The sequence below is a fragment of the Pelophylax lessonae genome (assembly GCF_965119305.1).
Source record: "Pelophylax lessonae genome assembly, chromosome: 2".
Lineage (NCBI taxonomy): Eukaryota > Metazoa > Chordata > Amphibia > Anura > Ranidae > Pelophylax > Pelophylax lessonae.
The window spans coordinates 63,359,414-63,503,592 of NC_138769.1; the positions used below are offsets into that span (position 1 = coordinate 63,359,414).

At 43.4% G+C, this 144,179-nt stretch overlaps 1 protein-coding gene across 2 annotated transcripts; it reads right to left on the reverse strand.

Annotated features, from left to right (window-relative positions):
- Positions 1 to 2,994: 2,994 nt before the first annotated feature.
- On the reverse strand, positions 2,995 to 81,968 carry ZNF654 (zinc finger protein 654). Of its 2 annotated transcripts, XM_082244848.1 has the most exons (9): positions 81,805 to 81,968; positions 45,089 to 45,234; positions 32,664 to 32,745; positions 29,446 to 29,581; positions 26,109 to 26,311; positions 22,729 to 22,868; positions 20,656 to 20,797; positions 15,009 to 17,325; positions 2,995 to 3,246 (listed from the first exon to the last, which is right to left on the reverse strand). In XM_082244848.1, exons 1-9 carry the CDS (start codon positions 81,934 to 81,936, stop codon positions 3,236 to 3,238), a joined length of 3,309 nt encoding a protein of 1,102 aa, XP_082100974.1. In that variant the 5' UTR covers positions 81,937 to 81,968; the 3' UTR covers positions 2,995 to 3,235. The 2 variants fall into 2 exon arrangements, with proteins under 2 accessions (XP_082100974.1, XP_082100975.1); XM_082244849.1 differs by lacking the exon at positions 81,805 to 81,968 and having other exon boundaries at positions 45,126 to 45,236.
- Positions 81,969 to 144,179: the final 62,211 nt, after the last annotated feature.

Genomic DNA, 144,179 nt, shown 5'->3' on the forward strand with positions numbered 1-144,179 from the left:
TTAGCTTTGGGTGGAGTTGCACCTTTTTTCCTCTGAGTTTACTGATAGACTGTTGGGTTATTACATACTGCCTCCTACAGGGAGTAGGACACTGGGTACAAGGGCTACATCAGTCAATTCATTTAGAGAACAGCATTTTGTGGTAGTGCGTAAAAAAAAAAAAAAAAAATCTACTTTCATTTTTACTTATTGATGGACATCTCTTTCTCTTTTGATCACAAATGGGATGTCCAAAAGCAGTGCCTATAGAGGGGAAGACAAGAGCCAATAAATTTGCAAATAACTGCAACAAAGGCCATTGCCTATCACAAAACTGAGCTATGCAGGAAGTGAGGTTGTTTGACCCCAAGCAGTTTTACACTCCATCAGTATAATCCAAATGTGAAAAAAACTGTCCACCAATGAACCCAAACAAAAGCACTTACTAAGAATTTCATTGTATTCTAAAATGATTAATGGTTTACATTTGTAGTAAAAGGAAGGTACTATTGAGGATCTGGATAAAAAAATGATTAGGGTAGGTCTACAAGGAAGGCCAGGTTGCTGCTGCATTCTCATGTGGGTACTGGAGGTGACCAGCGTCCCTATAAACTTTTGTTGAAATTTTTCAAATTAATTAAGAAATGTGGTAAATAGTGGAATATGTTTAGGCACCTTCACCATCCAATATTCATTTTACAATGACTCCTGTAGCAACTGCATGAGAAAACAACCACAAATCGATGTGTGATCATTGACGTCAATATGTCCAATATGAGCTTACTACAAAAAAAAAAACTCATTGTATTAAATTGGAATCATATTTATATTACATAAAAATGTATGGGGACTCATATGGCGAGAATATTTAGTAGAAGTTAGTCTCCCAAAAACAAATATTTAGGGATAGGTGTCCTTTGGTGGCCTAGGACAGTGGTCCTCCACTCCGGTCCTCAGGGCACACTAACAGGCCAGATTTTAGGTATTACCTTGGGGAGATGCAGACTAGAGCACTGCAATCACTGAGCAGCAAATGAGATTACCTGTGATGTATTTCAGTTATCTTGCAAACCTGGCCTGTTAGTGGGCCCTGAGGACCAGGGTTGAGGACCAGGGGCATAGGAGATCTTTTGGCTTGTTACACCTCTTTGAACACCAGCAGCAAGACCGCTCAGCCCTAATTCTTTGTTCTGTTTCCTCCAACCTGAGTCCTAGGTGCCCAAACCATACATGATGTCATCCCTGTCACATTTTGCAAGCTAGAAAACTAAAACCCCTTGTAATAGCTTTGGTAGATGTGTGCAAAATCATGCCCACTGATATTAGCACCAAACAGCTGAAAAAGATTAAGCAGTTTGCCACCAACCAAAAAACTCTTAGGGCTCTTTCACACGGGCGGTCCGATCAGATCCGCCTGTCAGTTTTTTAGGCAGATCTGATCGGATCCTCCATGCAGCTCTATGGGGCAGCGCTGCCATCCGCATCCGATCCTGTGCGTGAAATCTGGACGGATGGAAACCCTATTTTTCCATCCGTTCAGTAATCTGTGCGGAGCGGATCGGATGAGAGCGGACAAGCGGTCCGCTCTCATCCGATCCCCCATAGAGGGCAGCGGGTGCTGAGACACCTCCCTCTCCGCTCTGCGAGCGGAGACGGAGCTGTCATCCGCCCGGCTCAGCGGGGATCGCGGATCGATCCGCGCTGAGCAACACGGATCCGCCTACGGAGGCGGACCGTGTGAAAGAGCCCTTAAATAGGTTGTACAGGTTAAAGGTTTAATACCTTAAAGCGGTAGTATCCCGCTTTGACACTTTTACCTACAGGTAAGCCTATAATAAGGCTTACCTGTAGGTACAAATAATATCTCCTAAACTGGCACGGTTTAGGAGATATTTGCAGTGTATGCAGCCGCTCGCGCAAGCGGCGCATGCGCTCTGAATGTCCGGGGGGACCTTCAATTATGTTTGCCGGGAGCTTGCCGGAAAATCACTGCGCGGGAGTGACGTCATCGCGGCTCCGGCCAATCATCGTGCCGGAGCCGTCTCTTCCGGCCAATCACCGCGCCGGAGCCGCCGAACCTGGAAGAGACGGGAGGGATCATGGCAGCGCCCGCAGCGATGTCCAGGAGTCCGTGTTGGAGCTTCGTTCTAAGGTAAGTTACACATAATGGGCTAGTATGCGATGCATACTAGCTCATTATGCCTTTGTCTTGAAGGTTTTTTTTTTTTTTTTTTTAGGGTTTACAACCGCTTTAATGCAGTCTCAAACTTCCCTAAATACCTATCTGAGCCTAACCTTGATCCAGCACTGTGCCTGAGAGAGAGCAGAATTGCCTCTCTTGCTCCAAAATAGGCTCAGAGACTGCAGCAGCAACCATTGGCACCTGCTGCTGTCAGCCAAAGCCAATGAGCCCAGTGTGATGGGCAGGGCCAGGCTGCACTGTGTATCCATGGACACACAGAGCAAGCTCTGGATCAAGCACACACATCTATCCATAGGTCAATAAACATTTGCTATGGGGGGGGGGGGGGTACACTAAAGAGTAGGAGGAGGAGCCAGGAGCACCTGCAGGGAGACCCCAGAAGAGGAGGATTGGAGCAGGCAAGTATACCATGTTTGGTAAAAAAAAAAAAAAAAAAATTATACAGAACTTTTTCAATCACTTTAATATCAGTTTGGAACAAGATTACCCTTTGGTAGGTATATTTTTATGTGGCAAAAAAAAAACTAATTTACAATCTCATAGAGCTGAACTTACTAAAAAGTTCTGAACAGTTTTTTTTTTAGCGAATTAAAATCTTTGCTCTTTATACTGTTCTACTGAACAAGACAATAGTTTGTTTTCATTATTGTAAAACCCAAGTCAAATAAAAAGCAATACAAATCAGCATATATGGCTGTATTCACGGTGTACAAAAACCCCTGGAAAACTGTACAAATTATTCAAATAAATAAAAACAGGAGTTTACGTCTGAGTGGACAGCGGTCATGTTAGAGGAAGGTTGACAAAGGCAGTTGTGATAAATATAAAATATTTTATTCAAACCAACCATCAAGGCAGTACACACTTTAAAATTACATGGCACGATTTTTTCTGTTGCTAAAATGTGAAAGTGAACATGATTTTTTGGACTTGAAATATACAGATCTAGCACTCCACGAGTATTTTCATTAAAAATATGAACGCTGGTAAGTCCTATTAAGGCCAAATTGATACTGGAAAAAGGGATGGTGTTGTGTCTTCTTGTGCAGCTTTTCACCAGGCACCTAAGAGAACATGGATTAAACATATTAGATCTTAAAATACATTCAAGCTTTTTCTCATGCAAATTCACTATAACCCCATACATTCTATAGAATATGCAGTGTAGAATCATATAATGCAAATATAATGGTAAGCATTCTCTTTGTTGGGCCCATTCAAATGTTTCCATATCAATCTGATAATGCTTTACAATGAGAAACCTCATTCATTACTACGAGGCTTTTTCACACACATGTGCCAAGTATGTTCGTTTGACACAAATCTTCCCCAGCAACAAATATTCAAATTTCTTTGCTCCTTTTCCATTCTACATAGAGACAGAAGAAAGGAGGAGCATGCGACAGCACCGGTGTTTAGTAATTGGCCCAGCACCAGGGGGTGGGGCAAAAAGCTCTTAAAGAGGAAGTAAACCCTCCTCTGACACTTTTACCTATAGGTACTGCAAATATCTCCTAAACATGTACCATTTAGGAGATATTTACCTTAGTGACGTCACTGGCGCATGCGCTCTGAAGGAACGGCCGTTGGTGCCGTTCCTTTAGAGCCCCGTGCCGTTACAGTCGGCTTCCGCGCGCGTGCGCGGGAGTGACGTCACTGCGGATTCGGCCAATCAGATGGCCGGATGCCGCGATCCCGGAAGACGGGCGACTGGACATGTCGCCCGTCATACAGGTAAGCGGGCGGCAAGGCGGGGGCTCGTTCTAAGGTAAGTATTTCATAATGAACTAGTATGCGAAGCATACTAGCTCATTATGTGTTTCTCTTTCAGGTTACAAAAAAAAAAAAAAAATATATATATATATATATATATGGGTTTACAACCTCTTTAAGTACTTCTGAGCTTCCTTTCCCTATTCCCAGCATGCTAAACAAAGTGACAGGGGAGAGAGTAGTAAAGTTAAAGAGGCACTCCAGTCTCCCTCAAACCAAATTAAAAGTCAGCAAATATAAACTGTAGCTGCGTTTTTTTTAATATAAGGACACTTACTGGCCGAAGGATCCAGCACTGTCCTCACTCAAGCCAATTCTTTAATCCACTTTGGGTGCACGTGCAGCCATCTTTACTAAGAGAAACTGGCAGAGAAGCCTTGCAACTTCACAGCCGATTTCCAACTGCGCATGCACGTGCCGCACTGTGCTGTGCTTTATGATTGGTCCTGCAGTCTTCTTGGACCTGTGATGTGTCCCAGAAGGCTGTGGAGGAAGAAGAGAGAGGGGGGGGCAACTTCCTTTCATATTACCACAGTGATCTGACTGGAAGTGGGGGAGCGGGTACCTGTCAAAATCAGGTACCCCCCTTCCCCCCCAAAAAAGTGCTAAATGTAGAGGAGAAGGGGGGAGGAGGAGAATGGGTGAACTCCTGCTCGACATGTATAGTGCATCCGGAAAGTATTCACAGCACTTAACTTTTTGGACATCCACTTTTTACAAATTGTTTGTAGAATTTTGAGGAAAATAATTAATTTACTCAATTTTGGAATAAGGCTTGCTGGGGACCTACCGTGACCTACCGTGACCGAATCCAGCTTGAGACCCCATTTTCCATCCTATACAGATTTTGGTTACAACCCCTTCTGGGGATATGTTTCTCTATAAGTAGTGACGTTAATTGTTTGATTTTATTATTGTATGTTATGTCAGTCCTCTGTTATCACATATGCATGGTAGTCCATGCTTAGTTTTATTGTTCTTTATACAAATAAAATGTAATTTTGGTTTTACAAACGGTTCCTTGTCTGATCCTTCTACTCCCACTGGCCCGCAAAGCCCCATCTTTTTCTGTCATTTTGTTTTGCTGTAACATAATGTGGAAAAAGTGATATGCTGTTCATATTTTCCGAATGTACTGTATGGACAAAAAGCAAGTTCTTGAGGTTGGTCCACTTAAATGAATAGTAGACACATCCATCATTCATTCATTTGTATTAAATGTGTACCAGAACAATCTATGTTCCTAAATCTCTCCCCAAAAAACGTGCAATGCACACAACAGATGTGAAAAAGCATAACACGTGAAATGGCCCAAAACTACAATATTTTCAGGCATAGGTTTAATTAGAAAAACTGAATTAAACTCCTCACTCAAACATGTACAATTAAACTAAGGCTGGCCATACATTATACAATTTTTAAGTACGTTTTTTTTACATTTACAAAAACCATAAAATATGAGGTCAAACCTAAACACTTTCAATTTGTATGCAAGCAGGCATCGGTTGCACTACATAGTTGAAGGTAAAATAGTTTAAGAAAATTCTATGGCCAGCTTGAAGAGGAGGTTCAGCCTCCCCACGAAAAAAAATGTTAAGTCAGCAGCTACAAATATTGTAGCTGATGACTTTTAATATTAGGACACTTACCTGTCCTGGAATCCAGCGATGTCGGCACCCCAGTCGATGTTTCCATCGGTTCTCGGATGCTGCCACTGCCTGTAAGGGAAACCGGCAGTGAAGCCTTGTGGCTTCATAGCTGGTTCCCTACTGCGCTTTGTTAATGGCCTGGTGGCGGATGGAGGAGGAGGGCTTAACTTCTGGGTGATCTCGCTGCAGCAAGCTCACATGGAAGTTGGTGCAGGTACCTGTCAAAATGTCAAAACCAGGTACCCCCCTCCCCCACCCAGAAAGGTGCCAATATGGGGGCAGATAAGCGAAGCTTCCCCTTTTGGGTGGAGCTCCTATTTAAGTTGAAAGCGCACTTCCACTTTTGCATCCAAATTGGGAGAACATCGACTTTATACCTTTATAAAGATCTCAAGGCTTGGGTTCTGCATTCTTTGATAATGCACTTTTGAAAAACCTCAACTTTGTCCTTCATCGTCAATTCTAAACAATGGAAGCTGCCCAAAAAGACGTCTTCATAAATCTGCTCAAAAGCTACAAGAAAAGATGCTATAAAATGGTTTAGGTAGGTTGTGTGAATGGAACCAAACCTAGTGCAGTTTCTCAAATGTATCTGCAAAAGGTGGAAATACACTTTAAATTCCATTTTAAAGCGGACCTTGTATATAAAAATAGAATTAAAAATAAATATTACATTGTTCTCTCCGCTTTCAAAGGATAAGCGAGACGTGTAAGATTACCTGTCTTCTAGTGTGAACAGCCTGGCACAGACTCTCACTTTCATGTTACTGATTGACAATTCAGTAATGCAAACAGACTTTCTGGTTGCATGATATGAGCAATTCCCCTCCTTCTGGCTACAGAAATGTCAAATGTAGTTTATACCCAGAGAATGCAAACCATGTGTGAACCAAGCAATGGCCATAGAGATTATGATATATTGATAGAAAAGGAATATTTATAGGATTTGAAGTGAACCTGTGCCCAGTATATGTACACCACATAATTACATGTACTGAACAAGTAGTAAAAGCAGTTTAAAACAAGCCCTTGAGTAGACCTCTGAAGCTTTAGGCATTATGGTGAAAATCATTTTTAAAGCCAACAGACACTGAAATCCTATTTTCCCAATTACTTTTATGGTAACAATCTTAACATTCTGCCAGCCCGCTAATGTACACAACCAACCGATGTTTGTCAGCAGTTCAAAATGGACAAAAAGCACACTTTAGAGTCTTTGATGATCTTTGAAGATTAATTCATTAACAGATCATGGCAGCTACAGTGGGGATCGAAAGTTTGGGCACCCCAGGTAAAAATTTGTATTAATGTGCATAAAGAAGCCAAGGAAAGATGGAAAAATCTCCAAAAGGCATCAAATTACAGATTAGACATTCTTATAACATGTCAACAAAAGTTAGATTTTATTTCCATCTTTGACACTTTCAAAATTACAGAAAATAAAAAAAAATGGTGTCTGCAAAAGTTTGGGCACCTTGCAGAATTTATAGCATGCATTGCCCCCCTTTGCAAGGCTGAGACCTGCCAGTGTCATGGATTGTTCTCAATCATCATCTGAGAAGACCAGGTGATGTCAATCTCAAAGGTTTTAAATGCCCAGACTCATCTGACCTTGCCCCAACAATCAGCACCATGGGATCTTCTAAGCAGTTGTCTAGAAAACTGAAACTGAAAATAGTTGACGCTCACAAAGCTGGAGAAGGCTATAAGAAGATAGCAAAGCGTTTTCAGATGTCAATATCCTCTGTTCGGAATGTAATTAAGAAATGGCAGTCATCAGGTACAGTGGAAGTTAAAGCAAGATCTGGACGACCAAGAAAAATATCAGACAGAACAGCTCGCAGGATTGTGAGAAAAATAATTCAAAACCCACGTTTGACTGCACGATCCCTCCAGAAAGATCTGGCAGACACTGGAGTTGTGGTAATAATTCCACTATAAAGAGATACTTGTACAAATATGGTCTTTATGGAAGACATCAGAAGAAAACCTCTTCTACATCCTCACCACAAAAATCTGTGTTTGAACTTTGCAAATGAACATATAGACAAGCCTGATGCATTTTGGAAAAAGGTTCTGTGGACCAATGAGGTTAAAATTGAACTTTTTGGCCGGAATAAGCAAAGGTACGTTTGGAGAAGAAGGGGCACAGAATTGAATGAAAAGAACCTCTGTCCAACTAAGCATGGGGGTGGATCAATCATGCTTTTGGGTTGTATTGCAGCCAGTGGCACAGGGAACATCTCACGAGTCACGAGTAGAAGGAAAAATGGATTCAATGAAATTTCAGCAAATTTTGGATGGTAACTTGATGCCATCTGTGAAAAAGCTGAAGTTAAAGAGAGGATGGCTTCTACAAATGGATAATGATCCTAAACACACCTCGAAATCCACGGGGATTACATCAAGAGGCGGAAACTGAAGGTTTTGCCATGGCCTTCACAATCTCCTGACCTCAAGATAATTGAAAATCTATGGATAGACCTTAAAAGAGCAGTGCGTGAGAGACAGCCCAGAAATCTCAAAGAACTGGAAGACTTTTGTAAGGAAGAATGGGCAATGATACCTCAAACAAGAATTGAAAGACTCTTGGCTGGCTACAAAAAGCGTTTACAAGCTGCGATACTTGCCAAAGGGGGCAGTACAAGATATTAACTCTGCAGGGTGCCCAAACTTTTGCAGACACCATTTTTATGTTTTGTGTTATTTTGAAAGTGTAAATGATGGAAATAAAATCTAACTTTTGTTGACATATTATAAGAATGTCTAATCTGTAATTTGATGCCTTATTGGAGATTTTTCCATCTTTCCTTGGCTTCTTTATGCACATTAATACAATTTTGTACCTGGGTGCCCAAATTTTCGATCCCCACTATATTGAAGTTAGGGAAAGCATGTTTTCAAAAAATATTTTTGCACTCACCATAAAGTAAATTGAGGAACCACAAGATGTCCCCATACTTGTTATGTAACATTGGGGTTATACTGCTTCCTACAGAAGGGTTGAACATTAGCAAAAAAAAAAAAAAATCATTCCTACTACCAGCATGCCTCCATTGTTAACTCTGAAACATGTCTGAAAGATGCAATTAGCCACCAATTAGGCTACTTTGCAGGAGAGATCACCCAAGGCGAGTTCCCTAATGGGCTCAAAGTGAGGTTCTGCAGGGCAGAGAGAACCAAATTGAGATCCCAAGGAAGCACATGGTGCTATAACTAGGTTCTGATCTATGAGACACCCTAAATGAAAGTATTACCAATTGAAGGCAAATCCTAAGGTTTCTGGAATAGAATGGACAAGGCCAAAACCTGTCCCCTAAAGATTAAAAAAAAAAACAATTTTTGGCAAGTCCTGACTACAGAAAGGCCAGAATGCAAGGCACCATAGTAATCTCTCTGGGGTTGAAATATCTGTTCACACCAGGCAAAAAAGAATTTACAAGTACAATAGCAGATTTTTCTCAAAGTGGATTTTCTGGCTTTTTAGTAATGTGGGAATGATAGCGTCAGATAGACCTTTGTCCTTCATGATTTGGGTTTCAACAGCCATGCTGTTGAAAACACCAGTGACTGAGAAGCAGGGGTCTGTGTACCAGGTTAGTCTGGGCCAGTTTGGTACAATGAGAATCAGCAATTTCTTCTCTTATTTTGCAGAGCAGTTGAGGAAGAATCTACACTGGAAACATGGCAGATATTAACAGAACAGTCCAGGGAATTGCCAGAGCATCCAATGCTATTGCTATGGATGATCCTTGGATCTGGCCACAAACATTGGTAACTTGTTTTCAACTTAGAAATATGTCCACATTGGAGGTCCCCCATTTACTACATAATAAATTGAAGGTGTCAGGATATAGGGAACATTCCCCTTGGTACATGCAGTGACCATTAAGGAAATTCACTTTCCAATTGTCCACTCCTGAGATATGGACAGCAGAGATTGCTGGACAGTTTTTTTCACACACAGAATGATCAAAAATACTTTAAGGCTGTCTTTACCTGCTGAAAATTGATATAGGCCACTGGAGTGGCATTGCCTGATTGCACCATGATCGGGTATCCCTAAATGAGGGGTCCAAGGTTGCAGAGCAAATTTTATTACTTTAATCTCCAAAATGTGTATATTGAACTTTGCTTCCCTAGGGGATCAGGTTCTCTAAATTGTGAGAAATTGGAACACTCCACCCCAGTATGTGAGGCTGGTATCTGTTGCTACCACCTCCCATGAACATGGAAGATACAACTTCACTATTTCCAAGGGTGGATTGGAAATCCATCAAGTTAGGGGGTTCCTTGCTTTACTCGAGAGAAGAATGGGGGAGTTGAGAGAATGAGTGCGTTTGTTTCAGGCCAACAAAATATTTTTTTGGAAAGGCCTTGTGTGGAACTAAGCAAAGTGGCCTCAAATGAGGCAACCATGGGGGCTCGGACTCTCATGGAGAACCTCACTGAAGGATGTCTTTTGGATCTGAGATCTTAGGGAAAGAAACTTGTTTCAGGGTTCCAGCGGGGAAAGTTGAAGGGATTCATCGCTTTAGATGTGAAAAACCCTTGGGAGTATCTAATCAAAAATAAAATGTTTGCAGCAGAGGATGCCTAAAATCTGACTTGCATCTTCGTGCAGACTTCTGGGAAGATCAGTCAGCTAATCACACAAGCAGGGTGTTCTGTACATCAACAGTGTATAGAACACCTCCAGGTTGCCAAATTGCATCGAACTTTACAGAAAAAAAAACATCAAACTTCAAATCACATCCTAATTGCTTTGTTTCAAGTTGACTGTTGTTGTGTGCACAGCCAAAAGGCATGACAATTGTGTCATAGTCCAAATATTAATGAACCTGTGTGCGTATTTATTTTAGCTATGTGAATCATACACTAGCAGTTAAAAAGGCAGCAGAGACCCTGAAAACTAAAAAGATTAGGGTACATGTGGGAGAGGCGGTGAATAAAGGCTTTGTTTTTTTAAATGTGTGCATGCATCTCCTTTTACAAAATATCACACATTTGGAAACCCATACTTAATTCTCACAAAATTTGAACTGACGTTTAAAGGGATTCTAAACCTCTTTTTTTTTTATAAAAAACGGGTTATAATTACCTGCTCTGTGCAATAGTTTTGCACAGAGCAGTCTCAATGCTCTTCTCCTTGGGTCCCTCGCAGGTGCCCCTGGTTCTTCCTCCATGCCCTTGCTGGTGCTCCTGCTTCTTCCTCCCTGCCAAGTGCCCCCACAGCAAGCCGCTGACAGACAGCGGGACTCGTCCCCGCCCCCTCTTCACTGGCTGAGATTGACAGCAACAGGAGCCAATAGTTTTTGATACAGTCTCTGAGCCAATGAGGAGGGAGAGAGCAGAGCCTCTGCTCTAGTACACATAGCTGGATCGAGATCGGGCTCAGGTAAGTATAAGGGGAAGGGGGGCTGCATACAGAAGGAGCCAAAATACTTTTTCTAACATATGTTGCTTACAAGTTAAAATCAGTATTTTTTGCTATAAAATTACTTAGAACTTTCAAACATTATAAATAAATTTTTTAGCAGAGACCCTAGAGAATAAAATGGCGATCCTTGCAATATTTTATCCCATATGGTATTTGCAGAGCGGTCATTCAAATGCAATTTTTTGAGCAGAAATACACTTTCATGAATTAGAAAAAAAAAAAAACAGTAAAGTTAGCCCAATTATTTTGTATAATGTGAAAGCTAATGTTATGCTGAGTAAATAGATACCCAACAGGTCATGCTTTAAAATTGGGCACACTCGTGGAATGGCAACAAACTACGATGCTTAAAAATCTCCATAGGGGACACTTTAAAAAAAATATTAACATTACCCGTTTAGAGTTACAGAGGAGGTCTTGTGCTAGAATTATTGCTCTAGCAATCGCTGTGATACCTCACATGTGTGGCTTAAACACCGTTTACATATGCGACTTGCGTATGCATCGCTTCTGTGCGCAAGCCTGGAGGGACAGGGCGCTTTATTTATTCATTTTTATTTTTAAACGTAAACTGTCCGTTTAAGACTCCGTTCACACTGGGGTGAGCCGACTTTGCCGGGCGACCTGTGAAGTCGCGGTGCGCAGCTCGCACCGTGACCTCGGAGCGGCCGGCACGGACTTCATATAATTGAAGTCAATGCAGGTCGCTCCGGGTCGCCCCAAAGAAGCTCCGAACCCTTTTTCTAAGTCGGAGCGACTTGTGTCGCTCCTATTAGAACGGGTCCACAGCTTCTCTATGGCAGGCGACCTACGGCGACCTGTCAGGCAACCAGGTCGCCTGACAGGTCGCCCAGTGTGAACTGGCTCTAAAAAAAAAAATTGATCACTTTCATTGCTGTCACAAAGAATGTCCCAAACCCCTCCTCTGCACTTAAAAGCATTCAAAATGCCAAGTTTGGCTGTGGGGAGATGGGGGGACGATGTTGAGCTGCATCGGTTGTCATTACAAGAAAGCCAACCGCTCTAAACAACGGTACCGGGGTGATGCCTCTAGTTGCAGCCATTACCCCAGTACAACCCCCTGAAGCAGAGGCCGCATTTTTGCGTTCCGTCGTCATGAAGGGGTTAATGCATAAAATTTAGAATCACTGCCTTCAAAACGACTAAGTATAAGTACAGTAAGGTTACAGTAAGGTTACACAAGAGAACCATATAAGCTTTAGGGATAGCAGGGAACACATTCATTCATATGAAAACTGATCACAGTTCTCATTTTTCTATTTCACTAAAATCAAGCTTGTGGCCTATATAACCAGCGACTTACAAGTAGCTGGAGGATAAAAATGAGGTGTTCACAAAACAGGCAGACTTTTCTTTTCCTTAAAATTCACTTTTTTTTTGTCAGAAACAAAATTGTGCAAAAGAAAAGGATACAAAGGCTTTTTCCCACTGCTTAGGACATTTTTTTAGTTCCTCGAACTTTGAAAGATGCAAAGAACCATCCTACCATTCCCTTCATACATGCATGTTATCATGCCAGTGCTATTGCATTTAGCTTTTAGAAGCATGGGCGCTGGCCTCCATCTAAAAAGAACAATTGCCTGGTTAAGTCTGGTTTCAATACTTTCAAGTGGTTTTAAACCCTTCCATATAGTCAGTGAAAGGACTATGCTCAAGAGAGACACAGATGAAACAAATCCGCCTATATAAGTTGTACCTGTCTATCTGCAGTCTTCTCTTCTCTACATCCGTTCAAATTGCTAACTATATAAAGCTTGTCTGGGATGTCAGAAAAAAAAGGGGACGAAGAGCTGAAGTTACACTCTGCAGAGCTCAGTGAGGAGAGCTCTGAGAGCTGATTGCAGGGAAGAGACACATGCCCCTCCACGCAGCAACCAGGAACAGAGATGAGGCTGTCAATCTGCTGGATGTCACTCCCCTGCCACCATTTTTCTCTTGGTGTCAGGAAAAATTGTCAAAAAGACATTTATGCTGATAGCTTACCGCTTCAAAGTGCTTTTTTGATGCTTCTGTGATACTTTTTTGAAGCTTTAATAAAGCTTGCCAAATGCTTGGTTCTATTTGTTTTAAAGAGGCCCAGTAGAACACCAGCTCATTAGAACCACTGTTTAGCAGCTCCCCAATTCATTAGTATCCCTGTTCAACAGATCTGCAGCTCCTCAGTATCCCTGTTCAGCAGACCCAAGCTTATAAGTACCCTCCTTCAGCAGGTCCTCTGAGCAGTAGTTCCCCCTGCTCTGCTGATGCCCCACTCATTACACCCAACACTGTTGATCCCCCACTCAGAAGTAACCCCCAGCTCTGATAATTCCACACTCAATAACCCCCAGTTCTGCTGATCCCCCCACTCAGTAGTAGTCCACAGCTCTGCCTAGCCTGATCCTCCTCTCGCTCCAGTCCCTACTCACCTCTTTCTATATTGATCCCACGTGTGATATCTGCTAATATCTCCTGCTCTGATCCCCTAGCTCTGCTGATCATCTGCTGCTCAGTTCTCACTCTCCAGTCCTGTTTGCTATAGAGTTCCCATGTTGCACACCACATGTCCTGTCTATTAGTTTCTACATTCTAGTCCTGACCCTGCTTACCTTCCTGCTGCACACCAGTTGTGACATCTGCACCAGTCACTTCCAGAATATATACACATGAACCAGAAGTGACTGCAAGATGACATTTTTGGTTCGCTTGTTGGTTTCCCAGTGCACCCTGGGATCTCATATCTGCAATACCCCCAAAACAAAGCAAAGCTAAAGCTAAATAAAAGCCCCTCAAAAGCTTCAGGTGCTGTACGCAAGCATCGTCATAGACTTTTATGAAGGCTTGAAGCACCAAGAAAGCAACATTGGTATAATTTTTGAAGTGAAGCAAAGCAAACAACGTGTGAACAGGATAGTAAGGTAACTATTTTATTTAGTGACAGGTGCTTTGACTGGCAGAGTGCTTTAAAAAAATGTGTGTCTAATACCACAGTTTGAAGCAAGTGTAAACCAGCCCTGAGTGCTTTTAATTGAGACCAAGACACACTACAGAGCATATGTGTCAAACCCAGAGCCCTCACACCTCTCCTACAGCTGTAGCACCTTATTTGTCACCTTGTCTCAGCAGTTGGCCTCAGAGAGGACAGAACGCCTCCTACAGATTCTGTGCCTCCATCTGCAGCGCCACCTCATCTCTGCCTCCCCAGTCTCAGCATTCAGCAGACTCTGACAGCTTCTTCACTCCTCTTGTCCTCCTCCAGACCCTACACTTTCTGCTTCCCAGTTCCACACCCAGCTTCTTCCCAGCAGCAGCACATGGTAGGGGGGGGGGGGGTGGCACTGAAGTAAGGGGGGTGGCACTGTGAAGTAAGGGAGGATGGGGGACTCCAGACTTCTGACTGTGAGGGGGCTTGCTCTGGACATATAGTCTTAGAGATACAACTGGCCCTTTGAGGGTAACCATAATGCTAATGCGGCCCTTGCTATAGAGGGATATTCTTTGTTCATATTTTATGTCTGAGGTTTACAATCACTTTAAGTTACAGACCAGGAACAATAATGTCATATACAAGTGTCAGAATATCTCATCTTTATGCATATTCTGGAACAGTGAATCTCTATGTCCCTTATATGGTGGGGTCGTTCACAGCAGGAAAGGCTCTGACACTTCCCAGCAGCTACAGAGCCTGCCTGTCCCCTCCCACCTCACAAACATTTATATTGCTAAGAAGACAACCCATCAATGATTGGGGCAACAGGAATGCCAAAGGGGAAGAGGGGCAGTAGAAGCAAGTCCTAACACTACCCAGAAGTACCAGAGTTTCAGGCTGTCAAATACTTGCAAGTTTCAGGAGGGATCTTTCTATACGTGTCAATTTGACTTCTTGTTTGGACTTTTATACCAGTTTTAACCTGACAACTCTGACATTTAAAACCAAACCATTTTGTGCATCCACGCTACTTACTTTCATCATCTGAGTCAAACCCAAAATACAGCTGACATTTCTTTTGTGCTAGATGCTCTTCAAGTGCCTCTGAGCTACAGTAGTTCGTTAGGCACTTCCCACATCTCAATTTCTCAACTGATTTCTTTGACTCAGAAAGGTTTTCATGAAGGTGATCCTGGCTACTTTTTCTACGTTTTGGCATGCTAATATACTGTTCATCTAGGTAACTCGGAGGCAAGGGCCTGCTATAAAGCCGCGTACCACCTGAACCAAATGGCGCCGATTTAGTGGGCTGATTTGGTTTTGAGTCCCAAAGACGATTTTCCACTTCTCCACTTTTTTGCTCAACGTCCTGTGCTGTATCTGAATGCAGCGCTTTGTCTGTATCAGTTTCTGGAGTGCTGTCCCATGTTACCGGTGTGTCTACTTCTGAAACAATCTGTTCCTGCACATTATATCCATTTGGCGTTTGTTCCTCGACAACAACTGGTGGTGTTTCCTGAACGATCTCCTGACAGCTATTGGTGTTGTTCAGTTCTGAGTCATTACAACTCATTTGGAGAGTTTGCTCAGCTGTCTGCACTTCCACAATAATTTTTTTCTCAGTCTGTTCATATGTCTTTGGTTCCACAACTTCTTTTCTAGACTTCCAGCTGGGGACTGGTAAGTCTACCACTTCTTCACTGACAGTCTGTTCTTTAGTAGATGCTGTAAGCTGCTGATTGATCACCGTGTCCGCTTGTGGCATGCTACATACAGGAACATGACTTACTGGCTCTTCGATTGGTAAAGAGTTACCAACCTCTGCGGCATTTTGTTCATAGTGCTGAGCTTCGTGCTCATAAAGAGTAGAGATTTGTTCAAAAACCTCTGTGCAGTTTATGAAGCCACACTGAAATATTAGAGGTTCATGGCTTAACTGGTGCTCTGTAAGCTGATTTACAAACTTGAAGTTTTTATTGCAGCTTTGCTGCTGGCAAAAGTAGACATTCGGGTAAGTGTGTCTCATTAAGTGGTCAATGAAATGCCTACCATTGGTAAACTTTCTCTGGCAGAACCGGCATTTGCCCTTATTCCATACCATTATGTGTTGCTGTACATTTTCGTCAGATGGGTGGGCTCTCCGTGCATGCTTGCTTAAAGCCCTTACTCGCTTGAATACACGGTGACATCCCTGAGCAGGGCACTGGTAGTTAACCTGGTGGCTGACATCAGGGTCTCCTTTACCTAAGACTGACCCATTTAGCTTAATGCATTCAGTCAAGTCCTTGTCAGACTTTTCCTCCACTACTTCTATTTCACCTAGTGCAACAGACACATCATCTGGATTACTAACATCAGTGGAGAAAGAGGTCTGGGTAGCTGTTGAATGATGTAAAACTTCTAATTTATGGTCGGTTAGGTGGTTTTCACTTGGTACCATGCATTCCATTGCAGTCTCTTGAGAGTGAAGGATGTTCAATCCTTCACTGGTGGAACTACTAGAGTTACCATTTTCCAAAGCCACCAATGACTCTTCCGATGAGTTCACTTCACTGATATCTGAACAAACCTGGATAGCATTGTCTGAGGAAGCATCAGCAGATTTCACCATTGCATGCCTTTGCATTTTCTTTAGGTGATATTTTAAATGTCGAAGCATATTTATTTTATTCCTGAACTTTCTGGCACATAAAACACATGTAAAGAAGCCTCCTTCGTGATGGGTCTGCGCATGTCTAAATATGTGACCACCTAAAAATTCCTTGTTGCACAAAATACAGGGATGCTTGGGAACATTATGCTCCATTTGTTTAGGACTAGGCATGGTATGATTCCTTCTAAAATGTAAAGGCAGTCTTAGCTTACAGCTTCTCTCTTTGTGCTTCAATACTCCATTACGTAATTGCATTACAGAGTCATCCAAGGGCAAATTGGATTCCAGCGGATTATCCGGTTGTTCTGGTGTACTTGTAACCAAGGCAGTTTTTTCCCCAAGGAGTTCTGCACAATTTTGCTGAATCATCTGAAAGTTCCAGAATTCTGGATCAAATAATAAGCCTCTTTTCAAGATAGGAAGCAATTCAAAACGCACTCGGTTCTCCACGTAGCTATTAAACTCATTATAATCCTCATCAGAGCATTTGTACAAACGTTCCACGTCTTTGTAGGATTCTTTAGTGCGTTCCAAAAAGAAAACAGACAGTGCACAGATTCTGCAAATCTCCAAGTCAGTAGGGAACAGGTAAGCTATAGTTTTATAAATTAAAGATTTTGTTTCTGGATTATTATGAAGATCCAGTTGTAGTGCACATCCACACAGCTCCACCGACAGCTGCACGCCAGCTTCACCAACCTGGAAGGAAAAACAGTGTTAGAAGATATCTCACTTCACTAATATTGATTACATTTTATTTACCATCGGGTTTCTTATGGCTCGCTCAGGTTTCTTAAAGCTTTTTCTGTTCTCATGCAGAAACAGGATTTTATATCTAATTTTAGCCTGAAAAAATAATAAATGCAAAACAAAATGTATTAAAATCCACAGGTATCATTTACCTAGGTCCTAAAAATCTGCCTCAAACACTGTACTCACTTGTCAAATATTCATTATTATATTGAAAAAAAATCTAATAAAAATCTAGAGGCAACGGATCTAGATACTTATACAGTATCTCACAAAAGTGAGTACACCTCGCCTTTTTGTAAATATTTCATTATATCTTTTCCTGTGACAACACTGAAGAAACAACACTTTGTACAATGTAAAGTAGCGAGTGTACAGCTTGTATAACAGTGTAAATTTGCTGTTCCCTCAAAACAACAACACACAGCCATTAATGTCTAAACCAAAGTGAGTACACCCCTAAGTGAACATGTCCAAAGTGGGCCCAAAGTGTCAATATTTTGTGTGGCCACCATTATTTTCCAGCACTGCCTTAACCCTCTTGGGCATGGAGTTTACCAGAGCTTGGCCAGTCCATCACCTTTACCCTCAGCTTCTTTAGCAAGGCAGTGGTAGTCTTGGAGGTGTGTTTGGGGTCATTATGTTGGAATACTGCCCTGGGGCTCAGTCTCTGAAGGGAGGGGATCATGCTCTGCTTCAGTATGCCACAGTACATGTTGGCATTCATGCATCCCTCAATGAACTGTAGCTCTCCAGTGCTGGCAGCACTCATGCAGCCCCACACCATGACACCCCAACCACCATGCTTGACTGTAGGCAAGACACGCTGGTCTTTGTACTCCTGTCACCTGGTTGGCGCCACACATGCTTGACACCATCTGAACCAAATAAGTTTATCTTGGTTTCATCAGACCACAGAACATGGTTCCAGTAATCCATGTCCTTAGTCTGCTTGTCTTCAGCAAACTGTTTGCAGGCTTTCTTATGCATCATCTTTAGAAGAGGCTTCCTTTTGGAATGACAGCCATGCAGACCATTTTGATGCAGTGTGCGGCATATGGTCTGAGCACTGACAGGCTGACACCCAATTCCTTCAACCTCTGCAGCAATGCTGGCAGCACTCATACGTCAATTTTCCAAAGACAACCTCTGCATAGGACGCTGAGCACGTGCACTTAACTTCTTTGGTCGACCATGGCGAGGCCTGTTCTGAGTGGAACCTGTCCTGTTAAACCACTGTATGGTCTTGGCCACCATGCTGCAGCTCAGTTTTAGGGTCTTGACAATCTTCTTATATAAATAAAAATAACTGGCGCACAACGGGGAATAAATATCACCAGGGGCTATACCAATGTCACTGGACACACAATTAACCAGAGTGAATGACAATCAGTAAAAAGAGCAGATTGAGAATTCCATGTATGGCAAAGTCCATAAAAAAGTCCATAAAAGTCCATAAAAAGCTCAAGGTGCACTCCTGAGGCAGCTCTAGTGACAAGTAGAAGATTTGCTTGGGGCCAACTAGAAGAAAACACAGGCGCCACTCTAAGTGCAGTAACTTGAAACTTTTTTATTTGGATAAACCGCTAGATAGGGGGGTACTCACAAAAGGGATGATTAAAACAGCTCATAAAACACACTCCGGTAAGGATCAGGATGGCTCGAGCGGTGACAAGTAGACAGGCTGTAGCGGTAGCTGCCGCACTTCCTCGTCCCGGGGACACTCAGATGACCGTCCGTCGTCACTTCCGTGAGCATGATTACGTCATGGCGCCGGCGACGCGTTCTCGGAGCATGCGCTCCTTCCTCGGCCTGAGGAAGGAGCGCATGCTCCGAGAACGCGTCGCCGGCGCCATGACGTAATCACGCTCACGGAAGTGACGACGGACGGTCATCTGAGTGTCCCCGGGACGAGGAAGTGCGGCAGCTACCGCTACAGCCTGTCTACTTGTCACCGCTCGAGCCATCCTGATCCTTACCGGAGTGTGTTTTATGAGCTGTTTTAATCATCCCTTTTGTGAGTACCCCCCTATCTAGCGGTTTATCCAAAAAGTTTCAAGTTACTGCACTTAGAGTGGCGCCTGTGTTTTCTTCTAGACAATCTTCTTATAGCCTGGGCCATCTTTGTGTAGAGCAACAATTCTTGTTTTCCAGATCCTCAGAGAGTTCTTTGCCATGAGGTGCCTTGTTGAACTTCCAGTGACCAGTATGAGTGAGTGAGAGCGATAACACCACATTTACCGCACTTGCTCCCCATTCAGACCTGAGACCTTGTAACACTAATGAGTCACATGACACCAGGGAGGGAAATGGCTAATTTGGCCCAATTCGGACATTTTTTTACTTCGGGGTGTACTCACTTTTGTTGCCAACAGTTTAAATATTAATGGCTGTTTGTTGAGTTATTTTGAGGGGACAGCAAATTTACACGGTTATAAAAGCTGTACACTTACTACTTTACATTGTAGCAAAGTGTAATTTCTTCAGTGTTGTCACATGAAAAGATATAATAAAATAATTACAAAAATGTGAGGGAGTACTCACTTTTGTGAGATACTGTAAGTTTCTCTGGTTGAACATGTCTGTGTGAGAAAGGACATGCACCCCAATGCACTCCAGGTGTCTGCACCAGAAGATCACCACTGCAGGGGTATAAGGTGGGGGGGGGTCAGAGGATGGAAGATTTCATTTAGGAGGGCAGCCATAAGCACATAAAGGGACAATTATTCAAAGTATATACAGTTTTAAAAAATAATTTTTACTTTGCTGTATCTTTATAATTAAAGTGTATTCATACACAACTTTTTTTAAGCTTTTGATGGGGTGTGGAAGGCTTTTAACCTTTGCAAGTATTTAGTGATGTGTAACTAGGGCAGAAGTGAAGAGACATTTTATAAATGGTATGCAGCAGAAAAAAAAAAACCTGAAAGGGTTTAACCTGACTACTCTACCCAAAATTTGAGAAACGTTTTGGGTTGTGTGCGATTCCCATGTTTCCCCACGTTGGTTAATCTCATTGGTAGTTACATTGCTAATGTGCAAATCCCACAGCTTAAGGTACACAAAAGTGATATGGTGACCGGCAGGCGGCACCACAGTATGAAGTGGTGAGATGAAGTTATGGCACACAAATTCACCTGAATGCTCCTGACTGTTGGAGTCCCTGCTTTTTTTTCAAAGGGTTGTTTTTTGGATTGCATCCGGGTGGCATGAGTGGCCTGTTCAGGAGCAAACAATACAATTCTGTTTTCTCAAATGTTAAACCATATTTGAACTTACTTCATTTCTGATGGCTTTCATGAAGGGAAAGATGACTTTTACATTGGCTGCAATCCTCAGCATGTTGTAGCATTGTTCTACATAGACTTCTTTTGAAGGGTTGACTTTTAACTGAAGTTTACTCCATATGAAAATCAAATCCCTGAAAATAGCAGAATGTTAGATTTTTCAGTATATACATATTAGGAGATGATTTAGAATGGACACCTAGAAATACCTTTAAAAAGTTCTTTACCCATTTCAGTACTGGCATTTTACCACCACCCCACCTTCCCATTAAGGGCATTTTTCGGCACAGGTATAGTTTGACAATTACTCCATCACACAATGCTGTATCCAAAATGTGTGTGTGTATATATATATACACATATATATACATATATATATACATATACATACATACACACACACACACAATTTTGATATAGATACAATTTTTTTTGGCGATATACAATAAACAACATTTTTTTCGTGTGGAGCTCTCCTTCGACCTGAGGTATAGAAAGGTGCTGGCCACGGAAGCCCATTGGCGCTCAAGCACATTACAAGTCCATACAAAATTGCCCGCACAGAGAGGAGGTCAATTCTTCAGTTTGTTTAGAACATACGGTACATGTCCTGAATAAAAGGTTTGGAGGATTGAGGTCACCAGCGTGTGGCTTTTGTGGTATAGATCTGCAAAGGTTTTTTTTATTTTTGTTTTTAATTTTAAATTTGTTTTGAAAAAAAAAAAAATCTTTACTTTCTAAAAATAAAACATAAAAATGTCTGGACAGTATAAACACCTCCAAAATGACCCCTTTTTGGAAAAGTGGACAACCCCACAGTAAGTCATTTTTTCCTACAATTTTTTGAAATTTAGAAATATGCGGATAATGAGGTGGTTAATAAAAATTTAAATGTGTGCTTAGGTTTTTAATTTCACCCACTCAAGCCAATTGGAAGTCTTCAATTATTAGTGGAAGCTCCCCATAAGAAAATTGCATTGCACGGAGGCTGAAATATGCGTTAAAGCTAAATATCATGGATAAACCCCCCAAAAAACACCCCCTAAACAATCCCACAATCATTGGTTGTCAGAGGCCTTTTAACTCCACCCCACATAAATGGTGGTCAGCATTGTGTACAGCCCATACACACGATCAGAAAATTGTACGAAAAATACCCCTTTCAAAGTGATCGTACGATAATCTGATAGTACACAGCCTTCAAGAGCCAATCACAACGGTTCATCCGATATTATCCGATGGGACAAACACAAAAAATGTCCTTGTACAATACCAAATCGTATGATTTTCATTGAATCAGTACCGTTTTCCTCTGAAAATGCAATACAAATACATTACGTCTGAATTTTTATTGTGTTGTGCGAGAATTTTCGTAACTTTAGTAGCCTCTTCAATTTTCGACATGAGATTAGCATGCAAACCCCCCCCACAAAAAACAGAGGGGCGAAGGGGTCTTTTTTCTGATAATCTTATCGTGTGTTCCAGGCATAAGCCACACCACACTTACAAATCAATCCCACAATCTTTAGTAGTCAGTGGCATCTTAAAGCCCCCACCATTGTTGGCTGTTGGCCCTAACCCCCCTCCCATATTGCCATCTCCAATCGCTTTTTCCTCTACTGTAGTAAAGAGCATTTAATAAATGAATAACATATTGTGTGCACCTGCAGAGATTGGTGTTTTTCTAGTGAGGAAAAATGAAGGTCCCCACACAAGTGTGAACAGAGCCCTAAATGACAATCTTCAGCATGTAAAATATGTACGGAAAAGATACTATGATCTTTCAACTGCCATATAGTCCTAAAAATTAACTACTTTGCCATATGAAACAGGATTATTTGTCCAATGTGGTATTAGCAAAAGCATTCTCTAATCCAGGGGTCTCCAAACTATGGCCCTCCAGTTGTTCAGGAATTACAAATACCATCATGCCTAGTCATGTCTATGAATGTCAGAGTTTTACAATGCCTCATGGGACGTGTAGTTATGCAATAACTGGGGGGCCGTAGTTTGGAGATTCCTGCATAATAAGACTTATTGTCCCTTCAATCTATGTCACACTTACCATACACAATACATTTTTCCGGTCTGCAATTGGGTGATGAGAAAAGCTTCACTCAGCTGCAGTGCCAAAGCCGTCTTCCCTTGTTTTTCAATGCGGCAGATGATAGTTACACCATCGCTGGTGTCCATTCTCATCACATGCTAAAATGTGAAAACAGCATATTATATAGCATCATCTGTCACACAGTGTTATTCCAGCCTCACTGATAATGGTCTATAGGGGACAGTTTACTTAAAGTGAATACTTCAGTTACTGGCAAATTGAAAGGCCCACTGGCTTCTTATATCTCTCCAATTTCAGTGGTGAAATTTCCCACCTTGTCTCACTTCTCTGGTGCTGCCCTTGACAAAAACACACTTTTTGCCCTAAGTGTTATCTTAATAAGTGTTTATTTTATTCTGTCTAGTGTAAGATAATTGTCACACACACAAACCATTTAGAAAGGTTCCCTTTCTTCAGGATGCTGAAGTGAAGAAAGATGTCATACTTAACCACTTCAATACTGGGCACTTTCACCCTCACCCTGCCCAGGCCAATTTTCAGTGCTGTTGCACTTACAACACTGTACCCATATCAAATGTTTATAATTTTTTTTTTGAGACAGATGGAGCTTTCTTTTGGTGGTATTTGATCATCACTTTTTTTTTTTTTTTATATTTTGCTAAACAAAAAGAAAGGGAAAAAAAGACGGAAACTTTAAAAAAATAAATAAAATTCTTAGTTTCAGTTATAAAATTGAGCAAATAAGTAACTTTTCTTCTTTACTGATGTGCGCTGATGGGCTGCACTGATGTTCACCGATGGGTTTGCATGAATAATCAGTGTAAACGATGTGCTGACAAGGCTTTCCTATTAAAGGCTCTCTTTTCTTACCACAGACACAGCGTGGGAGGAAAGGAATGCCGATGACCGGCAAGTCTGTTTACATGTAATCAGCTATGATTAGACACAGCTGATCACATGGTAAAGGGCCTCTGTGATTGGCTCTTTACCCTGATCTGTGATCAGCAGTCACAGATCATGCCGGATGCATGTCACAGGAGGGGAGCAGGGTCGGAGTTCTGGAGGATGTCCCCAACTGGCTGACTGCGCTGTAAGTGGTTAAAGTAGTATTAAGCCCACAGTAGTTTAATGTTTATTCCATTAAATACAATAAAATAAACATTTCAGTAAACTATTTGCTAGCACTTTCAACTTACAGTTTTCATAGATGCAGGCCCCCTGCTCTCTAAGTGCAGATTCCCAGGGTTTCTGAACTTCACAGGAAAGATTTAACAGTGGACAGTGCAGTCTCCAGTTTGTATATTAGCTTGCAGAAGACAGAGGGGAGAGAGGAGGAGCAGAGGCGTGCCTTACCATCCTAGGCTATGGGGCTTTGTATTTCTACTGATGTACAAAGTGTAGGGAGCTCAGTTCTAGTCCCTGCCTGCAAGGATGGCTCCATAGGAAGCTGCAAAAGAAGCCACCCTGAAACAGGAAACTTGGGGCAGCAGTCATGGCACCAGCCTAAACTGGAACTTAGAAAAGGACTAAGGCCCGGTTCACACTGGTGTGACATAGGCTCTAACTTTGACACATGACGTGTATAAGTCAATGGTTCCCCATTAGAGCCATCTTAATTGGTCCGACACAAGTCGGTTCGACTTTGAAAAAGGTTGCTGCACTACTTTGGCCTGTTTTCAGTCCATTCAAAATCATTGAAGTCGGATCAAAGTCAGATCATCATCTGAACTTGTGGCATGCGACTTGTGCTCTGAGGATCTTGAAGGGAAACTCCATGCCAATATTAAAAAAAAAACATAGGGTTCCACCCCTCAATTCTATACCAGACCCTCATAGACCCTCATATCTGAACATGCAGTCCGGCAGGTCAGGAAAGGGGATGGGGGCAAGCAAGTCCCCCCACCTCCTGGACCATACCAGGCCACATGTTCTCAACATGTGGAAAGGGGGGGGGGGGGGTGCTATGGGGCGGGGAAAAATACACACAAACGGACCTTGATCCACAGGCTGTCACCTCGCCATCCTCTCAACGGCTTTCCTACCACAACCGGAGTGTGAGATCCCATCACAGCTCAGAGCTCCTGGCATTAGTATTACTTGTTTTTAATAACATTTTAATGATTTGGCTTTTAGAATTATTTGGAATAAACGAAAGTTGTGTACATTCACTAGGCAGACTCTTTACATCCAGCATTATATCCACCCAACATTATGAGGATTACTACAATGTAAATACTTGTACCAAGGGCCCTGAGCGCTGTTCCTCCATGACTGGTTGTTTCTATCACTTACACACAAGTGTTAGTTTGACAGGAGCCTGGGGCAGGCTTTTTGGTCATTCCATTCACATGCACTGAAGGTATTTTGGATATAGCGCTCGGAGTACATGTGCGTCTTTGCGTCTGTACACGGAAGTCTTGCATTTATTATTAAAACATCAGAACTAGTGGATCACTGACTGATGTTTCTGGATCTCCCAGGGCAAAATTATCACTTTAGGGGCCAGAAGAATTCTAAATCAAAGTGATAACTTTAAATACCCAATCATGTGCGAGGGAAATTTTACTAGAAGGTGTATTATAGTTGGTTAGGTCAACACAGCTTCACCTAATTCACTAAACTCAGTCAACGTTCACTTTGCTAAGCGAACAGAAAGATCATACAAGTTACATAACCTAGTTCCTTTTTCCGCAGAATATTCAGTTTGCTATGATAAGCTATTTGATTGCATAAAGCCAGCAGTAGCTCTACAAGCTCAAGGTATATATGGCAACCATTAAACCTAAAACTGAGATCTCAACTCTAAAACCCATCAAACAATGCAGGCATGGAACACTTCACTCTATACCAGGTGATAAGACACCTTTAAAGCACAACTCTGGGAAACCTGAAAATTTTCCCTCACAGTGGGGCTGTGTCTGCACTGCAAAGGTTAACTGCTGGTCTATTCTAGGGAAGAATAAAAGCACTTTTACTTACCCCATCCTCCACTCCTCTGGCATATGGCGATCCCCTATGCTCTGTCAGTGGCTGGTCCCTCTGCAGCATCACGTTCAATGCAGGACTATGGTTCCTGCATCAGTCTTGATTACATCAGGACTTTAGACTGCTGGAGCATGGGGAAAAAGACACTGTCAAGCAGTTCGGAGGATTGATTTAGGTAAATCATCTTTTCTGTACCCCCTAGACCTAAGCAAGCACCTAAACCCTTGTAGTACAGTCACAGCACCAGTTTTCGGGAGTTGAGTTTCAAATTCTAGTGTCTTAGGAGTGCATCAAGGACATTGTAAAAAACCCACCAAGAGTACCATTCTAATCCAATGTTTACACATTAGAAACGCTGATATATTTTCTTTACATAGGATTAAACAACATACCTCAGGAAGCAACTTATCAGTTAGGTTGGTCATATGCAGGCATATGAAGTATGCTTGATGGTAATAGAGATTTCTGCTGAGTTCCGGATGACTCAGACAGCTTGTAATCAGAGCCACTGCTTCTGAAATGCGTTCACAGGCAATGAGGTATCGCACTCTGAATTCAAAGAACAGCTGATTCTCAGACTCCAGGTATTTGTCAACTGCAAAGGGAACATACAAGGTGTTAACACAGATGTAAACCTACACAATATCAAATTATGCAAGCATGATTAACCTTTATAAAACAGAATACAGTGGATTAAAAATCAACTGAACCTTTCCTTCAGAAAATGAAAAGGAAAAAGGCTTAAATAACTGCTTAAAACTACATTAAAACTATATTTTACTGTAAATGAAAGCAACAGATTTTAGCTTTTTTGGCCATACTTCTCTTCTGGGTCAATGGAGTGCACTTATTTCTGTGAGCTAAAAAAAGCCGACAGTGAACTAAAGACACTGTAGGTTGGTGTCATTTAGGCAGTCCAGGCTCCAGAAAGATTCTGAATTTAAAGTCAGGATCCACCCAGATGCCTGACTGGCAGCTTGCTCAGCTTCTAAGAGCACGGCTGAGAGCCTGAGCCAGCAGCTCCCAACAACTCCACAGCCCAGTGAGCGCTGGAATATCAGAGCAGATAACGGTGACTGATGCTGAAGACAAAAAACTAGCGGTGCACGGAAATGAAAACTCCGCTGCCAAAACTAAAAAAAACAGGATGCACTTGTTTGAAAAACCGAAACTTGTTTTTAAAATTGAATTAATGTGCCTGGAGTTTTTGCATTGCAGTCAATAGGGGGCGTGATTTTGCATTGCAGCCAATAGACGCCGTGATTCTACATTGCAGCCAATAGAGGGCTTGGTTTTGCATTGCAGCCAATAGAGTTTGTGATTTTGCATTGCAGCCAATAGAGGGGGTGATTTTGCATTGCAGTCAATAGAGAGGGTGATTTTGCATTGCAGTCAATAGAGAGGGTGATTTTGCATTGCAGTCAATAGAGAGCGTGATTTTGCATTGCAGTCAATAGAGGGTGTGATTTTGCATTGCAATCAATAGGGGGCGTGATTTTGCATTGCAGTCAATAGAGGGCGTGATTTTGCATTGCAGTCAATAGAGGGTGTGATTTTGCATTGCAGTCAATAGAGGGCGTGATTTTGCATTGCAGTCAATAGAGGGCGTGATTTTGCATTGCAGTCAATTTTTTTTCGGTCAGTATATCGGTGCAGCCCTACTTAAAACTGAGCGATCAGATGTCATGTGATAACTCAGTTCTTGGCCTTAGAGCCGGCGGGGGTACAGCTGGAACATCGGACTAAGGCTACAGCCATACAGAGAATGCGAGTTAGGGGCCTTAGATTGTAAGTTACTTGAGGGCAGGGACTGATGTGAAGGTACAATATATATGTAAAGCGTCGAGTAAATTCACGGCGCTATACAGATGCATCTCTACAAATTTGAATATCATCAAAAAGTTTATTTCAGTAATTCAATTCAAAAGAGTGATATCTTTTAAGTATTTCTTTCTTTTAATTTTGATAAATCTGGCTTACAGGTAGCGAAAACCCAAAATTCAGTATCTCAGAAAATTTGAATATTGTGAAAAAGTAGACTCATGGTGTCACACTCTAATCAACTCATTTAAAACTCACCTATAAAGGTTTCCTGAGCCTTTAAATGGTCTCTCAGTCTAGTTTAGTAGATTACACAATCATGGGGAAGACTGCAGACCTGACAGTTGTCCAGAAGACACCCTGCACAAGGAGGGAAAGTCACAAAAAGGTCATTGCTAAAGAAGCTGGCTGTTCAGAGTGCTCTATCCAAGCATATTAATGGAACGTTGAGTGGAAGGAAAAAGCGTAGTAGAACAAGGTTCACAAGCAACAGGAATAACCGCAGCCTTGAGAGGATTGTGAAGCAAAGGCTAGTCAAGAATTTGGGGGAGATTCACAAGGAGTAGACTATGGCTGGTGTCAGTGCTTCAAATGCCACCACACACATATGTATCCAGGACATGAGCTACAACCGCCGCATTCCTTGTGTCAAGCCACTCTTGAACCAGACAAAACTTCAGAGCGTCTTACCTGGGCTAAGGAGAAAAAGGACTGGACTGTTGCTCAGGGGTCCAAAGTCCCCTTTTCTGGTGAAAGTAAATGTTGCATTTCATTTGGAAATCAAGGTCCCGGAGTTTGGAGGAAGAGTGGAGAGGCACAGAATCCAAGATGCATTAGGGCCAGTGTGAAGTTTCCACAGTCAGAGATCATTTGGGGAGCCATGTCATCTGCAAGTGTTGGTCCACTGTGTTTTATCAAGTCCAAAGTCAGCGCAGCTCTCTACCAGGAAATTCTAGAGCACATTATGCTTTCCTCTGCTGACCAGCTTTATGGAGATGCGGATTTCTTTTTCCAGCAGGACTTGGAACCTGCCCACACTGCCAAAAGTACCAATAACTGATCATAGTATCACTGTGCTCGATTGGCCAGCAAACTCACCTGACCTAAACCCTATAGAGAAACAGACCACCGCTCCATCGTAATGTGGGTGCTGCCGGCCAGAAGGAACGCTGCAACTGAGGCCGAAGCCAGGTTGTCTGTTTAACTCGCAGGCCAGCCCCTGTCCAGTGGGGCTATGTCGCAGCCGACCTAGCGTGGAGCTGCGGTCTGCACTCACGCTCACTGGCCAGACTGGGGGGACCCTCCGGATCTAGATTATCCAGTCCGGCAATTGATTGTAGATTCTCATCAGGAACAAAATAAAGAGAGGAAACAACTCCATTTAAAAAGAAAAAAACTGCCAGGACCAGAGATCCCAGCAAGGAACTAGGTCCTTACTCCTGACTAGGTAGAAAAAAAAACGGAGTACCTATAGCATATATTGGGGGTATACCCTCCTACCCTCCTGGGACTGCATCATAGGCGTAGTCAAGTTCTTTTCTGCATAGTGTCCTACTCCTGTAGGGGGCAGTATAACCCATGTAGTCAAGAAGATAAGGAGCTGTGTCCATCAATGAACAAAAGAGAAATATTCTGTGTGTAATGAATCTAAATAATATAGGAGTTTCACTTTTTGAACTGAATTACTGAAATAAATTAACTTTTTGATGACATTTACATTTTTTTAGCTGCACCTGTATATCTGTAATATTTAAATTAAAAATAAATATAATACATACGATACAGATTATCTGCATTTTAATTTTGCATGCATTCTATTTCTTTGCTCTCTCAGGGAGCACAGAAATATCGCTTTTCCATTAATGTTTATCATTTTCCAGACATTTAGCCTCCAAGCAAATTGCTCACCTATGTCTTGAGGTTCAGATTTCCCTTTAAGTATAGCTTGTAATACAGGATCCTCCCAGGGTCCGCCATCCTTGATTACACATGTGGCTAGTCGTAGGTCCGTATTATCATATCGGATTAGAAGGTCATGGCATTCCTGAAAAAGTCAGCTTGTTTCAGACATGATGCTTTATATTGCTACGGGTCCGATGTATTTGGATAGCAAGATTTATTTAACATTGAGCTAAGCAGGTGTTGTACTTAAAAACAGGGAACTACAAACTTCACTAAAACAAAGCCCTCTTATTCTAGCCCTAGCAGCATCATCATTGGGAAATACGGATATGGTGATAACTGTTTAAGATGCTCTTTCATTGGACAGATCTCTTCTTAAAATTGAAGAGAAGGCTAATAATTAGTCTTAAAAAGGCTGCCCCCCCCCCTCCTCCCCCCTATCCTGCATAAGAAAACAGCAATGCAAATATCTTATTAATCCAGCCTGGTCATGTGATCCAGCAGCCCCAGCTTCCTTGTGCCAGAGAGAGCAGTTACTGCAGAGGACAGGAGGTAAGAACACCACTTGGGCAATGGGAGCCAGTTGGTGGTGGTGACACTGCTCCAGCGAATTCGAGCTGTTGTGGATCATGTGACCCGACCAAAAATGGAAGGAAAAAAAAAACTGTTATTTTACAATTTATTTTATAGGTAGGTTTAAGCAAGATTTTCCTTCTTCGTTAAACTATATTTATTAAAACAGTTCCCCTCTAAAGAAGTTTCTAAAGAAGAAGTATACCAAAGCTTTTTGACCCTACTTTTCCTATGGATCACAAAGGAGTACAGTAATCCCCCGCTACATCGCGGTTCAGTTTTTGCGGTCCCGGTAATTCGCGGTTTTTTTTGTAATGTTATTTTACTATATAAATCATTAAAAATGAAAGATTTTTGTGGTTTTCATAGCTCTTGCTCTATCTTTTATGTGTTTAAATTAGTTTCTATTGTTTTAAAAGTGTGTTTAAAGACCTTAAAATGCTTCTACACGTACAGTGACAGTAAAAAAAACATGCCTACAATGCATTTTAATAGGGTTTTTCTATTTCGCGGAATTTCACTTTTCGCGGCTGGGTCCGGAACGTAACCCCCGCAATGGAGGGGGGTTTACTGTAGTTCGTTCTGCACTCCTGTGACCCATTTTTACCGAGTCAGTCCAGGCTCTGAAAAGATACTGACCATATGGTCGGGACCCACCATACGGTTGGGATCCACCTAGCAGCCTGGACTGAAACCTGGATTAGCCTCTCCATAGAGAACCTGCCTCCTCCACAGCCCAACGCTCCAGTGAGTGCTGGAGGGGAGAGCAGAGAGCCGGAGACTGAAAGTCCCGGCTTTCTGATCCAAGTGGATGGGGATAACTGAGCAATCAGCTGTGTTTGATCGCTCACTTCTCACTAAAGACCTGTCGGGGGACAGATCTAGGTGGGTAAAATGTTGTTTATTTTTTTTTTACAAAGTCTATATTTATTTTTTTTTTAATAATCTATTGCTCCTGGCAGTAAATCTATGTTCCCACTACAATGACAAAAAAAAAATGAATTTTCCTGTAATTTTTCACAACATAAAATGTACATAGCTTGCACACCCCCTACATATTTAATGCAAACGTAATCAACAAAGTTAGCTGGGAAAAATGATATCACTTTGGGCCATCATTCATTTTTAGCAAGGCTGGAAGGAGGGATGGCGCATAGCAGTGTAGTAAAAAACGAATGCTCCTGGATAAAGGACAACTGGTGGGCAATGTTAATAAAAAAGTTTATTGGTAATGTACAATAAAAACCACCAACCGGTCACGGAGTCTTCGGCATCGCGTGAGGGCGCTGTGGGGGTCCCACTCAGTCTGGTAGGAGGACATCGTTCCAAATCCAGGGAGGGGACAGAACTGGAATACGGAGGGTCTCGGATACAGAGGAGGAGGACCGCACGGCTCGTGTGTCGGCCGTAACACACTAGCAGGCGCTTGACCTCGCGTAATTTCCGGAAACCTCCTACCGCACAGCATCACAGGAAGCAAAAAGCCAAGGGGATGGGAACGGACCAGCGTGGAACTCAAGCTTCAGGTTGCCGTGACTACATGTTTCACGCGCATGCGCTTTGTCAACTGTATCTGAGACCCTCTGGATTCCAGTTCTGTCCCCTCCCTGGATTTGGAACAATGTCCTCCTGCCAGACTGAGTGGGACCCCCACAGTGCCCTCACGCGATGCAGAAGACTCCGTGACCGGTTGGTGGTTTTTATTGTACATTACAAATAAACTTTTTTATTAACATTGTCCACCAGTTGTCCTTCATCCAGGAGCATTAGTTTTATACTACACTGCTATGCGCCATCCCTCCTTCCAGCCTTTCCATGTCACACAAATCATCCTGTGTTAGGGATTTGGCAGCACTGCGTGTGATGACATTCACACAATTTCTCCCATCGCGTCATACTGTGTGGATATTGACTCCCAGAATTCTATAGGAGGTTGTCCGGAGGACCAGCGCAAGGATTCTCTTTGGTTGTATTCATTTTTAGCAAGTTACACTTTTTGGCATTCCTGTATTTTTATAGTTTTTATTCTGGACCCCACAGCCAAAATGCCCTGGTCAAAGTTTTTTCTGGTCATTTTTATTCAGGTCCTGTAATCCTCTTATGGCCACTAATATTTGAAATCCATATACACATGGATATATTTTCTCTTTATTTCATAATGCTTTATTGAGTAGAACTAAAGCCAAAAAACATTTCTTTCCCATTGGATACCGCGAGGGAGGGTTACAACCCCTGTCAGATTTTGTTATGTGTACAACTCGGAAGATTTTCCTTCACTACCTACCCCAATGCCAAAACCAAAAGTGGGAGAATTCCTGGTTGTCACCAGAACTAGTGATCCCATTGGAGAATTTGCTCTCTATTTCTTTTCTGGTGACAACCTTAAATGTACAATTTTCTTTTACATTCACTGGTAATGATATACATGACAAATTGAAAGAGAGCATTTTCCCAAACAGGGAGAAAACTACAATAAAAACCTGACAGCCGTGATCCATAGAAGTGAATGAAATGCTACATAGTGGACAACTGCCCACACCTGTTTTAGCATGCATGTGGACTAGTATGAAGGAATCATAAGATGACAAAGTATTTTCTCTCAGATTTGGAATCATATAGAATATCTGCGTATTAAATTGTACAATAATTACCTGCACTGAGCCAAGAATGTCTTTCAAAGGAGTTTCATAAAACTCGTCTTTTCCAAAAAACAGCAGCAATTCAAAGAGACTCCTAAAAGATAAGAAATATTCTCTAAGTAAGACCACAAAATAAACACATCAAAAAACACTGGCAAAAAACTAAAATCACTGCAAGCATTCACACCACAAGTAGTCTATGGTTAGGGCTACATAGAGGTTTATAAAGCATGCAGAGGGGCTTCGTTCATGGGCCAGGCAGGCACAAGTATTTCAGACAGACTGCGTCCAGAGTTGTGCATCCGTCCCTGTATGGATGAGCAGAAGACCCTCAGCCTCTGCGGCCTTGTCCTCGATTCCCAACAGCTGCTGTTTGAAAAGCCCTGAGCGGCCCTTCTGCATCTTGTACAGGAACTTTTTGGCTTTAGAAGAAATTAATACAAAAATGTATTTTTTTATATATATATATATATATATATATATATATATATATATATATATATATATATATATTAGGCTTGTGACGGTATCAGATTTTCATGCTGCGATTAATTGATTAAGGTTTTGCCACGGTATTATCACGGTATTCTATTATTAAATTTAAATTATTAAATTTCCACCTCACTTCAATTTCATTGCTGAATTTAGGGGCTTTGGTTCACTTATGCACATTATTATATAGTCAGTCAGTACAGACTCTGTGAACCAGGCCTAAAATAGGTCATCAAGCAGTGTCTGGCCTAACTGGTGATAACTGGTTCTGGCGCTCGGCTCCGATCCGATGGCCTGGTCATTAAGAGGGCAAATCCTTGTGGTCAAGAAGTGGTTAAACCTGAAGGAGGTGTTTGTTTATAAATTACTTTACTATTGCTTTAGGCCTGGTTCACATGTATGCGGGTTGGTGGTTCACATGTATGCGGGTTGGCGGTTCACATGTATGCGGGTTGGCGGCCCACATTTGCACAGGCATAGCAGCCCATTGATTTGAACGGGCTGCTATGCCCTCATTTTCCGCAGAAAAAAGGTGCATGCAGCATTTTTTTAAAATTCAGTGGCCTTGAAATCCATCCTGCTTTTGCACCATGCGACTAACCTGCAGTTCCTGCTCTGGCAAGCTTTCTGCATTTTTTGTATACGTGGGCACGGCATTTAAAAACAGTTTGCGTGTGCAGCAACGGCAGGTAAGTCGCATGGTGCAAAAGAAGGATGGATTTCATGGCCACTGCATTTTTTTAAATTCTGCATGCACCTTTTTTCAGCTGAAAACGCAGGCATAGCAGCTCAAGCCCATTCACATCAATGGGCTGCTATGCCTGTGCAAATGTGGGCCCCCAACCCGCATACATGTGAACCAGGCCTAAAGCAATAGTAAAGTCATTAATAGATAAAAACACCAGTCCTCCTGCAGGTTTAACCAATTAATAAAGATCACGATTCTCTCACGATTCTCTGTGTAACAAAAAAAAAAATTGGGATAACTTTACTGTTACGTTTTTTTTTTTTTTTTTTATTCATTAAAGTCTATTAATTGCGTTTGAAAGACTGCTGCGCAAATACAGTGTGACATAAAATATTACAACAATCGCCAATTTTTTCTGTAGGGTCTCTGCTAAAAAAATATATAAAATGTTTGGGGGTTCTAAGTACTTTTCTAGCAAAAAAAAAAACTGATTTTAACTTGCAAGCAACAAGTGTCAGAAAAAGATCCAGTCTTTAAGAGGTTAAACTTCCTTTCTCCCTGGCAGAGGGAAGGAAAAAATACAAATGTAATCATTTTTGTTTATAGTTACTGGGAGACTGCGTTAGCTGTGTGAGTGAATGAGTCATCCAGCTCACTAAAATGTATCAATTCACAAGTCAGACCCAGGAGCAGAGAAACTCGGTATTTTAAAAATGCCACAATAACAATACCGTGGCTATGCAATACCGCGATATATCGAATTACCGAAAACCGGCATATGTCTAATATATATATATATATATATATATATATATTTATTATTATTGCCCTCACTTAGGCTCCATTCACACCTGAGCGAATTGTTTTCAGGCTCACAGACGCGCGCACACACACACACACAGTATATTTAAAAAATGACATCTCTACACACATGCACGCATTTGTGGAAAAAGGCACATGCAGAGTATATAGACGACTGTTAAAAGGAGATATATGGCCAAAGCTTTTTTGGCCCCCTCCTATGGATCACAGGAGTGCAGTTCATTCTGCACTCCTGTGAGAGAAAGAGATGAGGGTGTTCTGGTGGGGGGGTGGCCAGTCCGGAGTAGCGGTGGGGTGACGACACTTCAGGTCGGACTTATGAGAGGAGAAGCCCCTCTAAAAGATCATGAGAAAGAGAAAAGCGCCTCTAAGTGCAATAATTAATGGTTTATTATAGAGCACAATGAGTTAAAAACACTTACAGGATCTTTGGTAAAAGAAGGCATATTATAGAAAAGTCCTCCCTGCATATAAGACGAAGGACAAGCGACTTGCCTTGACTTTTCTATGATACGTCTTTATTTAACCACAATCCTGTAAGCATTTTTAACCCCTTGTGCTCTATAATAATCCTTTTAATATTGCACTTAGAGGCGCCTTTCTCTCCTTCTCACGTTCTGTACTCCTGTGACTCATTTTCAGCTGACAGCGGGCTAAAGCTCAGCCAGTCCTTACTGGGGAGAGATCCTGACAGGATCCACACGGAAACCTGGACCAGCAGCTGGCTCAGCCACTCAGCTGTGCTGCTGCCTCCTCCACAGCCCAGCACTCCAGTGAGTGCTGGATGGGGCAGAGCAAAAGGCCAGTGACTGACAGTCACGGCTCTCTGCTCAAAGTGGATGGAAGAACTGAGTGATCAGCAGTGTCTGATCGCTCAGTTCTCAGTGCAGAGGCGGGCCAGATGCAGCATCGAATCAATGCTTCACCCACCTAGGTGAGCGTGTTTTGTTTTTTTATACCCCCTACTAGGGCTGAACGATAGTCGATATGATATCGACTATCGTTCTGTGGCCGTAGGCAATATTCATATCGCCGAGGTCACAATATTTGCATAGGCAGGGGGAGGGACTCGGAGGAGGACAGGAGGACTCTCAGACTTCCATGTTAGGCAGGGACTCGGAGGAGAACTCACACATCCAATCCACTGCAGGCTGCAGCCCGCCCCACACGTTCAGTGAGTCTCACTCTCCGCCCTAGTTTTTTCAATGGCACATTCAGGCAACCAATCACGCCGTGAGCAGCTGCACAGCTAACCAATCACGCGTGCCTGCACACCTGATTGGTTCGCTGTGCCGCTACTCACGGCGTGATTGGCTCCCTGAATGTGCCATTGAGAAAACTAGGGCGGAGAGTGAGACTCACTGAACGTGTGGGGCGGGCTGCAGCCTGCACGAGTGAGTAATGTAATGTATGCGGCTGTGCTCCTTTCTAATCCACCGCTCCAGCCTCCTACCACCACTGCCAGTAGCAGTATATATGTGAAATACAATAATCTATATTGACATGGTGTGTATACAAAAAGGGAAAAGTAGATGTATGTACAGTGGGTACAGAAAGTATTCAGACCCCCTTAAATTTTTCACTCTTTGTTATATTGCAGCCATTTGCTAAAATCATTTAAGTTCATTCTTCTTCCTCATGAATGTACACATAGCACCCCATACTGACAGAAAAACACAGAATTGTTGACATTGTTGCAGATTTATTAAAAAAGAAAAACTGAAATATCACATGGTCCTAAGTATTCAGACCCTTTGCTCAGTATTTAGTAGAAGCCCCCTTTTGATCTAATACAGCCAGGAGTCTTTTTGGGAAAGATGCAACAAGTCTTTCACACCTGGATTTGGGGATCCTCTGCCATTCCTCCTTGCAGATCCTCTCCAGTTCTGTCAGGTTGGATGGTAAACGTTGGTGGACAGCCATTTTTAGGTCTCTCCAGAGATGCTCAATTGGGTTTAAGTCAGGGCTCTGGCTGGGCCATTCAAGAACAGTCACAGAGTTGTTGTGAAGCCACTCCTTCGTTATTTTAGCTGTGTGCTTAGGGTCATTGTCTTGTTGGAAGGTAAACCTTCGGCCCAGTCTGAGGTCCAGAGCACTCTGGAGAAGGTTTTTGTCCAGGATATCCCTGTACTTGGCCGCATTCATCTTTCCCTCGATTGCAACCAGTCGTCTTGTCCCTGCAGCTGAAAAACACCCCCACAGCATGATGCTGCCACCACCATGCTTCACTGTTGGGACTGTATTGGACAGGTGATGAGCAGTGCCTGGTTTTCTCCACACATACCGCTTATAATTAAGGCCAAAAAGTTCTATTTTGGTCTCATCAGACCAGAGAATCTTATTTCTCACCATCTTGGAGTCCTTCAGGTGTTTTTTAGCAAACTCCATGCGGGCTTTCATGTGTCTTACACTGAGGAGAGGCTTCCGTCGGGCCACTCTGCCATAAAGCCCCGACTGGTGGAGGGCTGCAGTGATGGTTGACTTTCTACAACTTTCTCCCATCTCCTGACTGCATCTCTGGAGCTCAGCCACAGTGATCTTTGGGTTCTTCTTTACCTCTTTCACCAAGGCTCTTCTCCCCCGATAGCTCAGTTTGGCCGGACGGCCAGCTCTAGGAAGGGTTCTGGTCGTTCCAAACGTCTTCCATTTGAGGATTATGGAGGCCACTGTGCTCTTAGGAACCTTAAGTGCAGCAGAAATCTTTTTGTAACCTTGGCCAGATCTGTGCCTTGCCACAATTCTGTCTCTGAGCTCTTCAGGCAGTTCCTTTTGACCTCATGATTCTCATTTGCTCTGACATGCATTGTGATCTGGAAGGTCTTATATAGACAGGTGTGTGGCTTTCCTAATCAAGTCCAATCAGTACAATCAAACACAGCTGGACTCAAATGAAGGTGTAGAACCATCTCAAGGATGATCAGAAGAAATGGAAAGCACCTGAGTTAAATATATGAGTGTCGCAGCAAAGGGTCTGAATACTTAGGACCATGTGATATTTCAGTTTTTCTTTTTTAATAAATCTGCAACAATGTCAACAATTCTGTGTTTTTCCGTCAATATGGGGAGCTATGTGTACATTCATGAGGAAGAAGAATGAACTTAAATGATTTTAGCAAATGGCTGCAATATAAAAAAGAGTGAAAAATTTAAGGGGGTCTGAATACTTTCCGTACCCACTGTATGTATGTATGTATATGTAGAGGAAAATAAATTATTAATAATTCAGAGGTGATTTATATATTTATATATTAATAATTTATTTTCCTCTACATATACATACATACATAAATCTACTTTTCCCTTTTTGTATACACACCATGTCAATATAGATTATTTATTGTATTTCACATATATACTGGCAGCACCAATCACTTCCTCTTCCTTTTTATAATCTATTATATAACCCCTTCCAGGGTTATATTCTGAAGTGGGCTGCAGCCAACCTCCTTTATATTTCTCCATATAATGGACGGGTCCAACAATATCGCAATATATATCGTTGGAAAAAAAATATCGCAATATATTTTTTTTCCAATATCGTGCAGGCCTACCCCCTACTACTCTTTTACAATCCAAAACTAATTTTGAGTTTCAAGTTTACAGAGAACATCCCTACATTTATATATTATACAAGGGGTTCAAGTCAAACTGGGACTTTAAATTTTTACAGGTTTAAAAAGCGATGCTGCGTAGCGGTACTAAGTGGCAAGTGTGTTCTATTATTGATAGGTGGCGCCACACGTCGCAGGTGTGGTGATAAAGTTTGTGAATGAAGGCATAAAACACAGATATCTACAGAAGACTTCAAGCACAGTACATTGATGAGACTAGGGCCAAAACTACTAATCGATTAATCGACTATGAAAATAGTTGTCAATTATTTTCATAATCGATTAGTTGGTCAGCCGATTGATTGGCTTGCATACAGAATGCATTATTTGTTTACATATGAAATACAGCTCAGGACACCGTACATACATGTCAAAAGACAGTGCAGCACACATGCAGCTCAGTACACCATCCATACATGTCAGTGAATAAATGCCTGAGAACTTGTAAATGGAGGAGCAATGCCTCATGGGACATGTATTCCTGGGCAGGAACTTTTACCAGTATTGTACACAATATTTAAAATGATCATATCCACGAAAAAAAAAAGTCAGCTTTTACACAATTTTAATATACAAGATTTATATCTCTTCCACCCTTCATATAGCTTCATGTCTGACTCCTAGTTAAAATGCTCATATATCCTACTTCTGGGTATATTTATTTTTAAATATATGATATATATTACTTTTCACTGTTTAAATGATCCCCTTATAGTAGCAATTATTTGCTCTTTATGTACTGTAAAAGGGCTAGTTTTAGTATTTTTTTAACCCCATTATGACAGGTGATACAAAAAAAAGATTGCTGCTGCTACTAAACGTCTTGGGCCTGGGTCACATCTATGCGTTTTTTTTCAGAAAAGCACTTAAGTTCATTTAACATGGTTTCCTATGGGACATGTTCACATCTATGCTTTTTTTCTGCCGCTTTGATTTGGAAAGGGTCAAGGACTTTTTTCAACGCAAAAGGGTGCTTTTTTTTGCTTTTTTGGTTCAATAGACTTCAATGGAGAAGCTACAGAAAAGCATGTAGTGCGTTTTTGGCATGATTTGCGTTTTTTTAATCTGCCCAAAAAAAAAAAAAAAAAGCATAAATGCAAAACGCAAATCACAGGTAAATCGCATTCGCAAAAACAAAAAGCAGTGCAGAAACGGATCAAAAGCAAACTGAATAGGTGTGAACCAAGCCTTATGCTGGACAAACATCGATTTTCAGATGAGAATATTCATACGAAAAATCTTTGTACATTCACTGAAATGTTGTTTGAAAATTTCACTTGCTTTTAACATCCTTTTAAAATGAATGTAATTTCTGAACAAAAACCACATACACTGAAAAATCCTTTGACCAAGAAGTTTTCTATTTTTCTGCTCCTTCAAATTTTCCTGTAAGGCCCCTTTCACACACTCCGTCCGTTGGACGGAGTCCGTTTTTCTCTGCGGGGGATCGAGCCGCCGATCCCCCGCTGAGCAGCAGGAGGACAGCGGTGTCTCCGCGCTGTGTGCGGAGACACAGCTGACAGTTCCCCATGCATCTCTATGGGGAAAATCGGATGTCAACGGACCGTCAGTCCGTTCTCACCCGATCCCATCCGATCCGCTGGACGGATGGAAAATAGGGTTTCCATCCATCCAGATTTGACGGATCGGATCGGATGTCAGCGGACATGTCTCCGCTGACATCCGATGCCCCATAGGAATGCATGGGGGGACCGTTCAGATCCGCCAAAAAAACGGACAGGCGGATCTGAACGGTCCGCCTGTGTGAAAGGGGCCTAACTGTGGTCGAAAACGAACACCGATTTGACTCCACTAACGATTAGACAATCGAATAAATGTTCTTAAAAAAAAAGGAAGACTTTGTTTTTGTATGACCAGTATAAGTGACAGCAGGTGCAGGTAGCTTATCAAGCCACCTGCCTATGACAAGGGAGTCTGTCATACATAATATATTACAGTTCTGTAAAAATAGGCAAAACAGTCTTAAAATTATTATTTTTTTCTTTAAATAAAAAATTTGAACTCCAAGTCTAAGATATTTACGGGATTCAACCTCTAACAGTATATCTCTTCTGTCCGTTATTCTCAGAGTGGATTAGAAATGTTTCTCCCTAACCATATAGTTGGGCATTTATATTTAGCACTGCATAAAGACATTTAAGTATAAAATTGCTTTTTTTTTTTTTACATTTTAACTAAATTATACACCACACCTTTTTTTAAGGTTATCATCAAATTAATCATAAAAAAAAAAAAAAAAAAAATCGGCCAACTAATGGATTATGAAAATATTCGTTAGTTGCAGCCCTAGATGAGACGCTAAGCCACAGTAAGACATTTGAATGGTGTGAACGTTTCAAAGATGGCCATACGCACATCATTGACCATCCCGGCCGTGGTGATTTCCAGCCCACAGCAGTCATTCCTGTGACTATTCACAGTAATGAAGTGAAACAGGTTGTCCTAGGATGGTTCAGGAATACTGACAAATCGTTCTATGCCGAAGCTTTCCAGGCATTAGTTAAATGCTGGGAGAAGTGCGTTTATTTTTACAACACTCCCCTGCTATATTTATAGTTTCCACTCCTTGAAATTTGTTCTATTATATAAAAATGCAAAAGGCCCGGTTTGACTTGAATACTATATATAAAGTAGTGAGTTTACAGCTTGTATAACAGTGTAAATTTGCTGCAGTCAGTGCAAAACTGCTAGAAAAAAAAGCTAGACAGTGGATTGGAGTCAGTGTGCTGCAGTAGTGCGCCACTCACTGCTGCAATCATTTTAAATCACTACTGCAGTGCAGTCACTGCAGTAGTGATTTAAAATTATTGTAGTGAGTGTACTACTGCAGCACACTGACTCCCCACTGTCTAGCTTTTTTTCTAGCAGTTTTGCACTGACTGCAGTTAGTGATTTAAAATCATTGCAGTGAGTGCACTACTGCAGCAGTGGTCCACTGACTCCTCCAATCCACCACTGTCTAGCTGTTTGTTGTTTAGTTTATTTTCTAGCAGTTTAATTTGCACTGACTGCAGTGTTAAAAATGTTAACAAACAAACATTAAGGCCCATTTCACACTAGTGCGACTTGTCCCACGATTTTGGACCGCAAAATCGCATGACAACCTGTTTTCCATTATTTTCAATAAGCCCCATTCATATCAGTGCCTTTTGAAGTCGCACCGACTTCAAAGTAGTTCCTGCACTACTTTGGCATGATTTTAATGCGTTTTGAGGCATATAGCCTTGTCATTGCTTTCAAAATCGCGGCAAAGTCACGTCAAAATCGCGGTAAAATCGCGTCGCATAAGTGTGAAAGGGGCCTAAGATGTTCAGTAACAGATTTGTGTCGAAATTTGTGTTTATTTTGCAAAATTTTAAATGTGCAAAATATTGGCCAATATCGATATGCATTGGCCAAAATATTGGCATCAACAACCAAAAACAGATATCGGTCCATCACTAATTATATATATATATATATCAGGGCTCGACAATCCCCGGGCACCAGGTCGCATTTGCGACTAGAATTAGCAACCTGGCGCCTGGGGTGCCCTGCAGAAGGTGTCCTGTCATTTTTGCACGGACTTCCGGGCCGTCCGAAAATTGAGGCCCCGGCTTTTCGGCCTACTTGAGATGAGGCTTCCAATGGGGAACTGGCGCCCTCTTGTGGAAGCCGGGAGTAATGACTGTTGTAATGCCTGTTTGTTCTCAATTCATTACCATCTCCCTGTCCAGTTAGTTACCTTTGACAGGGAGTGTGGTTATTATTATTTATTTTTTAAATGTAAAAAAAAAAGAAATAATATTTTTTTCTTTTTTTTTTAATTATTAAAAAAAATAAATTATTTTTTTTCCAATTATTAAAAAAAAAAAATATATATATATATATATATATATATATATATATATATATATATATATATATCTCTTTTTTTTTTTTTCCCCTCATCGCCATGCCACAGCCGAAGGCCCCTTTCACACGGGCAGGCAGACCTGATCGGACCCTTCATTCTCCTCTATGGAGCAGTAATCTGCCGCCATCTGATCCTGTCCGCCAAAAGTAGACGGATGGTGGTTCTATTTTCTATCCATCCCGTGGATCGGGTCAGATGGCATCGGATGGAAAGAGACAGACAGTCTGTTTTCATCCAATTGCGCTATAGAGGAGAGTGAGGTTCTAGTCGTATTTATGTGTAAAATTAGTATCCGTTTTATTAAATAAAGCTTGGTTGTTAGTTTAAAAAAAAAAACTGGCTCCTAACTTTTTTAGCCGGCTCCTAGATTTCAGGAAAATTTGTCAAGCCCTGATATATATATATATATATATATATATACACACAGTGGGTACGGAAAGTATTCAGATCCCCTTAAATTTTTCACTCTTTGTTATTTTGCAGCCATTTGCTAAAATCATTTAAGTTCATTCTTCTTCCTCATGAATGTACACATAGCACCCCATACTGACAGAAAAACACAGAATTGTTGACATTGTTGCAGATTTATTAAAAAAGAAAAACTGAAATATCACATGGTCCTAAGTATTCAGACCCTTTGCTGTGACACTCATATTTAACTCAGGTGCTTTCCATTTCTTCTGATCATCCTTGAGATGGTTCAACACCTTCATTTGAGTCCAGCTGTGTTTGATTATACTGATTGGACTTGATTAGGAAAGCCACACACCTGTCTATATAAGACCTTCCAGATCACAATGCATGTCAGAGCAAATGAGAATCATGAGGTCAAAGGAACTGCCTGAAGAGCTCAGAGACAGAATTGTGGCAAGGCACAGATCTGGCCAAGGTTACAAAAAGATTTCTGCTGCACTTAAGGTTCCTAAGAGCACAGTGGCCTCCATAATCCTCAAATGGAAGACGTTTGGGATGACCAGAACCCTTCCTAGAGCTGGCCGTCCGGCCAAACTGAGCTATCGGGGGAGAAGAGCCTTGGTGAGAGAGATAAAGAAGAACCCAAAGATCACTGTGGCTGAGCTCCAGAGATGCAGTCAGGAAATGGGAGAAAGTTGTAGAAAGTCAACCATCACTGCAGCCCTCCACCAGTCGGGGCTTTATGGCAGAGTGGCCCGACGGAAGTCTCTCCTCAGTGTAAGACACATGAAACCCCGCATGGAGTTTGCTAAAAAAACACCTGAAGGACTCCAAGATGGTGAGAAATAAGATTCTCTGGTCTGATGAGACCAAAATAGAACTTTTTGGCCTTAATTCTAAGCGGTATGTGTGGAGAAAACCAGGCACTGCTCATCACCTGTCCAATACAGTCCCAACAGTGAAGCATGGTGGTGGCAGCATCATGCTGTGGGGGTGTTTTTCAGCTGCAGGGACAGGACGTCTGGTTGCAATCGAGGGAAAGATGAATGCGGCCAAGTACAGGGATATCCTGGACAAAAACCTTCTCCAGAGTGCTCTGGACCTCAGACTGGGCCGAAGGTTTACCTTCCAACAAGACAATGACCCTAAGCACACAGCTAAAATAACGAAGGAGTGGCTTCACAACAACTCCGTGACTGTTCTTGAATGGCCCAGCCAGAGCCCTGACTTAAACCCAATTGAGCATCTCTGGAGAGACCTAAAAATGGCTGTCCACCAACGTTTACCATCCAACCTGACAGAACTGGAGAGGATCTGCAAGGAGGAATGGCAGAGGATCCCCAAATCCAGGTGTGAAAGACTTGTTGCATCTTTCCCAAAAAGACTCCTGGCTGTATTAGATCAAAAGGGGGCTTCTACTAAATACTGAGCAAAGGGTCTGAATACTTAGGACCATGTGATATTTCAGTTTTTCTTTTTTAATAAATCTGCAACAATGTCAACAATTCTGTGTTTTTCTGTCAGTATGGGGTGCTATGTGTACATTCATGAGGAAGAAGAATGAACTTAAATGATTTTAGCAAATGGCTGCAATATAACAAAGAGTGAAAATTTTAAGGGGGTCTGAATACTTTCCGTACCCACTGTATACACACACACACCATATAGAGATAACTAAAAAGACACAATACATATTTAGACACTTTAACACAATTGTCAGAGTAAATTATGTAGTTGCAACTCTGCAACCTTAGAATTGGCAAAATGTATGATCTAGGTATCCATGACCATGGGATAATTTGTGGTTCCATTGTTATGGATGTATGATCTTAGAAACTGTTAACCTCCTGAGATTTTCATATATTGCATCCTTCATAGCAAATTAACATCAGAACATTGTGGGCATGTCATGATAAAAAACCCATTCAAATCAAATAGGTCGCAAATCATGACAATAGATAATATGAAGCAGGCAACATTTTCCTGCAACACAACACAATGCACAGGACGATGTGCGTTGCAATGCATATTTAATGTGGTTGCCATCCAAAATTAATGGGGCACCACAGCACACTATACCACAAGCTGTGAAAATGTCAATTCCTACATCTACAGCTCACAGTACATTAGTGTAATGGTCAGAGGGAAGAATGATCCTTACATTTGTGATCATTGGGAAGAATTGCCCCTTACATATTGCTAAAAAAAGATCATTGGTGTCTGTGAGAATTTATCTTATTAGTAGAGGTTGCTCATTACTCAAGGTATCCCCAACAACCTCTGGAGGAAGCTGAATTGAGAAAGGCTCATTTTAGTGCAAAATTACAAAATATTCACATGAGCCAGAAGGGCAGTAAAATGTAATTCTGCATGAACTACAGCAGGCAGGACACAGACACAATATGTTAAAGTTTGTGTTAGTGATCTAAAGAATAAAAAGAATCACTTTTCTCAAACATCATACTAATGTGTTAAAAGGGAAAAGTGTACTTACAAAGCTAGTCTACTCAAAACATACTGAACGTGCTCACATTCATCTGGGAAAGACACGCTGGCAGACGTGAAGCAGCAGAGTGCAGTCTGTAGTACTTGAAGCTGAGGCAATGGGACGTGCCACCGAGCAGTGTAATCTTCAACAATCTGAAAAAGACAAGTACCGGCTGTCAATCATGAAGAAATACACTGCCATATGTGCATTATGATCATTATTTATCTGAGACATGGAATTTGACTTACTAAAGACAGGCTGTTCATTGACATGGGAAGTTGCACTTTGCAAGGGAATTTTTTAACAACGCTTAGTGGAACAAATTATTCTGCTGACTTCCATCATCCAATTATATGCAAGCACAAAAATTGGATTTTTTTTACTTACTGTAAAATCCATTTCTTTGTTTGACGGACACAGCGCTCCATAAATCATAACTAATGGGTTCTATTGCCTCCTCCAGAAGAAGTAGGACTAGGCAGAACAAAAAAACTGGCTATGCCCATGGGCTGTCCCTCAGCTGGTATATAACCCCTGGTCTAGGTAATCAGTTTAATTTAGTTTTACTGCGGCAGGCTGGCCATCCTACGTGAACCGACAGAGCCTTACGTCGGACGCGTGCTTGGTGCTGGGGGGTGAGCGCGCACTGCCGGCGGTGCGCTCCCACCCCCACTAGGCGCAGCGAGGATGCCGATGCACAGGGCCGGCGGCCGCAAATGCTGCTGGCCACCCACGATCACTCCCCGCTGAGAGAGAAGAGCGGTCAGCTGTTGTAAACAAAGCTGACCGTTTTTCTCTCTGAAATGATCACAGAGTGCCTGTGATCCTTCTATATTGCATCACGGGTCTCTACGTCGCTCGCCCCTACTCGTCAGCGGGGAAGCCAATGCAGCAGGCAGGCGGCTCCGATTGCTGCCTGACACCCGCGATCGCTCCCCACTGAGAGAGAAGAACAGTCAGCTGTTGTAAACACAGCTGAAAGTTCTTCTCCCTGGAATGATTACAGAGCGCCTGTGATCCTTCTATATAGGATCACATGTCTCTATGGTCATTTCAGAAGTCACGCCCCCCCCCCCCCCCCCACACAGTTAGAATCACTCCCTTAGGCTCAAATTTAACCCCTTGATTACCCATAAGGTTAACCCTTTCCCTACCAGTGTCATTATTACAGTAACAGTGCATATATATTTCTGTTGTTTTAATTTTAGCGCTGCACAATAATTTGTGTTGGTTTGTTCAACTTATGCCGGTTGATGTGCTAGCGGCTTATTACTTTATTTCAGTTAGCGCAGTTTTTTTTTTTTTATTGAATACATTTTTATTACATTTTTTTGAAAAAATAAACACACATAAAAAAGAAGAAAGAAGAAAAAAGAAATACAATCCTATTACGTTCATTACAGCCTGCGTTTCTATAATGTTCCAATAAATTCCATGTATCATCAATACTGTACTAACCTAATTTTTTTTTTTTTAGAAAATTATAAATAAAAAGTAAATAAAAATAAAGTGCTGGCCATAGGTCGTGGACCCAATACAGCCCATATTTCCAAACTCAAATAAAATCCATTAGTTCTTATGAACCAGTCGGTCCAAAAACAATAGGTTATACTCAAAAAGTACTGGATTTAAATTTTACCTACATCTGCTACATTAATCCGTAATTCCTATGTAATCACAATTGCCCCATAGGTTAAAGTAGTTTTAAATGAATACCATCTGCTCCATATTGCTTTTTGTCTATCCAAATTTCTTCTAGATATATACAATAGTTCTTCCAACAAACCTAAATCATCTACTCTCTTCATCCATTGTTTCAGTGTAGGGGCTTCTGTTTCACCCCAGATAGCTGGAATTAAGGCCTTTGCTGCAATTAAAAGATGTGGGACAATTGATCTCCTATATACGCAAGGTGAATCCCTGGTACGATGAAAAAGTATTGTCCAAGGGTCCATCCGTAATGTACAATTACCGTATTTATCGGCATATAACACGCGCTGGCGTATAACACGCACCTCAATATTGGGAGAGAATTTCAGCAAAAAAGCTTAAATTTAAAATAAACAGCTTTGAACTCAGAACATTTTTTTTTTAATCAAATGACATCTCAACAGTGCCCATCCTCATCAGCATTGTCCAGCAATGCAGCCTCATCAGCAGTGTCCAGCAATGCAGCCTCATCAGCAGTCTCCAGCAATGCAGCCTCGCCAGCGCAGTCTTCAGCAATGCAGCCTCGCCAGCGCAGTCTTCAGCCATGCAGCCTCGCCAGTGCAGTCTTCAGCAATGCAGCCTCATAAGCGCCATTGACACTATCCGAATCAGTTCTTAAAAAGGCCAGGAAGCAGCGCCGAGAGCAGAAGGGGGCGGGCCGGCCAAGGAGAAGGGAGAACAAGCTATCGCTGTCATAGGAAGTCCCACCTATGATAGACGTCACACATCTCGGCAGAGGAGGCGGGACTTCCTATGACAGCTCGTCCTTCCTTCTCCTCGGCCCGCCCCGCCCCCTTCTGCTCTCCGCACTGCTTCCTGGCCTTTTTTTTTTTTTTAATATCGGCGTATAACACGCACTATTTCTTTTTCCTCCATTTTTAAGAGGAAAAAGTGTGTGTTATACACGAATAAATACGGTAGTTATTTCTATATATTCGACCACTTGTAGCCAAAAATTGACAAACTTTCGGACAGTCCCACCAAATGTGGGCATGAGAAGCAGATTTCCCACATTCCCTCAAACACAGCGATGACCTAGAATGAAACATTTTTGGAAATTTGACTGGCGTATAATACCATCTAGCTAGTCATTTATAATTTGTTTCTGTCATTTTTGATGAGACTGAAGTGGTACAGGCTAGAAGGAAAATTTTATCTTTCTGTATATCCGTCAGTGGATGTTGTAAATCTACTTGCCATCTATCAGTATGAAGGTGGCGCAAGTTTGATATATATTTTTTCTCCACAAGGAGATAATAAGCACCAAGAATGCCACCTTCTGAGATCACATAGGAAAGGGAATCTCCCAAATATTCTCAAACGGAAGTTCCTGGAGAACTGAAAGCACTAAATATAAATCCCATGGTGGCAAAAGAGACCATACAGGTGGAGCCACATGTCAAACCCCCTGAATGAAGGTATGAACTAAAGAGTGCGTGGCTAGGAGTCGCTGCAAGAAGTTTGCCAAAGCAGACACCTGTCCCTTGATGGTATTGCAGGCCAACTTCTGATCAATGCCCGATTGAAGAAAACTTAGGATCTGAGCCACAGAAAAGGATCGAGGATGAGCGCCAATCGACTCACACCAAGAAATGTATGCTTTCCACGTACGATGGTATATCTTGCTGGAAAACGACTTCCTCGCCTTCACCATAGTAGGGATCACAGATCCAGACAAACCCCTTCTCCCTCAGTACCACCTGGCTTTCAATAGCTACGCCATTAAAACCAGGGACTGTAAAGCAGAATGGCTGGAAGATCCTCGCTCTTGATTCCTTGCAGGAATAGGCGGAAGAAGCCTGAGCCAAAGAGGATGCTGGCCTATTTGTGGCCCTTGGACGCCTACGGCGTCTGTCAGAGGACCCTGTGATCATTTTTGCTAGAATATTACTTAGAACCCCCAAACAGTATATATTTTTGTAGCAGAGGCCCTAGAGAATAAAATGGTGGGTTTTGCAAATGTTTATGTCACACGCAACGTTATGAATGCAATGTTACACACTAACGCATAAATACACTTATATAGACATAATTATACACTTAACAAATACCAAACATGCCACGCTTTAAAATTGAGCACGCTTGTAAAATGGCGGCAAACTTTGGTATTTAAAAATCTCCATTGGCAAACATTTATAAACCTTTATTGATTACCAGTTTAGAGTTACACAGGAGGTCTGTGCTAGAAGTCTTGCACCCGACCTGACGTTCTCGGAGATACCTCATGTGTGGTGCGATAGCTGTTTATGTATGAATACAGGACCAACATAGGAGTTCACCTTTGCAGAGTTAGCCTTTAATTTTTTTATTTATTGGTGGGACACTGGTGTACACTGACAGATGTTATTCATCCAGCGGACACTGACAGATGTTGATGTTGCAATGGAACACTTTTGCAGATGTTAGTGCACTGGTACAGATGTTGATGGGACACTGGCACACAGATGTTTTGTGCACTGGGACACTGGTACAGATGTTCATAGGACACCAGGACAGGGACAATGGTGCTTGGTGTACTGTGTGGGGATGGCTGCAGTCTGTGATCTCTGTGTAACTGAACACAAAAATCATTAGTTACACAGAACTGTCACAGGCTGCAGCATCCCCCGCTCCTTGCCCCAAAGCTCTCACTGAGCTCAATGTGGAGAGCTGACACAGAGACACGTGTCTCTGTTTACATTGTTTGATGGCTGTGACTGGACACAGCACTCACGTGATCATGATTGGGCCAACCACAGCACCCATGTCTCGATGTGTGATGCTGCTTGGCTTTGGGGCCGCGTGTAGGCACCCGTTCTGGGGGACCTCCACTCAGAACGGGGAAGCTCCCACCTGGCCGTTTATGTACAATGGCCAGGTGGGAGGCGGTTAATCCCGGGAAAAAAAAAAAAAAACTGTTTCTCTGTTCTGGTGCTTGTAGCCATCAGCCTAACAAAACAGGAATGTTTTTTCGAAAGCATCCTAGTAACCAGGGTGGATTTGATTTAAATCAAGTCAATTCAAATCATGATTTAAATCATATTTAAATAGCAACTGTCATCTCTAACACAGCGGCTCCTTGGCTGACCTAATGTTGACTCACCTACCGTCCCATTCATTTTAATAGGACGGCTGGTGAGGAGGCAGTGACACAACAAGGTGAAGGATGTGACATTATCGGCAGTCTGCACTCTGAGGACGCCTCCCCACCCGGACAGGCTGGCATTCGTGGCAACAAACGTCCAGTACAGGGGGAGAAGGATTTTCCCTGTCGAAGCTCCGAGAACGAAACCACCTCTAGAGACCGTGGATCCTTGTCCCATTTCACCAGAATCTCTTTTGCAGAGATCTTGTGTGGAACTGTGCAAACAGACCACCTCGAAGGTAGACACCATCAGGCCCAGCACCCGCATGCAAGCCCGAAGGGATGACTGTCTGCTGAACAGAAGCTGCATTGTCTCCTGCAAGGTCTGGAGTTTTCCAGAGGAAGAAACACTCTGGCTAAAGCGGAGTCCAGAGTCAGACCCAGTTAGTCCAGTTTTTGAGGACAGAACTGTCACCGTTTACCCGTTTTGCACATTGCCACTTTATTTGTATTGAGTCTATTGTCACTTTAACGGGCCTTAGTTATGCCCTTTATGTAGGGCCATCCATATTTCTTTCATCATATATTTTATCATTGTGACGCACCCACTTTTATTTATCCATCCACTTACTGGCTATTTAACGATCATCACTGGATCATTTGCACAGATCCTCCTCAACCATTTTCTTAAACGCACCTATACACTCACACCCGGGGATAGTGAGTGGTTCCTAAGGAAAGAATGGGTATGCATATGGTCCTTCTGTGTGGGTCTGCTCCCTTTGAGGCTAAAAAACGTTTTAATATTACATTTTCTCATGAATCTCTGTAAATTAATATAGACTTCAAACTTATCCAACTCTTTATTGGGGCGGATTTAAGACCAAGGTCTAAAACGTGTAATTTTTCGTCAGTAAAAGTGATTTCACTTAGGTTGAAGATACCTTGGCCTAGTAGTCTCTTATTTTTCTTTCGCCCTCCTCTCTTCCCTCTTTTGCGTTTCATTCTTCTCAGCGTTGGTTCTGATAATTGGGTCTCACATAATCTCCCTGTTGCAGTCCTCTCCATTGGTCTTGGTAGCCACCTCCTCTGGGTTCGGCGGGTCCTCTGAAGTGATTTGGGTTCCATTGATAGCTCTGTGGGCCTCTCCATCCCTGCTTTCCTTGCTGTGTGTAAGGTGGTGGTCTCCCTCTGGGGCCCCCCCCGAAAAAAACTTCTAGGTTCTTCGTAAGGTAATCTGTCCCTTACATCCCTCCTAAGAGGCGAGTAGTGATTGTGTGTGGGAAGATCATATCTGGGTGTATAAGGTGAGGGGGGGGTCTAATGGGCCTACACCTGGGTGGTGTAGCTGGTCTGTTGTTTCTTCGTGGTAATTCCCAGGGTTGAATGAATGTATTGGTCTGAAAGTGTGGGTGGTTTCCCCCCACATTTCTGATGGGTCTGAAAGTGAGCTCATGGGGAGTTCTGAAGGTGGGAGTTTCAGAGAACCCCTCATAGTCCTCTACATCAAGGCTTGTCTCTCTGGATTCAAATACATTAGGGGTTAGAGAAATTTCCATTTCCTCATTCCCGCTGCTGAAGACGTATGACGAAACGCGTACGGCACCGTCACATCACTTCCGGTTCCGGCTCTTGGTAGAACGTATTGCGTTTCTGAAGCTCATACACTGCGCTATTTTAACCGTGATATTGTAAGTACCCTTTATTTTTAATAAACGATTGCCATACAGTATCACACTATTGTTGCCCTTTCCTTGCCTCATATGGGATTACCACACACCCCAACGTCCCGAGGAACCCCCCCCCCCCCCGGAGTACTTGAAAAAGGACCCTAGTGTGGATCCATCTGCAGGACATCCACAGATACCCATTAGGAACCATAGAGGGATCCCAGGATCTCCAGGCCCCTATACCAGTACCCCCAGAGGGAGCCAGTACCCACAAGAGGGAGCTTCCATTTATATATCTATATCTATATATATATCTATATATATATCTATATATATATATATATATATATATATATATATACATATACACACACCCACCTTATACCCCTGTTATCAGAGGGATCACAAGCACCCCGCCACTATACCCACCGCAGGATTATCTCGGGGATCATCACATTAAGATTTAACATCGGTGCTGCACTATACATGGACTACTTTCAATTGTTTCCATAGATTACCGTTTACCTGTTTTGCACATTGCCACTTTATTTATATTGACGTTGTCACTTTAACAGGCCTTAGTTATTCCCTTTATGTAGGGCCACCCATCTCTTTTTTTTTATCATATATTTTATCATTGTGGCTCACCCACTTTTATTTATCCATCCACTTACTGGCTATTTAACTATCATCACTGGATCACACTGTTTATATATATATATATATATATATATATATATATTTTTTTTTTTTGATTATATATACCACTCACCTGGTATTCACCATCATCCATTATATTATTGTTTGTTTACAGTTCCAGGCACTAGTCACTTTATCACTTTCATTTGCTTGTATACATTGGTGATATTATAATTGTTATTATGGGACACATTCTTTATATTACATCACGCCGTTTTATTATTTATCTAATCTATCTATCCCATTACCTACTTATATCCTTTGCCTCTTTCTATTTTTACCATTCTTATACCCCTCATGTTTGAGCTTCTAGGCAGCGCCAATTCCCTCCCACGTTTTTTCCACTAGTACTATACTACTACACTTTTAATGCTCCCAGTTAAGTAGAACAATATTATAGTGCAGAAAGCATAACATTTCAGCATGTTCACCAGTTAAATAGCTTCTGTTTTTTTTCATAAATTGTTGTCACTTCACTAAAAACATGCTCACGTGGTACTGAAGAAGGAGCAGAAAGGTATCTTCTAGCATGAGAAGCAAGTCTTTTGTAGCGTGCCTCATTTTCTTTCCACCACTGAAAAAAACTGGCTGGCTGGCTCCCTGTGGTGGGTGGGTGGCACCCGTGTGGTGGGTGGCTGGCTGGCACCCGTGTGGTGGGTGGCTGGCTGGCACCCGTGTGGTGGGTGGCTGGCTGGCACCCGTGTGGTGGGTGGCTGCCTGGTACAGGCCCAGGGCCTGAGGCTGGCTAGCTGGTACAGGCAGGGCCTGTGGCTGGATAGCTGGCTGGTACAGGCCTGTGGGTGGGTGGGTGGCTGGCTGGCACCAGGCAGCTGTGGGTGGGTGTGTATGTATGTATGTGGTGGCTGTGTTAAACGCACTATACACTCACTGTCCCGAGATTCCCCGACTCCAGACAAGGCTGAGGGAGGTGGCTTAAGAAGCAGAAGCTGTCCCAGTGTGCGGAGCCGCATGACGCAACAAACGCAATGTCACGACAATATTGGTAACCTCCGGGTCGGATTCCGATATATCGGGGAAAGTGCATATCGGCCCTTGATATATATCGGCCTTGCCGATAATCGGTCAATCCCTACTCCTGACTAGGCAGAAAAAGTGTCTATAGCCGAGTGTTGGTGTATATCTCCCCCTTGGACTGCCCATAGGCATAGTCAAGCTTTTTCCTGCCTAGTGTCCTACTCCTGTAGAGGGCAGTATAACCCAATGGTTACGAAGAATCAGGAGACGTGTCCATCAATGAACTCTTTAGAGATTTACTCCAAAAGCAAAATAAAATAGATAAAATAAAAAAATAGATCATCCACCCTGCTAATAACAGAAACCAGCATTACACCGCTCTGCATCCCTCTTGTGCTGGCTGTGTGTGGCGCTCTGAACAGTTACATATAGACTCTATAGGTCCTGGGAGACAGTGAGAACAGGAACATAGCGGTGTGTCCAGGGGGACAATTGAAAAAGGAAACTAAGGAAATAAAAAAAAAAAAAAATCAAATGCACATTTTTTTTTTTTTTTTTTTTTTTTAAGTTTTCAGAAAAAAAAAACAAAAAAAAAGACAAACAAACAGACTAATACCAGTTTACCTCCCTTTAACTCTATCCTGTCCATTTAAAGTGGAACACAAGCTTACACCTAACTAGCCCCCCTTCCTAACACCTACTGTATGTAAATAAGTTGTACATCCTTACCTATTTTCAGGCTGCTCCGGTCCAGTCCATGTGATCTCCCGTATGTCAGCCAGTAGCGGCTGCAGGGGCGAGGACAGCGTGCTCCAACAATGGATAGTAAAGCCTGTATTGGTGATGTCACCCACAGGCTTCAATGGCTAATCTAATGTTGGCGCTCCCTCCTCTCTCCTGAAGTCACTGCTGGCTGGCACAGGGTAGCCGGATCACATGACTGGACTGGAGCAGCCTACAAATAGGTAGATCTATACATCTTTCTTATACAGATTAGGGAGGAGGAGGAGGAAATAGTTTAAACATAGAACTATAGGCAAAACTCTTTCATTTTGGATTGAGTAAGGGAATATTATAACCCCGTCAAGTTTTTTTTTTTTTTTTTACCATATGTATCCTGTTGGGGAGATTTCCATTCACTTCCTGTCCCATAGTCAAAAAAACACGCATAAAAGAATTACACTTACAGTGTTACAGCATAAAAAACGCCTTCACAGATCCTACGGGCCGCCAAAAGCGACTTGAAAATGCTCTGATTGGCGGAGCGAAACGTGTCAAGCCATCCAAATGCGTACTACGCAACGTCCGGTCACGTCCAACTTCCGGTTTATACGGGTGGAGCGCACAGCCATAGTTTGGCGGCCCTTAGGATCTGTGAAGGCGTTTTTTATGCTGTAACACTAAGTGTAATTCTTTTATGCGTGAGAAATAAAGTCTAGATATACTGCACGATGAAAGCTCTCTTTTTTGTAATCTATGGGCATATCCTGGATGGTGCGAGGTGCAGAGCGTTTGAACCATTTGTTTGCTTGTTGGCATTCTCCGTGGCCCTTATCCCAATAAGGATTATCCTTAAGGCTTATATTTGACTGTCTTCTGGTGAGTAGGGGACTGAGAGGGGAGCACCTACTCACAATATATGAGCACCGGCACTTTGAATAGTATATCCTGTACAAGCAACCAGCACTTTTTGGATTTGTTGATTTGCACAGAGACTGTCACCTAGCACAATATAATCAATTGAAGAATTTATGAACTTTTTTATATGAATTTATTAGGAGATACTTATTTATATATATATATATATTTATTAAGCACTACCACTTTGATATTTTGTATTTATGTGCACAATTTTATTAGTATTTATGATCACGATTATATATTGGAAAGTTGTATGTATTATACATTTGCTATAGCTATAAGCTGTTTATCTGCCAAAGATTTGAATAAGCCATTTTACTTGTCAATGTGTTTGTTTTTCTTTAACTCCAATCCTGACATTTACACAGCTCTGCCACATAGCACAGCCCTGCCTAGAGGAAGGAAAGGGAAACCTGATCTTCTTCTGCTACAGTTGCACTTTCACATACAGGTCTCCCCCCACTTTGTGAATGGACAGTAAAAGGAGAAGCGGCACTCATGAGCTCATCTCTCAGTCACTCTACTATCAGCAGGCTTCTTGCATGGAAGCACATCCGATTGGCTTCTTGCATTGGAAGCACATCCGATTGGCTTCTTGCATTGGAAGCACATCCGATTGGCTTCTTGCATTGGAAGCACATCCGATTGGCTTCTTGCATTGGAAGCACATCCGATTGGCTTCTTGTGCTGTTTCTCCACTTCTTCGAGCCCTTACAGCTATGACAACTGGAGGCACAGGGAAATCTTGCGGAGATTTCTTCCTACTAGGACCCCCAAGGAACACTGGAATGTCTGGGAAAATCTGATACAATTCGCTAACATTTACACAAAACTGAAATACATGCCGAGTAGAAAATAATGAAAAGGGCATAGAAAAGTTTAATGTTTCATTATCAGGGGGATAACCAATTAAAGTGTGAACCCTAATAAACTTCTGTTATTTGTTCTCGAGTCTGTTAAATATGCCATAAAGAGTTCTGTTAGATCTGTTTTATTGAAAAAAAAAAACCCCACCTGTTGATTTGTCAGGAATGTTATCTCAAAGAGTCAATTCATCCCCTCCTAGTTCTCTACGTTCTGAATAATTGACTATGGTTAAGAAGTTGAGAAAAAGACAAAGCGCAGGGCTGACACCACAACAACGCTATGGGATTTCAGTACACAATAGGAAAAGAAGTGCTGAGTACATTTGTCACATTAACAAGTATTTTTCTGTACTTGCAGGGTATTTAATCACTTGCCACTCAAGCCAGTTCTGGCATTTCTCCCCTACATGTAAAAATCATTTTCAGCTAGAAAATTACTCAGAACCCCCAAACCTATAATACACTTACACACACATCCTAGGGAATAAAATAGCAGTCATTGCAATTTTTATGTCACACGGTATTTGCACAGCAATTTTTCAAAATCAATTTTATTGGTAAAAAAAACACAATATTTACCCAAATTTTTTGTATAATGTGAAAGAGGTTACCTCAAGTAAATAAAAACCCAACATGTCAGGCTTTAAAATAGCACACACTTGTGGAATGGTGCCAAACTACAGTACCTAAAAATCTCCATAGGTAACCCTTTAACATTTTTTTTTTAACAGGTTACCAGTTTAGAATTACAGCAAAGGTGTAGCGCTAGAAATATTGCATTCGCTCCAACGATCTCAGTGATACCTCACGTGTGGTCTGAAAGCAGTTTACACCAAAATAAACAAACATTCGCTTCTGCGTGCAAGCACGAGGGGATGGGGGCACCAACTTTTTTTTATTGTTTATTTTTATTTTTTTTATGACCGGTCTGCTTTATGGAGAGATCTGGGGTCCATAAGTCCCCACATCTCTCCTCTATGCTGGAAAGCCTGAGATTAAAAAAAAAAAAAAAAAAAAGTCTATCTCAGGCTCTCCAGCAAAAAGTGTTTACAACAGTTGGTGTTGTAAGTGACGTCATGACCGCTTTCAGCCTCTGAGGGTCACAGAGATGGCCGGTGGGACCATCTGGTCCGCGCCGAACTCTATTGTAAACTGGCGCTACTGGTGGATTAATTCTCCAACTCCTCTATCGCACAGGAGAGAACGGAGCACCTTGACACACAGACCACACCATAAAGAGGAAGTTGATCTTTAACCACTTAAAGCGGAGTTCCGACTCCCCCTCTAAAAATTTAAAGTCAGCAGCTACACATACTGTAGCTGCTGACTTTTATTAGGACACTTACCTGTCCTGGAGTCCAGAGATGTTTCCACCGGCTGTCGGGTGCTGCCGCCGCCATTGTCGGTAAGGGAACCCGGCAGTGAAGCCTTGCGGCTTCAAGGGCAGGTCCTTACTGCGCATGCGCGAAGCACACTGCGCATTCCTATTGTCTCGGCGGTGGAGGGAGGAGGGGGTCGAACTTCCCAGGGACGGCGCCGTATCCCGGAAGTGGGGAAGGGTACCTGTTCCCCCCTTAAAGGTGCCAAATGTGGCACCGGAAGGGGGGGGGGGGACACAAAAGAGCAGAAGTTCCACTTTTGGGTGAAACTCCGCTTTAAGGACCAGGCCTATTTCTGACACTTATTTTTTACAAGTTAATATCAGTTTTTTTTGTGCACGCTCGTAGAATTGGTACTTAATCTCCATAGACGAGGCTTTAAAAATTTCTACAGGTTACCAGTTTAAAGTTACAGAGGAGGTCTAGGGCTGGAATTATTGCAATTGCTCCAACGACTGCGGCGATACCGGACATGTGTGGTTTGAACACCGTTTACATATGTTGGCGTAAGCGTTTGCTTCTGTGCGCTAACTTGGAGGGAGGGGCACGGGCAAAAAATGTTTCTTATTCACTTTACCTTTTATTTTTATAATTACACCGTCCCTTTAAAAAAAAAAAAAAATGATCACTTTTATTCCTATTAAAAAGAAATGTAAACATCAGCATGAAAAAAAAAAAAAAAGGGCCCTTTAAGGCCGTTGGGAAGAAGCGACGTATGACGTCACTCGGGTCCTCCAAGCACAGAGTCGAGTGGAGGCCAACTTCGCCCTCACTCGACTCCCTGCACAGCACCCGAGAGGACCGGATCGTTTTCCCCACTACCAACGGCTCCGATAAGCGGGGAAAACTACCGGGAAGCAGGGACACCTCTCCCACCTCCCAAAAAAGTGATCCCGCGGCAAATCTGCCACTGGGACCACTTTTATGTGAAAGAGGACCGCCCGCCCTGTAACTAAATACCAGGGTTTTGGCAGCTATCTGCTGCCATAACACCGGTATTAAACTTTGAAGTACTGACATGAAACTGCAGCGGGTGGTCCAGAAATGGTTAAACATAGAGCTGACAGGCAGGGTATTTATGATAGAAGAGACCCTATTGGTCTCTTCTGCCATAAATGTATCTTTCTGCCTGCCAGCTGTCATGTTCATTGAGCCACGCATGCGCAGCTTAGCAAACATTTACAGCCCCCAACCCGTGCCGCGGTGATGTGACTCCCATGCACATGTGCAGGAGTGTAGTCCTCAATCCAATGGCCGAAGGCACGGGACCTGGAAGGAAGACCAGGTGAGGAATGGAAGCGCCGGGAGCCCTCCACATTGGTCCCAGTGCTTCGCTGGAGGACACCATGCAGCAGGTAAGTCTGCCATAATGTACTAATATGCTGTGCATACTAGCACATTATGGCATAACCCACCTGTTTTATAGCAAATTTTACTGCCACTTTAAAGACAAACACAATTGAATTCATTTTTATTATTCAAAGCAAACTGCCCCATCTATCCAGGTCTCCATGTTTATTTTGCTGATAAATCACTTTGAAAAAACAACCCGCTAGCATTTTGCGCCCTGGCCATCTTGAGTAAGGGCAAATGAATAATGAAGCATTTACTTCCTGGAATCCACCTTCCCTTAGCTCAGGCATGCATGCAGGATAGTGCGCTTTGCTCAGAAATCCCCTCCTCCTCTCCTGAAGACTTCTGGGATGTATGACACTTACCTAGACAAAAAAAAAAAAAAAAAAAAACACAAAAAAAAAAACAGGAACTAAAGAAAATGTTTAAAAAAAAAATTCTAAACACAAGTAAATATGACAATACTTTCCTATTTGTTTACTAATGTTAGCAGCATGAGGATTAAAAATCAATGTTGAGTGGGGGGGGGGGGGGGAGTGAAGTTCCACTTAAAATAGAATTATAGCCAAAACCTTTTTTCCCCAATTTAGATTGAGTAAGGGAGGGTTATAACTCCTGTATGGTTTGTTCCCCCCCATCTTTGTTCCATTGGGGTGATTTCCCTTCACTTCCTGTCCCATAGCCAAACAGGAAGTGAGGGGAAATCCCTGCAAATTAAGGGAATCTCTTGGGGACCCCTAGAGATCACTAGAACTAGTGTCCCCATTGGAAGACTTCTCCTCTATTACTTTCCTGGGGACAACACAAAATTTGGATTTTCTTTCACTTTCACCCGAAGGCTGCATTCACACTTGAGCGTAGCGTTTTTTACCGCAAATTTTACCATGATTTTTACTGCGATTTTCAGGCGTTTTTGGAGGCAGGCATTGACATCTATAAAAACCGCTGGTAAACAGCCCAAAAAGAAGCTCATGTACTTTTTTTAGCTATAGGCGTTTTGCTCCAGGCGTTAAAATGCTCAGATGTGAACAGGGGCCATTTAAATGAATGGAGTTTTACTTGTTGGGCGTTTTGGAACGTTTTTTTTGAGCTGAAAAACACTCAAAAACGCCCCCGGTGTGAATGGAGCCTTAATGATAATGGTAAACAAGACAAGTAGAGAAGGTAAATTCGTCTAATGGGGACACAGATGGCAATAAAAACCAACAAATGTTCTATAATCCACCTCCCCTGTATCCAAAACTTGGAAAAAATAAAAAATAGTTATAAGTGCCGGTTCACACTCTTGCGAGTGCGGCGATCGCATGTAATGCAGAGTGCACTGCTCCTTCATTACATGCGATCGGATGTGCGGATGCAAATTCAGCCATACACTTTGTATGGCTGAATTTGCACTGTTTTTCGGCACCAAACACACACAGGACCCTGTTTTCCAGCCGCATCAGGATCGGATCGCACAGTGGTTCACACTTGTGCGATCTGATCCTGTGCGAACTGTCAGATCGCACTGCGAAATGCGATCAAAGTGGGGGTGTCGTTAATATTTAATTGATACCCCCTGCGTATCGCATATGGCATTGTGAACTGCCAGATGTGCGTTTGCGATGCGGGAACACGCTGCAAATTCGCAGCCTTCCCGCATCGCACAAGTGTGAACCGGGACTTAAAGTGCACATGAAACCAAAATCTATTTCTTCAGTAGGTTGGACTTTGTGTGCCACCATACACATTTTTTTGACATAATTCTTTTGTAAATCTGTTGCCCGAAGGTCCTGCTAGAAACAGAATCTTCTGTCGCAAGATGACCATGCCAGGCTACTGTCTGACAAGCAGCAAGAGTGTTGTCAGCCAACAATGTCCACAGGAGGTGCTTCAAATTACTGGCAGGATCAACAGGTAATTTATATAAGAGAAAAACATCACTGAAAAAGCAAAAGGGCACAGGGAAATCCTAAAAAGTACTTGAACGTTTTTGTTTATTTATTGACACTTCAAAAGCAGAACTTTACTCTCTAAGTCCCCGTTCACACTGGGGCGACCTGGTCGCCTCACAGGTCGCCTTCCATAGGGAAGCTGCAGACCCGTTCTAATAGGAGCGACTCAAGTCGCTCCGACTTAGAAAAAGGGTCCGGAGCTTCTTTCGGGCGACCCGGAGCGACCGTCAGACTTCAATGTTATGAAGTCCGTGCCGGCCGCTCCGAGGTCACGGGGCGAGCAGCGCGCCGCGACCTCGGAGGTCGCCCCGGGAAGTAGCGTCGCTGCTATGTGAACAGGGCCTCAGGGTCCTTTCACACGGGCGGTCCGGTCTGTATGTCCGTTTTTCCTCCCATTTTTTGCGGATGAAAAACGGACATAATGCATGTCAATGGGCATCAGCTGACATCCGATTTGTGTCCTTTCCGATCAGTTCTGTTTTTTGGAACGGAAGAGAACCCTATTTCCAGATAGGGTGTCATCCACTGACATCCGCAATCCCATTGACATACATTATCTCCGGTTATCATCCACAAAGGGATGGGATGATAAAAACGGACAAGTGTCATCCGTGTCCATAAAAAAAAAAAAAAAAAGTGCCGGAGCGGATCAAAAAACGGTCCACCCCATGTGAAAGGACCCTCACTATTTTTCTGCTGCCAGCATTAGTAAATAGATAGGAAGGTATATTATATTTAGCGTGTTTTAAACTTTTTAGATTTCTTCAGTTGCTTCCGCAGTGATTTGACAAAATAAAACATTGAGACATGGATGGATGGGTGAGTTTTCTTTGAATATTTAAGTGATTGTAAAGTCTCTTTTTTTCTACAAAAATAACAAACATGTGACACTTACCTCTATGCATTTGGTTTTGCACAGGGCAGCCCAGATCCTCCTCTTCTCGGGTCCTTCTTCGGCTCTCCTAGCCCCTCCCTCCCGTTGAGTACCGCCACAGCAAGCAGCTAGCTATGGGGGCACCCGAGCCGAGCTGCGCCCCTTTGTATCCGTTCGGCTCTACTCCCTCTCGCTCCTGATTAACTACCTGAGTTTGATTGACAGCAGCGGGAGGCAATGGTGCTGCAGCTGTGTCTCAGCCAATCAGGAGAGAAAGTCCTGGAAAGCTGAGGCACTCATGGACATTGCTGAATAGAGAGGGGGCTCAGGTAAGTATTAAGGGGGGTGAGGGGGGGGCTGCTGCACACAGGTTTTTAATCTTAATATATAGAATGCGTGAGGATAAAAAAAAAAAAAAAGAAAAAAAACTTCTGATTTACAACCACTTTAAAAAAAGGAAATAAAATTTTCAGTTTGTGGTGCTCAGAGACAGTTAAAGTGGAAGTAAACTTCCATCTCTGGCTTTTACCTATAGGTAAGTCTTATTATAGGCTTACCCATAGGTAGTGTAAATATTTCTCGATCGCTCTGAAGGAATGGCCACCCGATGCATACTAGCACATTATTTCATTAACTTGCAGGTACAAATAGAAAAAAAAAAAAAAAAAAAGGTCCTGCGGTTTAAAACCGCTTTAAGTTCCGCTAGGAAAGTAATGATAAGGAATGCATCAGCTGGTGAAATATTACCTAACATACACGACCACAACCAGAGTTTCATCTCATAAGTTCCACAAAACAATTATCCATCATATTTGTCCCACAGAATGACGTACACCACTCTTTTGATGTCAAAGATTACATTCTAATGCAAACTTGGAATAACTTTAATGAAAAATGCAAGACCTTACTGACCCAGAATGATACCAAGTAAGGCAATGTTCAGTAAATGGACACTTGTCTTTCTTACATACAGGCATACCCCACTTTTAAGTACACAATGGGACCAGAGTAGGGCTGCAACTAACGATTAATTTGTCTGTCGACTAATCTATCGATTATTTTTACGATTAGTCGACTAATCTAAAGATTATTTTTAATTTTATTTTTTTTGCTTAATTGAGTGTTTCTTTGATTAGCTAATTAATCCTGTAATTAATACAGACCCCACAGTAAGCCCCCTCCCCGTACAGACCCCACAGTAAGCCCCCCTCCCAGTACAGACCCCACAGTAAGCCCCCCTCCCAGTACAGACCCCACAGTAAGCCCTCCCACCTAGTACAGACCACTTAGTAAGCCCCCTCCCAGTACAGACCCCACAGTAAGCCCCCCTCCCAGTACAGACCCCTCAGTAAGCCCCCTCCCAGTACAGACCCCACAGTAAGCCCTCCCACCTAGTACAAGACCACTTAGTAAGCCCCCTCCCAGTACAGACCCCACAGTAAGCCCCCCTCCCAGTACAGACCCCACAGTAAGCCCCCCTCCCAGTACAGACCCCACAGTAAGCCCCCCTCCCAGTACAGACCCCACAGTAAGCCCTCCCACCTGTTACAGACCACTTAGTAAGCCCCCTCCCAGTACAGACCCCACAGTAAACCCCCCTCCCAGTACAGACTACTCAGTAAGCCCCCTCCCAGTACAGACCCCACAGTAAGCCCTCCCACCTAGTACAAGACCACTTAGTAAGCCCCCTCCCAGTACAGACCCCTCAGTAAGCCCCCCTCCCAGTACAGACTACTCAGTAAGCCCCCCTCCCAGTACAGACTACTCAGTAAGCCCCCCTCCCAGTACAGACTACTCAGTAAGCCCCCCTCCCAGTACAGACTACTCAGTAAGCCCCCCTCCCAGTACAGACCCCACAGTAAGCCCCCCTCCCAGTACAGACCCCACAGTAAGCCCCCCTCCCAGTACAGACCGCACAGTAAGCCCCCCTCCCAGTACAGACCCCACAGTAAGCCCCCCTCCCAGTACAGATCCCACAGTAAGCCCCCCTCCCAGTACAGACCACTTAGTAAGCCCCCTCCCAGTACAGACCACTCAGTAAGCCCCCCTCCCAGTACAGACCACTCAGTAAGCCCCCCTCCCAGTACAGACCACTCAGTAAGCCCCCCTCCCAGTACAGACTACTCAGTAAGCCCCCCTCCCAGTACAGACTACTCAGTAAGCCCTCCCACCTAGTACAGACCACTTAGTAAGCCCCCCTCCCTGCAGCCAGTCAGTAGGAAAGACCCTAGATGTTTCATATGTAGGACTGTGCCCACCCACTCATGTCCCAGGAGCTGTGGGGACTGACTGCTGGTAACAAAGAAAGCCATGTGCACTCACTTGTTGGGCCCCCTCATTGAACTTCTGCAGGCTGAAGTCCTGGTCCAAGAAGGTCCGGATAAGGAGTACGTAGACTCTTGTTCTCATCCAGATGAAGGGATTGGGGAGGCTGATCACCATCTTGTTGGGCGCCGGGCGCTGACTGCTGTACTCCCGCCTGATACATCGCTGCTCCGCTGCAGCCGGGGGCAGGAATGGGAGCAGCACGGGCTGACATACTGAGCTCGGTCCCCTCAGACTCAAGCAGGACACTCGGAGCGCCGTCCACACATCCTGTGCACCTACTAATCCGTCCCCGGGAAACACAGGACTCAGCTGAAAGGGGCCGCTTACTACTAGGAGCCCGGGGAAGGGGATTTCACCCAGCCGGCAATGCTTCAAGCGGCGCTGCGGCCGGCCAGGGTGCGTGTGACGTCACGTGTAGACGCGTCGACGCCTTTCACGCATGTCGATGATTTTTTGTAGTCGACGTAGTCGACTACGTCGACGCGTCGTGGCAGCCCTAGACCAGAGCATTTATGTAAAACGAAAATGTACTTAAAATAAAGCAATACCTTTTTTTCACTTCTCAATGCATGCAAATACACAAACTCTATAGGAAATCTTGGTCAGCTTGACACGGCACTGCTCCCAAATTATAAGTGACAAGGACATCAAACTTGGGGAGCACGTTAAGGGGACCCAGGACTATGACATGGTAGATCACCTAGGCAAGCTGACCGGCTACATAATAGGATATGTTGTAGTCCTGGGTCCCCTCTTGGTGCTCCCTAAGTTTGGTGTCCCTGTCACTTATGGTTTGGGAGCAGTGCCATGTCAAACTGACCAATATTTCCCATAGACGCCAACAGAGATGTATAGTAACGAAGTAGAACTACTTAAGTACTGTACTTAAGTACCGAAATGCGGTATCTGTACTTTCCTAGAGTAGAATTTTTTTCTCCTACTTCTACTTTTACTTCACTACATTTTTCGATGATTTCGATACTTCTACTCAAGTATTTTTTTTTTTTTGTGCTGCATAGTTACTCGTTACTTTAAAAAAAATTACCACTGCCAGAACAGTAGATGGCAGGTTACATAAAGCTCAAAAAAATGTGTATGTCATTTGTAAATCAGCGCATACGAAAATAAAGGCTGTGTATAATAAAAGCTGCTATACCAAATCTTTCCAATAAAAAGAAAATATGAAACAAACAAATAAATTGTGCTACAGCGCTTAAAATGCATCAAGAAACTACTAACAAACACAACTTGGCTGTGCGAATAAAGTGCCTGTGCAATCGATACAATATCATCGTTGCCCCCAGTGCCCACACTCCACACAGTATCAAAAATAAAGTGACATGAATGTGCTAAAGCCTAAATGCAGTGAAAATAATTATTCCCACAATGTAACAGTAAATTCAATTCATATAAAATATGACAATAAAGCACAATAAAATAAGTTATAAAATAAGTTAGGTCAGGTGCGTGCAACAAGTTGAAGTGTGTAAACCTATCTATAACGAAAAGTCCATAAATGAATTCCAGTGTGCAAATCTAAAGTGTCACTTCACTTGTCAGATGCTTCCACCTCCTTCAGTGCTCGAGTGACCGACCAACACACTTAATGGTGGTGGCACTGGCACTGACTGCACTGGTTCAAAAAGCCATATATATTTAATTATTTCAATTCTCAATCTCATAGGTCCTCTCCTCATAAGATATTAATAACTTAAGATTAGGTGATGAACTTCTTGGCGGCCCTGGCAGGATGACGGGGACACCCGCCACTTCTGGAGCCGAGCCGCTGTGATTCCCTAACATGTGACAACGTGACAGCCAGGAGATCTAGTGGCTAGTAGTGCTCAACAATACCGCTTTTATATATAAAAATGAAATAAAATATACTGACTCACAATTTAGTAGTAGGTAGCGTGTAGCAGTAGGCAGCACAACTCAATTTAATCAATCCCACAGCCTCGCTCGCGCCATGGCCCGCGGAATCACTGTCATGATCATCAAGTTAAGACCGCACTGGAGAAGCCGTGCTGCCATCTTCCCGCTCGAGGTCTCCGCCTCTAAGCGTGTTGTGTGTCACTCAGACTCCACCCCTTAGGGCCCTTACTGAGAGGAGTTGTGACACGGGCGGCGGGACTCGGAGCATTTTCTTCGTTATCTCATCTTCTTCTCTATGAGGTGAGTGAGGTGGACCGTGGAGAGGGCCTAATCCTTGCCATGGCAAATGTGCCATTTGAGAATCAAATAATCAATATAAAATATTAATATATTATATACACACGGGTCATGGGTGGCTTTTTTGAACCAAGAAGAGTGAGACTGACGGCTATGATGATTATCCGACCATCCATGGTCCATGGACCATAAGTGTTGTGTTGTGGTGGTGCCTGTGCTTCCTGCGGCCTGCCTCTGCCTGTGCGGCTGTGCCTGCACTGCAGTGGCCACTGGCAGTGGCACTTGACTTGAGCAAAGCAAATGAGCACTACAAGTGTGAAGGACAGGGGGTGGAAGCATGTTCTGACAAGTTCTTATAATGACAATAATATAGACAGCTTTTTGAACCAGTGCAGTGCCAGTGCTACTAAGGTGAGAGGCAGAGAGAGAGGCTATCCAGTCCACCACTTTACTTGAGCAGATCACAGAAGAAAGGTGGAAGCATCTGACAGCAATTCTTAGATTGCACACTGGAATTCAGTTATGGACTTTTCGTTATAAAGTTTAGTTTACACACTTAAACTTGCATCTAACTTATTCACAATCACAACTTATTTTATTGTGGTATTGTCATATATATTTTATATGAATTAAATTTACATTGTGGGAATAATTTGCACTGCATTTAGCACAGACATGTCACTTTATTTTTGATACTGTGGGCAATGATTTTGAATACAAGAAGAATATATATATAATTGCAGGCACTTTATTAGCATTTTTAGCACAGCCACTTTGTTAGTAGTTTATGATGCATTTTTCACTTTAAGCGTTGTAGGTTTGATGAAGCTGACCTGGCACATCATCATGAATTGAGCAAATCAAATCAAACCGCGATTAAGAAGACTGCGCATGCTCCTGTTCTGCCTTTTGATCAGCTGAAAAGATGGACGAACCAAAAACACCACCTTCCACCCCTGGCCCTTCAACTTCAAGTGATCTGCCTGGCTGTGAGAGTGAGGAAGCTCAGGAAGGAGACCACCCCTGGCTTTAAAAGGGGAAGGGAGGGACATACATTATCTGTTTTTTGTTTACAAAAAGTTACAGCCTAAGGAATTGTGATTGTCCTTTAGGTTAATCATTTGAATAAATCATTTGAAATAATAAAAAACAATATGATGTTCAAACTTTTGACTTCTTTCTTTAATAACTACATAACACAGTACTTGTACTTCTACTTTCAGTACTTAAGTAGCAAATTTTTTGAAAAAACTACTTGCAATACTTAAGTAAAAAAAATGTTGAATACTTTAGTACTTCTACTTAAGTAACTTTTTCTGCGAGCACTTCCACTTCTACTCAAGTCACTTTTTGATCGAGCACTTGTACTTTTACTCAAGTAGAAATTTTGAACACTTTATACAAGTCTGGACGCCAATGTTAAAAACCGGGAGTAGTGCCAAGCTGACCAAACAGTGTCCATACTCGTGAGTGTACATAAAGCGAGTGTACGTAAAACGGGGTATGCCTGTATAAAAAAAATAAGTTAATGGAATAAAATAGTAAGCTTCTAGTTATGTGGGGACAGCCATAGATGCACATTGCATAAGCCGGCTTTCCTTATAGCGGCCATAGATGGATCAAATCTTGGCTGGTTTAGCATGGACTGCCCGAGATTCAGTCCATCTATGGGCAGGCTGATTGCACCAAAGTTGGTCCATCACCAGCAGAACAGAATAGCGCTGGGGGAGGTATTCCCCCCTCCCTCTTCTGCATGGACAGTGTTAATGGGGGAATCAAGTGAATTGAATCACCTATGGCTTGCTTTACTAATGAATTTCCTATCTCACTGCAAGTCCATCAAAATGGATTTTATTTTTTTTATGATGTGAAACACCTACAACCTGTCAAAGACGTTGAGCGCATGGCGGCATGTTTTTATTCATAAACAGCTGCTATTTATTACTCAAATAATGTGATTTGGTAATGCCAACGTGCCCTGCTGATTCAGGTTTGTTGTATAAACGTTGACGGTCACGCCTTGCAGCACTGCGCAGCTGCACAATAAATTGCTTCTTTTAAACAGATCTTTAAAAGTGGAACATCACTCTCCCAATCTACATTGATTATTTTTAATCCTTAGGCTGCTAGCAGTAGATAGGAAAGTATATTTGCTTGTTTTAAACAGTTTTTTACTTTTCTTCATTTACTTAGTTTCCTGCCTAGGCAAATGATGTCATAAATCCCAGAAAACTTCAGGAGGGGGGCTTTCTCAGCTAAGCACACTCTCCTGCATGCATGCTTGAGCTAAGGGCAGATGGATTCCAGGAAGTAAATGCTACATGAATAATTTACCCTTACTCAAGATGGCCACAGAAATGCTAGGGGGTGTTTTACAAAGTGATATCTCAACTAGGGATGCACCGAATGTTCGGCAACCGAACATTATTCGGCCGAAAATAGAAAAAATAGCACTTTCGGTGTTCGGCCCAATTAGTAAAAAGGCCGAATAAATTTGTGCCAAACAATGTCAGCGGCGGTCACTAAATGGCGGCCTGCGCGATGCTTCCACCCGGACCGCGAGCCTGTTACCTAGGAGTCCTTCAGCCCCCTTCCTCATTGCGGCTCCCGGCTCCCTGCTCACACGCCGCCTGTGTCCTGTCTGGCCGCGAGTAGGGGGTGTGACGTCACGCGCGCGTCCCGCCCCCTGCTCCTGACTGCGGCTCCTTCACACTCGGTCCAGCGAGCGTGACACTATGTGCACGCCCCGCCCCCCTGTTCACGGCTTTTGGCTCCGACCTGGCTGCAGTTCAGGTATGTGGCGCACATTTGGGGGAGAATACGGTAGCTGCACAAGCATTAGAGTGCAGACTGGCATATTTTGCCGTATGTTGCCATGCTCATTAGAGTGCCCTATAAAGTGCCCCTTAAAAAAAAAAAAGAAAAAAAAAATGTGCCCAACAGAGTGCTCCCTTGACATTAAATGTGGCCATCAGCGTGCCCCTTATTTTATGCTAAGGGACATGCTGATAAGCATATTTTATTTTAAGGGGCACTCTGATGGGCATATTTTATGTTAAGGGGCACGCTAATGGGCATATTTTATGTTAAGAGCAAATCTGATTTAAATGTTTTGTTTTGCCCATCAGAGTGCCCCTTAACATAAAATGTGCCCATCAACGTGCCCCCTAAAAATTGGCAAAATAAATGGAAAAAATGCGAAACACCGCGTTCGGTATTCGGCCTTCGGCCAAGCATTTCATTATTATTCGGCTTCGGCCAAGAATTTCATTTCGGTGCATCCCTAATCTCAACCCAATAATGCAGACATGGATGGATGGGGAAGTTTGCTTGGAATAAATACAATTAATTAAAATTGGGTTTTTTGTTTGTGGTGCTCGGATGCAGTCAAGATCCACTTTAAATTTGGTTGGTAGCTGTGAGTAACTTCTTAATATAAATAAAAACGTATTGCATTTTCAAAGCACTAACGCATCAATAATAAAAAAAAAATTTCAACTATTTAAATAATAAATATAGTGCTTAAACAAATATGTCTAGACGTGTAAATAAATACATTCATAAACATCAAAGAAAGTTTCTTATAGAGAGAAAAGTGCACAGTGCAAACAGTCCATTAACAAACGCATGAGTCACCAAAATCAAATAAATAATCCAGTGTGAATATACACCACTCCACACCCGGGTGCGTGCCCCACTCACAAGCTGCTTACCAACAGGTAAGACCTCAAAGATGGAGGTCTGGTTGCACTTTTTGGGAGATAGTGTGTAAAATAGGTGCGCTAACAATGAATGAATAAATGAATATATCAACACAGTGATAAATAACAATCTTAAATATGGTGATATTCCAAGTGAGTAAATAAAATAAATAAATCAAATGTCCAAAAGAAATCAAAAGTGACAAGTGATGAAACGTTGTGATCCTTGACTTATTAAATACAAAAACTCATATGGTGATGTGAATTCAAAAGTCCACAAAAACTCTTCACCAAAATGTTGAAAAGGTAAAGTAAGTTGCCAGTGCTCTGTGATTGAAGATCCCGCCACCACCACACTATCCTTCTTACCAGATGAATGAATTAGGAAGGCAGAGAAAACTCTGATGATAGTGTTGGGGAGAAGAAAATAATCAATTAATCCACCCTGTGATATGGTGCAGGATTAGCCTCTTACCAAATGGCAGATGGAATCAGCACAGAGAATATGGAGCAGACAATGCCTCTTCACTGTATCTGTAACTGGCAGCTGTGTTTCACTTTCACTAAGAATCCGTCCTCCTATTAGCTCTCCAAGATGAGCATTATGGTGATAGAAAATAAACGGACCATAGTGTAATATCCCCGAGGTAAATTTATTCAAAATAAAGTGTTGCACTTACATTAGGGATGGAAACATTTGCGGCAGTACAGAAACGATACACCTGACTCGGCTGCAGACCGAGCGGTGTTGGACGTTCGTGGCGGCGCGACACGCCTCCTCTCTAACGACGTTTCTTCCAAACGGGCTTCTGCTGAGATAGGAGGGCTCAGCAGAAGCCCGTTTGGAAGAAACGTCGTTAGAGAGGAGGCGTGTCGCGCCGCCACGAACGTCCAACACCGCTCGGTCTGCAGCCGAGTCAGGTGTATCGTTTCTGTACTGCCGCAAATGTTTCCATCCCTAATGTAAGTGCAACACTTTATTTTGAATAAATTTACCTCGGGGATATTACACTATGGTCCGTTTATTTTCTATCACCATAATGCTCATCTTGGAGAGCTAATAGGAGGACGGATTCTTAGTGAAAGTGAAACACAGCTGCCAGTTACAGATACAGTGAAGAGGCATTGTCTGCTCCATATTCTCTGTGCTGATTCCATCTGCCATTTGGTAAGAGGCTAATCCTGCACCATATCACAGGGTGGATTAATTGATTATTTTCTTCTCCCCAACACTATCATCAGAGTTTTCTCTGCCTTCCTAATTCATTCATCTGGTAAGAAGGATAGTGTGGTGGTGGCGGGATCTTCAATCACAGAGCACTGGCAACTTACTTTACCTTTTCAACATTTTGGTGAAGAGTTTTTGTGGACTTTTGAATTCACATCACCATATGAGTTTTTGTATTTAATAAGTCAAGGATCACAACGTTTCATCACTTGTCACTTTTGATTTCTTTTGGACATTTGATTTATTTATTTTATTTACTCACTTGGAATATCACCATATTTAAGATTGTTATTTATCACTGTGTTGATATATTCATTTATTCATTCATTGTTAGCGCACCTATTTTACACACTATTTTCACTAAGGCACAGTTCAGGTTGCAGCTATCATTTATATCAGCGCACCCCTATTTTACACCTATTCACTTTTTGGGAGATATCCCTCTGGGATGCAAAGCATAATCCAGGACTCAGGAAAGGGGTTTCCAAATAGCCAGGGCAGTCCACAGATGAAGCTCATGAAGGGAGAAAGGCAAAGGAGGGTCTTATAGTGTAGTAGTATAGAAATTCCACCATTTATTAAAGTAAAAACTACCGTACTCACATAAAAAGGCAGGTAGGAAATTGCATGGAAAACCGATAAACACGATCAGCTCCCCGGTGGGCATAATGACGTCACTGCTGTAGCTTCACCCGATGTGTTTCGTCCAATAGGACGTCATCCAGGGGTATAGGAGTAACTTCTCATTAATGACATTTTCTTACATCAAACTTTGTATATGTAAAAGGCAGCGTGCAGAATAATCAGAATCACCAACAAGTGTGTTCCAAGATCAAAGACAAATGGCTCTGGTTTGGGATGGCAGAGGTCAACAAAGACCCAACACCGGGAAAACACCAGGAAGAAGATACCACGTCGGCAAGGGACCTCAATGACATCAGAATGTTGAAGAGGAGGTTAACACTGTGGACTTTAGTTCCACTGAAAGTAATTTTAAAGCACAAAAAAAACCCACAGGTTCAACTCAAAATGTTCCATTCAAGGAACCACTTTGGTAATAACTGTCAGGTGTCAGTTTGCTTATGTCAGCTCTCAACTGAACTTTTAAGACCTCAAGTGTCTGATGTCATTGATGATCACATCAGTAAGAATACAGTTCATGAAAGACAAAAGTCCTACATCTTTATCTACATACCCATTCCAAGTCAGTGGCTCAATGTTAAAGTGGAAAAAAGGCCAAAATATTTACCTCTGCTTCAATGGACTGACCCCTACCATAGGAGGTCCCTCACTGGCATCTTCTTCCAGGTGCCGATCTTTAGTCTTCTTGATTGGCCTGTGTGGGATGAGGTCTTTCCCACACAGGGGTGCAGTCATCCTGACAAAAAAAGTACTATTGCTGACATGTACAGACCACAGGCTGGCAGGTAGGTTTATTTTATTGCGGAAGAGACTTCTTGTCTGTTCAGCAATGAAGAGCCAGTCTGATCAGTATATTTTTAGACTTTGGTTCTACTTTTAGGCCTCATCCACATGACACAGCCGTAAAAATTTAACTGATCATTAATGAATGGATCAAAAGTTCCTGCTTTAAATACCAGTTTGTTTTTTTTTTAAACCGAACCTTAGGTCTCTTGCACATGGGAGAAAAATAAAACTACATTTTCTCCTGATCTGGATATAGAAGCATTGTCTCTGGAACAATGCACACAGCTCAGCAATACAGCGAAGAGTACAGAGCCGTAAAGCAAAAATCTAAAATTGTACATAGGAGTGCAGTATTTATGCACTTAAAGTTGTGTTCAAAAGTTTGCATACCCTGGCAGAAATCGTGAAATTTTGGCATGGATATTAAAAACATGACTGATCATTGCCAAAAAACTGTCTTTTATTTAAGGATAATATTCATATAAAGCCATTTATCACATAGTGGTTTGGCTTCTTTTTAAATCATAACAAAAATCACCCAAATAGCTCTGATCAAAAGTTTCTATTCCCTGAAATGTTTGGCCTTAGTACAGACACACAAGGTGACACACACAGGTTAAAATTGGCAATTAAAGGTTCATTTCCCACATCAATTAGTGTCTGTGTACTAATAGTCAATGAGTTTGTTGGTTTTTACGTGAATGCACCGAGCAGACTAGATACTGAGCCACAGTGAGCAGAAAAGAACTGTCAAAAGACCTGTGTAACAAGGTAATGGAACTCTATAAGATGGAAAATGATATAAAAAGATATCCATAGCCATGAATATGCCAGTCAGTACTGTTAAATCAGTTATTAAGAAATTGAAAATTTGGGGATCTCTTAATACCAAGCCAAGGTCAGGTATACCAAGAAAGATTGCAGTCACAACTGCCAGACATGTTTGAGCTACAAAGAAAAACCCAAAGGTAACCTCAGGAGAAATACAGCAGAAAAAAGTGAAAATACCTCTGGAAAAAAAAAAAGACTGTGTGGTTGTTTCAAGGGACACAGTACGACAATACCTAAAATGAGCTGCATGGTTGAGTTGTCAGAAAGAAGCCTTCAGTGTACAAATGCTACAAAAAAAAAAAAGCCTGGTTACAATATGCCTGACAACACCTTGACACGCCTTACAGCGTCTGGCACACTGTAAGCTGGAGCGATGAGACCAAAATAGAGCTTTATGGTCACAACCATAAGTGCTATATTTGGAGAGAGGTCAACAAGGCCTATAGCGACAATACCATCCCCACTATGAAGCATGGTGGTGGCTCGCTAATGTTTTGAGGGTGTGTGAGCTCTAAAGGCACAGGAAATCTTGTGAAAACAGATGACAAAATGAATGCAACATGTTATCAGAAAACACTGGCAGACAATTTTCATTCTTCTGCATGAAAGCTCCACATTGGATGTTTTTTTACTTCGCAGCACAACAATGACCCTAAGCACAAGGCCAGGTTGACCTTCCAGTGGTTACAGCAGAAAAAAGGTGAAGGTTCTGGAGTGGCCATCACAGTCTCCTGAACTTAAAGCCATCACACAGTCTCCTAAACTTAAAGCCATCACACAGTCTCCTAAACTTAAAGCCATCACACAGTCTCCTAAACTTAAAGCCATCACGCAGTCTCCTAAACTTAAAGCCATCACGCAGTCTCCTAAACTTAAAGCCATCACGCAGTCTCCTAAACTTAAAGCCATCGCAGTCTCCTAAACTTAAAGCCATCACGCAGTCTCCTAAACTTAAAGCCATCGCAGTCTCCTAAACTTAAAGCCATCGCAGTCTCCTAAACTTAAAGCCATCGCAGTCTCCTAAACTTAAAGCCATCGCAGTCTCCTAAACTTAAAGCCATCGCAGTCTCCTAAACTTAAAGCCATCGCAGTCTCCTAAACTTAAAGCCATCACAGTCTCCTAAACTTAAAGCCATCACAGTCTCCTAAACTTAAAGCCATCACAGTCTCCTAAACTTAAAGCCATCACAGTCTCCTAAACTTAAAGCCATCACAGTCTCCTAAACTTAAAGCCATCACAGTCTCCTAAACTTAAAGCCATCACAGTCTCCTAAACTTAAAGCCATCACAGTCTCCTAAACTTAAAGCCATCACAGTCTCCTAAACTTAAAGCCATCACAGTCTCCTGAACTTAAAGCCATCACAGTCTCCTGAACTTAAAGCCATCACAGTCTGCTGAACTTAAAGCCATCACATTTTGTAGCTAAAAATACATCCGGGCCAGTCAGGGCTAGTGCATTTCAGCAACGATAGCCTCTGAACTGTCCCCCGTTTCACTCACCTTTTAGAAGAAATACTTACCTTGAAAATGTCTTACCCAGCGCTGCCATCTCAGGTGTGGGCAGCTGAAGCCAGAGCGCCCTCTTTGGTGTCCTCTTCGGTGACGTCGGAGTCCCAGAATGCCCTGCTCGTCACTGAAGTCACGGAAGTGACGAGCAGGGCCGGTTAAGGCGCATTGACTCCTGGAAGCGATGATGCTCATCTCCCAGGAGTCAATGCAAGCAGGAAGAGACGGCGCGGGCCGCGGCCGCAGAGGGAGAAAGAGGAAGTAAGGTAAGTATATTTTCTTTAAAAACAAGGTAAGTGAATCAAAAAAAAATTTAAACTATTCAATTCTTTTTCAGGTAAAAAAAAAGCAAGCGGATGGTGCAAAGTTGTTTGAGGCCGGAAATCCGCTTTAATTTCATCAAGCCACTCTCGGGAGATTTCAAACGTGTGGTTCATGCAAGATGACCAAAGATTTTGCATGACCTGGAGGCATTTTGCCAAGACGAAGGGCAACTATAACACCGGCAAGAATTTGAGCCCTTACAGACAACTATTTCAAAAGAATACATGCATGCATGCAGGGTATGCAAATTTTTGAAAAGGGGTCATTTCATTTGTTTACCTATTGCCATGTTTTGTTTTATGATTGTGCCATTCTGTTATGACCTACAGTTACACAATATGAATCCCATGAGAAACAAAAGAAATATGCTTTGCCCGCTCACTCATGTTTTCTTTAAAAATGGTACATACTGTATATTACCAATTCTCCAAGGGCATGCAAACTTTGGAGCACAACTGTATTTTACAACACGTATAAATGATATGTACTCAACATTTCCACATTTATGCCCTATAATTATGTACCAAAAAAACATCAAATAGTGCCTTACAGGGTACACCGAGCTAACCACAGGGGTCTATACAGATTGCAAAGAAACATTAGAACAAAAAAAAGCCATCATCGCCAATCCAAGAGGTTCTCAGTTACTATGAACTATCATAGGCAGATTATTTATAGTCAGCCATTATTGTTTTATTAAAGTAGAAATTGAGCCAAAAACAAACTCTACCCGCAGCCACATTCTAAGACTAATCTATCTAATCTGTAAAGCAAAAATCGCTATACATATCTTTTCTGCAGTCGGCCCGGTCCCACGCTGAGCTGTCAGTGGCAGCTTCTGTGTGAAGGCGTGTGCAGGAGAGACAGCCCCATAGTGACTCTATTGATGACGTCACTTACCAGCCATTGTGGGTTCTCTCCTGCACACAGCATCCGCCGCTGGAGATCGGCTGCAGAAAAGGTAGGTATAGCGATTTCTTCTTTACAGGGTTAGACAGGTTAGTTTTAAAAAGGTGGCTGCGAGTGGGTTTCGAGTTAGTTTAGATCTACTTTGAGCTTAAAACATGCTTTAGAAGGGACATTTGTTTGCCCAGCATATTTACCATGTAAAGTTTGTCTAGATTTAAGAACTCCTCATTCAGAAGTGCTTACATTTATATTTAAGCCAAAAATCCAATTCATCCTTTGTGCTCAATCCAGTTGGAACCCATTACATGTGATAAATCTTGATAGAACAACTATCACTAGAGATGCACCAAAGTTTCGGCCATCGAAACATACCGGCCGAGAATGGTGCTTTTGCCAATGAGAGAGAAAGACACCGATAATGGTGCCATGCACGCAAATTTAATGCAGGTCAGCAGATAGGACAGAGTGTGCTCAGTTTAGATGGGGACATCAGACAAGAAAAGATGATCAGGTATAAGTAGTAGGTGGACAGGTCAGCAGAAAATAAAAGTGACATCAGACAAGAGAAGATGGACAGGTGTCAGTAGTAGGTAGACAGGTGAGATGAGACAACGGAAGATGATCAGGTATGAATAGTAGGTGGGCAGGTGACATGACAGGGGAAGATGGTCGGGTATCAGTACCAGGTGGACAGGTGACATGAGACAGGGGAAGATGGTCAGGTATCAGTGTAGGTGGACAGGTGACATGACAGGGGAAGATGGTCGGGTATCAGTAGTAGGTGGACAGGTGACATCAGACAGGGGAAGATGGTCAGGTATCAGTAGTAGGTGGACAGGTGACATCAGACAAGGTAGGATGGTCAGGTATCAGTACCAGGTGGACTGGTGACATCAGACAGGGGAAGATGGTCGGGTATCAGTAGTAGGTGGACAGGTGACATCAGACAGGGGAAGATGGTCGGGTATCAGTAGTAGGTGGACTGGTGACATCAGACAGGGGAAGATGGTCAGGTATCAGTACCAGGTGGACAGGTGACATCAGACAGGGGAAGATGGTCGGGTATCAGTACCAGGGGTGACATCAGACAGGGGAAGATGGTCGGGTATCAGTAGTAGGTGGACAGGTGACATCAGACAGGGGAAGATGGTCAGGTATCAGTAGTAGGTGGACAGGTGACATCAGACAGGGGAAGATGGTCAGGTATCAGTAGTAGGTGGACAGGTGACATCAGACAGGGGAAGATGGTCAGGTATCAGTACCAGGTGGACAGGTGACATCAGACAGGGGAAGATGGTCGGGGTATCAGTACCAGGTGACATCAGACAGGGGAAGATGGTCGGGTATCAGTAGTAGGTGGACAGGTGACATCAGACAGGGGAAGATGGTCAGGTATCAGTGTAGGTGGACAGGTGACATCAGACAGGGAAAGATGGTCGGGTATCAGTAGTAGGTGGACAGGTGACATCAGACAGGGGAAGATGGTCGGGTATCAGTAGTAGGTGGACAGGTGACATCAGACAGGGGAAGATGGTCAGGTATCAGTAGTAGGTGGACAGGTGACATCAGACAGGGGAAGATGGTCAGGTATCAGTACCAGGTGGACAGGTGACATCAGACAGGGGAAGATGGTCGGGTATCAGTACCAGGGGTGACATCAGACAGGGGAAGATGGTCGGGTATCAGTAGTAGGTGGACAGGTGACATCAGACAGGGGAAGATGGTCAGGTATCAGTAGTAGGTGGACAGATGACAGACAAGGGAAGATGGTCGGGTATCAGTAGTAGGTGGACAGGTCAGCATATAGGACAGGGAGTGCTCAGGTTAGATGGGTGACACGAGTGGTAGTGCGGTATCAAGTATTAGGAGAGGGACCATTAGGTTAGCTTGCAGGACAGGGTGTGCTCGGGCTTGGTGGGTGACAAAACACAGAAGAAGGGCAGCTAGATGAGCAGGTAAGTGGCTAGGTCACCACACAGAACAAACAGTTTTCAGATCATTTAGGTGACATCAGTCAGTGAAGGGTTGTCCGGTATCCGAGAGCAGCTGAGTGAAAGAGAGGTCAGTGCCTGGATCAGAAAAGTGACCTCACACAGAAAAGAAGTCAAGCATCAGAAAATATTAGAAGAATGGGAAAGTGAGGTCAGCAGGCAGGGGCACTTATATCATGGTGGACTCCTGAGACGAGATAGGTGGCCACCTTTTAGGAGAAAGAGGATGGTAAAGGGTGTTCACGTCAGATTGGTGACAGCCAGGAGAAGGTGGTCAGGTCAGAAGGAAGGATAGAATGAATGTGGGTCAGAGAGATGACACAGGACAGAACAGTAGTGAGGTATCAAAGGGTAGAGGGACATATTGGCATACAAGACAGAGTGATCAGGTCAGATAGGTGATCCCAGATAGGAGGAAGGTGGACATGGGACATACACAGGACAGTGAGGTGATCAGATCTGAGCAGGTAGGTGGATGAGTCAGGTAGGAGCTCAGTGTCAGCAGACAGTGATGGGTATGATCATGTTCAAGAGAGAAGAATGTAAGCAGGCAGGGCACTATGTAATGGAGGGCAGGCAGGGCACTAAGTAGTGGAGGGGGGGGATAGGCAGGCAGGGCACTATATAGTGGAGGGGGGGAGAGAGGCAGGCAGGGCACTATGTAGTGGAGGGGGGGAGAGGCAGGCAGGGCACTATGTAGTGGAGGGGGGAGGCAGGCAGGGCACTATGTAGTGGAGGGGGGGGGGAGGCAGGCAGGGCACTATGTAGTGGAGGGGGGGGAGGCAGGCAGGGCACTATGTAGTGGAGGGGGGGGAGGCAGGCAGGGCACTATGTAGTGGAGGGGGGGGGAGGCAGGCAGGGCACTATGTAGTGGAGGGGGGGGAGGCAGGCAGGGCACTATGTAGTGGAGGGGGGGGGGAGAGGAAGGCAGGGCACTATGTAGTGGAGGGGGGGGGGGGGGGAGAGGCAGGCAAGGCACTATGTAGTGGAGGGGGGGAGAGAGGCAGGCAGGGCACTATGTAGAGGAGGGGGGGAGAGGCAGGCAGGGCACTATGTAGTGGAGGGGGGAGGCAGGCAGGGCACTATGTAGTGGAGGGGGGGGAGGCAGGCAGGGCACTATGTAGTGGAGGGGGGGGAGGCAGGCAGGGCACTATGTAGTGGAGGGGGGGAGGCAGGCAGGGCACTATGTAGTGGAGGGGGGGGGGGGAGAGGCAGGCAGGGCACTATGTAGTGGAGGGGGGGGGAGAGGCAGGCAGGGCACTATGTAGTGGAGGGGGGGGGAAGAGGCAGGCAGGGCACTATATAGTGGAGAAGGGAGAGGCAGGCAGGGCACTATTTAGTGGAGGGGGGGGGAGAGGCAGGCAGGGCACTATGTAGTGGAGGGGGGGGGGAGAGGCAGGCAGGGCACTATGTAGTGGAGGGGGGGGGGGGAGAGGCAGGCAGGGCACTATGTAGTGGAGGGGGGGGGGAGAGGCAGGCAGGGCACTATGTAGTGGAGGGGGGGGAGGCAGGCAGGGCACTATGTAGTGGAGGGGGGGGAGGCAGGCAGGGCACTATGTAGTGGAGGGGGGGTGGGGCAGGCAGGGCACTATGTAGTGGGGGGGGGCAGGCAGGGCACTATGTAGTGGAGGGGGGGGGGCAGGCAGGGCACTATGTAGTGGAGGGGGGGAGAGGCAGGCAGGGCACTATGTAGTGGAGGAGGGAGAGGCAGGCCGGGCACTATGTAGTGGGGGGGGGGAGAGGCAGGCAGGGCACTATGTAGTGGAGGGGGGGAGAGGCAGGCAGGGCACTATGTAGTGGAGGGGGGGGGGAGAGGCAGGCAGGGCACTATGTAGTGGAGGGGGGGGGGGGAGGCAGGCAGGGCACTATGTAGCGGAGGGGGGAGAGGCAGGCAGAGCACTATGTAGTGGAGGAGGGGGGAGAGGCAGGCAGGGCACTATGTAGCGGAGGGGGGGGAGAGGCAGGCAGGGCACTATGGCACTATGTAGTGGAGGGGGGAGAGGCAGGCAGGGCACTATGTAGCGAGGGGGGGAGAGGCAGGCAGGGCACCATGTAGTGGAGGGGGGGGGGAGGCAGGCAGGGCACTATGTAGTGGAGGGGGGAGGCAGGGCACTATGTAGTGGAGGGGGGAGGCAGGGCACTATGTAGTGGAGGGGGGAGGCAGGGCACTATGTAGTGGAGGGGGGAGGCAGGGCACTATGTAGTGGAGGAGGGGGGAGGCAGGGCACTATGTAGTGGAGGGGGGGAGGCAGGGCACTATGTAGTGGAGGGGGGAAGACAGGGCACTATGTAGTGGAGGGGGGGGGGAGGCAGGGCACTATGTAGTGGAGGGGGGGAGGCAGGGCACTATGTAGTGGAGGGGGGAGGCAGGGCACTATGTAGTGGAGGGGGGAGGCAGGGCACTATGTAGTGGAGGGGGGAGGCAGGGCACTATGTAGTGGAGGGGGGGGGAGGCAGGGCACTATGTAGTGGAGGAGGGGGGAGGCAGGGCACTATGTAGTGGAGGGGGGAAGACAGGGCACTATGTAGTGGAGGGGGGGGGGGGGAGGCAGAGCACTATGTAGTGGAGGGGGGAGGCAGGGCACTATGTAGTGGAGGGGGGGAGGCAGGGCACTATGTAGTGGAGGGGGGGAGGCAGGGCACTATGTAGCAGAGGGGGGGAGGCAGGGCACTATGTAGCAGAGGGGGGGGAGAGAGGCAGGGCACTATGTAGCAGGGGGGGGGGCAGGCAGGGCACTATGTAGTGGAGGGGGGGGGGGGGAGAGGCAGGCAGGGCACTATGTAATGGAGGAGGGGGAGGCAGGGCACTATGTAGCAGGGGGGGGGGGGGCAGGCAGGGCACTATGTAGTGGAGGAGGGGGGAGGCAGGGCACTATGTAGTGGAGGGGGGGAGGCAGAGCACTATGTAGCAGGGGGGGGGGCAGGCAGGGCACTATGTAGTGGAGGGGGGGGAGGCAGGGCACTATGTAGTGGAGGGGGGAAGACAGGGCACTATGTAGTGGAGGGGGGGGGGAGGCAGGGCACTATGTAGTGGAGGGGGGGAGGCAGGGCACTATGTAGTGGAGGGGGGGAGGCAGGGCACTATGTAGTGGAGGGGGGAGGCAGGGCACTATGTAGTGGAGGGGGGGGGAGGCAGGGCACTATGTAGTGGAGGAGGGGGGAGGCAGGGCACTATGTAGTGGAGGGGGGAAGACAGGGCACTATGTAGTGGAGGGGGGGGAGGCAGAGCACTATGTAGTGGAGGGGGGGGAGGCAGAGCACTATGTAGTGGAGGGGGGAGGCAGGGCACTATGTAGTGGAGGGGGGGAGGCAGGGCACTATGTAGTGGAGGGGGGGAGGCAGGGCACTATGTAGCAGAGGGGGGGAGGCAGGGCACTATGTAGTGGAGGGGGGGGAGAGAGGCAGGGCACTATGTAGCAGGGGGGGGGCAGGCAGGGCACTATGTAGTGGAGGGGGGGGGGAGAGGCAGGCAGGGCACTATGTAATGGAGGAGGGGGAGGCAGGGCACTATGTAGCAGGGGGGGGGGGCAGGCAGGGCACTATGTAGTGGAGGGGGGGGAGGCAGAGCACTATGTAGTGGAGGGGGGAGGCAGGGCACTATGTAGTGGAGGGGGGGAGGCAGGGCACTATGTAGTGGAGGGGGGGAGGCAGGGCACTATGTAGCAGAGGGGGGGAGGCAGGGCACTATGTAGTGGAGGGGGGGGGAGAGAGGCAGGGCACTATGTAGTGGAGGGGGGGGGAGAGAGGCAGGGCACTATGTAGCAGGGGGGGGGAGAGGCAGGCAGGGCACTATGTAATGGAGGAGGGGGAGGCAGGGCACTATGTAGCAGGGGGGGGGGGGCAGGCAGGGCACTATGTAGTGGAGGGGGGGGGGAGAGGCAGGCAGGGCACTATGTAGTGGAGGAGGGGGAGGCAGGGCACTATGTAGCAGGGGGGGGGGGCAGGCAGGGCACTATGTAGTGGAGGGGGGGAGGCAGAGCACTATGTAGCAGGGGGGGGGGGCAGGCAGGGCACTATGTAGTGGAGGGGGGAGGCAGGGCACTATGTAACCCAGTGTAGGCAGTGAGCAGACTCAGGCCATTCCCCGGCGCACAGTCTCTGTGTACTCCGCTCTCTCTGCAGTCTGCGCTCCTCTCACCTCACAGAATCGGCGGCAGTATTCCCGGCAGCGCTGCTCGCCCACTTGTATCCCTCTCAGCTCCTCGTCTACTATGGCTTCCAGCTCCTCCACCAGCCTCTCCGACTCCTGATCACTCTCGTCTTCCGCCATGCCGCTGTCTCCGACCTGCGCGTACTGCTACAGCCGGGCAACCGCCCCCTCCCCTTCCTGCCCCGCCTACTCTCCAACATGATAGGACGAAAAGCACGTCAATCCATGAGAAACCTGCTGGGAGGGGCGTATAAATAACTCCAAGCGTTCGGTTCCTTGCAGCTGATTGGACGCCCGCTATATCCGTCAACACTCAGTCTCCGGAAGAGGTGACGTAGCAGGCTGCCCCCCATTCATTGGTTGGGTTCCAATCTGTCATTAATAGCAGTGAGAATGGACTGTCATAAAGTGGGCGGGGCGGTTATGATCATTAATGAGGAGTGATGGTTTGCGGGCGCTGTGTCAGAGTGTCAGACAGGTGACACCTGTGTGTGACATGGGGGGGAGAGTGAAGGTGTAATCTGATCTCTCTAGGGGGGTCACCTGGAGGATTCCATATTAATAACACCGGGCTAATCTGAGACTTCCTCGGGGATCCGAACTGTGTACGAGGTGTCAGGATGTTCCCTGGGTGCACATTCCCTAATAACTCCTCCACCTGTGTTTACCATGTCAGGGGAGTCCTAGAATAGACATCCAGGGGGAGGAGCCATACTGGGAGAACAAAGAAAGACTCCAGGAGAATTCCTTTATAGATGGAGCTCCCACCCGCTTATATTTACACTTTGTTCACACCGACGTGAATGGGCCCCATTCACACCTCCGCGTTTTGTAGCTTAAGCTTCATAATGCCGGAGGAGAAAAAAATCAATGATTCTCTATGAAGATGGCTCACATCTCCCTACAAGTCACCTAAAGCTGGAAAAAGTTCTGGAGCTTTTTTTGTAGCTCAAATTAGGCAGATTTTCACATTTTTATTCCCATAGAAATTGACTGAAATGTGTCATTTAGCGCATTTTTGTGCACATTTGCCCGGTTTTCTGCTCAAAAAAAAAAAAAAAAACACAGTAATATTATATGAATAAATAAATGTAAAATAAATACACAACTAACTAAAAATCATCATGAATATATAAAATAAATTAATAATATGTAAAATGACATAAAGAAATAACAATTAAACCCAAGCTTAACCACTTGCCGCCCGCCCACATTCAAATGACTCGCCCGCGGGGGGCGCAGTGCGGCGATCGTGGCCACGCTGTGTTCCTAGGACATGGCTCGACCCTGATCTTGGTAAAGAGCCAATGACTTGGCTCTTTACCCATGTGATCGGCTGTGTCCAATCACAGTCGGTCACATGTAAAGTGCCGTTTCACGGTGACAGTGTGAGGCGAGGAGGGCCGATCAACGGCTCCTCCTCAAAGGGGAGTGACAGGTAATCGGGGCACTGATCATCAGTGCCCTGATTACAGTAATGTAAAAAAAACAGTGCCCATCAGTGCAGTGCCAATAGTGCTTCCAGTCAGTGCCTGGTCATCTGTGCTGCCCATCAGTGCCACCTCTCACCTGCCTTTCAGTGCCCATCAGTGTTGCCTATCAGTGCTGCCTATCTGTGCTCATCAGTGCCAACTATCAGTGCCAAACAGTGCGGCATATTAGTACCTCCTCATCAGTGCCACCTCATCAGTGCCCATAAGTGCCACCTCATCAGTGTCCATAAGTGCCACCTCATCAGTGCCCATAAGTGCAACCTATCAGTGCCGCCTCATTAGTGCACATCAGTGAAGGAGAAAAATTAGTTATTTTCATAATTTATTGACAGAAAATAAGAAAAACTTTTTTTTTTCAAAATTTTCTGTCTGTTTTCTTTTTTTTTTTTTGTAAGAAATAAAAAACTAAGCAGTAAATTAATACCACCAAAAGAAAGCTCTATTTGTGTGAAAGAAATGATAAAAATTTCATATGGGTACAGTGTAGCATGACCGCACAATTGTCATTCAAAATGTGGCAGCGCTGAAAGCGGAAAATTGGCCTGGGTAGGAAAGGGCACTGTATTGAAGTGGTTAAAGTAGTTGTAAACTCTGTTACGCCACTTGTACCTACAGGTAAGCCTATAATAAGGCACTGTGAATATCTCCTAAACTTGACATCTAAACGTGACGTCATTGGCGTGTGCGCTCTGAAGGTTCGTCTTACTGTGGCAGAGCTTCAGAGCCCATGTCATAAATGGCGGCCCTCACAAGCATGCGGCTCTAGGTACTCATAGTATGAGAGCCCGCGAACCCATTAAAAACATTGGGGAAGATGTCCACTGTCTCAGTGTGTGCTGGAATCGCTGGAAAGGTTTTGTTCTAAGGTAAGTACTTCATAATGCGCTAGTATGCGATGCATACTAGCTCATTATGCCGTTTTCTTACAGGTTTGTATTTTTTTCTGGAGTTTATACCTCTTTAACAAATATATATTAAATACATTATTATTAATAATAATCATAAACACCCAAACCGGAACAAAAAAATATTAATAATAATATTTATTTATTTTGTGGTGTTTAGGTATTTATTTTTATATATATTTTTTTGTTATAATTTTTTTTTGTTATATATATTTTTTTGTTATAATTTTTTGTTATAATTTTTATTTTTTTTAAGGCTCCTTTAACACGGCTTTGAGCCCAGGGGACTCCGTTTTGCTCAGTGGGGATCGATCCGCCGATCCCCGCTGAGCAAGCAGATGACAGGTCCATCTCCGCTTACTTTGCAAAGACAGAGCTGTCAGTTCCCCGCTCTCCTCTATGGGAGATCGGGTGAAAATGGACCGCCTGTCCGTTCTCATCCGATCCTATCAGATCCGTTCCTCCAGACGGATCGAAAATAGGGTTTCCATCCATCCGGATTTCACGGACAGGATCAGATCGGATAGCAGCAGGTGTCAGAGGACATGTCACCACTGACATCCACTGCTCTAAAGGGGTGTATGGAGCAACCAATCCGGTCCGCCTGAAAAACTGACAGGCAGACCTGATCGGAAAGCCCGTGTGAAAGGGGCCTAAGGGTTTTACAAGAGAGCCGACCATTGGCTCTACAAAACGCATGCAGCTGCAGGCATCATTCCGGTGATTTGGTAAGAAGTTATTAGGAATTAATGGCACGCCCATGCATCTGATAAACAACAGCATGTTCCTTTCTTGACTGTGCGTGAGTTCCTGGCATGCAATAGTGTGAACTTAGCCTAAAGCCTGGTGAAAAATTGTCTGTTTTTTTTTTTTAGCTTGCTAGTCTCATATCAAAAATGAATAGGCCACTAAATATACAAAAAATCACGTATGACAATACAACTTCCTATCGTGTAATCGGAAGTGATAGTGTACATGTGACCCCTCTTCTAGCCACGCCTACAGCGATACACGATCGTAGTTGTTTAGGTCTCATCCCCATACACATACAAGGTGCGAAATTATGTTAACAAAAATTGCTAATTGGTTTCATGCTAGCAGGAATTGACTATAAAAATACACAATTGAGCGCCGAATTGCTTTACAAATGTAACCTATTCCCGCCGGCTGTATATATATATATATGTGGCCTCTTGGCGGATGAGGTTTATTGCCGTGAGGCCGCAGCCTACATGTAAAACAATTTTGTGCTGTGAGCACGCGCAGTGCGCACTCCCAGCACAGGTACTGGTGTGAACTGTAACGCTTCCGATGCCCTTTTGTGATTGGGAGCTTTCCCATCATGTGACAGCCAATCACAGCAGTCACATGACCGGAATGCCTGCCTCTGCTTCCGGCCATTTAGAACTCTTAAAGGGCCAGGAAGGCATTCAGTGAGAAAGGGTTAAAGTGGAGCTTCACCCAAAAGGGGAAGTTCTGCATTTCCTCCTCCCCCTTAACATTTGAGACATCATTTTTTTTGGGAGGGAAGTGGGTACCTGGTTTTGACAGCTACTCATTACACCACCCCACTTCCGGCCAGATTGCCATGGTGATCTGAGCGGACGTTCAGCCCTCCCTCCTTCCCCGCTGCCTTCTGGAACATGTCACAGGTCCCAGAAAGCTTCTGGATCAATCAGATAGCGCAGTGCGGCTCACAAATGCGCAGTGAGCAGTCAGCTATGAAGCCTCAAGCAGTAAGAATAACAGTGCCAGGGACCGAAGCCCGGTGAAGCCAGCCAGGTGAGGACAACGCTGGATCCTGGGACAGGTGAGTATCCTGTTATTTATAAAAAACAAATAATACTGCGCTAATAACCTCATGAGATGAAAGGCGAGCAGCCAGGACAACAGAAGACAATCTGTACAAAATCGAAGTGTAGCACCCTCCTAGATAGGTGCTAGGTAAAGCATTTGTTTTGCTCCATCTGCTTATCAGGGGAGCCTGATCTGTTATTTATGCCTGTTACATGTCCAGGTGTGATTCACTTGTTCTGAGGGAGTGTTCCCACTGTATCCAATAGGGGAGCCTGTAGGACAGTGGAGGAAACCCAGCCAGTAACACACAGGCTTTTGTGGCAGTCCCAGTGGGAGGGCACCACCGCAGTGTATCCTGGGATTGACCATAAAAGCTGAGGGCACATGTGACAGGGCATCTTTGGCAGGAAGCAGAGTCCCAGGAGGAGGGTGATGTCTGTCTCTCCTTCTGTATGCTGAGGAAAGTGGTCACAGGCAGTCGGCCTGGTGAGCCAGGTGTGGAGCTGAGCCATAAAGATCCTGGAGAAACTGACAGTGGATCTGAGGGCAGAGCTACCTGGGAAAAACAGTGTCGGTGAGTACCAGGGGGCTTGCCAAGGGGTCTGCCCAGGAAGGGGACCACTCCAGTAAGGTCAGTGGATGGAAGGTCAGCGCACACAGTTAGAGAGAAAGGGGGTGCCAAGTAGAACCCTAAAGAGAAATTTACCAAGTAGTTTGCCTTTCAATTACTTCACTTCAGTGGCAGGGTGAAGCAGCGGCCTTGCCGCATTCAACATAGCTAGAAGTTCTCAAGATTATGCATAGTTTACCAAGTTGGAGTATCCCACTCATCCCTTCTCCCATCCCATCATAAAATAAAAACAACAAAAAACAAATCCCCTGGACTGTTTACTGACTGAGCCGAGAATATAAAGTACTAAGAATTCACAAGTTGTTGCTATGGGTAACCCAGGGGAACCCGCTTTCAGCAGCTCCCATGGGGGTAGTGCTACAGAAGCAAATAGTGAGGCGCTATTATATCTAAGATATCTCTAGTGACAGAAATAAATGTGCATAAAATCGTTGTTTTTCTCATATCAAAAACGAATAGGCCACTACAGTAAAGATACGTAAATTCACATATGACAATACAACTTCCCGTGTGCATAACTATGTTCTAAAGTGTAATCGGAAGTGATGTAATGTACATGTGACCCCTCTTCTACCCATGTCTACAGCGGGAACAACTCTATAAGGAATTCACCGAGTCACAATAGGACATGGATAAACTTTTCTCCAATTATCCACCTGAACGCCTGCTGCAGTTTTACGTTGGTACTTTGACATTAAATACCGGAGTTATGACAGCAGATAGCTACTATTTTTTGAAACTGTGGGTGGTCCGCTTTAACATAAGGGTAGTCCCAGCGGCAGATTCGCCACGGGATCACCCTTATGGGCAGCGGGAGAGGTGGCCCCTCCCGAGCTTCCCGGTCATTTCCCTGCTTAACGGACCCGCCGGTAGTGGGGAAAATGATACGGTCTGTTGCAAGATGGCCCTCACTCGACTCTATGGCCTTGGAGGACCAAAGCGACGTCATACGTCGCTTCCTAGCAACCAATTTAAAGAGACCATTTTTTTTCCAAGATGAAAAAAAAAATACTTTTTCTTTGTGTAGATGTGAGATCTGAGGACTTTTTGACCCCAGATCTCACATTAAAGAGGTCCCGTCATGTTTATTTCTATTACAAGGGATGTTTCTTTATTTTGTTTTAAACTAGAACATTTTTCACTCATGTTGCTTCAGAATAAAAGCTGGGAGAGCAATTATTATGCCTCACCCACCTATGGGAGCGTGACAGACATCAAACAGTTGAAGTCTAAAGCAAACAACGGTTTTAAAATATTTAAATGTAATTGGCTTAAGAAGAGGTCACATGGACGTAACTGACTTGGCACGAGCTACTAGCACCTATTTAAAAAAAAAAAATTGTGCAATAGCTGGCAGTCGGCGGTCAGTAACAGAGAAAGAAGCTAAACACCGTCCTGCCCTTGTTGTGGTCCTTATTGTGTGACATCCGTCCCTTTCTGCAGAAAGAGGACAGTTTCTGGTTAATGGTTATAACTTGAGATTTAATGGCTGAGTTATAGATATAGATTTTAGATATTTGTCTGTAAAGATATATGTAGCACCCTCCTAGGTAGGTGCTAGGAAAAAGAAAAGTTTGCTCTGCCTGCTTCACAGGGGAGCCTGCTCTGTAGTTATGCCTGTTGCATGTGTCCAGTGGGTGATTCATCTGGTCTGAGGGAGTGTCCCCACTGTATCCAATAGGGGACCCTGTTGGACAATGGAGGAAACCCAGCCAGTGACACACAGGCTTTTGTGGCTGTACCGGTGGGTTGGCACAAGAGTGGTGCAACCTGGGATATGTCATAAAAGCCAGGGGCACATGTGACAGAGTGTCTTTGGGTGGGAAGCCAGGTCCCAGGAGGAGGGTGACGGCTGTCTCTCTTCCTGTCTGCATGGAAGGTGGTCACAGGCAGTCGGCCTAGGTAGTCAGAGTGTGGTGCTGAGCCAAGAGGTCCAGGAAGCTGACAAGTGGAGTTGGAAGCAGAGTGGCCTTGGGAAAAACAGTGTCTGTGAGTACCAGGGAGCTTGCCAGGGGTCTGCCTAGGAAGGGGACCACTCCAGTAGGGTGTCAGTGGACAGAAGGTTAGCGCACACAATCAGTGAAAAGGGGGGTGCCAAGTTAGACCCTGAAAAGTAACCTAAATGAGAGTATACACTCTTTACCTTCACTTCAGTGGCAAGGTGAAGCAGCAGCCTTGCCGCATTCTACAGTCAGTTGTCCTCAGGAATTGTGCATAGTGTATAATGTTGGAGTATCCCACTCATCCCTTCTCCCATCCAAGTTCCAATAACAACACAAAAAAAAACAAATCCCCTGGACTGTTTATTGTCTGAGCCAAGTATTTAAAGAGATAAGTTTCTACAGACTGTTGCTTGGTAACCCAGGGGAATCCCAAGAAGTGTAATTCTCAGCAGCTCCCTAGGGGGCAGTGCTACATATATAATATTTTTGGTTTTGTGTAAAATATTTGGTCAAGAAGACTGTTTTATGTGTGTTATGAAATTGGATTATAAGATCAAATAAATAATTTTATTGCCCATAATAAAGGGCCGTGAACAATTTCGATCCATTAAAAGAGTGTGGAGTGTTTTTATTATCGTTACCCGCTTAGCGACCGCCCCACATACATATACTGCTGTAGTGCGGCCGCTCTGTGTCCAATCACAGTGGGAGCGGGAAGTGTCAGATCACGTAGTAAGTAAGTGCCCAATTTTTGCACAATTTGTTTTTAAAATAGGTGCCAGTAGCTTGTGCCAAGTCAGTTACGTCCATGTGACCTCTTCTTAAAGCGGAGTTCCACCCTAGTTATACATTTTTTTATAAAAATACCCCCGGGACAGTCAGGGCTAGCACATTCCACAATGGCTAGCCTCTGATCTGTCCCGGGTTGCACTTACCTTTCAGGAGAAATACTTACCTTGAAATTGTCTTCTCCAGCGCTGCCATCTCAGGTGTGGGCAGCTTGAAGCCAGCGCGATCCTCTTCCGCGTCCTCTTCGGTCCTCTTCCTCCTTCTTCGGTCCCACGATGCACTGCACCGGCCCCGACGTCACTTCCGGGTCGCGCGCGTCATCCCTCCACAGCTTCTGGGCATGCCCAGAAGCTGTTTAGAAGGGAATGACGCCCGCGCCCCGGAACTGACGTCAGGGCCGGTGCGGGCGCAATGATTCCTGGGAGCGATGACGTTCAGCTCCCAGGAATCATTGCAAAAGCCAGGAAGTGACGAATCGCCGTGGCCGCCGAGGGGAGGAAGAAGGAAGTAAGGTGAGTATATTTTCTCTAAAAGGTAAGTGAAAAAAAAAAAAAATTGCGATTATCCATTTGTTTTTCAGGTGACCGGGAGCGAGAAGATGGAGGTAAGTATAAATTTCGGGTGGAACTCCGCTTTAAGCCAATTCAATTTTAAAACCGTTGTTTGCTGTAGACTTCAACTGTTTCATGTCTGTCACGCTCCCATAGGTGTGATTGGACACAGCGGAAGCCAATCAGCAGGTCAGGCGGGCACGATGTCCACCGGGACCTGGCGATCATTCAGGAGAAAGGCAGAACAGTGGTCTGCCTATGTAAACAAGGCAGACCGCCGTTCTGTGAGAGGGTAATTGTACTCATTCTGTCTTCCTGCTAAGCAGGGACATGGATCATTTCATTCCCTCAGTCAAATCACATCCCCCACAGTTAGTAAGCACTCCCAGGGAACACATTTAACATCCCTGATGTTATCCCTTCCTTTGCCAGTGTTATTAGTACAGTAACAGTGCAAATTGTTTTAGCACTGATCACTGTATTGGTGTTACTGGTCCACAAAAAGTATTAAAAGAATTTTGGTTAGGTGTCTGATTTGTCCGCCGCAATATGGCAGTCCCGCTATAAGTCATTGATCGCCGCCATTACTAGTAAAAAAAATTAAAAATCAAAATATACCATAGTTTGAAGACGCTATAACCTTTGCGCAAACCAATCAATATACATGTATTGGGATTTTTTTTTTACCAAAAATTTGTAACAGAATACATATTGGCCTAAATTGTTGAAGAAATGTGATTTTCTTTTACATTTTTTTTTATTGTGTATGCTTTATAGCAAAAAGTAAAAATTATTTTTTTTTTTCAAAATTGTCGTTTTTTTTTTTTCTTTTTTTTGTATATAGTGCAAAAAATAAATAACGCAGAGGTGATCAAATACCACCAAAATAAAGCTTTTTTTGTGGGAAAAAAGGACATACATTTAATTTTGGTAAATTGTCACACGACTGTGCAACTGTCAGTTAAAGTAACGCAGTGTCGTATCGCAAAAAAAATGGCCTGGTCATGAAAGGGGGTATAAACCTTCCGGAGCTGAAGTGGTAATTGGTTATTGTTGAAGTGTGTTATTATATGGATAAATTGGGTGCTGTCTACAATTTCAAACTTTCCTCTGAACTGTTGTGATCAGATGTCAGACGCGATGTACTAACGATTCGATTATTGAATGATAAGCTCTGAAAGCCGTTATTTTCATCCAATTTTATCATCGTGTGTACTAGGTATTAGTGTGCCTTCATTCACAGAGCAAACTCCCTCTAGTGAAATGTTATAATTTACTGTATTTCCATTCCTTAGTTCAGGTAAGAACATTGCCATACTGATACATTGTATACTTAGAACCTACTGGCCAGAGCAGAGTTCCCCTCTTTGTTATTTTGTATCGCCAGCCTGTGCTTTTTTTTTAAGGCCCTGTTCACATATTGGCATCCGTTACCACGGTTGATATAGATTTTTCAGGGGGGGGGGGGGAGCCTAGCAAAGGTGCCTGCACAGAGCTTGTGCTAGGCGCTCCAGGGATCAGCTAGCTGTATGGAGTGAGCGACCTATTCCTGGAGACAGCCGAGGATGCTGCTAGAGACTGTCGGGGAGGCACAGGAGTGAGAGCACCAGGGAGCCATAGTAGTAACACAAGAGCCATCACCAGAGAGCCCGTTCTTGGTGGAGAGAGAGCTGAGATAGGGGATTAGTGGGGGCGGGGCAGCATGCCGATCCGAGGCGGTCCCCCCCTGGCGGAGGAGGGAGACCCGGTGGTGATCGGCTAGATCCGATGGTGATCAGCTGAGCTTGGCGAGGCTTGAAAGCATGGAGGCTTGTGGCTTTAGAGGAGGTCGGAGAAGCGATGTTTGGCCAAAATCGGAGGGTTTCGGCTGGACTCGGCGGAGTCCGGTAAAAGCCGAGAGTAAGCAGACAAAGGCCGAGGAGAGGCAGCAGCGGAAGCTGCAGGGACAAAGCAGGATATTGGAAATTGAAAGGAGTATCTCACAAGAAGGAAGAAAAAAAAGTAACTACTGAGCATTAAAGGAAAGAGGAGCGTCCCCCTATCCTCTTTTTTTTTTTTTTTTGGGGCACAGACTTTTTGATCTTTTTGAATTATTATTTGCGTCTGCTAATTGACTTGAGTAAACTACTGATATGAAGCGGACGCCCTCCTGGTAGGAGACAGTCTCACTACTAAGATAGGGGAAACCTGAGACTACAAAATTGGAAAATTACACACAGGATTGGGGGAAAATCAGGAAGATGGGGTGGCACGGCTAAATCACCTAGAGTAAGTGATAGCCCTGGGACTATAAGGAAATGCATGACTCAGGAGGGGACTATGGACAGGCCTGTCTCAAAAAACCAACAGGGGGCACAGGGGAAACAGACAACAGGGAGTAATAACAACACCTAAGAAAAGATTACAGGGGAGAAAATGACACACATTGGCATCCCGGATCGTGGGCAGAATCTCAGCGATTCTGCCCATGATCCTGAATCTTGGCAAATCGCGAGATTTCCTTTCCAATGGCACCGTAATTGCTGTGCAATTTTTCCGCGATTGCCACCCAAAGAATTGCGGTAAAATCGCGGGACGCCTAGCGCTCAAAATAAGTACTTGTACTTCTTTTGGGCAAGAGGTGTCTCATGATTCTTTTTTGCATGATTTTACTGTGATTCGTCAAGGGGCAATCGCAGCAAAATTAACGGGAATCGCGTGGGCGCCCCGGGATTTGTAATGATTCGGGAGCCGGGACGCCAATATGTGAATGGAGCCTAAATGAATTGACTTTAATGATTGATCTTCTCTGTTTTTTTTTTTTTTATGGTACATGCCTTAAATTCAATATTTTACTTGGAGGAATTGAATTGGAGAAAGGCGTTTAGGAGAGCTGGGCAAATGTCCTGTGCGCATAGGACCTAAAGAGTTTACAGTAGAACTATAGGCAAAATGATTTTTTTTTTTTTTTTTGGGATAAATAAGGAAAGGTTATATCCCCTGTCAGATTCCAGTATTAGATGTGTGTCCAGAAGGTAATGAAAATGTTATTTTAAAAATGATTTTAATAAAAATTTTTACAATTGAACATTCAGGGGACAGTCTTCTTCAAAGTATGCTCCTTGTGAGTGTACACAACACTCCCAGCGATTTTTCCATTCTTCATAGCGTCCCTGGAAGTCTTCAAATGGGATGGCATTCAGAGCCTGTGTAATGGCTCTTTGGACGTTATCCACACTACCAAAATGTAGTCCTTTAAAACCCTTCCTTATCTTGGGAAATATGAAAAAGTCACAAGGAGTCAAGTCGGGGCTGTAGGTTGGATGGGGAAGCACCGTGATGTGCTTTTCAGCCAAAAACTCTCTGACAGCCAAAGCACTGTGACTCTGTGCGTTGTCATGATAAAGGATCCAAGTTGAACCATTCTCAGGAAGCACACGAAAAACTCTTTGTCTCAAGTGACCAAAAACTTGCAAGTAAATTCTTTGATTCACTGTTTGACCAGTAGGTACAAATTCCTTATGGACAATTCCATGCGAATCAAAAAAACTAATGACCATTGATTTGACATTTGATTTGCTCAATCATGCTTTCATGGGGCAAGGTGACGTGGGTGTGTGCCATTCTGAACTTTGTTTCTTCGTCTCAAGATCATACTCAAACATCCAGGATGCATCTCCTGTGATCACTTGACTCAAAAAATCAGGCTCTTTTCCAAACGGGCCAATAGGTCTCAGCAAATGAGTTGACCGTATTCCTTCTGATCAGGTGACAAGTTCTTTGGAACAAGTTTTTCAGAGAATTTTCTCATTCACGATTCACGATTTCACGAACAACTGACTTGGTAATTTCTATTTCCTCTGCAATGATCCTGATAGTGAGCCATCGGTCACAGTTGAGAACAAACCTCACTGCATCCACATTCTGTTCAGTTTTTGACAAAGAGGGGAGCGTGGTGATCATTGTTTGTCTTCAGCACCTTCTCGTCCTTCCTTTCTTGTGCTATTGGTACACTTGTGCAGATGATAGCGCAGCTTCTCCATAAGCTTTTCTAAAAATGCTCCGTTGTAAATGGGGACTTTGTCTATTTTATTTAGTGTTTTTTATTTTTTATTTATTTTTTTTTTTTTTTCAATTTGTGTATTTAATTTTTTGTGGACTGTTGTTTTTTTTTTTATTTTGCTTTTGTTTTCCTTTCTCTGAAAAAAAAAACATAAAATAATGATAAGGGGCCATTTTTGGACAAGCCCAGGATAGAATGTTCCAGCATACATGCAAAAGTCACAAAAAAATCACTGTAAAGTTTGTATGACATTTTGGTTCCTATTTGCTACTTTTAACATGGCAAATGTGAGTTCCCTGACATTCGATTCTAAGAGACAAAAAGCCTTAAGAACAGTCAATCAAAAGATGTAAAGTACATTTGACCAATAGAGAAAATAGCCTAACACTATAGGCTAAGAATATTTGATCAGAAGAAATAATATAAGGTCTACCTCTGCACTGAGATTTCAGTTAAAATAACAAAATAGCTTAACTGTACAAACGCAGATGTTTAGAAGACATTATGGTCCAATTTCTCAAGGTTATGGACAATGTGTGTACAAACCAAAGACATTTACACTGTATACACCCACCAATGACTGCAACACATCTCACCTGTGTGCTCCGAGAATGCCATAGTACAGATACGGAGAGGGAACTGCTATACAGAATTGATAGTGTTGCAGAGATGGAACTCTTTTGTTTACCTTAGGTAATCTGTTGCTCATCTGTGAAGGGCTTCAGTCCAGTAATTCATTTCCATTGCTGTAACATGTAGTTTGCAATCATGTGCAAAGTTAGGATCAGTAATGCAGAACAGGTTCAGGATGGCAAAATTCACCTGCCAAAAGAAGTGACGGAAATGTTGACTGAATCTTTCTAAGATTAAAATTACGAAACTTTACTTATTATCTATGACTACTTATGTTTTTTTCTTAAGGGTATTTTTGGTATTTTTAGGCTAGGTTTACACTGTGCAGGGTAGTTGCGGGTGCAGGAAATTGTAGCTGTTCCTGCACCTGCAACCACCCACATCCAAAACCCGCTCCTCTTTATAGACTGGCGGGGCTGGCATTAATTCTTAATGGCACCCCACGCATCTCAACCCACAGCGTGTTTGCAAATGAGGGAACCGCATGTAAAAGCGCCATGCAATTTCCCTGTGGATGCCTTTTTAAAAAGGTGCAAGCTACTTTTTTTGCAAGAAACTCAGCATCAAATGAATGGGATGCTGTGCTCACACAAATCCTGGCCGCAAACCCACACAAGGATGAGCCTAGGGTTAAAGAGATCGGACACCACCATTCTGAAAGTGTACTGAGCCAAACGATGGCATTCTCCGAGCACACAGGTGAGATGTGTTGCAGTCATTGGTGGGTGTATACAGTGTAAATGTATTTGGTTTGCACACACATTGTCCATAACCTTGAGAAATTGGACCATAGTGTCTTTTAAACATCTGTGGTTGTACAGTTAAGCTATTTTGTTATTTTAACTGAGATCTCAGTAAAGATTTGAGATCCATCTTTTCTGAAGTACTGGCCATTTCTTCAAATAAATTTACATTGTGTCTCCATTGGCCATGCACCCTACTAAGGTAATGGGCGAGGGTTAGGGTTAAGGTTCACATCTATGCAGGTTGTGGTTGATGCATGTTTACAATGTGTTTTTAATTTTTTAACACATGTTTTTGATGCGTTTTGCATTTTTTTTGGGTGGGGGGCTAATAGAAAGTATGACAGTTCTGTTCATGGAGCATGACTTTGATACAACTTTATACTCTTTGGCACTCAAGTGCATCAAAGTCCCATTAATGTAGTGCAGGAACCTTTATGTGTCCAAAGTCACGTGTTATGGTTAGGGTTAAGGGTTAGGGATGAGGGCTAGGGTTTAGGTAAAGGGTTAGGGTTAAGGACTTGGGTTAAGGACTAGGGTTAAGGTAAATGTTAGAATTGAGGTTAAGGGTTAGGGTTAATTGTTAAAGTTAAGGTAAAGGGTTAGGTTTAGGAGCTAGGGTTAGGGTTAAATTTTGGGGTTAAGGTAAAGGGTTAGGATTAAGGGCTAGGGTTGGAGGTAAATATTAGGGTTAAGCTTAAGGGCTAGGGTTACGTTTAAATGTTAGGGTTAAGTTAAATCTTAGGGTTAAGGTAAAGTGTAAGGGTTATGGGCTAGGCTTAAATGTTAGGGTTATAGCTTATGGTTAGATTTAGCAGTATTCATTATGGTTAGCGGTAATCATTAGAGCTAGCATTAAAACCCTAACAATTACCTCTAACCTTAAAAATTACTGCTAACCCGAACTCTAACATTTAACCCTAACATGCGACTTTGGACACATAAAAGTTCCTGCATTACTTTGATGGGACTTTAAGTGCCAGAGAGTGTAAAATCACATCAAAGTCGCACTCCATGAACACAATTGTCATACTTTCCTATTAGACAAAAAAATAAAGCAAAACGCATAAAAAAAGCATACAAAAACAACACATTTTTGGTGTGGATCTATTAAAGTCTGTTACACGTAAAATGCAATTTTCTGCTGGAAAAAAGTCCCGCACCCTTTCCAAAAAAAATGCAACAGCTCAAAATGCACAGATGTGAACTAGATCCATAGGAAACCATGTTAAATGGACTTTAGTGCGTTTCTTCAAAATTCACTAAAAAACGCATACAGTATGTGTGAACCAAGGGTAAGAATGCAATCATCTTACTACTACTGAGGGCACTGGCTTTTCAAGCTATATAGTCTTGTGTTTTCTACAGGTAGGCAGAGCCATCTCTCTAGTCAGCCACCCTGGAGCAATGTCAGGCTGGTGCAAAGGATCCTGGGAGCTGTGTGCCCATACCTCCTGTAAAGTATTTATGGAGAACTACAAGCCTGCTATGGTGATTGAGGAAACTTGTAGTCAGTGGCGGCTGGTGCTTAAAATTTTTTGGGGGGCGCGAAAAGAAAAATGTAATAGGTATTGCTTCGCGGCAAAAAACACGGTAAAAAAATTGCGTGACTTTGAGGTCATGGTACAGGCATGGCACAGGGGATGGTATAGGCATGGCACAGGTGATGGTATAGGCATGGCACAGGTGATGGTACAGGCATGGCACAGGTGATGGTATAGGCATGGCACAGGCATGGCACAGGTGATGGTATAGGCATGGCACAGGTGAGGGTATAGGCATGGCACAGGCATGGCACAGGTGATGGTATAGGCATGGCACAGGTGATGGTATAGGCATGGCACAGGTGATGGTATAGGCATGGCACAGGCATGGCACAGGTGATGGTATAGGCATGGCACAGGTGATGGTACAGGCATGGCCAGGTGATGGTACAGGCATGGCACAGCTGATGGTATAGGCATGGCACAGGTGATGGTACAGGCATGGCACAGGTGATGGTATAGGCATGGCACAGGCATGGCACAGGTGATGGTATAGGCATGGCACAGGCATGGCACAGGTGATGGTATAGGCATGGCACAGGTGATGGTATAGGCATGGTACAGGCATGGCACAGGTGATGGTATAGGCATGGCACAGGTGATGGTACAGGCATGGCACAGGTGATGGTATAGGCATGGCACAGGCATGGCACAGGTGATGGTATAGGCATGGCACAGGTGATGGTATAGGCATGGCACAGGTGATGGTATAGGCATGGCACAGGCATGGCACAGGTGATGGTATAGACATGGCACAGGTGATGGTATAGGCATGGCACAGGTGATGGTATAGGCATGGTACAGGTGATGGTATAGGCAGGGCACAGGTCGGCTTCAATCACTTACCTGCTCTCCTCCTGGGCTGCCTGCGAGACGTCCACAGCGCTGCTCCTCTCCTCGAGTCCTCTTCTTCTGACGGCAGTGGGATTCCGGGAACCGTCCACGGCGCTGCTCGTCTCGTCCTCTTCATTCTTCTTCTGGTCTTCCGATCAGTCCGGGCGGCGGGAAGGAGATCGGGCGGTGACGGTGCGTGACTGACACACGCACCGGCACCGCCCCGATTGCGACGTCATTGGGGTCAGCAATCGGATGTCCTGGATGATGATTGGTCCAGGCTGGAGACTGGACCAATCACAGCCAGGATATCACGAAAGTGGGGGTGTCCTAGCGCTGTGACCTGCGCCCAGGTTACGCCCCCAGAAGGCAGCCAATCGGCGCCTCTTCTGGGTCGTAAACCCCACCCCCCCATAGCCACCACATAGGCCGGCGAACGCAATTTTTAAAAAAAAAAACTTTATTGTTCTTTTTGTAATTTTTTTTTCCTTTTTTTTTAAGGGGGGGCGGCGCCCTGGCGCCCCCTATGCACAGGCCGCCACTGCTTGTTTTATTTTAGTTAATTTATTCACAAATCTGTTTATAAATTGTGACCGCAGGTGCAGGGAGAAGATTTCCTGCCTGCTTTTGCAGTACAAGGACAGTAACATGTTACTGGGTTAAGGGTTAGGGTTAAATGTTAGGGTTATGGTTAAAAGCTTGGGTTAAGGATAAATGTTAGGGTTAAGAGCTAGGGTTAGGGTTAAATGTTAGGGTTAGAGTTAGGGTTAGGTTTAGCGGTTAAACAATAGGGTTAGTGGTAATCGTTAGAGTTAATTATTAGGGTTAGCATTCTTACCCTAACAATTATCGCTAACCCCAACAATTACCACTAATCCTAACCCTAACAATTACTGCTAGCCCTAATCTTAACTCTAACCCTATCATTCAACCCTAACCCTGGCTCTTAACACCAACCCTAGCTCTTAACCCTAACATTTAACCCTAACCATAACATGCGACTTTGGACACATAAAAGTTCCTGCACTACTTTAATGTGACTTTTATGCTACTTAAGTGCCAGAGAGTGTAAAGTTGTATCAAACTTGCACTCCATGAACAGAGCTGTCATACTTTCCTATTTAAATTGTGACAGTGGGTGCAGGGGGAGTATCCCCTGCCTGCTTTGATGGGGGAGGGAGGGTTTAGGGGTGCGGGCAGGTGCTGTACAGTAAAATGTTACGTGTTACACCCCAATTACAGGTATAACATGTAACATGTCACTAAAGGTGAACTTATCTTTTAAAAGCTAAGTTAACAGGTAGAGGTTAATTCTCCACCTGAGTCACAGTATTGTTTGGAAACTATTCAGCTGGAGATCAGCCAAGTATGCCTCATGAGAGATATGTAATTCGACGGATCAGTAATTATAGGGACTGCAGCTTACTATCTGCGAAATGGGAAACTCATTATGTAGATTTTGTCCATTACAAAAACAACATTGTATGAGATTTAGCATCTCATGTGTTATTCTTGTAACACTTGTATGTTGTTAACAGTACGTTGTAAAATTGGAAACCAATTTTTTTACCCATATGCAGTATGTTGAATTTGTATCCCTGGTGCCATCCTATAAAGTCCCTGTTTTTTAAGTTGTTGCAGTTAAATATAGGGAATGAGTACTTTTAATTAGGGAAAGTCTACTGTTTACTAGTAGGAGGGCAGAAAAACTGAAAATTGTATGCTCACCTTTCTGCAATTTTTTTTTCCTGGTGCATCTTCATGTCAGCATACAATACAATGGGTTATGACACCGCCCCCACAACCTGATAGGACTGGTTAACTATAAATCAAAGACAGAAATGGCTCGCAGTATTCTCTGTAACTCTCATCCATTTGGGTGAGAATCTGTATGCTGCCATGAAGATGCACCAGAAAAGGTAAATTACGGAAAGGTGAGTATACAATTTTCTATTTTCCTGGTGCATCATAGCAGAATAAAATGGGAACTAACTTGCCATATGGGAGGGTGCAAGAAAATGTTTGTAATGGTTAGAAGCATAAGCATGCACAATGAATTTTCCAAATTTTACTGTCATGAGCTGGGTTTACCTAGTAAAGTGTAATAAAGGTGTCCAGGGAGGACCATATTGCTGACTTGCAAATATTTTCAGGAGATACTCGGCACTGCTCTGTCCACAGAGCTGCCACTGCCCTAGTTGAATGTGCTCCTAAGTCCTCCAGAACAGGAAGGTCTTATGAAGAGTAGGCTCTTTTAATTGACTTAATAATCAAATGACTTAAATTGACTTAAGCCATCCCGGAACCAAGCTCAGATTTCAGTTTTCCTGAATGAAAATGGTAGCTGCCAAACAGGTCATCAGTTAGATCTGTTGGAAGAGCAACAGCAAAAGTTGCTTTGCAGTATGACTATATACTGTAGGGCTGCCACGACGCGTCGACGTAGTCGACTATGTCGACTACAAAAAATCGTCGACGTGTGTGAAAGGCGTCGACGCGTCAACACGTGACGTCACACGCATCTCGCGCGAGTTGCTTGTAAATAGCGGAAAATAGCAGCGGTAATGGCGACTTCTGATCCTGGGGGATAAAGATCCAGCAGCAGTTCCAGCAGCACAGTTCCAGTATCACAAAAGGCTTCCAGCAGCAGTTCCAGCAGCACAGTTCCAGTACCACAAAAGGCAGCGAGAGCACGATCACGGTCGTCAAGGGTATGGGAATACTTTCAGCAGAGGCCAAATAAAATGGTCCTTTGTTCCCTTTGCAAAAATGAAATGGCGTACCACGGCAGCACAACTGCTATGCACGAGCACCTCAGAAGAAAGACTGTCAGAACGGATCCGGAACTATACAGGAAGCATCGGCTCCGTTCTGACAGATCAGCTGAGACACAGTACCTCAAGTTTGTCTTGCTATAAAGCAATGTCTGCCTGAAAAAGTGCTGGAGGGAGCGCAGTTGGAAAAGGCACTGTGATGCCACCTTCAGGCCCTGAAGGTCCTAGTCGTGTTTCCACTATGTCTACTCCTCCTGATAAGCCTGAGGCAATTAACCAATCTGAGCCATTATGGTTGTAAGGCATAGTAGCTACTCTGTGTACTTCTGCGACAGCCTAGAGGGTAGGATTGCTGACATGATTGCAGCACCACAAAGAAGCGGGTTAGAAAAGAATCGGGTTAGATCCCCCTCTTCTGAGCCACTCCCTAAATTAGTTTGGGATTGGGCAGAGGAAGATATAGCTGAGGGTGACCCTATAGAAGGTCAAGCTAGAATTTCCACTTCTGGGGAGTCAGAGGAATCTCTATCAGCCTCGCAATCCCAGAGATTGTTTATCCAGTCTCTTGCTGAGATGGTCCGGGCTGAGTTTAAACTCCCAGCCCTAGAGACAACTGAAACCTCTTTTTCCTCCCTAGGCTCATTGTGCCCTCCTCAGAGTCCTCGGTCATTTGGGTGAGGGTAAGGCTCCTGCAGTTCTCAGGGGCATGGGTGGAGTTGATTCAAGACAACTGGGTTGTCTCCACCATTTCACAGGGATACAAGGTGGAATTTCGGGTGTTCTCGCATCCTCGGTTTATGAGGTCAAGTATACCAACAGATCCCCTAAAAGAAAGATCTCTCTTTCTGGCATTGGACCAGCTGAGAGCTCAGAGGGTGATAACCGAGGTTCCAGAAAACTAAAGGTTTAAGGGTTTTTACTCAAACCTATTCATAATCCCCAAACCAAACGGGGATGTGAGACCTATTTTGGATCTCAAGGCGCTGAATCAGTTTCTGAGCGTCCGTTCTTTCCGTATGGAATCAATTCATTCAGTTGTAGCCTCCCTACAGGGAGAGGAATTTCTAGCATCCATAGACATCAAGGATGCATATATTCATGTGCCTATATTTCAGACCCATCAAAGGTTCCTTCGTTTTGCAATTGGAAACCATCTTTTTTCAGTTTGTGGCCCTGCCCTTCGGGTTGGCCACAGCACCAACAGTGTTCACAAAGATCCTAGCTGCAGTATTGGCTGTTCCAAGGTCCCGAGGGATATCGATAATAGGATATCTGGACGATCTATTACTAATAGATTGATCGGGGTCGGCTCTAAGCCAAAATATCCTTCAAACTGTACATTTTTTTGAAACGTCTGGGTTGGATACTGCACTTAGCAAAGTCAGCATTACAGCCAGTCCAGTGTCTGGAATACCTGGAGCTTCTTGTCAACACGGTGCAGGCAAAGATATTCTTGCCAGCAAGAAGGGTCTCAGACCTGAAGGGTCAGGTTCGGTCTATAGTAAGACTGAGATATCCGTCTACACGTCTTTGCAAGATGTTACTGGGGAATATGGTGCCCACATTTGAGGCAATTCCCTATGCTCAATTCCATGCTAGACCCTTGCAGAACAACGTTCTGTCTGTGTGGAATGGAAAAATTCAGTTCTTGGACCGTTTCATATCTCTGCTACCAAGAGTACAACAGAGTCTGAATTGGTGGTTGCTGACCAGAAGTCTGGAGAAGGGGAAATCCTTTAAATACAAAGGGGTGTGATCTGAATCTAGCATCAAAGTGGTGTGCCTCCATCCCAAATGCATACAAAAAACAGAAGCCACCGAAGTGGCCAAAATAGCCCGGGGGGACTTTATATGAGGCACCACACTTGTTTGTAAAGGCAAAGTAAAAATACATGTTGTAAAATTGAATAATTTTACTGTACAAATAACAAAAGCTGTATTCATATATTGACCCATGAGACATGTTGGACTTATCCAATAAAGCAATGATAGATTGCCAATCTAAACATACACATGAAAATCATAAAAACAATGCATCTTGGTATACTCTACGCGTTTCGCAAAATATTATTTGCTTCTTCAGGAGTGGATGCATGTCATACGTCTAAAAAGTAAAACAGTAGTATAAGTATTGTATATACATTAGTTTGTATTCTGTAAGTATGTAGACTGTATCAATATCAAGGGTATAGAGTCCATGATTGGACAATAAACTAACAATGCTCTATACTCACAGGATCTGCTCAGAACAAATACTGGACAGTGCCGTTAGCCAGAAAGTCTGACCCGGGAGCCGTGGGGGGGGGGGGACCAACAGGCGAAGGGAAAATGGGGGACGCAGAGCCAGTTGTCAGGGTTATTTGGGGAGGTTAAATTTACAAATAGAAATGAAATGTCATATTTTGTTCTGTATAGAATTATTAAGCAATGACATCCATTTTTGTCAGGTTACTAAAAGGTTAAATATCCTTTAACAGAAAAGTGCCTGTTCAGGGAATTCTTAAACAGGTTTACCCCAGACAGGCTGTGTTGACCTAAGATAATAAATAAATAGTCTGTTGACTTTCTTTAGACAAAGACTAGCTGACAATATACCAAGGTAATCTTGTTTATGTGGGATCATAAAACAAGTCAGTATTTTCTATGCTTGAACCCATTTAAAAATAGGATTTACAGATACGTTATATCTTATATGTAAAGGAATATTAACAATGAAAAATATATATAACTAGCATACATAGATATGTAGAAAATTGTTATATATTATAATTGTTTCATATTTTGCTAAAAACTCACTTTACTGATTTTGATGACTCATGACTACATGTTAAGAAAGAAAGACTTCATGTTAATCCTTGTAAGTTGTAGAAAGCATCATAAAATTTTGTTTGACCTTGCTAGACTCTAGGAAGTCTGAATTGTAAGCCATCTGTCAATTATAGGTTCGAGGTTTATTTGTAGGCAAATAATGCTGTCATACTGACCTAAGAGCAATACAAGAGTGCCATCTCTGGTGACTGACTGCTACTATGTCTTAGGTTTAAAAAGTAAAATCCAATATATTTTAAATAAGATATATTAAATATTAGAATGGTGTTACCAAGATGAATCTTTATTCAGATACCTGGTGGATATTAAATGGATTAAATGGACATAGATGAGAGCATGGTTACATTTTATGTTGTTTTATAATAGTCTTAAATGGAGAAATCTTTATTTAATTTTAATATACTGGTTGACCAAGAGGTGTCACCCTATGACATCACCAGTTAATGAATAAGATGTTCCAACCAATGGGGATCATGTTACTCCCTCTGGGTTTAACTTATGGTAATTTTAATAATCCTTTGTTCTATACCATATAAAAGCCCAGATGAGAGAGACACAGGACACATGACACATTGCCCAATATACATCACACATACAACATACACACTACTACAGCTATGCATAGACTCATCTACACAGACTCCATTTCGCTCCATCATGTATCTGAACCTTTGAGGGACGCCAAACAAAACTCCTCCCTAATTGGCCACCATCTTGGAAATGCAGCCATCTTAAAGACTCTGGTAACTACCATTCTAAGCTAGCGGCCATTTTAAATATTGTAAATATGCCTTGCTAATTATTTGATTATTATTCAATATTGTTTATGTACTTCCTTAAATGTTTTACATTGCATATTTAAAGGGTAATGAAAGTACAATCCCAGCCGTATAAACCATATGTAGATTTTTCTCTAAAGAGATGATTTTTGCTTTTTATAACATTTTTATTACTATCAGATTTAGCGCATATTGGCGTATTAGTTTCACGTTTTGCATAGCCTATTCTCGCTTCATCTGCAGTGAAGTGACTATCAGGTTGTGCATTGTGCAGACAATTGTGGTCTGATTGTATAGTATACTTATCTATGGTTTATGCTACAACATCTGGGAAAAACGTAATCTTGTTTTATTTTCACTTTCATTATTGAGCTACACATCACACTGCATTTATTGTTTGAAGTTCGTATTTTTGTGAAGTTATATCTTTTTGTGTCATCTCAAGCTTGATCATTTATCGTGATTACATGTCTCGTGAATAAAACTTTTATATATTCCATACTGTAGACTGTTTTCACTAAGATTGGTATATGCTTTTAAAAAGAAATTAATCAATAAAAAGTATTTGCTACATATTGATTTATGGACATAAGTGAAGATTCTCCTTACTCATAGATCTTTGCTTATTATTAACCATAAATAGACACTGTTATATTCAGAGCAGTATAAACATTCTGACATAATGGAGGCACAACGAGATATTATTAATTATTATTAATTCTGACACAGTGATGCAGTATGTGACACCTGTGTATGGGTGTAAATGGGAGGAAGGAAAAATGAGGGAAGATCAGTATGCCAAACAGAGACCAAAAGCATATGTGAACCAAGTGAAAAAAATATATCTAATTTGTATATATATGGTGGCCAAAAAATGATACTGACTTAAGAAATAGGATGTGTGGAATATGAGTAAAATTAAACATGCAGCAGCCTGAACACTAATTGCATGAAGGTAAAAGGAAGTTTGTTTGGTATATATAGGTTAAACCTATAAAAGGGGGGAAGAGAAATGCAAAAGAGATATGGGAAGGTTGTGAAAGAGATGAAGAAATTAGGAATTATCAACTCACTTGCTGTGATAGAAATGAGGTGTGGAAGTCCAAAAAAAGATGGAAGAGGGTCAAGCTCTACTCCCTTATAGGAGATCCCGAACGCCTGCACAAGGCATCCCCCCAATACCATGTCTTCTGCCAAAAGGATGTGTGGAGCGCCAGAGAACCGGCATGGCCGCCGGGTGCCGAAGCAAACGGCAGATTCCTCGCTGATGGCAGCGGATGTAGTAGCCTAACGCCCAGCGAGCGGCACCAGCAAATATAGCCAATGTCACATGCTGGGTGCGGGAACATGGCGCCAATGAGCATCGGGATCCCGCCCCAAACCACCCAGCAGTGAAAAGCGTGACGGGAGGGGGCAGGGCCAAAGGCTCATTGCCTCCCGGGACATGAGAACCAGCAGACAGCACAATCCGGAATGTGTGCAATATAAAAAAGGGGAAATCCTTTCTTCCAGTGACCTGGAAGGTGGTGACTACGGATGCCAGTCTCCCTGGCTGGGGCTCGGTTCTGGAGGAAGCCACTATCCAGGGGAAATGGTCTTGGGTAGAGAGTCGTCTCCCCATCAATATTTTGGAAATTCGTGCAGTCAGTCGGGCTCTGAAATTCTATATTTTATCAATATAGGGTGATTTTACGTCCTCACCCAGATCTTTTGCCCAAGGTCGTGTCCGCCTTTCATTTGAATCAGGACATTATACTACCTTCTTTTTTCCAGATTCTCACTATTGCATTCCCTTGATGTAATGCTTGGACTTAAATTTTATTTACAGGAAAAAGCCCAGATTTGTAAGACCGAGAGCTTCTTTGTGCTACCAGAAGGCCCCAGTAAGGGGTTGGCAGCATCTAAATCTATGATTTTCTTTTGTATTCGCCAGGTTATTACCCAGGCGTATGGTTGAGTAGGAAAGGTTCCACCTTTTCCTGTACAGGCACATTCTACCAGAGGAGTAGGTGTCTCTTGGGCACATCGTCATCAAGCCTCTATGGCTCAGATTTTCAAGGCCATGACCTGGTCGTCAGGGCATATGTTCACTTGTTTCTATAGAGTGGATGTTAGGACCCAGGAGGAGTCTACTTTTTGCGGCAGGGGGCGTGGCCGAGCAGCGAATGTAGCTGGACGTGTGTAGCTCTCGCTCCGCCGAAGATCCTGCTCAATCATCCTGACGGACACCCGATCCGACCGCAATCTTACCCGGAATAGCGGCTCTGACACCTCCTGCACGCCTGGATCCCTCGGTGAGTCTTCCCATCTCGCTGCCCGATGTCCAAGGGGCAGAAGACCGGCCGTCCGGCGCCGGAGTCCCAGGCCCAAGATGGCGCCCAGCCGCAGCGTGGCGCTCAGGAGAGCTACAGGGATGCAGCCATGAAATTCTTTAATAAGCCTGCTACTAAATCCACTCCTTTGGCGGCGGCCACCCCTACCACCTCTCCTGCCTCTTACTCAGATAATGATGACACAGCCCCACTCGGGGATTTTTCTGCTCAGCTCACTGACTGGAACACTGCGGGCCCTCTTCCGCCCCGCTCCCCTGTGCAAGCTCCTGAGCCTACCCTGAGAGACATTATGACAGCGGTCACAGCCTGTAATACCTCCATTGCTGCTTTCACAGTGGAATTGAAGGGGGTCAAATCTGAGATCTCGTTCCTCCGGCATGATATGCAAAAACTCAGGGAGCGCACCTCGGCTGTGAAGGGTAGGGTGAGCTCTATTGAGGATGATATGCCCCCTCTCCAGCGGGAGATCAAACATACTGCGCTCCTGGCTACACAGCAGGCCGCCAGGCTGGAAGATCTGGAGAACAGGATGAGGCGCAATAATTGGCATCCCGGAGCGGGCTGAGGGTAAGAATCCTGTCCGTTTTATTGAAAACTGGTTGACTGATACTTTTGGGCAGGACGCCTTCACTCCCATGTTCTCAGTGGAGAGGGCGCATCGAGTTCCCATGCGTCCTCTCCCCCCAGGAGCACCTCCCCGCACTTTCATTTTTAAACTGCTTAACTACAAAGACAGGGATGCCATCCTGACCAAAGCCCGGGGCCTGCCGGACAAGCTGGTGGTGGATAATTCTAAAGTCTCCCTGTTCCTGGATTACTTGGCGGAGGTGCAGAGGCAGAGGGCGAAATTTGGGGAGGTGAAACAGAGGCTGAGAGAGTTGAATCTACAATATGCCATGCTGTATCCCTCCAAGCTCAGAGTGGTGACTCAGGATGGCGTGAAGTTTTTCGACAATCCTGCGGCCGCAGCGCAGTGGCTAGAAGTGGAGGGTTGGGCCCAGCGACCTGGCCTCTCTCCAAGACGAGGAGATCCTCCTTGACTTTGTTTGGCTGCTGTTTTGGCTGAGTTTAGGATCAGGTGCCCCCTGAGGCTCCTGTACCAGAGCGGGGGTTGCTCTACATGAACGGACTACCCTCATTACAAGTTACTTGGTTCTTATGTTCTTCTCGCAAGCTGCTCCTGTGGAGACTGCTGAGTCAGCTGCGTCTCCCACCGTTTTCCCCTCGATGGGTCCTGGTTGGACGAACTTTGGAGGTCACCGCTTCCCACCGGACACGGTTGGAGGTGGGCATGTTGTGGATCCCCGACCTTCTGTGTTTGGATGCCCCTTGAAGACTTTGTTTTTCCGGTTTTTCTACCCCCCTTTTTTCCACTGGAGTGTTCTTCTACGATCCGATTTTTCCCTTGAGTACCTCCGAGGACGGAGGGTGCCCCTCCTGCAAGTGCTGGGACTGTCCCCCATTGCCACGGATACCTTGAGTTCCTTCTCCCCCTGGAGTGCCCGCTTGCCCCATGACAGTGATGGGGTGCCCTGTCACTCTCTGCCCTGAACTCCTTCCCTATGCCCTATGTTGCTTAAACTGCCATGGCTGACACTTTGACAGTTGTTTCCTGGAATGTTCGTGGACTGATCAATCCGTTGAAGAGGACTGCTGTGCTTCGGAACCTGAAGAGATTGCAAGCCAATGTGGTATGCCTGCAGGAGACTCATTTGTCCCCTGACCCTCCCCCCAGTCTTGCTCCTACTCTGTATAGCTACCAGTACCACTCCACCCTTTCCACTTATTCGAGAGGTGTATGTATTCTGGTGAGGAAGGGGGTTCGTTTTCATTGCTCTTCTAGCTATATGGATCCGGAGGGCAGATATGTGATATTGTTTTGCAATGTTGTGGGGTTGACCTGTACTTTTGGCGGCAGTGTAATCCTTCTGTTAAGGGTCAGATGGTTGTATTTTTTGGTGTCCACCTCCCCTCAGATTCATTGCTTTGGGGCGTCCCATATGTTATGATTTATGGCTCTGTGTCTCGTGATGTACGAAAAGAAAAATGGATTTTTAATTCATACTTACCTGTAAAATACATTTGTTGAAGTACATCACGGGACACAGAGGTCCCTCCCCTCTTCTATGGGGTCTTTTATTTCTTGCTAACAAAAAAAAATTTAAATATCAAATTGGTTCTTCCCTTTAAGGCCAATTTGTATTCTGCTACATATTTTTGGTGAAAAAAAATAGCAATAAGCGTATTTTGATTGGATTGCGCAAAAGTTTAGTCTACATAATACGGGAAAGATTTGTCATTTTTATTAATTTTTTTTACTAGTAATGGCGGTGATCTGCGATTTTTAGCGAGACTGCGACATTGCAGCGGACCTCTAACTGACCTTTTTGACACTTTTGAGGGGACCAGTGACATTGCTACAGTAATCAGTGCTAAAAATATGCACTGTATTAATGAAATTGGCAGGGAAGGGGTTAACCTAGTGGGTGATCAAAGGGTTAAATGTAAGCCTAGGGGAGTGTTTACTAACTGTAGGGGGAGGGGCTTGTGAAATGACCATAGAGACCTGTGATCCTATATAGAAGGATCACAGGCTCTCTGTGATCATTTCAGAGAAAAGAACAGTTGGCTGTGTTTACAACAGCTGACCGTTCTCTCTCAACGTGGAGCAATCATGGGTGGCCGGCGGCAATCGGTGCCGCCAGCCCCGTGCATCGGCATCCCTGCTGCCTAGTGGCTTGCCCAAGAACCATGCGCTACCTACATAGTCCTACGCCAGTTCACGCAGGAGGGGCTGCCTGCCGTAGTAACCGGTTAAAGTGCATCAAACACCACTTTCCATTGATTAAAGTGCATCCACATACACATTTCTACATCTTTATTTCTCTTAGTTAAAAAGCACACCCCCCCCCCACATCATGTCTAGGATGCGGACAAGGAGAGTCAGACCTTCCACTGGCATTGTGAGGGGACCAGTAGCGTATACGTCCACAGGCAAAGTTGGACGTGGTCCGTCCTCAGGCAGGGCATAATTTCCTGTTTAGTTATATTTCCTATGCCATCCAGCCACAGCATGCAGAGAAGGTGGTGGACTGGCTTACTAAACCGTCATCATCCTCCCTATCCTTCGTCACTGAAGCAGAGACTAGTGCGCAGTCCATTGCAGCTGCCAGAGTGGCTTATCCTGCCTCCTTGTCCACAGGTACTCCTGCCATAGCCCCAGCATCAGGCATGGAAGAGTCAACTGAGTTATTTAAACGCAGCTTCAGCCACTTGCTCCTTGACGTGTCTAGGCGGTATAAGAATGGTCATCAGCTGTTTTTTTTACTTTGGATCTTTCATTTGTTGGCGGACCACAGGGAGGACCTTGGCCTCCAGGGAATACTTGTAAACACCTGGACGTAGTTTACTTCTATGGGACCACAGGAAACTAAACACTTGGGGGAATACCCGGTATACACATAGCTGATGGTGGAGAGGATATCCAGAGGTTAATTAACACCTATGTCCTAATCTGATCTAGTAAGAGGATACATACTCTTGACTACTCACGAGGTGGGCAGAGCTGGTCTATCTTCATCACTGCACTCATGTTATGTTGGAGAGTTTATTGCACCTTATTTTCACCCGTCTGGTAAGGGGAACACCTGCACCTTTCAAAACTAACGTTTATTTTACAAAGTTCACCTGTTGTGAAGTGGGATCTTTCATTTAAGCACTGATGTGATTACTTGCACCTAAGGACTTTTATGAACTTTTATGGACTTTTTATGTTTAAGATCCCATCTGATTTCAGTTATTTGGTTTTTACACCGATTCACTCTTTCTGTTTACAGTTTATAATATTTTAGCGCACTATATATTTATTGATTTGTACACATATTTATCCTCACAGGGTAATTGGATTTAGTTGCAGATTTATTTATTTATTTATTTATCAGCGCTCCCTTCACTTCAAAGATGCACAGTCATTACTTGATTCAGATGTTGGTTCTGAGGTTGAGAAAGGTAGGAACATGAGCCTATAGAGAGGGGAGAACACTGGTAAACAACAAATTGGCAGTCATGTTCCCCCCCAGCCGCAGAATATTGCCAAGTTGTCTCCAGTGATAATGGGGTTGGAGGGGGCGATGATGATGATGTGGTCACTGATGCGATTTGGTTGCCGGATAGAGCAGAGGAGGAAAGTGAGGGTGAGGCACAACCCCAAAGAGGCAGCCATCATGGAAAATTAGAGAGCAGCCACCCTATTCCTCCAGATTGTGGAGCTGTTATCTCCAGCCCTCTTCCCATAGCTCAGCTGTTTGGGCCTTTTTTTAGCACATGTACAGCCGATCGCACTGCAATTTGCAAACTTTGCCTCAAGCAGATAGACGTGGCAAAAACACCAGCCCTTTGGGTACCACGTGCTTGTCAAGGCATTTAATCTCCCACTACTCCTTGGCACAAGCACCTGAAAGCCACACAAAAGAGATGCATTTCTGCTCCTCTTCACTCCTCACCTTTCCAGTCTACCCCCACTATACCTAATGTCCTCTCAGCAGCCTCCACTGACAGAGATGATGGTATAGCGCAGGGTGTCCCAGGTCCTTGCAGCACATCTGCCAGTAGCACACCACCAGCTGTAGACTACAGCAGGCAGATTCCTCTGCCCTATCTGCTGCAGTGAAACAAAAAATACAGGCATTGCCCCCCACATGGCCAGCATCTAAATTCAAGCTGCTGGCTTTACAACTGCCTTTCCATCTGATGTATTCTGTCCCCTTCCGTGAATTTGCAGATTGTGCTGGAATCCTTACTAGCGGACCAACAAACTTACTGTAAATTATTGGGCAATCCTTTCAATAAATACTAGAAAGAACTTGCAAAAATAATACAACTAGGAACAAAGAAACACATCTTAGATAAAAAGGAAGCAAAATACCTACTATTAGAATCTTGTCGCACACCTATTATATATGCAATACCCAAAATGCATAAAAATAAAGAAAAACCACCACCTAGACCAATAGTCAATGGTATTGACTCCCTGACATCCAGAATGGGCCAATATGTAGATTTCTATCTACAACCTTTTTTACAACAAACAAAATCGTATCTAAAATATACAAAACATATTATTCAGTTACTAGAAGAGCAAAACAACGAAGAAGGCCTTTATATAATGGCAACTATAGATGTTTCATCATTATACACCATCATACAACACAATCAAGCATGTGAAGCAACTAAATAGGCCTTAAGACATCTCTCCACATACACATGCAAACAATGTAAATTTCTCATAAAATGCCTGGATTTCTGTCTAAAAAATAGCTACTTTTGGTATAAAAACAGTTACTACTAACAAATAACTGGAGTTGCCATGGGTGCAAAATTTGCACCGAGCGTTGCAAATTCATGTATGTCCCAATGGGAAGAAGATAACATATACCATCAGAAACCAGAAGAACTTATCCTTTATAAAAGATACATTGATGATATTATCATTCTATGGAAAGGAGACAAAAGGATACAAAGATAAGTTGATAAAATTCATCGACCTCCTCAACCAAAATGATCGTAACATAGTACTAACCAGTGACATTAGTGAAGAAACAATCACATTTTTGAATTTAGAAATTTCTCAAAAAAATAACACTCTGAGTACAAAAGCACATTTCAAAACAGTAGATCGAAACAGCTATATACCTGTAACGAGCTGTCACCATAAACATTGGATATATAACATCCCAAAAGGACAGTTCACCAGACTGAGACGCAATTGCACTCTTGTAAAGGATTTCCAAGAACAAGCTAACATCATGGGACAGAGATTCAGGCAAAAAGGGTATGAACAGAAATACATAGAAGAACAAATTAAAGAAGTTGAGAGAGTTGAAAGAGATATATTGATAAAGAACAAAACAAAAACGAACCAACAGATGGAATAGATGCCATTAGTCCTTAATTATAACATACAACACAAAAAGATAGAAAACAGTGTACGTAAACATTGGAACATTCTTCAAGTAGACAGACATCTAAAAGAGATATTGCCCAAGTACCCAAAATTTGTATACAGCAAAGCACCAACCATTAGAGATAAGGTAGTGAAAAGTGTGGTAGACCCACCGAAGAAGATGTTCTCATTTTTTTCAGGAAAAGGATTCTACCCCTGTAAAAGATGTTACGCATGTACAAAAACTAAACAATCTAAAACCAAAAAAGAAGAATTCATGTCCACCAGCAACGGAACTACATTCAAAATGAATGACTTTATCAGTTGCAACACGGAAGGGGCAGTATATGCCCTAGAATGTAGCTACTGGCTACAATTTATAGGCCGCACGAAAAGATTGCTTAGAGTCAGAATAAAAGAACACATACAAATTATATGCAAAGGATATGACAAACATAGCGTATCCAGACACTTTGACACTGTACATAAAAGGGACCCTACACATCTTAAATTTTGGGGCATAGCACCTTAAAAAAAACACTGGCGAGGCGACCATAAAATTCGCACAATAAGCCAGTTAGAATCCAAATGGATTTATCTCATGAATACTCTCACGCCATCAGGTTTAAATATTGATTTTGATTTGAACTGTTTCATTAGTGATTTTTAAGTGTCCTCTACCCCAATTACTATAGAGCACACCTTGTTTGCTCTCATAACACAGTAAACTCACACCCAGAGCTAACATTCCATCTTATCCATTCCAGATTCAGCTAACTGTGTCTCCATTATATGTATTTTTAATATATTTTTATTTTAACAATAACATTTTTAAATTTTATTTTATTTATATATTTCTGATTTTTATTATTTTTTTTTTAGCATTTTTAGTATAATATCGGTTTTATAATCATGGTCTATGATACTTATGAAATTGCATTTATTATTTTGAATATTTATGTATTATTGAATTGCATTTATTAATTTTGAATACCTATGTATCTGTGAAATGTAGAATGATGCTCTTGGAGGATGTGCACGTCCCCCCTCATTTTTTATATTTATGATCGCAACAGCCTCTTATGCTACTTATAATTGTAGCCATTACATGTTTTATTTTTATTTCCTATACATTCCCTTGTAGCAGATATTTACATTATGGTCCGTTCGTCATGTATTTCCCCTAGACTGGGGAGAACGATCGAATGGGTCACTTCTATCGTCACATCTTAGTCATATTTCCAAATAATAATAAGGCTACTACAATATTGTGGTATCCACGTTTTAAGTCTATTCACTTTTCCTCCAAGCTCCATGGCTAATGGCCAGTCAGCACAGTTTCATGTAACTGTTTAAACAGAAATGACTGCTGTCATCAGTGATATCAGATCAGTGAATAACATAGGAATTCTTCTCATCTGTGGATTTTGGAGCTCTAGGCATGTTCCAGATCCCACTTTATTACTCACCTATTCTTCTCTTTAAAGGCCATCCATATTAGCACTAATATTTTAGTAAAATTTCCCCCACTCTGGGGCCTGCCCTGCATATTCGTGGACATAATTCACATGGTTATTTGCTTTCTTTAGTGGCTCTCTGTCTGTTAGTACAATTGGTCTTTTGATCAACTGCTTAAAGCGGCACTTTACCCATAACAACTGGCTTCTTGCTGGAGCCTGACGTTTGCTGAAGCCCAGAGCTCCCAAACCGCAGTAAATCATAAAGTGGAACTAAACCCACCGATTTAACGGTTTAAAAAACAGTTACATTCCTGGAATGCCGGGATTGCTAACTGTCACATTTGCTTGTGTCCTCAACCAAACTTTCAGACCATCAAATGGCCGGTGTCTTAACTGATCACATGTGCAACATCATGGCAGTTGCAGTTTAAACAGAAGCAGCGCCCTTGGCTGTAAAGGATAGGAGGGTTTAATTCTGCTTTTAAAGCGGAGTTCCACCCAAAAGTGGAACTTCCACTTTAGGGAGTCCTGACCCCCTGACATGCCACATTTGGCATGTCATTTTTTTTGGGGGGGAGCGGGTACCTCGTTTTGACAGGTACCCGCTCCCACTTCCGCTCGGAGCGCCGCGGCGCCCTGAACGGAAGTTCTCCTCTCCCCCCTCCCTCCCTGCAATCTTCTGGGACACGTCAGAGGTCCCAGAAGATTGTCGGCCAATCAAGACGCGCAGTGCGACTCGCGCATGCGCAGTGGGTACCCGGCTGTGAAGCCATAAACTATCACAGCCGGGTGCCCACAGCAGTGATGCCGGCGCCGAGGGAGAGGATCGAGGCTTCGGGCGGCCGCATCGCTGGACCGTTGGACAGGTGAGTGAATGGCTGGAACTCCGCTTTAAGGCCGTCCGCATATCGGCCTAAAAATGCCTAAAATGGGAGAACAACTGAGCATGTTCAGAGCAGGGGGGAAACAGTGTATTACAGTATAGACACTTTTTAAAAAAAAAAAAAAATTGTATAGCTATACTTGCAAAATGGGTCAGCCTGAAGTGATCTAGCAGGACCAAATTTTATGATTAAAGTTCCACTGCATCCCAAAACCGTACTCGGTCCAAATTGAACGCCAAGCGGTTCCACACAATACTATTGATTATCTTATATGGTGTAATCCTAAACACAGACCTCCCGTTCTTGCCCCGACACTATCTCATTCTCTTCATCTCTGTGATACACTACATAAGCAACCCTCTCTGGTCTCAGTTCTGAGACCTTTAACTCACTTATTCCACAATCCAAATTTTCCCCCTGGCATGAACATTGGAGCCTTCAAGTGGTGGCTCAATAAGGGCCTCTTTAGAATCGGAAACTTCTTCAACAAACTAGGCCCCCTCACGCAAGGTCATTGCACTAAACTACTTAAAATGCCCCCTTCTGAAATTTTTCGATATTCACAAATCTCTCATTTCCTACACTCCTTGTGGCATGACAAAAACGAACCCCCTTCCCTGACACCCTACGAAAATTGGTGCTCTAATATAATGGATCAGAGAGGTGGGATCTGCATCATTATTCTTCCTTGGCGGAAGCCACAGACAAACCTTCCTATGTCCGCTCATGGGAATCTGATCTAGGATCGGAGGCCACCCAGGATATATGGTCCCTAAACTTCCGACGCTCCTTTAAGGGCATCCTCAATGTCTCCCTGATTGAGGCTAATATGAAAGTTTTCCTTAGATGGTACAGGGTCCCGGCCAGGTTGGCTACCATGTTCCCCAATGCGTCCCCCTTATGCTTCCGAAACTGCGGCTTAGTGGGCTCCATGTTTCACATGTGGTGGTCCTGCCCAAGAATTAGATCTTTCTGGAACAAGATTTTCCACCTGTTGCGGAAAATCTCAGGATTAGTTATACCCCAAGACCCCAAGATTGCTCTTCTCAACTTTAAAATTGACAAGGCCCCTAAACATATGTCTAGGCTCCTCTTTTTCATTTTGTTAGGAGCCAAAATGACACTTGCTAAGTCTTGGAAGCGGGAAGGTATTTCAATTCATGCAGTAAAGCGAAAAGTCTCCTGGATTATGACGCAAGAAAAACTAGCCAGTATCCTTCTTGACAGAGAACATCTATTTGAAGCAGTTTGGGAACCTTGGGCTGTCTACTCTAAGACCCCACTATTCCCAGGACAATTTACACCCACCCACGGAGGCCCCTGAGGAGACTCGCCCTACCTTCTTCTCCTGCTCTCCTTTTTCCTCTCTTTCTTTCCTTCTCTCTACTCACCCTATTTCCTCCCTCCTCACTATTATTTCCTTCTCTTTATCTACACTACCTCTGTTCTGAATTTATGGAACTTCTGGATTTTTGTTATTTCAACTCATTCAGCCGCAGTTGACTGCAATCTACACAGCTCAGCTGGCCCCATTAAGGGTCTAACGGGGGTTTTTTCAATTGCCTCCAGCGGCTGATTCCTTTACTGTTATGGCGTACAGCTTCCTGGCATGGAACATTCCAACCTTCATGGACATTGAGAGGACTACTTTATTAGTCTCCTGGCACAGTTAGTCCCCAATAGGGGTGCCTGGATCGTTCGATGGTTTGTTACTTAGGTTATATGTCTTCCTCAATCTCTCAGGTTTGTGTGACTTCACAGTCCAAATTACTTTTATTATGCTGTACACACCACGTTTACGCCATGTTATAGCTTGTTGTTATTCTCAACCTGCTGTGCATTTTGATGCTTTCCTGTTCATTTATGTTTGAAACTAATAAAAATCTTTGACAACTAAAGTTCCACTGCAGAAAAACAAAATAGAGTTTATAGAGACTTTCCAGTTTTTGGAACCTTTGCAAAGGTTTAAGTCATTGACTATTTAAATTTGAATAAAGCATTAGTCCGAGTTAGTCAAAGACTTTGACTGATATAGAAGGAGTATGGCATATTTTTCTGATCTGCCATTGTCATTTTTACCAATAGGTACAGTAGGCACAGGCTTGTAGGAGAGAAAGCTTTTCCCTGGACACATATTTTTCCATCATCAATAGAAATACAGCCATGTTATGTGCAAACAGCATCAATGCATGGTCACAATATTTTAAGTTTAAGGGCCAAAAAACAAGAAACAGTTTTGTAGAAAAGGGTGATCCTCAGTATTGTTCAGTATCGCTATGGTGCTCAAAGCTGTGTGCCTATAGGTCCCTGTGATGGTAATCTGGTCCTGTGCATGCTCCAAGGCAGGAAGCAGAGCATAGGCATATAAAAAGTAAGTATGACTATTCAATATACCAATATCCATCAAAGTTATACAAAGATTTAAAAATATTTACACAAGTTTGCAACATTTTTTACTCTAACCTAACCACATTAATTTATTATATTAAGAATAACGCATATAAATGAATTAATAAGACTCTTTTAATTCTGCATAACTGATACTTACCAAAAACTCCACTAGGGGGCATTGTTGTTGCACCTTTTGTTGCCTTGTTCCAGCTACGATATGTAAAAAAAAAATCCTTTTTTTTATTGCATTTTACATTTTACAGAGGACAAAAATGAAGTAAAAGATAATGCAATGTCTGATGTTTTAACAGAATATCTGGAATGTAATATGATTTGTAAAACTAAACAAAGATAGGTTATATCAGGTTATATTTCCTACATCAGTTGACATTCGTTTTTGTTTTGTAATGTCTTATTTTTATTTTTTATGTGTGTAAAGAAATGTAATAAAAATATTTAAACAGTTGACATTTACAAATGCATGTTGTATTTGTATATAATGTGTATATATATGTGTGTGTATATATATGTGTGTATATGTGTTATTTGTATATATATATATATATAATATATATATATATATATTTATATATATATATATATATAAATATATATATATTTTTTTTTTACATACATTTAACAGATATTACTGCATTTTTTTTTCTTTAAAAAAAAAATAAAAAATATTGTGGGATAGGGTAGGACATGTTTAAGAACTCTCTTTTTTGTTTTTTTTTATTCTTATATAAAAAACCCCTTTTAGACAGTTGCCATTGGAACAAATTGTAATATTTTCTGTTCTTGCGGCAGCAATAAAAGTTTGATTTTTTTTTTCCCCATCATTACTATTCCTTTAACAGTGGTCAATAGGACAAATAGAGAGAGTGAATCTCCCCATAGGGGACACAGATAGCAGTAAAAACATGACATGGGTGTTAACACCTTTTTAATCCATTAAAAACTAAAAACATTAAACTTTTTAAAGAAAGAAATTGTGGTTTTATGCCAGGGGGATCGTTTGGAAAGTAAACTGAACAATTTGATGCAAAATGTTATCATGATAAAATAAGGAATGCTATTTAGTAAACCAAACCCTATGAGTTTTTTGTGTTCTATATACAGATATTCTAATTTGCAAGCTGTATGACTATAGTATTTTTTTTAGATAAAAATAATGTCGATCCATAGAGCTGTTTATTCAATGATAAACTGATAAGGCACTATAATTTTTAATGTTAATGATATGTTTGCCCAATTATGTGTGATCTCCACTCCAGTTGACTTGAAAAGACATAGAACAGAGCACTAAATATCAAATTATGACAAGCATATTAAATTAGTCTGTAAATACTTGATTGCACTTAATTGTTTGTCATTGGTCAATGTTGATTAAGAGGCCTAAATTAACATCAACTGATAATAAAAAACGGAATATACAACACAAAAAGGGGAATTGTAGGCTACAGCTGGTCACTACTTAAAGTGAACCTGTCTGCCAATGATAAATGTTAAAAGTACCGGCTAAGAGCGGAGAACAGGATGCAAAATATATTCTAATACCTTTATCAGCCAGAAAAAAAAATCTCCTTTGCGCTCCTTTCTATATTAGCTTCAGTTTATTACTAACACCTGACTTTCTCCATCTTGATGAATAAGCTTTACTCATTGCCATTCTCCTGTCAGATAGGAGTATCTTTACTGGCCACAGAAAAGTGGTTTATAGAATCGGCAGTCGGTAATGCCTTGTACGCATGATCAGATAATTGAACGACTTATCGTTCGCATTTTGTTGCAGGATACTTGTATCAAATTCAACAATGCGTACTAAAGGTATGATTTTTTTTGTACGATTCTGGAAAAGCTTCCTGGTTGCGTAGCTACATATCAGATGCAAAATAAAAACAATGGCAGCCAGGGTATTTTTGTGTTTCTGATCATGCGCGGTCTTTGTCTATCGATTTTTAGCGGATGCATATTGTACTGATTAAACGATTGTCATCCGCTAGGCTATCGTACAACAAATGTTTTTGTTTTTGTCCCTTCGTATTTTGTTGGACGAAATATCGTGATCGGCTGTCGAAAGCTGTATACCAACGATCAGATTATCGTACGATCAATTCTAAATCAATTTTTTTTCGTACGATTATCTGATCGTGTGTACGAGGCATAAGGCTTAGCCTTGAAATCAGGGAAAGTCATGCCTAATATTAAGATGAAACTACATCTGAGTGGCAAAGAGAGGCTAATAGCAGAAATAGGTTTCATGGTGTAACTGCTGTTAAGTAGGACTTTTCGTTTTTTTAACTGTATAAAATGACTGCACATTCACTGTAAACTGCATGGAGTTTTCCCAAATCTGTTAAAAAAACCTTTCTGCAAAAAAAGACATTTAATACTTATCTCTCTAACAGGTGATGAATCTGAACTTTGTTGGATACCCATTACCCCATTGTGTACTGTGGTTCCTCTTATTGGTCCCTAAATCCCTTGTTGAAGATTCCCCATCCACCAAAGCTTTTGAAAGCTCTGTTATACTTTTTTTTTTTTCAAGCACAATTTTTGCTTCAAAGTTTATTTACTATCTAAAAAAGCCAAAGATATATTATCTAGTGGGTAGTTCAGATTTCTGAAATGTGGTATTTGCATACGGATAAGCTTGCCAACCCCTTGCCCAAGTGACAGCGCTTGGGACTGGTGATAGGTTACTCAGAGAATGGGTGCTGTTACATGAGATGGGGGATGCCTATTCTTCCCATACCTCAAGAGGCCATGGTATTTAGTTACATGAGATGGGGGATACCTATTCTTCCCATACCTCAAGAGGCCATGGTATTTTAGAATAAAAAAACTGAATTTAAAGGAGAAGTACAGCCAAAGCTCATTTGGCTGTACTTTTCCTGTGCAGCACAGGAGTGCAGTTCGTTTTGCTCTTCTGTGACCCGTTTTCCGCAGAAAGCAGGCTGAATACGCTCTCTGCTGACGTCACAGAGTCGGTTGTCATCATGACCATAGTCTGCCCACATGCCTGGACCAGCACGCGGCTCAGCCGCTGAGAGCCTGAGCCAGCTGCTCCCGTCCGCTCCACAGCCCAGCGAGGAGGGGGCAGAGAAGAGAGCTGCTGATTGACAGTCAGCAGATCTCTGCACACAAAGCTGTGAGAACCGAGCGATCAGCGGTGTTTGATCGCTCAGTTCTCAGTGTAAGAGGTGCTGGGGGACAAATGCAGCAATGCTGCATCCACCTAGGTAAGAGGTAAGTATGAATTAAAAAAACAAAACATACATCTCTTTTAAGTGCCACACCACTCTTCAATAGTCCAGATACAATTTAATTACAGTAGTAGGGGGTCAAAGAGACAAAAAAAAAATAGCCAGCACCCAAAAACACCACCCCTCCTCAGAGCTAGGATAACACAAGAAAACATCAATAGCACATCTTCAAGATCACTGTGCCAAATAACATGCCTGTAACATTGGATTTCTAAAAGTATACGTAAATATATCTAGTACCATTAAATAAATGGAAAATATAAGGACCTAACAATGTGGAAGTATGTAACAGTCAAAATGATAAAAGGAACAAGTTATTTCATTCTCTTGGCTCCTTGCCCTAAAATCGGCAATTTCATTATAAAATTAGCTGAGCTTGAACTTCGGATGCAAATTATCATGAAGTCAATGGGGAGAGAATTTTGATGGTCACTTGTGGCTTTTGGAGAGCTGCCAGGCAACACATAGCATGAAAGGCTGGGCTCAGCTGTGGTGGACCTTTGCCAATGCATAACAAAAAGATAAAAAAAAAAAAATAATAAAATGCCATACATTGAGGGCAAGGTTTTTTCATACATCTTTCAGGGTGACAAGAAACATGCTTTGCTTACAGACAGCAACAGAACCCTAATCTAAACTGATTCATTTTGGTCAATCATTTTAGCAGCAACAAATGTGCTTTCAGAAGTAATGGTCTCCAAATGTTTTTACTCTGTCAGAAAAAGAGCTTTTTTTTTATGCAATTTGGGCACATAGATGACAGGATTACAAATAGAGACACTAGCCATATAGAGGTGAAAATTAGGATAAAATTATAGCTACAGCCCCCAGGTGTAGGTTAGTAAAATATAGGCCAGTTTGATGGCAAAGAGCTCCAATGGTGGAACTACTAGGGTCGCAAAAGTAGCACTTGCGACTGGGCTCTGCCATTCTACCACCGTAGGAAGGGCACTGTGGGACTGTAAGGGCCCCACAACAGGAGTAAAGGGCCCCAGAATCAGTGGTAAGGGCCCCAGTCCTGGAGGGGAAGGGCTCCAGGATCAAGGGGAAGGGCCCCCAGGACCTGAAGGTTCTAGTTATGCCTCTGCAGAGCTCCCATTTTATTTTCTGCAGCACCTAATTGCCTAAAAAACAATATGAACCAAAAAATGTTCTTGCCATCACTTCACATTCCCCACACAACACAGATATTTTTACTGCATTCAGTGGAAGGCAATGTTTGCTCTGACCTGCTGTTCTTTTCAGCCTTCAACAGAAAGGTGGGTAGAGGGCCAGGCCAAAGACCATGAGGTATAGGCTTAGTGTGGGGCATCATTTTCTGTACTCGGAGATCTGTTCAAAAAATTGCTAGTACCAATCCCTTTAGGGGAAGTCGACCCTAACACTAAAATGTACAGGCTTTAACAATCTAAGACTAATCTATATAGCCCTGTAAAGAAGAAATCAATATACATACCTTTTTTTAAGCAAATCCAGTCCGGTCTACAGCAGCAAAAGCTCTGCAGAGGACACAGCCAACAAGGCCTGTGAAATGCCTGAAAAGTGATGTCACTCATAGAGTTACTATAGGGCTTCTGTTGTCAGCTGCCTTCTCTGCACCCGCCTCCACAGCAAAGCCACCATTGACAGCTCAGCGTAGGACTGGACCAGATCGGCTTCAGAAAAGTTATGTATACTGATTGTTTCTTTACAGGGCTAGATAGGTTAGTCTTAGATCATGGATGCCTGTAGATGTAGCGATTTTAATGTTGGGGTGGACTTCCCCTTTAATGCTAAAAGCTAATGTATTTCATCTGTGCTGACAGCTGGAAAAACTAAAACTTAAGTGTTAAATTTAGAAATCTAAAAACCTTATTATTAGAAACGATTGAAAAGTTTGCGTTTCAATCAGAGTTCTCCCTAAAAGCATTCATGTTCTATACTGTTATGCCTCTGGAATAACTCACATGGTGGGCTCTTGGTCTCACATAACAAACACAAGCCTTGGAATTATGCTCTTTGAAAGCTGCGCCGCAGGTTGAGTTTTATCTGTGTAACAGCTGTATTACTCATATGCCCAAGTGATTTGAATGTGAGAATATGCTGTTTTACTGCAAAGCAAGATAATTTTAGGCCACAGTCATTTTCTAGTATTTGCTAAATGCTGTGACGGCTTCTAGATGGCAGACCTGAAAATGTACGGCTGATTCAGGTCCTGGTGCAAATTGAGTTGGGACCAAAATCACAGGTTAGTACGAAAGATTAATGATATTTATTCACTGGCTTCTATCACACCAAGCTACTTCTCAGTTCATTACTAACCTCGGGGAACGTTCCTAAAGTTAGTTTTATTGATCTTAAAGGAAGATATTTAGAGGAACATTGCATTCAAATTGGAAAAAGAACATTGCTTTCACTTAAGTCAACAAACTCTTTTGCATACTAAAAGAAGGTTCAATGATTACGTTATAGGTTAGAGCAAAAGGTAGCTTTAAAGCAAAAGCAGCTTCTCCAGGCAGGTCAATTCCTTTAGTGATCTAATAATGCTATCAAGCAAACTTTGCCATTATTCTGAGGCTACGGACTCCAGTTATTTTACTTTATATAGTAACTCCAGACAACCAGCTAAATACACATTTGAAATTAAAATATATATTTACTGTTCTATCAGTTAAAGGTTTTGTAATTCTGCACAGTTAGTCTTGTGATTTATTATTATTATACAGGATTTATATAGCGCCAACAGTTTGCGCAGCACTTTACAACATGAGGCAGACATTACAGTTACTAGGGGTGTTAAATATAAACGCTGCATCGATGCATTGCGTTTCAAACGTTCGCGATTCTGCATCAATGCTGGAAGTTGGCTGAATCAATCGTCCATGACGTCATCCGGTGCACCGCGCAGTGCTCTGCCTCTCCTGGAGAAACACAGAAGCAGAGCCTGCCTGGTGAATAAAGCCCTTTTCCCTTCCAAATGGACACTGGAGCAGAAAGTCAGCTGATGAGCTGACAGCCAGTAGAGAGAAGGGGAGGAGCTTGGGGAGACCCCAAGTGGAGGAGGGGGAATCCACTGACACTGAAAGCAAGTAGGTGCCATCCCTCCACCACCATCCCTCTGCCTGGTTCCATTCCTCCACCACCATCCCTTTGCTTAATCCCATCCCTCCACCACCACCTCTCTGCCTGATCTCATCCCTCCACCACAATCCCTCTGCAGGAACCCATTCCTCCACCACCATTTCTCTTCCTGATCCCATTCCTCCACCACCATTCCTCTTCCTGATCCCTATCCTTCACCACCATCCCTTTGCCTCCCACAACTATCCCTCTGCGTGATCTCATCTCCCCCACCACCATCCCTCTGCCTGATCCCATTCCTCCATCACCATCCCTCTGCTTGATCCCATTCCTCCACCACCATCCCTCTGCCCAATCCCACCCCCCTCACCACCATCATTCTGCCTGTTTCCATTCCTCCACCCCCATCCTTCTGCCTGATCCCATCCCTCCCACCACCATTCCTCGGCCTGATCCCATTTCTCAACCACCATTCCTCTGCCTGATCTCATTCCTCCACCACCATCCCCCTACCTGATCTTATTCCTCCCACAACTATCCCTCGGCCTAATCCTATCTCCCCCACCACCATCCCTCTGCCTGATCCCATCCCTCCATCACCATCGCTTTTCCCTCTATCCTATTCCTCCACCACCATCCCTGTGCCTGATCCCATTCCTCCACCACCATCCCTCTGCCTACTCCCATCCCTTCCACGACCATCCCTCTGCCTGATCCCATTTCCCCCCATTATCATCCCTCTGCTTGATCATATTCTTTAACCACCATCCCCCTCTGACTGATACCATCCCCCCACCACTATCCCTCTGCCTGATCCCATCCCCTACCCCCATCACCATCCCTCTGTTTGATCCCATCCCTCCCACCACCATCCCTCTGCTTGATGCTATCCCACCACCACCATCCCTGTGCCTGATCCCAATCTTCCAACACCATCCCTCTGCCTGAGCCCATCCCTCCACCGCCATCCCTCTGCCTGATTTTATTCCTCCACCACCATCCCTCTGCCTGATCCCCACCACTGCCCCCCACCACCATCCTGCTGCTTGTTTCCATTCCTCCACCAGCATCAATCTGTCTGATCCCATTCCTCCACCACCATCCCTCTTCCTGATCCCATCCCTCCCCCACCATTCCTCTGCCTAATCCCATTTCTCCACCACCAACCCTCTGCCTGATCTTATTCCTCTACCACCATCCCTCTACCTGATCTCATTCCTCCCACAACTATCCCTCTGCCTGATCCTATCTCCCCCACCACCATCTCTCTGCCTGATCCCATCCCATCCCTCCACCACCATCCTTCTGCCTGATCCCATTCCTCCAACATCATCCCTCTGCCTGATCCCACTACACCGTCATCCCTCTGCCTGATCTCATCTCCCCCACCACCATCCATTTGCTTGATCCCATCCCTCCACCACCACATCTCTGCCTGATCCCATCCCTACACCACAATACCTCTGCAGGAACCCATTCCTCCACCACCATTCCTCTTCCTGATCCCATTCCTCCACCACCATTCCTCTTCCTGATCCCTATCCTTCACCACCATCCCTCTGCCTCCCACAACTATCCCTCTGCCTGATCTCATCTCCCCCACCACAATCCCTCTGCCTGATTCATTCCTCCACCACCATCCCTCTGCCTGATCCCATTCCTCCACCACCATCCCTCTGCCTGATCCAAACCCTCTTACCACCATCATTCTGCCTGTTTGCATTTCTCCACCACCATCCCTCTGCCTGTTCCCATCCCTCCCACCACCATTGCTTTGCCTGATCCCATTTCTCCACCACCATTCCTCTGCCTGATCTCATTCCTCTACCACCATCCCCCGACCTGATCTCAATCCTCCCACAACTATCCCTCTGCCTAATTCCATCTCCCCACCACCATCCCTCTGCCTGATCCCATCCCTCCACCACCATCCCTTTTCCCTTATCCTATTTCTCCACCACCATCCCTCTGCCTGATCCCATCCCTTCCACCACCATCCCTCTGCCTGATCCCATTCCCCCCACCATCATCCCTCTTCTTGATCCTGTTCCTCAACTGCCATTCCCCTATGACTGATACCATCCCCCCTCCACTATCCCTCTTCCTGATCCCATCCCCTACCCCCATCACCATCCCTCTGTTTGATCCCATCCCTCCCACCACCATCCCTCTTCTTGATCCCCCCCCACCACCATCCTTGTGCCTGATCTCATTCTTCCAACACCATTTCTCTGCCTGAGCCCATCCCTCCACCACCATCCCTCTGCCTGATCCCATTCCCCCACCACCATCCCTCTGCCTGATCCCATTCCCCCACCACCATCCCTCTGCCTGATCCCCCACCGACCCCCCCCACCCCATCCCACTGCCTGTTTCTATTCCTCCACCAGCATCAATCTGCCTGATCCCATTCCTCCACCACCATCCCTCTGCCTGATCCCAACCCTCCCACCACCATTCCTCTGCCTGATCCCATTTCTCCACCACCAATCCTCTATTACCATCCCTCTACCTGATCTCATTCCTCCCACAAATATCCCTCTGCCTGAACCCATCTCCCCCGCCACCATCTCTCTGCCTGATCCCATCCCTCCACTACCATCCTTCTGCCTGATCCCATTCCTCCAACAACATTCCTCAGCCTGATCCCACTCCTCCACCACCATCCCTCTGCCTGATCCCATCCCTTCCACCATCACTCTGCTTAATCCCATTCCTCCACCACCATCCCTCTGCCTGACCCCCCCCCCCATCCCTCTTTCACTTATATTTTGTGCATTTAGAACAGGAACGCATTTCAGGTCTTTGTTAAAACAATCTACTGAGCAGCCCGGGACTAGCTTTTTTCTCTGTAATGAACTGAAAGTGAATAACTTGTAGCCCTCTTTTGGGATGGTTATGAGAATTATCCTCCCCAGATAGGATATTGCGCTAAGAGCAAATTAAAATAAAGCAAATGATTGCTTGAATTTTTGGATAAAAACTGTGGGCATTAATCGTAATGCATCATAATGCATCACAGAATCAAATCGAATTGAATAGTTGACAGAATAATTGTAATCAAATCAAATCGTGAGACCAGTGAAATGTGCACCCCTTACAGTTACAATACAATTCAATACAATAAAGGAGAAATCAGAGGGCCCTACTCATTAGAGTTTACAATCTAGATTTACACATATTCTGCATGCTACACAACCAGACAAGTCACACACATAGCTCTTAATTCAGCAATTCATCTTCCTGGTCCTGTAATGCAGCTTTCAATGTAACCACTGACAGACTTTTCAATGGATAGAAAATTAGAATAAAAAAAAAAAAGAAAATTAGGATCACCTCCAGGGAGCTCACTTAGGCTACATTTGCATATGCGTTTTGACACGGTGCAAATGGCGGCAGCAGGAATCTTTTGATTCTTGCTGCTGTGTTTAACAAGTGTGAGTGGCTAGCTGTGGCTGCTGTGCCCATACACTTCAATGACAGGTTGTCAGCAACCGCAGCTATTTGTGACTGTTCGCACAGCCAGTAATTACCTGCATTGATTGCTGTTGGATGCACACAAAGTACATCCAGTGATCACTGCAGGTAGTCCCTGGCTGTGTGAACAGCCACAAATAGCTGTGGCCACCAACAACCTATCATTGAAGTGTACAGGCATGGCAGCCGCAGCTAGCTGTTCTCACCTATCACACAAAGCAGCACGAATCAAATGATTCCTGCTGCTGCCACAGTAGAAAAACGCCTGTGTGAATTTAGCCTTAGGGGTACCAGACTGAGCACCTTGAATAGCAGAGGTTTGTGCATCTCAAGAATGTCTGACAGTCTCCAGCAGGAACACAAGAATATCTCACACCAATGACCTCTCATTCTTTCAACAAACTTTATTTCTTCAGAAATGTGCTGCAAATCCCCACATGGGAATCACCCCCCTCATTTCCCATTTCAATCTACAGGGCTTAGTAGTTGAGATCTCAATGACTAAGTCCAAGAGGGTGAAATGCATCAGAGAGGGTCAGTTCCCTGTCACGGTAAGTGGGGTCCCCCAAGGATCTGTCCTGGGATCTATTCTGTATAATTTATTCATAAACAATATAGAGGATGGGATAAACAGGTTGATCTAATTATTATTTGCAGATGATACAGAGTTAAGCAGGGCAATAAAACCAGCGCAGGATATGGAAACCTTACAAGAATAAATAAAATAATAGGGTGGGCAAATACATGGCAAATGAGGTTTAATGTTGAAAAATGTAAAGTAATGCATTTGGGTGCTAAAAATACGAACGCAAGTTACTCGCTAGGGGAAGAACCTCTGGGGGAATCTAGTATGGAACAGGACCTGGTGATCCTAATAGACAACAGATTCAGCAATGGCATGCAATGCCAAGCTGCTGCAAGCAAAGCCAAATTAATAATGGCATGCATTAGAAAGGGGATTCACTCCCACTCTACAAGACTCTGGTACAGTCGCATCTCGAGTATGCCATCCAGTTCTGGTCACCAGTCCTTAGGAAGGATGTGCTGGAACTACAGAGAGTCTAGGGAAGGTCAACAAAGCTTATAAAGGGACTAGAGGATCTCAGGTTTGGGGAAAGACTACAAGCATTAAACTTATTCTCCCTGGAGAGGAAATGCTTGAGAGGGGATATGATATCAATGTACAAATACTGTACTGGTGACCCTAGCATAGGGAAAAATGTTTCAGTGAAAGGGAACTTAAAAAGACATGCGGCCATTCACAGAGATTAGAAGAGAAACTGTTTAACCTTAAACTGCGTAGAGGGTTCTTTACTGTCAGAGTGGTAAGGATGTGGAATTCTCTTCCACAAGCAGTAGTATCAGCAGGGAGCGTCAATAGTTTAAAATAACTATTAGATGGGCACCTTAACGATTACAACATACAGATATATACAATATACTATTGACATAAACACATGCACCCACACACACACAATAGGTTGGACTGGATGGACAGGTGTCCTTTTTTAATGTAACTGCAGCACTTGCTGTCTAAAGAAATAACGTTTAGGAAGGAAGAAGCAGCAGCTCTTCCCACCCCTCCCCTTTGCAGTCCATTCACATAAGGCTTTGTACTTTGTGAACGGGTTCACATAATACAAAGTGCTTTGTCATTGGGCAGGAGGAGGGGAGGGGTGGGCAGAGCTGCTACTGTGTGAAAAAAGACCAGAAGGTGCAACAATGGAGCTCCAAAAATATATTGATAGCTATGCTCCCAGCACTAAGTAAAAATGTAAGTTGAAAATTAAAGAGATGAGTCCACAGTGGCATGCACCTAGCTGGACTTAACCCATAGTAATCAGCCACATTTTATAAAGTGGCTTATCTCTTGGAGTTCAGCTTATATGTAGCCATATACAGCCAGGCAACCAGCATTTTCATATGAAAACTAGTAATAACATCTCCCATATTTCTCCTATGGGAGGTGTACTTGAAGTTGTACCAGCTGGCATCAGAAGCCATAACCAACCTGTTTTTAAATCTGATAATGGTATGTTTCTCATTTTATGATAACAATGATGGATTCCTTTTGACCCACATCAATGTATAGTCATCTTTTGTAGGACAAAATGTTATTCGCCTGTGTATTTTTAGTCTTCTGCCTCAAATATTAATTTTTCATTGGGCTCTAAAATGTAAGTCTTTATTCATTCATGCCTCTTGTGCTCTGCACCATGTACAGGTGTGAATTAGTCATAAACAGACTTCAATAGCCAAAGACTCATCTATTATTACTACTGTACAACAGAATAATCAGCACACAGAAAGATTCCTAGACATCTTTTTTTTTTCTTTTATAAAGAGTTGGCTTGCTATGTTTCACTTGAATGCATTTCGTGTAATTGTATAATATGCTCTGACAGGTGCTCTCAAGCTCCCTTGTTACTTACCTTACTTAATTAAAAACCCGATATAAAATTCTGTTTCAAAAAGCCAGCTATAGGTCATTTTGGCTAAACCTTTTGAGGCTTAGCTTCACCTTTTCTTTTATGACAAGAGGTGAATTTAATCTTGACCAAATTCATTAACATTTTTACATTTAGTTAATATTTTATACTTAAAGTCAATTTGAAAACCCACCTTACCTTGTAACATGGCCCAAGGTCAACAGACCTCATATCTTGTATTGTCTGAGGCCATGTTCACTTTTTCATTTGTAAAATGTAAATGCCAATAAGGCTTAGAATAGTCCTTTAAAACAACCCTGCTACATAAATAATCTATACCTAGAAAGAACATACTTGTTTTGAACAGAGGGCAGGGGCGTAACTACAGGGGTTGCAATCGCAACCGGGCCCCATGCTCAAGGGGGCCCATGTGGCTCCCCTGTACACCGGGGACAGCATGTAGATAAATCACTGTCCTCCTTTTTCCTTCTGTAGCTGCAGGAGGAAAATGGAGGAGATTGGTTCCTCTGTACGCTGCCCCCCGCCACTTCTCCTATCCAGTATACTTGTGTTCTGCTGTCTCTGGGCCCCTGTGTGCTTCCCTGGTCCCCCCCCCCTTCTGTGCTGCCCCCCCCCCCCTTCAGAATGCTCCCTTCCCTCTCCTGCCGGCTGCTGCAGGGGATGTGGCACAATAGAGAAACCAGGAAGGGGTGGGTAAATATGTAATTTAACAGCTCCTTCCTATTCTAAATGGACAGAGTCATAGTCAGTGACATTGTAAAAAAATTTAATAAAATGATAAAAATAATACAATTAAAATACCAAAAAAAAAACTACTGACACCAGTGGGTGAACTTCCAGAATCGCAAAGGTCACACTTGCGACAGGAAACTGGCATTCCACCACCGTGGGGAGGCCCCAAGATGGCAGGAAGGGGGCCCACTGCAGAACTTGTGAAAGGGTCCCGCTGCGGGACCATAATAAAGGGCCCCGCAACTAGAGTAAAGGGCCCCAGGGCACCAGGGGACCCTTCATGGTTTCTTGCACCGGGGCCCTGAAGGTTCTAGTTACGCCTCTGACAGAGGGCATACTTACCTCTCTGCCCACACCACAGAACTCTACTCTGCTTATGAGAAATTTTCCCCCAAAGCCATTGGTAAACAAGCACTTCTGGGATGGCCTCGCCCCCCCCCCCTGCTGCTGACTTCATGCTGGTACAAGAGAGAGCAGTGAAATGGAATTCAGTAGGAGGAACCACTAAGGGCTGGGCGGGACCACAAAGATTGACACTCCCGGAAGTGTCAGTTTTCCAGAGAATTTCAGGGGACCATTTCTTATGAAATGGGAGGAGTTCAACAGCGCAGGCATCAGGAAATGTAATTATTGTGAAAAAGGTAAGTATTCTCTCTGTTCTTTACAGGTATTTCTTTACTTGCTTCTTTTATCAATTAGGTATGTGACAGGGTTGCTTTACAGCTAAACTCCTATAGCAGCCATTCATATTTCACCTTTTAGAATTTTGGACTACTTTCTCAGGGCAACAGATTCCATTTTCCAATTTTGTTTTTTATTTTTTTAAGACAACTTTCAGTTTTTTGACACATACTCGATAGGGAAAACGTAGGTGATGCATGTTGCTGACACAATTTGATATTTTAGTGTCCTGCTTTCTAGTATTTCTGAAAAATATAAAGTAACATTTTATTATCCTCATAGAAAAGCATTGTACAGGCTGATAAAAACACATTCATCATATCATACCAGTCACAGCTAATGATATATTCAAGCTGTTAGCTCTTAGTGATCACAGATTTCATAAAGGGAATGTATAGTGGTTTTGTATATATTACCTTTAAAGCCCTGACAAGTGAACACAAGTGTTTGACTAAGGGCTCTTACTGAGCTCAAGCCACAATCACATTTTTCTTGTGTAACATATCCAATGCAATACATGGTCTCTAATTATTCCCTATGCTCATTGCTTTTTTTGAAGGTATTAAACTGCCTGGCTAAATTGCCAACCTACCCTTGCAACATAGTGGCTCACCAATGAGAGCCTGGCACTATCCTGTTGACATCCAGTTCTCTGCTTTTTTCAGTTCTTCATTTTGATCTGCTCAAGGGTTCCTATGTGTTTATTACATTTTGTATTGATCTGAGAAGTGCTACTGAATAAGCCCAAAATAAAATTTTAGCACCAACAATCTTGTATCCTAAAAATATAGAAAAATTTACAGATACATTTGTTTTATCTATGGCAGCTAAATGGCAAGCGTCTGAGTCCTAATGTGTATTATATCTGCATTTTGTATTTTTCCTCCATCAGTTTCCAGTGAGTTAAGTCACTTAGAAGGAGGCTGTATTTTGTAGCTGATTTGAAAACCTGCTCATCGCCTCTGTACAAAATAAACATACATATTAACTTAAATGAAATCCTAAGCTAAATGGCTAAAAGCAAAGGGCTTTTTCCACAGAACAGGTCTGCTCAGAAACTCCTTAACTGTTCGTATTGGTTATGAAATAATTACATTATTGGTTGAAGATTGTGCACATCAGCTGGCTGACCTATGGGTATTATGAAATATGGCACTTTTAACCACTTTACGACCGCTTCACATAGATTTACTGCTGCACTCTGCTGCTTACAGGCAAAGCGACAAAAACTTACATCACTCGCCCACGAGCCTGTAGGGGGCGAGCGCGCGCCGCCGCCGGCGGGAGCACGCCGACGTGCTCCCGCCCCCGCTTGTTCCCTGGGGAGCCAGCGCATGTGACTGGTGGCTCAGATGGCCGCCGGCCACTCGCGATCTCCCGCAGGAGAGGGAGAAAGACAGACGGCTGATGTAAACACACCCCTCTGTCATTCTCCCTGAAGTAAGCACAGAGGCTATGCGATCCTGCTATATAGGATCGCATGTCTCTGTGGTTACTTCACTAGCCACGCCCCCTGACAGTTAGAATCACGCCCCTAGGGACACATTTAACCCCTTGATCACCAATAAAGTTAACCCCTTCCCTGCCAGTGTCATTTTTACAGTAACAGTGCATATTTATAGCACTGATTACTGTAGTAATGTCACTTGTACCCCCAAAAGTGTAAAAGGTTAGGGGTCCGATCTGTCCGCCGCAATGTTGCAGTCCCGCAAAAAAAATCTCAGATCGCCGCCATTACTAGTTAAAAAAAAAACAATAAAAATGACATAAATCTTTCCTGTAGTTAGTAAACACAATAACTTTTGCGTAAACCAATCAAAATACATTTATTGCGATTTTATTTTACCAAAAATATGTAGCAGAAAACAAACTGGCCTAAAATGTTAAAAAATTTTGATTTTTACATTTTTTTTTGAGAATTTCATATAAAAATTTTAATTGTCGCTCTTTTTTTGTTTATAGCGCGAAAAATTCAAATCACACAGGTGATCAAATACCACCAAAAGAAAGCTCTGTTTATGGGAAAAAAAGGACGTCAATTTCATTTGGGTACAGCATCGCACGTCTGCGCAATCGTCCGTTAAAGTAACGCAGTGCTAAATCGCAAAATAGGGCCTGGTCTTTGAGTAGCCAAATCCTCTGGGGCTAAAGTGGTTAAGTCCACCCAACTCAGCCGGATTTATCCCATACTGAATGTTCTGGATTTGCAGTAGCGAGATCTGTCACTTTTTTGTAACTCTGAAGAAAAAAAGAGGTTCCGTTCAGTCTACAGTAGGATCCAAAGTGCTCCAAAGGTCCCCATGGGTATTGCAGGCACCAAATATGTTTGCACATCAGATTAGTTGTTATCATAGAACTGTGTCTGGACGGGCTTTGGACTTATGTCAATATAGCATCAGTTTGACATCAATTTAGGATGCTTCTGAGTTCATTCAAAAATCACTGATAGGTGCATTTGATCTGCAGTTAACTTCCTTTTGACCTGATCTGCTTTAAATCGGAACTTTACCCATAACAACTTAATAAATAATGATGTGCTTTAGCAAGGAACATAGATTCCACATTCATAATTATGCTACCAAAATTAGTGTGTGCTGTAAATTCCATCCAGCTTAGCTCCTGTTTCTTCTTGCTGCAGGCTGCCATTTTGCTGAAGCCCACAGCCCCAGCAGTAAATCATAAAGTGGAACTAAACCCATCAATATAATGATTTCAAAAAGTAATTACATTCCCAGAATGCTGGGATTGCTGACTGTCCCATTTGCTTGTGTCAAAACTAAACTGTCAAACCATGAAATGGCTGATGTCATAACTGATCACATGTGCAGCACCATGGAAGTTGCAGATCAAACAGAAGCAGCTTCCTTGGCTGTAGGAGATAGTAGGGTTTAATTCAAGGCTGTCAGCAGATCAGCCTCTACAAACTGTGTGTGTGTGTCACTGGCAATCAAAGGGTTAAAATGTATTCCTAAATATGCGACGGACAATCTGACGCTGTCCTGGACTAACGTTAATGGTAACTGATGTCACCTGTAACACTAATACAGTGATCAGAAAAAATATCTGTACACTATAATAGTGACAAAGTGACAGGCCAATGAAGGGGTTAACTGGGGGTGATCAGGGGGTTAACTCTTTATTAGGGGATGTATGGCGGGTACCCTAAACCTATCACACTTGCCTCACAAGTGACACTAATACAGTGATCAGTAAATTATCTGTATACTGTAAATAGTGACACTGTGACAGGGAGTGAAAGGGTTAGCTGGGGGGTGATCAAGGGGGTAACAAATGTGTCTATGTGTACTTGTGTTAGTTTACTGCTTGTGTACTCACTGCCTGATGTTCTCTTCTCTCATGCTGGAACCGAAAAGGGCTCCAGAAGAGAAGATTGCATAATTTCCTGTGCCATTACACAGACACAGGACGTTCTGCAATTGGTCAGAACCGATCACCAGGTCCAAGCCAAAAATCAATGACCTGGACCTGATGACTGATCGGTTCATCAGCACATCGTGGGGAAAGCGGCCCCCTAGCCCCGCTCGCCAACAAAGTACAGTTATATTGTTTCACGCAGCCGAGCCACCTTGCTGCAGGAAAACTGCGCTGGGTGGTCGGCAACTGGTTAAACTTTCTTACGGCTGTATTGTATTGCTGGCTCCCAGCACTACAGATAAAACAAAATGAAAAAAACGGCATGGAGTCCCCCCTCCTCATGTCACCTGGGTGTGGGGGCACCACACCTTGCCTATATAAGAGCTGTCAAAGCAGAGAGAAGACAGGCAGTGGGACGCCTCCCAAGAGGCAGAAGCGTATTTTTATATTGTTTTTTGGGTCCTGCGGACTTTGTAATTGATGATGGATTTACATCAATGGACACTATTTTTAATTTTTTTTAATTTTTAATAAAGGCCTAAAAAAAAGGACTTTATAAAAGAAAAAATCTGATTCCTGTGGTTCTTACTTTTTGACACTTTTTGGTGAAGGGGGGGGGGGATCTGGGGGCTTTCTTGTTAAATGGGGCTTCTAGATTCCGATAAGCCCACCACCCACATCCACCCACAACCACAGCCCAGGGTTGTCGGGAAGAGGCCCTTGTCCCCATCAACATGGTTTTACATCAAGGAACACTATTTTTCAAATTTTTATTAAAGGACTTGTCAAAAACTGATTTCTGTGGTTCTTACTTTTTGACACTTTTTGGTGAATGGGTAGGGGTACTATGTACCCAATGCCCATTCACACAGGGGGGGGCAGAGAGCTGGAGGCCCCTTTGTTAGAGGGGGCTTCCAGATTCCGATAAGATCCCCATCCACAGACCCTCACAATCACAGTCCTGGGTTGTCGGGAAGAGGCCCTTGTCCCCATCAACATGAGGACAAGGTGCTTTAGGATGCATGTTGAGGGCAAACGGCCAGGCATGGTTATGGGGGGGTGCTCACTCGTCCGCCCCCCCCTTTCCTGGCCTGGCTGCCAGGCTGCATGCTCGGATAAGGGTCGGGTATGGATTTTGGGGGGACCCCATGTCGTTTTTTTTTATTTTGGTGTGGAGTTCCCCTTAAAATCTACTGTTGTTCCTGCGAGCAAAACAAGTCTAACACTTATCTAGGTATTGCGGTGAGCACAGCACTCTCTCATGGGTGTAAACAACTGGATAAATAAATAGTGCCACACAATAAAAAGTGTTCCCAATGGGGTATGTGTACAAATGTGCAATAATAAATAAAAAATAATAAAAATATGAATCAGTGATTATCAATAAATATGTTCAATAAGAATATGTAAACAATAAATAATAAATTATATATCTGATTAAGTGGCAATCAACATATAAAGTGCAGAGCGTGCAAATGTGATCAACAAATATATCTTATAAAATTGGTGAATAAATATATTAGTGTAAAAACTTATTGTAAACAATGTCCACTCTGAAAATGCTCTGTGCAAAGTGCAGAGCGTGCAAACGTGATCCACAAATAAATATAGTAAAATTGGTGAATAAATAATATGTCAATGTGAGAACTCATTGTAAACAATGTATAAAACATGGTGTAAATTGTTGGTGTTATATAAAGACCTAAAAAAAGATAAATATTTTCTTTTGTTTATTCTATGTATAAAAAGTTCACTAAACAAATGTGATACACATCCGCACAGATCCAACAAAACTTGCCATATTCTAAGTAAAATAATTATCTTCTATGATCATAAGTACCACTCAGTGGCTATAATGCCTTTTTTTCCTGATTAAAGTATTTAAAAACAAATACTGCATTATAGCTCCCGCTGGTGCTTATTATCATAGCAAATAATTACATTATACAGATTACGGCAAGGTTCCTAGCAGCTTTGTAGATGTGTGTCACATTTATTCAGTGAATAAATGTGACACACTCTCTCATGGGTGTAAACAACTGGATAAATAAATAGTGCCACACAATAAAAAGTGTTCCCAATGGGGTATGTGTACAAATGTGCAATAATAAATAAAAAATAATAAAAATATGAATCAGTGATAATCAAAAAATATGTTCAATAAGAATATGTAAACAATAAATAATAAATGATATATCTGATTAAGTGGCAATCAACATATAAAGTGCAGAGCGTGCAAATGTGATCAACAAATATATCTTATAAAATTGGTGAATAAATATATTAGTGTAATAACTTATTGTAAACAATGTCCACTCTGAAAATGCTCTGTGCAAAGTGCAGAGCGTGCAAATGTGATCCACAAATAAATATAGTAAAATTGGTGAATAAATAATATATCAATGTGAGAACTCATTGTAAACAACATCCATTCTGTAAACGTGATTAAAAGTGCTGGTGACAATTTCCCGTGATCTGAGAATATTGCACTTCCGGGAAAAACACTAAATAAAGTCCACTTTGAAGTGATAAGTGTATCCAATGGTATCCTTCGCAGTGAAACATGCCTTCACCACAACACCCTATGTGACTGGATCTTCACCTCCGCTCCTGCGACCTAGCGATTAAGCATAGGTCTCACAGCGCAGTCTGCCCTTTAGGGGCCACCTCTCCTGGAGTCACGGATGGTAAGTCAGCCCCTCAGAATAGCGTCACACATTGGACAGATTTTAAGGGTGTTTTAGTGCACCAAGCATGAAACATCCTTTGGTAAAACATGTTTGATGGCAACATGGTAGGAGTGGAATATCTATGCGTGCTGCTCCTTTGCTTCCTGGTCTAAGCAGAACATCGCCTGGGCCCCTCCCCTACATGGCTGCCGTTTAAGCAGCAGCCTTATATAGTGTGGGGTGTGGACTTAGTCCCTGAGCCATAAATGGCCAAAGGCACTCTGTCTTTGGCCAATCACGGCTCTCACAGCACATTGTGCTGTGATTGGCCAAAGCATACAGGTCAGGTGCAATCAATGCAAGAGCGCAGTGCATTATGAGGCACTCATCGGCGGGCGAACTTCCAGCTGAGCTCCCCATTTGTCTGTGTGTTCAGCAAACACACAAACAGCTGATGTTCGAGTCGAACTTACGTTTGACTCAAGCCCACATCCCATCCCTACAACTGAGCATGTGCAAAATTCCCCCCCTCTGCTATAATCATTTTACTAAAGTTTTGTTAAAAGCAAAAAAAGTTTTTATTTAAAACAATAAACATGTTATACAAAAACACAGACTGGCCCCCACAGCTCCTCTTATGGGGTCCCCTGTCGGCAACCTTGGCTCCTCTTCTTCTCTGTGTGCCCCCATAGCAAGCCACTTGCTATGGGGGCACACAGTGCATGTTCACTCCTGAGCTGTGTGTGTGTTCCAAAGGCACACACAGGGTGGCTTGGCCCCACCCCCGACTTCCTCTTTATAGCATTTGATTGACAGCAGCAGGAGCCAATGGCTCAGACCCTGTGTGAAGAGGAAGAGAGGAGAAAGAGGAGATCCAGCTGTGCACAGTGCTGGATCGATTGAGGATGCAGGTAAGTATTTAGGGGGTAGGGAGAACAACAAGATGTAAAACATTTTTTTACCTTAATGCAGAGAATGCATTAAGAAGGTAAAAAACATTTTGGCTTTAGAACACCTTAAGTACTGGTATACCGTCCTCAAAATGGGGGGCACACCCTCTGATGTAGAGTAATTTTTTAAACCAATGGGAGCTAAAAGCTGTCTCACTAAATCTGTTTTTATCTCCTTCATCAAAGAGCTCTTTGTGGACCCTGAGGGCCAATAACACAATGGCTAGTATGTTGAAAGTCCCTGACTGCCTGATCACTGGATTAGTCAAACAACAACTTGACGTGTAGGTATCTATTATAAGCATACTTCTATCCAATATTTCACAGCCTGAGCCCCTTAGTCTATCTAGATCTTGAGATTATCTTCCCCAAATGGTACGAGGATCTTGCCTGATTGGAACTACAGCTTTCTGCATCCATAGTGGTCAGGTGCTGATGAGTTCTTCATGAAACTCTCAACTAACTTCCCCACATCTGTGAAAAAGGAGACACAAGGGGATCCTGGGGATTGTGCAGACAGTGTAGCAAATAAACTTGGACTCTCTGAGTGATTCTTTGGTGGGTTCAGATAAATTAGCCGCACATCAATGTCACTTGTCAGATGTGGACTCATACCCTGGAATCAGGCTAGAATGTCTTTAGTCTAAGAGTGTGTACATTTAGCAGTTGTCATGATCTACCTTCATGTCTAGTAAAAACACAACAATTAGGTGCTAATGCTGTAACTGATGGATCTTTACCACCGTCTATGCGTCATTGAGAATGTCAATTAATATGCTTAGTTCTAATTGGCTAGTCTACATAACACCACTTGGGTCAATCCTGAAGGATCCCCAATGATTCCCCAAGTTTAGTGGTACCCTTTAAGGAGTCATTGAATACATGGGTCCTTCTTCCATTCTTCAGTGGTGACCCACCCCAAATGAAACCACAATCACCTACACACCAGGAGCAAAGAACAAAAAAAATGAAAGAAAGAAAAGTGTTTTTTTTTTAGTTTACAATTGGAACTGCAGTATCAGAACTGTGTTTAAAGAAATACTGTAGGCACTCTGGCTACTAAACTTTGGTCTAAAAAATCTATATTGGCCCTAGAATGTAAATGTATGCATATGAGCTCGGGACTTTAGATTGTAAGCTTCTTGAGGACAGGGACTGGTGTGAATATACAATGTGTAAATCATGGTGTAAATTGTTGGCACTATATAAAGACCTGAAAAAGAAAAATATTTTCTTTGTTTATTCTATGTATAAAAAGTTCACTAAACAAATGCGATACACATCCGCACAGATCCAACAAAACTTGCCATATTCAAAGTAAAATAATTATCTTCTATGATCATAAGTACCACTCATTGGCTATAATACCTTTTTTTCCTGATTAAAGTATTTAAAAACAAATACTGCATTATAGCTCCCGCTGGTGCTTATTATCAAAGCAAATAATTACATTATACAGATTACGGCAAGGTTCCTAGCAGCTTTGTAGATGTGTGTCACATTTATTCAGTGAGTTATTAGTCCATAGACCCCCTTAGTGTTATGGAAAGTGTCATAATTCACATATATATTGTGTAAAAAAGGTTTAAATTATGTACATGGAACTCAGCAGCTATAGCACCTACTATAATTTTTATGGAAAAACACTGTTTAAATTATGCAGAAATAGAATTCCAAAAGCACATTGGCCAAAGACAATTTTCTCCTAGAAATACAAACTATAGCAGTTTTCTGATTATTAGTACCTAGAAGTCTGAACACACAACAACAAGATCTTCTTGTGACAGAAACAGTGACAGCAGTTTGGAACTCAAGCGAGCCCTCTTAATGAAATATGCATAAGATGTGTCCAAGATTTATAATTTATTTTGAATTATTTCTATAAGCGTCCTCAAAAATGAAAGTCGGAATAGAATGGATACTGCATTGTGTCACTTCTGCAAGTCTTTCAAAATGGGATCTGATACATGACTAGCAAGTCACAATTGTCAGTCTTTATATTCTTCAGCCACCTGCCACTTACAGATAAAATATGAACAGCTCTGTCCCATCAGCCTCAGGGGGTTGTGTGTTCTCTGACTCACATTCATGAACGCTGAAGCCATCTTGTTCTGTTTAGCTGAATTTTTAACCATTTGCTCCTAATAAATTGTAGGTGGTTTAAGTGAGCACATTGTTATTACTTAAAATCCTGTAATTTTAGTTGTTTGCACTTACAATGAAAAGGAAAAAATAACAAAGGGTCTCTTTCATGTTTGTTGGATTTATAATCTTATTTTATTATATTAATAGGCGTTGTAAAGGCAGAGGGTTTTTTTTTTTCCCAAAATATTTTATTGAAAAACATATATTTAAGCTTACAATATTATCATACAAAGGATAAAGGAACAATTACCATTAATAATTGTTGATATGACAGGTGCAACTAAAGTATACAAAGATGAACAGCTATAATAATTAACGAACCTAGGTTCCGATAGCAAAAAAAGTATCTAGAAGAGCACGAGTTTCGTCTAAAATGTAACTAATATAAGGCTCCTATTACACAGGCTTTCCGATCAGGTCTGCTTGTCAGTTTTTCAGGGGGACCTGATCAAATGCTCCATGCATTTTTTATGGAGCAGCGGATGTCAGCGGTGACATGTCCGCTGACACCTGCTGCATTCTGATCCGATCCTGTCCGTGAAATCCAGACAGATAGAGACCCTATTTTCCATCTGTCTGGAGGATCGGATCAGATAGGATCAGATGAAAACGGACAGGCGGTCCATTTTCATCCAATCCCCCATAGAGGAGAGCGGCGATCTGGCAGCTCCGTCTCTGCAAAGAAAGGGAAGACACAGTTGTCATCCGCCTGCTCAGCGGGCATCGGCGGATCATTCCCCGCTGAGTAAAACGGAGTCCACCGGGCGGAAAGCCCCTGTGAAAGGATCCTAAGTCAATGTTTACTATAGTGACAAGATTTCTGTCTGATGCTGAAATAAATCAGGGTAAGCTTTGTTTATTTAGTTGGGTATTTGGGCAGGTGTACTGTATGATAACTGTGATCATTAAATGTGCTATATTGCCAACCGGACATACGACAAGGAACAGCTGGTTGTCAGCAGTCATTGATATGAAGACCTAGTAAGCAAATAAGATATTTAGAAGGGTAGAACAATAGGAGAGAGGGGGGCAAGGAAGGAACTGGTGGGGGGTGGAAGGATAAGGGTGTGAGGGGTATGGATGGGATAAGGGGAAGTATTTAACTTCTCAGTCTCCTCTAACAATCAAATAGTGCTTGTATATATAATAATAAAGTATGAGGGTATGGGAAACTAAATCATAGGTTTTTGGTGAGCTCCTAATTGAACATCTTGACAGGGGTCCTTCCGAATTCAACCCATGGATAGGGGTGGTAGGCCCCGTGTCTCATCGTATGAAGAGAGGATTGGATATAAAGTACAGGACAAGTCAATAAGATTTAAAAATAATTTTAATAGGAGATCAGGTTGGGTTTGTTTCATCAGTGACTTGTAGCTATTCATGGTTTGGAAGTGGTTCCAGCAAGCCCACATACGTGAAAACTTAGCCGGGGAGTCTCTGGCTATAGAGATTAATCCCTCCATCTCTGCAATTTTGCCAATTCGTTTAAGCCATTCAGGGATGGTCTGGATATAAGTTGATCCACAATGGAGAGGGATACACATTTTGACCGCATTGATCAGGGGTAAGACCAAGGTTTTACTGTATTGGTGTGCTGGTATGTCAGAGTGGGAAGAAGAAACTGGGAAGGAGTGTGTTCCAGAGAGTATGTAGAAATCTGTGTTGTTATTTCATGGATTTGTGTCCAAAACAGTTGAATTAGTGGGTGTGACCACCAGATGTGCAACATGGTACCTGGTTCCCTGGTGCATCTTCAGCATTTATTAGAAAAGGTGGGGTTGTATTTGTCAAGAACTATTGGGGTTCGGTAACAGCGGGTCAGGACTTTGTAATTGTTTTCCTGGATCGAGACATTGAGAGAGCCTTTATTAGCAATTGTAAATATGCGTTCCAACTGATCACTGACATATCCAAATGCATTTCCCTTTCCCAAGGAAAGCATACCTTTCCAGATTTAGGTAGAGTGTCTGAAAAAAACATGTTATAAATGTTGGAGATCACGTGCTGTTGGGGGGTAGATTGGGTGCATAAATGTTCAAATGAGTTAGCAGGCGTGAGACGGAATAGTCACGGTCAACGTCCCAGAGGAAGTGAAGAATTAGGAAGTAAGTCCAGAGAAGGAAAGAATTGTTAGTTGTGTTAGCTGCTAAAGAGGTATACTCTAGAACACATGTGTCAAACACAAGGCCCGCGGGCCGAATCCGGCCCTCCAGGCTGTTTCATGTGGCCCTTGCACCTCTCCTTCATCTTCTGCACTTCCCTCATCTCTGCCCCCACCTTGTCTCAGCAGACGGCGGCACCGAGAGGAGAACAGAACTCCTCTGCCAGATCTTGTGCTTCTCCATGCAGCTGCAGAGAGGCTTGTCTCTTTCACACCCCCATCTCAGCAGTCAGCAGCAGAGAGTAAGGCAGAACTCCTCCTACAGATCCCGCACCTTTCTGTGCAGCCGCAGAACCCTCTCGCCTCCACCTCCACCGGTCTCAGAATTTAGCAGACTCCAGCATCTGACTCCAGCCCTCTTCTTGTCATCCTCCAGACCCTGGAGTTTCTGCTTCCCAGCTCCACCCCCAGCTGCACATGGCAAGGGAGGGTGGGAGACTCTTGACTTCTGATGGTGGGGGGCTAGAGATAAAAACTGGCCATCTGAGGGCGACCATATTGCTGATGAGGCCCACAACTAAATTGAGCTAGACACCCCTGCCCAAGAGTGTGCCACAACGTTATATTATTACATGATGATACAATACAGTATATCTGCTTTTGGACCCGCTACACATACCTGTACATCGGAAGCAGTTTACAGGCTGAAACATAAGAGAAACTATAGAGAGAATGGTAATGAATAAATGGGAGTGGTTATCATGATAGGCGAGAGAGCAAGGGAAGACTCTTGACTTCTAAAAAGTGGGGGGCTACAGATAAAACCGTCCCTCTAAGGGCGACCATATTGCTGATGGGGCCCACAATTAAATTGAGCTTGACACCCCTGCCCAAGAGTGTGCCACAACGTTATATTATTACATGATAATAAAATACAGTATATCTGCTTTTGGACCCGCTACACATACCTGTACATCGGAAGCAGTTTACAGGTTGAAACATAAGAGAAACTAAAGAGAGAAAGGTAATGAATAAATGGGGAGTTGTCATCATGATAGGCTAAAGAGGAAGGGAAGACTCTTGACTTCTGATGGTGGGGGGCTAGAGATAGAACCAGCCATCTGAGGGCAACCATATTGCTGATGAGGCCCACGATTAAATTGAGCTTGACACCCCTGCTCTAGAAGTATACCATCTCAAAAGAATTGGTGTGCCAGTATCTCTAGGTGTGGCCACACGTCTACTAGGAACTGTATGGACATGCCAGGGGGAAAGGCCAGGTTAAGATTAATAGATGTAAGGGGTCTGGAGATAGAAGAAATATGTAGTTTTCAACAAGCATCTCTAAAGCAGTGGAGTGTTGAGTTAATGAGGGTGTGTTTCTTCAGGGCTGAGGGAATATGGTACGTTGAGAGCCAGGGCATCATTCATAATGGCAGGGGGGAAAAGGAATCTTCAAGTTGAACCCAGTCTTTGCAGTGACCGTGTAATAACCTATAATTCTGGAAAGGTGACAGGCCCAATAGTATTTCTTAAGGTCTGGAAGACCAATGCCGCCTTTCGTTTTGGGTTTTGTCAATTGATCATAGGTTATTCTCGGACGTTTCTGTCTTCAAAGAAATCTTATGCATAATCGTTTGAAAGATTGGAAAAATGTCAGGGGAGTCTAATGGAAATACTTTGTAAAATGTATAGAATGCGGCAGAGGATATTCATTTTTAAGGTTGATGCTCTGCCAAACCAGGAAAATTGAGGTTTGTTCCACTTACTTAGATTGTCTGAGATATCTACGAGAATGAGTAAGTCATTTTTTGTAAATATGCCCGAAAGAGTTGTTTTTAGGTAGATTCCCAGGTATTTAATCCCGTTGTGTTTCCATTGGAAGGGAGAGTTATTCTGACACGGCAGTACTGTTTCCTGCGGGAGAGGAATATTGAGAGTGTGGGATCTGGAGAAATTAATTTTAAAATTGGATATATGTTGACCACACTGCAGCCATCATTTGGCTATGGCCCGGTCAGAAAGTGGTTAAATATGGCCAGATAGTGATTTTTTAGGAGAAAAATTGACATTGGCAATGGGCTTCCCCGAGCACTGCAAGAGTTACTAAACCCTGGACTCTTCTATCAGTGTTTGGGTAAAGCTTGTAGGAGGAGTT

Coding starts and splice junctions, on each gene's coding strand:
- ZNF654 (XM_082244848.1), bottom strand. CDS start 81,936: ATGGCGGAAGACGAGAGTGATCAGGAGTCGGAGAGGCTGGTGGAGGAG. Junction 32,746..45,088: donor GTTTTGAGTAGACTAGCTTT/GTAAGTACACTT, acceptor CTTATCTTTTAG/GAGTCTCTTTGAATTGCTGC. Junction 20,798..22,728: donor GGAAAAATGTATTGTGTATG/GTAAGTGTGACA, acceptor TGCTATTTTCAG/GGATTTGATTTTCATATGGA.